At 36.4% G+C, this 131629-nt stretch overlaps 7 protein-coding genes, 3 non-coding genes and 4 pseudogenes across 14 annotated transcripts; 4 read left to right on the top strand and 10 right to left on the bottom strand.

Annotated features, from left to right (window-relative positions):
* Positions 1–12497: 12497 nt before the first annotated feature.
* LOC143550834 (guanine nucleotide-binding protein subunit beta-2-like) lies at positions 12498–16513 on the top strand. Its single transcript, XM_077041416.1, has 6 exons — positions 12498–12946; positions 13043–13137; positions 13963–14387; positions 15117–15492; positions 16042–16155; positions 16254–16513. The coding sequence occupies exons 1-6, from the start codon at positions 12826–12828 to the stop codon at positions 16287–16289; spliced, it is 1167 nt and encodes a 388-aa protein (XP_076897531.1). The 5' UTR covers positions 12498–12825; the 3' UTR covers positions 16290–16513.
* Positions 16514–21878: 5365 nt separating this feature from the next.
* LOC143550833 (coatomer subunit gamma-2-like) lies at positions 21879–29687 on the bottom strand. Its single transcript, XM_077041415.1, has 18 exons — positions 29466–29687; positions 28651–28748; positions 28498–28548; positions 27927–28040; positions 27222–27422; positions 27034–27135; positions 26831–26938; positions 26507–26740; positions 25467–25717; positions 25204–25375; positions 24165–24320; positions 24020–24070; positions 23760–23900; positions 23479–23673; positions 23242–23373; positions 22976–23149; positions 22651–22890; positions 21879–22253 (listed from the first exon to the last, which is right to left on the bottom strand). The coding sequence occupies exons 1-18, from the start codon at positions 29506–29508 to the stop codon at positions 22062–22064; spliced, it is 2655 nt and encodes an 884-aa protein (XP_076897530.1). The 5' UTR covers positions 29509–29687; the 3' UTR covers positions 21879–22061.
* A 2385-nt stretch (positions 29688–32072) lies between these two features.
* Positions 32073–35427, top strand: LOC143550809 (ras-related protein Rab7-like). The gene is made up of 7 exons (XM_077041399.1): positions 32073–32272; positions 32556–32582; positions 32766–32865; positions 34419–34565; positions 34663–34743; positions 34837–34982; positions 35107–35427. The coding sequence occupies exons 1-7, from the start codon at positions 32220–32222 to the stop codon at positions 35171–35173; spliced, it is 621 nt and encodes a 206-aa protein (XP_076897514.1). The 5' UTR covers positions 32073–32219; the 3' UTR covers positions 35174–35427.
* A 707-nt stretch (positions 35428–36134) lies between these two features.
* LOC143550832 (ATP-dependent Clp protease proteolytic subunit 6, chloroplastic-like) lies at positions 36135–38883 on the top strand. Its single transcript, XM_077041414.1, has 9 exons — positions 36135–36285; positions 36398–36465; positions 36882–36954; positions 37134–37338; positions 37440–37505; positions 37584–37724; positions 37826–37879; positions 38110–38202; positions 38656–38883. The coding sequence occupies exons 1-9, from the start codon at positions 36224–36226 to the stop codon at positions 38701–38703; spliced, it is 810 nt and encodes a 269-aa protein (XP_076897529.1). The 5' UTR covers positions 36135–36223; the 3' UTR covers positions 38704–38883.
* A 2074-nt stretch (positions 38884–40957) lies between these two features.
* On the bottom strand, positions 40958–41152 carry LOC143550848 (U2 spliceosomal RNA). Its single transcript, XR_013138398.1, has one exon. It is a non-coding gene; the product is annotated as a U2 spliceosomal RNA (small nuclear RNA).
* A 1848-nt stretch (positions 41153–43000) lies between these two features.
* LOC143550849 (U2 spliceosomal RNA) lies at positions 43001–43195 on the bottom strand. Its single transcript, XR_013138399.1, has one exon. It is a non-coding gene; the product is annotated as a U2 spliceosomal RNA (small nuclear RNA).
* A 424-nt stretch (positions 43196–43619) lies between these two features.
* On the bottom strand, positions 43620–43815 carry LOC143550844 (U2 spliceosomal RNA). Its single transcript, XR_013138395.1, has one exon. It is a non-coding gene; the product is annotated as a U2 spliceosomal RNA (small nuclear RNA).
* A 5119-nt stretch (positions 43816–48934) lies between these two features.
* LOC143550851 (U2 spliceosomal RNA) lies at positions 48935–49046 on the bottom strand (annotated as a pseudogene).
* Positions 49047–50896: 1850 nt separating this feature from the next.
* LOC143550852 (U2 spliceosomal RNA) lies at positions 50897–50994 on the bottom strand (annotated as a pseudogene).
* A 2522-nt stretch (positions 50995–53516) lies between these two features.
* LOC143550850 (U2 spliceosomal RNA) lies at positions 53517–53699 on the bottom strand (annotated as a pseudogene).
* An 85-nt stretch (positions 53700–53784) lies between these two features.
* LOC143550808 (uncharacterized) lies at positions 53785–55942 on the bottom strand. Of its 4 annotated transcripts, none has more exons than XM_077041395.1 (7): positions 55785–55942; positions 55432–55702; positions 55245–55306; positions 54986–55172; positions 54800–54896; positions 54374–54456; positions 53785–53996 (listed from the first exon to the last, which is right to left on the bottom strand). In XM_077041395.1, the coding sequence occupies exons 1-7, from the start codon at positions 55806–55808 to the stop codon at positions 53989–53991; spliced, it is 732 nt and encodes a 243-aa protein (XP_076897510.1). In that variant the 5' UTR covers positions 55809–55942; the 3' UTR covers positions 53785–53988. The 4 variants fall into 4 exon arrangements, with proteins under 4 accessions (XP_076897510.1, XP_076897512.1, XP_076897511.1 ...); XM_077041397.1 differs by having other exon boundaries at positions 54800–54852; XM_077041396.1 differs by lacking the exon at positions 54374–54456.
* Positions 55943–61534: 5592 nt separating this feature from the next.
* Positions 61535–72219, top strand: LOC143550831 (phosphatidylinositol 4-kinase alpha 1-like). Its single transcript, XM_077041413.1, has 26 exons — positions 61535–62540; positions 62825–63166; positions 63241–63402; positions 63479–63646; positions 63727–63873; positions 63992–64119; positions 64188–64485; positions 64795–64963; positions 65045–65262; positions 65349–65507; positions 65577–65759; positions 65840–66391; positions 66482–66841; positions 66914–67128; positions 67216–67378; positions 67443–67579; positions 67659–67812; positions 67906–68172; positions 68248–68325; positions 68404–68451; positions 68523–68695; positions 68784–68979; positions 69056–69196; positions 69283–69491; positions 70994–71155; positions 71890–72219. The coding sequence occupies exons 1-26, from the start codon at positions 61761–61763 to the stop codon at positions 72146–72148; spliced, it is 5868 nt and encodes a 1955-aa protein (XP_076897528.1). The 5' UTR covers positions 61535–61760; the 3' UTR covers positions 72149–72219.
* A 3053-nt stretch (positions 72220–75272) lies between these two features.
* Positions 75273–108582, bottom strand: LOC143550807 (polyol transporter 5-like; annotated as a pseudogene). The gene is made up of 6 exons (XR_013138387.1): positions 108412–108582; positions 101397–101759; positions 100789–100920; positions 98512–98698; positions 88721–88724; positions 75273–75997 (listed from the first exon to the last, which is right to left on the bottom strand). The product of XR_013138387.1 is annotated as a polyol transporter 5-like (transcript).
* Positions 108583–114174: 5592 nt separating this feature from the next.
* On the bottom strand, positions 114175–118563 carry LOC143550806 (polyol transporter 5-like). Its single transcript, XM_077041394.1, has 3 exons — positions 118378–118563; positions 117580–117942; positions 114175–115361 (listed from the first exon to the last, which is right to left on the bottom strand). Exons 1-3 carry the CDS (start codon positions 118526–118528, stop codon positions 114304–114306), a joined length of 1572 nt encoding a protein of 523 aa, XP_076897509.1. The 5' UTR covers positions 118529–118563; the 3' UTR covers positions 114175–114303.
* Positions 118564–131629: the final 13066 nt, after the last annotated feature.

Raw genomic sequence — 131629 nt, 5'->3', positions numbered from 1 at the left:
GACCCGAAGACCGATTTGACTAGATTTTAAAAACCGATTTTAATACCCTAAAATTAGTGTCAGTTCGGGATCGGGTTTTTTCGGGCCGGTTCTTCGGGTTTTTTCGGTCCGGACCTAATTCTGCACACCCCTATGTTTATATATTTAAAAATTTATCAAACTAATTTTTCATATATTTCCAAATTTTCAATTATTTAGATGTTTAACTTATATTGACTAGAAAGGCTTATTTGTAAAAATAAGAATTCAAATATTGAATTCAACTTAACCGTAGAGTGAACCCCGTTTACCCCATCTACTGCATGAACGTGACTAACTCAGAAAAACTAATCCAACCCTAAACCTACATGGTTTAGAGAACTGACGTGGTTGTTTATTCGGGAGGAGGAACATCAACAGGACCATCATCAGTCTTTGTCACAGGCCTGTGAGGTCCATTTTCTATTAATCTTATCATTGCAAAGTTGTTTGCTATTATGAAGTTCTTGAACCTCCATTTCTAGTGCTCAAAGTTTCTTTCAAAGTTTAAAAGTCTAGGTGGTTTGTTGACGGTTCCAGCTTCATTCTCAAGTATTAAGAAGCTCTTCAACAGTTCTGGATCGTAAGACATCTATACAAACAGTTTAGATAACACCAAATCAAGCAGTCCCAAAATCAGCAAAATCTGTGAAAAATTCAAAGTACAAAGAATCACAATCGCACGTGAACAGTAATGCGATTGGGTTTTGGAATGTGATGCGATTGGGTTTCTGGATGCGATTGCGATTCGGTGAGGGAATGTGATGCGATTGGTAGTACAAATACGATTTGGTCCAGATATGTGAATGCGATTTGGATTTCAAATGCGATGCCATTAAGTATCTGGAGAAATGTTCGTGTAACACGCTATTACATATGGATCTTCACACAAACACTCTTTTTGCCAGTTTTGAAGACTTAAATAACCCGAATAACCCTTAGTACACTTAAACACACTTGTCAAACACTAAAACAAGACCAAAATCTAATGTTGTGACCCAAGAACCTCAACTAGTAGAGCCGAAAGCTCTGATACCAATTGTAGGTCCCTAAACCAGATTGTGTTCTTGAATCAATCTCGGTTGTTGGTTAGCGGAAATAACCAACAACGAACCTAGATCTCGGATCTTGAGTTGTGTTTGAGTTATTTTCTTTTAAGAAAGATAAGAAGATAAGATAGAGAAAGAGAGTTGGTGGAGTAGGTATTTTTGCAAAAGGTTGGTCTTGCATGAGTATGATCCTATTATTTATAGTAGAAAGTATGTCATGCTTTCTTTATTTACTTGGCCCAATAGGCTTCAAGATCTTAGGCCAAAACATACATAACTAACGAAACGAAAGCATAATATACAACCGACAACAAAACGAAATAATACAAAAGACTAAATAACATAATCGGACCCTACACTAGTCATTCAATATTTATGACTTTAGAGACATCTTTAATTGGTGATTGCTTATAAACATTTTAAATTTTCCAATTTTGTGTTAGTTTATAAATTTTTAAAAATTGTCTGCTCTTATAATTCATTTAACCAATAACTATTTCAACCAAATCAAACTACGAAACATCTTTATTTATTTATTAATTTATTATTTTTTATTTTTTTTACTCGAGAGACATTTTAATCGGTGATTACTTTTGAGACATTTTTAAGGGAGTAAACTGCGGTTTTCGTCTCTGTGGTTTGTTTAAATATGCGATTTTAGTCCAATAGTTTTAAATTTGTACTTTTCGTCCATTTGGTTTTATTTCACTTGCAATTAAACCCGACCTCACTAACCCCGTTAAGCCTGGTCGTTAAACCCATCAGTATGCCCCTCACGCTAGGGGCAGTTTTGTCCTTTTTTTTCAAATATACCCCAACCCCTCACGTGAGGGGACATGCGAATTAGGATTGGGGATTATTTGGGGAAAAAAATGACAAAATTGTCCCTCAAGTGAGAGGTATGCTGATGGGCTTAACGACAAGGCTTAGCGGGGTCGATGTAGTCGGGTTTAGTTGCAAGCGAAATAAAACCACATGGACGAAAATCACAAATTATTGAACTAAAACTGCATATTTAGACAAACCACATTGACGAAACCCGTAGTTTACTCTTTTTAAATTTTCGGATTTTAAATTTAGAGTTTGGATCAAATACAAATGACTTTTATCGTAAAAAGTATACAAATAACTAGAGTATTCATGTTAACAATTATTGTTACAAAATAACTTTTGAGCTAGAGAAATTATTATTAGGTATATTGGTTTTATTAATCTCAATTATCGCATTTTGTTCACTGCTGGTCTCAACTTACGAATTGGCTGCTGATTGTCCCAAATTTTAACGTATTTGTTTCTAACGGTCCGCGACGAGCATCATAACACCGTTAGTTGTAGGTCGTCGAGAAAACGTTTTTGGCTGGAAAACTCACATTTTTGCCGAAAACTCAACATTTTTGTCAATACATCTTGGTAACTTTGTATTGGACCTTAAGGAATTTTTTCTAGTAAAAGCCCCAATTATTGAGGTCGTCGAAACCCTAGAACCATCACCGTAATCGGTTGATGGTGCTCAAATGGTGGTGGTTCGTTGGCGTGAATCAATTGGTGGTGGTGGCGATGTTCAGGTGGTGTTTTCCGGAAAAAAAAATTATGACCTTTTTCGGCCAAAAACGTTTTTTTTTTCCGAAGACCTACAACTAACGGCGTTAAGATTCTGTTTGTCGCGGACCGTTAGGAACAAATACATTAAAAGTTGAGACCTTTAGCAGCCAATTCGTTAGTTGAGACCGGCAGTGACCAAAAGACAGTAACTTTGATAAATAAAAACCAATATACCTTATTATTACACTATATTATTTTTATAACACAATTTTGTAGTTCCAAACGGTAATCACTTTATTTATTTATATATTTAATATGTTAATTTTATTTATACCGGATATTATCCCCACCAAACTAATTATTCATATGTTGGTAAATTTTCAATCATTTAAATTCTTAACTTATATGACTAGAAGGCCTTATGTGTAAAGATAAGAATTCAAACATTGGATTCCTAATTATCAACCGCCTAAGTTTATTTGTAAATACCGTTATATATACCGAGAACCTTTATATAAATATATCAACTATCAAGAACCCCATAGAACTCTTTTTATAAATATATCAACCATCAAGAACCCCATAGAACTCATATTGCTATTGATCAAATTACCTACATCCACAATCGATCAAAATCATTGTGTTTAACGCGATCGTTACTCGAAAATCCACCGAGCAAAAACGTATTATTACTCAACTCTCCGTTCTTGATTATTATTTTCATTCGAACAACTTTTGTAATTTGATAATTAATATTTTGCAGATTCTTAATCGATTAATATGAAGAACGGTAAATCTACTCGACTCGTTTTGCCGTGTACCGACGACCACGACAACTTCATGTGTTTCTTGTGCCACAAGTATGTTGAATCGGGAACTTCATGTGTTTCTTGTGCCACAAGTATGTTGAATCCGGACACACCCTTTACCGTCACATGTGTTGTCACACCTATTCGGATTGGCGTGAGGTGTTACCCGAAACCCTTGAAAACTGCAGTGCGGTTATTGTTCGAAAAACATTGTTTTCTTCAGATAATGAGTATGGATGATGATGTGAGTATTAATGAGGAAGAGTTTAATGGTTCGGTGGCTGATTTGACATTGGCGCTACCGCGATGGAATGCAACGGGTAAAGTTAAAAATAAAAGAGGTAAACAAGATTTTAAGAATGATAAATCGACAAAGAAGGTGAAGGCTGTGGACATTAATAAGTGCGATGAAGTTGTGCCCGAAGAGGTTGGTTTGTCGGGCAACAAGGGTAATGTGGTGTTTGATTTTGATCTCAATGATGATGCGGTGATTGAAACCGAAGGTGAAATTTGTTCGCAGTCGATCGTATGTCATGTTGATGCATAATTAGGGTGATCATGTTGTTTATGGTATGTTTTTTTTTTTTAATTTTTATTTTGAGAAGAACTGAGTTTGGTCCATTATTGAAGTATGGTTAAAATTTTCTGTAATTGATCTTCTAAATATGTTGCCAAACAAACGATAATTACAAATGCATGAAGGATATATAAATCATGCGTGCATATGATTTTGGAATTATGGAGGTGGTGGTTTTTGTGATTTGTGTTATTTATTTATTTGGAATTAGGAAAAGGGTTTTTCTGGTTATTATTTATATTTATATGTGATTAATAAAAAAAGTGTAAGATATTAAAATACACTTTAGATATCTTTTATTGTTTTAAGATAAGGCATATAAATGGTCTTTATATGTAACTAGCATTTTATAAAACCCGGGCAATGGTAAAACCCAAGAGTTACTGTTACTGGTCGTAAAGGTTGAGGCGGTAAGTTGACGTGAAATCGGCCGGTTTCAATCACTTATGTTATTGTACCGGAACTAAAGCCAAAATAAAAACAAAAATTAATAAAATTTGAGGAGGGCATGTGTTGTCGGCCGGTAAAACTCGATCGTTGGTAAAACAGTACCATTGTCTATCTCGAGCGTTGAGACTGTAAGTCTACGCAAATTCGGTTGGTTTCTGTCACGCTCGTTATGGTATTGGAACTAAAGCAAAAACAAAAAACAAAATCGGCAATCGATTAGTTTTAGCTACGTTTGTTACGGGTACTGGAACTAATACAAAACAAAATTGATATTCGATCAGTTTTCGTTATGTTTGTTACGGACTGAAACTAAAACAAACCAAAGGACCAATAAGTACGTGTTTGGCCGGTTTTCATTACATTTGTTACGGATTGAAACTAAAACAAACTAAAAATGACCAATAAGGTACCGCAATGAGACTTTGTGACACCAAACTTTGTAGTTGTATTATATAATAATTTATATTTGTTAGGACTTAGGAGATCACATTTGATCCCTCTAAATAAAAAGATTATAAAAATCATACGTTGTTAATCAATGATGACTGATTATTTTATATTATTTGTAAAAATATCGAAATCATATTTGATGCATTTTAGTGTTAGATTGCATCATCACTACATGTTTTGGGAGAATTTGTTTATTTTAAGATTTTACTTAAAAAAAAGGAAGTAAGGCCCAAAAGATAGTCGAAGGCGAAGCAATCAAGCACGAGAATCATGGGCCGAAAAATATCGAGACGAGACTTGACATCGGCCGGGTCTGCCAGTTAGGCTTATCCAAAAGATATATTCTTAAATTGTTCTATTGTTTAAATGTTTGTCATGTATTTTAAACCTATTATATTCCATATTCCATGATATATATATCTTGTTAATCGACACAGGATTTTCTACTTTTATATTAATAAAACATCTTCTACATAACCTAGTTGGCTATGTAAATGTATGCATCAAAACTCTAACTTGTGTTTCTGGCTAAGAACATTTCTGCATGATCTTTATCTGGAGAAGTGTTGGGGGCCTGTAGTCGTTTATGTCGCGTTCCCTTAACTGTTGTATAGCAGTATGCCCTGTGTATAAAAAAAGATGTTATGGTATCATGATAGAAGTTTACTATTTGCATTAAATATAAAATTCACAGCAACCACATGAAACATTCTATAAAGAAAAAATTTCAAATTTTGTCCTTTTAAATTACATAAATTATGGAATGGGTCCTTTATCAAAAATAGTTTCACTCTTTGTCCTTTATTTAGATGTTTGCCATGCTTTTTGTCTTTTAAGCTAACATCCGTTAACTTATCTCGTTAAACAGCCCCATATATGGGTATAATCGTCTTTTTGCTGCCCCCTTCTCTTTCCTCCTCACCAAGGCTGAAAGCCTCATCTCCACCTACCCAAATTATTCATTTGAAAAAATCCACAGCAACCTTCACAAATGAGGAATCTCTACAACACAATAAAGACAATATACACCCCATCACCACCATCGCCACCGCCATCGACCGCCTATCTCTGCTACCGTTAGCCATCTTCACCCTTATCGCCTCCTTATTATCGGAGGACAAAGAAGTCTTAGCTTACCTTCTCTCATGCTCCTTAACCAGCATCAACAACTCCGGCGTTAAAAGCTTCTCCGACGACACCAAACCCACCACCGGCACTGGCGGAGGCCACCCTCCGAGGTTCAACTCCCTCTCCACCACTCACCTCCACCGCCTCCCAAAACGACGCCGTTTCCACATAATTTGGCTGTAACCTCGCTCGCAACGACCCGTTATGGATCGGCGAAAACAACACCGGCGAAGGCTTCTCTCGTGTTTGATGCTTTGACGATGATGCTGTTGGTGGAGTTGAGGTGTTACTGGTGTTGAAGTTTGGGGATTTGCGTTTTACGCCGCGACGGCGTGACGGTTCTGGTGGTTCTGATGTCGACAGCGGTGGTAGGTCGGCGACGGTGCCCGGAAAATTGTGGTTTTGGTCCATTTTTTTAGGGTTTTAGAACGAGCTCGGAGATCTCTCTATACAGAGACTATACAGTATACACACAACAATATTGTTAGTGTTATTTTGTATGATGCGGTTCACTGTTGTTACAGTGTTTCTTAATCAATTGCATTAGGGTTTGTTAATCAATCACCAGGATATTTGTATGTGTGTGAAGTTCAACAGGTATAGGTTAAAAGGATGATGAAAGAGAAGGGACATGGGGAAAAGACAATTATACCCATCACATTTTATTCAAATGAGTCTGCTTAACGGGATAACTTAACGGATGTTAGCTTAAAGGACAAAAGCCATGGCAAACATCCAAATAAAGGACAAAGAGTGAAACTATTTTTGAAAAAGAACACATTCTATAATTTATGTAATTTAAAAGGACAAAATTTGTAATTTTTTCTTCTATAAATCATTTTATAGGAAAAAGTTGACAGAATTACAAATTTTGTCCTTTAAAATAAGACGAATTACGGTTCGTGTCCTTTTCTTAGTTTCCTTGCAGGCGGTGTACTTTAAACTTTTTTTTCCTACAAGTTTTGTCCTTTACGCTAACTGGGTTAGAAAAAGTCAGTTAAATCCCATCACGTGAGGCGCATGTGAGGGTAGTTTTGTCTTTTCATATATCTCTGCAACTAAACCCTTTATCAGTCTTCTTCTTACTCCATCTTACTCCGCCGGCAATGCTACCGGAATCCACAAACAAACCACCACCACAATAAACCACCACAATGTCACCACCAACCAAACACCCACTTGACCTGAAACACCGAACCCTCGTCTGTCTGAACAAACTCTGTGAACGCGACACCCACTCCGCCGCCGCCACCGAGCTCGAGTCCATCGCCAAAACCCTAACCCACGACCCAGAGACCGTCGTCCGGGATTCGATTGAATCTAATAACAGTAACAATAGCAAGAGAGTTTGGCCAAAAGAAAACTAAAATAATACAAATAATAGTATAAAATGCAAACGAAATTCCGGTGAGTTGGAAACCCGTTTCCGGTGAACAGTGGTCAGTAACGAAACCCGAGGTGCGACCCACTAAACAAGATCTAAACCATGTGAACCATAAATGGGCTGGTGAATCTCGTATCCGAACCCGTCGGCTGGCTAGTTAACCCGCAAGACCGAACCATTAAGAACCCAGATCCAAACCCCACATGAACCTATCGAGCCATATTTGGAAACTCATTTCGCGCGAATCCCGGCACGCGAATCATCGGGAAGCGAAACTCCCAAGCGAAACCCCATGCAAAACTGGGTATTTCGCATCCCATGCGAAACTGGGGATTTCGCATCCCATGTGCGAAGCTTGTATGCGAAATCCTCGGATGTGTGGCCGGAATTGGAAGGGGCGACGGTGGTGGAGCCGTGAAGTGAGAAAAAGGGGGCCGGCGATGGGGTGTGGCATGTGGTATCAATGCAGCAAGATCTACACAGAACAATATATGCAAGAACAAAATGGTTGGTGAGATTGATGATGGCGAGGTTGTGATTCCGGTGGTGGTGGTGGTGAGTCCGGCGGGGGTGTTTAGGGTGGATTCTGTGATGGGTAATTGGTTGGTGAGATTGATGATGGTGATTGAAGAAGACGTGGTTAGTTGCAGAGATATTTGAAATGACAAAACTACCCTCACATGCGCCTCACGTGATGGGATTTAACTGACTTTTTCTAACCCAGTTAGCGTAAAGGACAAAACTTGTAGGAAAAAAAAGTTTAAAGTACACCGCCTGCAAGGAAACTAAGAAAAGGACACGAACCGTAATTCGTCTTATTTTAAAGGACAAAATCTGTAATTCTGTCGAAAAAGTTTTGATTATTATTAATATAACACTATACAACTTTTGTCATCATAAGCACACTAAGGGTTATGCTTGGGAGTGAGTTTAAAAAATGATTATTGCCTTATTAATGTTTTCAAAAAGTCAATAAATTTGTGTTTGCCAATAAAAAAAAAACTTTCTTATTTTAGCTTTTTAAATTGTTAAAAAGTAGTTTCCAAAAGCCCCAAATTCTGGCTTTTTAAACCATTTACACACCTTCACGAATCCCCGACCCACCCATTTTCCGTCATTAATTGTTACAATTAGGTGCGTTGTTTTGCATAACATGGCAATATAATATACACTGAATTATTATTGTAGCACCCAACAACAAAGGTTATCTACAAATGGCAACAAACTTACCAGTTTAGCAAGTTAACCTTGTCTTTCAGTCGAACTTTTTATATTTTATTTATATAAAAAATAGTTATTATTACTTAAAAACAAAAAACTAAAAAAGAAACACATGAACAAAGACAAATATACCATTCTAAACTGCTAATTTGGTAAAAGTTGTTCATGTCCTAGAGTATTGTCACTCTTAGCTGCAAGATTTATAAGTTTAAGGCGAAGTATGTTAAATCTTACAACTTTATGTAAAGAGAAAGTTCATTAATTAGGGATTTCAATTAAACAAAGGCTAAAAAAGTCAAAATAAACAAAACTGCCAAAAGAAAAAAGACCACAAACCTTGAGCATGTTACCCTGTGGTTTCATGAGCTCTTAAGTGATCAACTTCAAATACAACCATTTGTTATATCTATGCAATATAACAAATTGTCAAGTATGTGAACAATAATGTATAATGAGATTTTAATTTAGCACAATGGACACAAAAAAGCACCTCGTATGGTTTTCTTACTTAAAAAGACATCATTGAAAATATTGGGTTGAGTTTTTAAAAAATCGACCAACGTCATGAACCCAAAGGGGGCAACTGATAGTCCATGTTTATTGACCACATTAGAAAATCGACCAATGTGATGATCCCAAAGTGGCCAACTGATATTTCATGTTTATAAACCACATTAGATAAATCAAGTGCACATAGGTTGTCAGATTATACTCAAATGAATGCAAATGACAGTAGCATTACTCGTTTTTACAGTTGTAAGTGATTGTTCATCAGTTTGTCGCCTCATACTTGAATCACCATCACACTTGAACCCCTTAACAAAACACATTTGAGCGGCCAAACCCCCTTCCTTTCATTCCTAGCACACACCAACGCAGCCATCCACAGCGATTTCTCGATGCGAAAATGAACCCTAACTAAGCCTATTAACAAACACCTAAACTTTCATATTAAGATAAATACATACTGAAGATGTATTTGGCCAAATAAATTAAGATCCTGCAAAGGAAAAAAAACCAAATCAATACAAATCCTGGGAAAAAAATCCAATGAAACACAATTAAGACCCGAAAAAGAAAAAGGCATAATCAATAAGATGATAAACACAATCGGCCGACGTGAACAATGGCAGCTCAAAATATAATATTATTATGAAAACCCCCTAATCAATAATGTTACAAACCCTGGCTATCAGACAAAATAACACAACTAATGAAACGATATGAACAATCAGAGGTCAAAATGAGACAAATCCGGTCACAACCCTATGATTATACCTGCGACAGCCGGGCAAGGGAGGGTAGCTACTAGGGCTGACAATTTATACACGAGACACGAATACACGACACGTACCTACACGACTTTAACAGGTAACAGGTAAGACCTTAACAGGTTTCGTGTACTAAACAAGTAGACACGAAATTAACTGTTAATTTTCGTGTCTAAACAGGTATAATACCTGTTTACCTGTTAGGTACCTGTTAATACCTGGTTATTATAAAATTAAATAAATATATATATATAATATATATAGTTATAACTTATATTATATCCCATTATCCATTTATCCTTAATCCTAATTCATTCTTAGTTTCTTACATTCGTCTGTCTTTCAAGTCTCAACATCCATCCTCCCTCTCACGCCGGCCATCACCCGAAATCCTTCGCCGGCCTTCTCTCTCATGCTGGCCATCACCCGTCGTGGCCATACTCTCTCCGGCCTCCACTTGTCGACTTTGATATTTTATATTAAGACTTTTATGAACTTTCTTCGACTTTTGTTTCGCTAAAAGATTGTCAAATATGTGTTTCTAAACAGCTATTACCGTGTATTATCGTGTATACCAGGTATTAACAGGTTCGTGTTCGTGTTTGGGTTACAGGTACACGATAAGTTTTCGTGTCGTGTACAGGTATACTCATTTCGTGTTCGTGTCTTATCGTATTCGTGTCTTATCGTGTACGGGTATACACGATATGCCAACCCTAGTAGCTACAGTCACACACAGTTCCTGTACACAGTAAGACAGTAGCGGCAGTAGCTACTGTAGCGTAAGACAGTCACTCTCACAAGTATGGTTTAAACAATGTTCTATTGGTTTGACCACCAGGTTTAACAAGTTTGAAACATAGGGTAGATGGTCTAGCTACCCAACTGTAGCTGCAGTAGCTACACTGTACCTCCTTAGCCGGTAGCCGGTAGCTAGTGGGTATGAAACCTTGCCCTCCAACTAAAAAGAAGAGCGATTGAGAGTGGATTTCAGGTTCGATAGTGTCGAGAAGGTATTAGCCACCGATGACCGTACTTTCGTAAAAGCACCATTGGGCGGTGGTTCCTCTTCTCTTCTTCCTCTTGAACCTTGAACAAAAAAAGATCTCGGCATCAGCTCAACTAAGAGTTCTGAATAAAAAAAGTAAACTTCACTTTACTTAAGACGAAGGAACCGAGTGCAAAAAACAAAAAAGGGAATATGCAAGAAACCGAGACATATTAAGGTGAAATGAAAGACTAATGGGGTGTTTGGAATTCCTTATTTTGCCTCCTTATAACTTTTCATTAAGTTAATAAGTTACAAAATTGTAACTTATGAAACTTTTCCTCTCACAATATAAGCAATCCAAATTCTCAAACACCTTATTACTTTTCAAAAAGTTTATAAGTTATAAGTTGGTGAAAATAAGCAATCCCAAACACCCATTCTAATTGCGGTGAAGAAGAGGATGAAGACTGAGGACCGTGGTATGCATGCCATCAAATGAGTAGCCGCGATGATGATTTCATGATAAGTTCATAAAATTAATTTGATGAATAGTAAGTCAATATAGTTGGTGATGACTGATGAGTCACCACAAGCAGCCTCACATCAATAGTAAGGTGCTGTTTGTTTTTCCTCAAAAGCACTTCTGCACCTCTTCTGTCTGCGCCGCGCAGACGTTGGGCTCTGCAGTGTGTTTGTTTTTGCGAAGACGTTTCATTAAAAAACGTCTGCGCGTCCTCTTCTCCTAGAAGTGTTGCCCCTGTCACTTCTCACCTCTTCTCATCTTCTTCTTCTTTTTTTCATTATCAACAACACCACATAACTCCACCCTCCTCCTTCTCCACCCCAACCCTAGCTACACCTCCTCCACGCCAGTGGCCTTCCTCCTCCACCGCCGCCTATCTCCGTCGCCGCCGTCAAGCCTCTCTCTCTCTTCACCGCCAAGCCTCCCTCTCTCTCTACACCGCCGCCTATCTCTGTCGCCGCCGCCAAGCCTCGCTAAAAGTGAAGCCGATGCGTTGGCTATTGCGTCTGGGTATCCAGTTGTTGTTGATAGCAATTTGGAAGTGGAATCATGTTGACTCTTTTGCCGTATTCTGTCCACGTTTCAATTTTTATGGCTGCTCCACTTTATTATTATTATTATTATTAGATTGTTAGTTTTACTATTATTATTATTAGATTGTTAGTTTTGTTAGATTGTTGTTATTAGTTTATAGAAATAGAAAGTTTAGGATTGATGAATATAGTTATTAGTTTGTAGAAAATTTAGAAAGTTTGAATTTCAGTTTATTTTAACAGTTTGCAGATGTTGAAAAACAAACAGTCTTTTTGTTACAGATTGCAGAGGTTTGGTCCACCTCTTCTGCTACAGATGTCTGCAGATGTGGTCCGCAGACTGCAGACGTTTTACCTCTGAAAAAACAAACAACACCTAAGTTTGGAGAGACGGACAACATTTTAGTTTTTAATATATATATACATATATATATATAATAACCGGAAACCCGATTAGAATAATAATATAATACGCATACCGCATGATGTGATCATGCTTACAAAACCTCCAATTATTTAATTAATATACCCTATAGTTAATTAGTTACCCAAAGAAGATAAAAAATGTGACAACCCATACGAAATGTCACACCTTACCCACTCCTACCACTACTTGTATCTATCAATCCATCTCGTAATGCATGCCACGTCACATGGGACCGGCGGCTTTTGGTCAATTGCAATTTAATTTATTCGCAGCTGCACCACTTTCTGCATCTTTTCCTTTCCCATTCCAACTATTCACAATTAAGCCCTAATAACTGAATTCAATCATAATAATAATATAATTAATTAATTAATTTCATAATAAATAAACTTACATATGAACATGAAGATCTATTAATTAAATTAAAGCTGCTGCTGTTATTAATAAGTTGGATGCAGAGATCAGAGATGTCCGTTGCAGAGCTAAAAGAGAGGCATATGGCTGCTACGGTGACTCTCAGTTCTCTTAGAGAACGCTTACGAGAAAGACGCCTTCAGCTGCTAGATACAGACGGTATATGTTAATTAATATGTGATTGATTTTGTTTTGAATTTGTGTTTCTAATGTACTTATATCGTTCGGTTTATTGTTTGTGATTGAGTTTGGCAGTGGCGAGTTATGCGAGAGCGCAGGGTAAGTCTCCGGTTTCTTTCGGTCCCACGGATCTCGTTTGCTGCAGGATTTTGCAGGGGCACACCGGGAAGGTATGATTCGGTTTATGTTAATAGGTTATTTGAGCAAATTACAAACCCTAGGTTGATTTCTATTTGGATTGGTTAGAGATTTTATATAATTTGATATGATAATGTTGACCTGATTTTGGATATGGTTAACTGAGCATATGAGGCTTATGAAGATTACATTATTACATTTACAAAACATTGTTAAATCAATATGTTAACATGTTTATGCTTTAACTACCTTTAATAGTTTGGTTTTAAAATGCGTGTGTTAGGAGTGTATGATTCCGTGATGAAATTGCATCGAGGAATGCGATTATGATGCACGCGTCATATGATATGGTTCGATGCAATCTTATGCGTGAAGTGGTGCCTTATGCAGTTGACCGATACTTGAATATATTGGATCGTTGATTGCAATGGGTTTGATTTTTTCAAATCTGATTGAACAAATCTGACCATTGATTGACAATGGGTTTAAAGTATTTGAACAAATTTGACCATTCGTTAACAAATTTGACCAGAGATGATAAGAATATTATATATTTTTAGTGTTAAAAAGTTAACAAGTTCAAACATTATCTATAATTAATTACTTTTTTTAATAATGAAAGCCTTGCATATGTGATGTTCACTCTTTGCGCATCATGCATCGGCTATTGGGATCAAAACGCATCGATCGCTACAGCGATTGTTAAAACCAAGATTGACACTTTATACCATTTTCCTTCTACTTGTACGAATGAGATCTACCATCCTCTTATATACTTATATTTATGTTTTCCAATTTCCAATATGGTTATTACTCATCTATATATATAATAATCTCAACATCAAATATAAATTCAGGTGTACTCACTTGATTGGACTCCTGAAAAGAATCGCATAGTTAGTGCATCTCAAGATGGAAGATTAATAGTTTGGAATGCTCTCACAAGTCAGAAAACACATGCCATTAGACTCCCGTGTGCTTGGGTTATGACATGTGCCTTTTCTCCAACCGGGCAATCGGTTGCATATGGTGGTCTTGATAGCATGTGCTCCATCTTTAATCTCAGCACACCACTTGAAAAGGATGGTAATTTACCAGTATCAAGAACGCTGAGTGGACACAAGGGTTATGTATCAACTTGTCAATATGTTCCAGATGATGATACTCACTTAATTACTGGTTCTGGTGATCAAACTTGTGTGTTATGGGATATAACTACAGGATTAAGAACTTCTGTTTTTGGAGGAGAGTTTCAATCAGGGCATACCTCAGACGTTTTAAGGTTTTTTTTTTCTTGAAACCTATTCTTTTAGTGTATTTCTAATGTATGAAGCATCCTAAACCAGTTTATTAAACAAGTTATATTATTATGGAAATAATAAAAAAAACGCCTGTAGTCATATTTTACACACGTATAGTTTGTAAGAAAAAACTTAAGCTTTATGGTCAAAAAGTATTGTGGGACAACTCAACTTGTGCCATAATGATCTGATTTGATTCGTTACTTTACACTCCTGGGTAGGGGTGTACACCGGTCGGTTTTGGGCTCAAACCGATCCAAAAACGAAAATTCAGTTTTCGAGTTTAGGAAAACCGTTTTGTTTTAGCTTTTTGGATTTTTTATTTTTGGTTTTTACAATGGGTTCGGTTTCGGTTTTGCCATTTGGGCTTGAAATTTTGGGCAAAACAAAATTGGCCAAAATATTGAATTTTTGGGCTCAAATTCTTTTATCAGTTAATAGTTATTTGATATTACACATTTGGATCTAAAATTTTGAACGAGACCATATATTAATTTTTGATAAATTACCAAAATATTTTTAAAAAAGTTATATTCCATAAATTTAATAACAAAAGTTGGTTTTTTATGGTTTGGTCTGGTTATTTTAGTTTTCGGTACATGCAAAGCCGAAACCAAACTGGAAATTTGGTTTTGTTAACTATCGGATTTGGGGTAGGTTTGGTTATTTCGGTTTTGATCATTTGATATATATATTATTGGTTGTTTCAGTGTGTCTATCAACGGGTCGAATTCAAGAATGTTTGTCTCGGGGTCATGTGATGCAACTGCACGTCTTTGGGACACTCGTGTTGCAAGTCGAGCAGTAAGAACGTTTTACGGCCATGAAGGGGATGTTAATTCAGTAAAGTTTTTCCCAGATGGAAATAGGTTTGGAACTGGATCAGATGATGGTACTTGCAGACTTTTTGACATTAGAACCGGACACCAGCTCCAGGTGTACTCGCCACAACAACATCATCAAAACGGTGGTAACAATAACCCTAATCCTGATGTTACTTCTATTGCTTTCTCCATATCAGGACGTCTGCTGTTTGCTAGTTACTCCAATGGTGATTGCTTTGTATGGGATACTCTATTAGCAGAGGTAACTAAGTTTTTTGTTTTCTCCCACACCCAAATGTGTGTGTGTGTAGAGAGAGAGAGAGAGAGAGAGATTTATTGCGAGGATGAAAAGAACAAAATAAATCATTCACTTTTTCATTTCAACAATTCTTTAATTACAAGGAAATGGTTGAAATGCTATGCAATTTTGTTTCATCTCTTAAAACATTCTAATATATATAATCAAATTTCGTTTATTTATATAATCTATACATGTGTAAATCCATGTGTATGTTTTTTTTCTTACACATGCTCTGGTAAACGTGTAAAAATGAAAAAAAAACATATGAAAAGTTTAGTTTAATGTTTTTTTTGTACATAACATAGACATATTTATGTAAGAGAAAGTTAAAAAAATATGAACCATTGATAGAAAAAGTCAAGCGATTTAGGCTTGCTGTTTTGTTCTCGCAATAATTTAGTCATTTGTAATGAACCTCATATAAATGTACATGTGTGTGTGAGCATATGTTTATGTATGGATTATGAATCAGTTTTGAGTAACATTATTAATAATGTTTTCTTTAAATAGGTTGTTTTAAATCTTGGAACTCTCCAGAACTCACATGAGTCTCGTGTGAGCTGTCTGGGTTTGGCTGCTGATGGCAGTGCTTTGTGCACAGGAAGTTGGGATACGAGTCTTAAGGTTAGCCTAGATTCTAACAATTCTTGTATTATGCGATGCAAATTATGCAACTTTACATTAGGAAACATAATGTGATTTTATCTTTTGTTGGCTTATAGATTTGGGCTTTTGGAGGGCACAGGACAGTGATATGATTATTTAAGGACACGTGGTGGTAAGTTGGTAACGGGTGACTCTGATTTGCATCTTTCTTGACGTGTATTGGTGTACGTTTTATTGATCTTGTGGAATGAGCATAAACTAGACGGGGTAGAACGCATAGTAAATATTTTTGTCTTATTTTCTTCACAAAGTTGAAGATTGTTAATATTACAATGGCACTGGTTTTTATTTATTAATCTTTGAATTTGAAATTAAAGTACCATACCCATAATGTGCATGAACTTGTATATTTTTTGTCAAATGGAGTTTAATATAGCTATAATATCCATGAAATTATATGCTCTGATGACAATGTAGACACGAGCCCTATTGGCTTGGAGCTAACATGCTCAGGCGAGGTCATCTCGGGTTTAATAATTAATACTTGTCATGACCCTTGTCTTCATTTTAGATCTGAATACCTGTTCAAAATATTACATACTTATATTTCTATTATGATGTCCACTGTTTGGTTTTGCGGATTTTAGTTCTTAGCCTAACTGCTAGCTACGGTTTTGAAAACAAAAAACTAATATGCCTGGTTGGTCAGGTCGACTCGCCAGGCCAGACCAGTCAAAAGACTCAAAAACTGTTTGTTTTGGTTTGGTTGCTTGGGTAACAACACTGTTCTTTTCAGCTAAAATAAATTTCAAATTTTAGAAGTGAATGATTCTCGAGTATCATGTATTCTATGTTTACATCACATGTTTTGACCATGAAAAAAAAAAGAATAGTAAAGATAAACAGCCTGTTCATTTTTTTTGCCGGTTCCAAGCTCCAAACAATAGATCAACCCATTAAACTGCTTTGGTCCCTTGTTCTACTATCATTTTTTTAAATGGCTCTTGGTTTAGACTTATTTGGTTTTCAGCGGTAATCAAATAAAAAATAGAATCACTGGCAGTTCAAGAACGTTCTTGGTTTACGATTTTGTTTGTCACCTAACCGATTTTATTTTTTGATATTTTTGTACCTAATAATGTACGCGAGAGATACATTAGAGATTAAATTTTACATGAAACACATTTTTTAATGGTAGTCTTGTTTTTGTGTTTTCTTGTGATGCAACAATAGAATCATACAAGCAAAATGTGTGTTGCACTGCTTTGAAGCCGGACTAGACTGCTTGGACCGGAAGCCGACCCTATAAACGGTCCGGTTGATTTTCTTTGAGCTGCTCCTCCATTTTACAAATACCATGCAGCCTTCACATGCTGCATTCTGTTTGGAAGTGGGGTGTCTTGTAGGTTATTAATTGTTATCTACCTTTATTCTAGTAGTGATTAGTGAAGTAGTGTCTACTTCATGCGTAGCAGTTCCCTTTCAAGAAAATACAACACTGATTTTCCCATATTTCTCTTTAAACTCTTAGCTGGCTGTAGCGGGTGCCAAAGTCACATGGGCTGGTTAACGCCCGCCGAACAAATTATTAAAACACACTTATTATTTAATGTTTTCTTATAATATAGAAATATAAATTGGTGAATGTGATTGGTTGGATTTGTAGCTGACCCCACACACTTGAGCCCCTTGTCTCGTTAACCGCTTGGCTCATAAGAGGGCTCACTACATTTTGGCCCCCATATGTGTGGGAATGATTGAGCCCCATGCTTACATGGCAACACTGCGACGAGACATTTTTCACTTTTTAGTTAAACCACTACACGTCTACACATGAGCTAATGTTTTTATTTATTCTCTTCCGATTCCATTTTTGATTTTATTTATTTCATGTTTTAGTTAAAGTCATAACTTCATATAAATATGCAAAATAATTCATATTTGTTTTAAATTAATTTTGGTCATTTGTTTACTTTTTAATATAAGGGTTTTAAAATTTCCCACCAGTGAAGACTTAAGAATGAAAATAGGCAAAGAAAACATTGTTTTGTTGTATAATGTATAGAAAAACAATGAAACCCGAGCTTTGCGGCGTGGTCATAGGAGGGATCTGACGAGAATGTTTGTTACATGGTACATCGATGGATCTATACAACCCATGTAAGGTTCACCTAATTGACTGTAAAATAAGCAAATAGCATGGTTAACTAAACATGTCTAAAGCTAGAAGTTAGCTTTAATTAAACTAAATAAAAAAAATATATAAATAATTAAATGTATAAAAAAGGAATTGGTAAATATATTTGTTAGACAAAAGAAAAAAAACTCCTTAATACCTAAATTAGAATTAAGTACTAAGAAATGTAAATCATGTCAAGAATAATAACTATTAAATTTCAAGGACTGTATGATAACTTGTCTAAAGTTAAGACGTGACAACTCTATTAATTTATTAAAGGTCATAATTATATAATAACTATTAAAGTTCAAGACAGAAACAAAAACTGAAAAATTAATAAAAATTAAAGTTCATTGTCATTGTCGATATGATAACTCAATTAATTTATTAAACCTTAACACATAATCATAAATCGATAAAAAAGGAAAAATTACACAACTTAAGTGATGAAATAAGAAGTAATATGTAAAAAATGAAAAGTGAACGACTTCACCGAGTTAAAGCCAAACAACCAAAAGGAGCAATGAAGTTAAGGATTAGCTTTTTGGTATCAGTATCGTATTCGGAACCAACGGTACTGAATCAGTACCAAGTTTTGAGTTTCGGTATTAATACGATACCAGTATTTCTTGAATTTTGCATGAAATACCGAGACCGAACCGAACATTTTGATATCGGTAGCAGTATCAAATATCTCAAATTACACATGACTGTGACAGCCTGGCCACTTCAAAACAATAAAACTTAAAATAAAAAAGAAAAGAAAAGGCAAGTGGACAAGTCTCCCTATATATTATATATAGGGGTGCAAATGAGTTGAGCTGCTCGCGAGCTACTCGAGATCGGCTCATTAAAAAGCTCGTTCGAGCCGAGCTTTATCGAGCCCGAGCCCAAGCTCAAACCTAAAAATAAGCTCGTTTAATAAACGAGCCCGAGCCCGAGCTTTACTTATCGAGCTCGAGCCGGCTCGCGACCCTAAACGAGCCTGCCATTTATATAACTTTTTAAAAAAATATATTTAATAATTAATAAATATAATGTTATGAAAAAATAAATAAATAATATATTTTTTTATAAATAAAATTATAAAAGAAAATAATATATAAAATAATTTTAATTATATAAAAAAATAAATGATAAATAGTAAACGAGCCGAGCCCGAGCCGAGCTCGAGCTTCAAAATCCATTCACGAGCCGATCTCAAGCTTTGAAAATAGAGCTCGAAACGAGCCGAGCTTGAGCTCGAGCTCTATTTAAGATAAACGAGCCGAGCTCGGGCGGCTCGGCTCGTTTGCACCCCTACTATATATACATAACATAACAAACAGCCACCACCGTCGGCCGTACAAACAGTAAATAATAATAATAACAATAATAATAATATCATGTCCTAAATCCTAATGCCTCCTACTTCGGCCATCTCATCTTCCTCCTCTCTCCTCCTCATCGCCGCCGGAACCCTAGCCTTTGGCTCTCTCCTCTTCCTCTCCCGCCGCCTCCTCCCACCGCCAACCTCCAACAGCCGCCTCCACCGCCAGTACCACACCAACCTCCCCCAACGCCGATTCAACGTCCGCCGCCTGGATCTCAGCTTCCGAGTCGGCCGAAACCGCCGGATCGTCTTCCTCGTTCAGGCCGCCACGTTCTTCGTTAACGAGAACGGAACCAGGTCGCAGCTGTGGTTTTCGATTCGAGTTGGAGGAAGCTCGGTTGAGAAAGAAGTCAACGCGTTGATGGTGTTGATGGTGTTACGGTGGCTAATGATGCCGGTGGTTGTGGAGATGATGGAGGATGTGGAGTGTGCTTCGATTGTGTATCTGTGTGGTCTCCGGTTGCCGGTGATTGCTTGGGCCACGGCTCAGGGTTAGGGTTTGTAATTGGAGCTCAATTTGGCCCCAATTATTTGTGAATTGAAAAGTGGTCGTTTAATGGTAATTATTGTTTACTTTTGGAGTTAATTGTTCATAAGATCATGATTCATTGCAATTAGCATTTGTATGTGAAGTCTCGGATCACTAGTACGTATATTTAAGTTGAATAGATCAAAGCTCAAGTATAATTAATTAATTATTAACTAGGTTTGTACTCATCGCATTGTGGCATTGCGTTAACGTGCGTTCAGTTGGTATGGGTTAAATTCATTACGATTCGCATAACTTATAATAAAAGAAATTAACTTATTAAGAAAAAGCAAATGACGTTTATGATCAACACAAATACATCAACACCCCATCCCGCTGCACCACGAGCTCCTTCGTCGACAACAGCACTCTCGTAAGGTGGAGGAGGAGGTATAACTCTAGTTGTTACTCGAGTCAATGAGTCATTATAGCATGTACATGTGTTGTTTGTCAATGTATGATATGGCTATTGTTATGTGGCTTTAATAGTTAAATACTGAACTTTGTTACTATTTCACTGGATGACAATTATATGGTTGTTTAGGGATGGTTTAATGTACCGGCTAATTATTGGTTTTCTTCTAATTTATTGTATTTATTTTGTTGAGAGAAACTCATACGTTATTTAATCTATTTTTAATTTACACTTTTATTATTTACAATCACGGTATTAAACCACAACCCTTTGAAAAAGCAAAGTTTTATCCAACTCTTTGATACCGTTAAACCAAAAGCCTTTTGATGGTAATCCTTGGTTAATTAGGAAGGCCCTGATCTTCACAGGGTGTTTGAATATCACAGGTCGTCCGGTTATTGAGGTAACAATGTACAAATATACCTTAGTAACTAATCCAACCCATCATTTCTTAGATTCTATCTAGTCCAATAACTATTTTTATTTTTAACTCCCATTCCCTTCACCTAGCTGCTCGATCAGACTCTTTCACCTAGTTGCAATAACATTATCTTAAACACATTTCACCTAGATGCTCACCAACAGTTTACACTCTAGTGCCGCTCACCTTACTTTCCAACATTTTTTATCAGGGTTGATTTAACTCAACCCTGCCTGAATTAACAATATGCAGTTGGAACAAATTGGTTTGTTGAGTAATTTAATGTTTGAGTAGGAGCACTATCAATAATGAACACAGAAAACACTATAAACTTATGCTCTATTGTATATGAGCGAGCAGAGTTGACTCAAATTTATACAACCTGAATTTTGAGATAATTGGTCTGATTAAAATTTCGAGACAGCTCAAGCTAACTATGACTCGGCTCATTAACATTAGATAAGAGAGAATATACCAAAAACAAGAAAAGATCAGATACGAGAGATGAGAACACATTAAAACAGAAACTAATTATTTGTATACTAATAATTGCTATGGTTTGCGGTTTTAGTTAAGATCGCACATTGCAGGTTGACTAAAGAAAAACATTGTTTTGGCAGATATTAACATACAGACTTAGGCCTTAGTAATCAACAACGAGAATGAATTGCTAGTTTCAAACTTTAACGGGCTTTATTTATATAAATACAATCATCTTATGAAGATGTGGTTTTCTTGTATACTTCTTAGATGAACAGAGCAAGTTTCTTTCATAAAATTCCGCCAAACAAATATAAAACATGTTCATCAAAAATCCAGTTACATAAAAAAGAAATTAAACTTCCTTAAAAGATGTCTACCTATCAAAACGCCATTAATAACAAAATGAAGTTAAAAGCAAATACATATATCTCTTCTTGATCTCCAAAAAAATTGTCTTATTGACTCTCTTTTATCAAAAACAACAATGTTTATACATTTGGTAATTTGATGTTGGATAAAAATTGACTAGTTGGCAACTAGTTCATGAATTGCATCACTTACTGCATCATCCTCTGATCTAACAGCAAGTTTCATTGCCACCTCTTTTGCACTATCCACTCCAAACGATAATCGAACAAGTACCTTCACATTGCCTATGTACACACCCGATAACAAGCATGTATGTGATCTTGAGTTGGCCGCAACCACCTCCGTGCCCTGAAACATTCAATTTTTATTTTAACTTTCTTTTAAGTGCAATGATTTACGAATAACATAATTCATTTTACATTTTTAATTCCAATGATTCAGAAAATATATAACGAATAGCAGCAAGAACTGCATAACTACGTGTGACTGCATATTGCTTTAAATGTGATACATTAGAGATGGTTATGTAACCGCCTTCGGCTTTCCTTCTCTCATATTTTTCAAGCACTGTGTACAAGTGCATTGTGCAGTTCTCTATCTAAAACTGGTTCTGTACTAAACACAAATATAAATTAATTTTACGTAGTATACCACAAGAACCACATAACACTTGCTCCTCATTGCTTTAACTGTGCAGTTCTCTACCTTAAGTTTGTTACCTTACAAGTAGAGAAAAATTAGTTACCTCGCAAGGTTGCATGCCAAGAAGATTGATGACGGTACTAACTGCTTCTTTCAGACTTTCCCTTGGGCCAAGCCCATACTCATCAACACGTTCAAAATCCGGGCCCAAACTTTCCCATGCATTTCTGAAATTTGAAACCCCAACTTTAAGCATGTAATCTGCTGCGACAACCTCAAACTCCTCCAGCTGGTATTCATCTTCCACACCATCTTCCTCTGCCTCACCAGTTGACGGATCAACCTGAACCAAATTTCAATCAAATTATACCATTATTTATTACCCTTGTTTTTTTTAATAAGAAAACTACCGATTTAGAAAATATTACCTCTTTAACAATAAACCTCAACATGTTGCTGAATTTGCCAACAGCCGGAACCCCTTCTGGTTTCTCAAATGCAACAAATGTTTGTCCTGGCGTGTCATATGGTAGGGATTTTAATGGTTTTGTTGCTACTTCTTCGAACTCTTCTGCTTCTGAAGCATCCACAACAATGGTAACCTAAAACCAATCCATCCCGTTAAACATGACAAATAAATTTAAATTTAAATTCAAATATAATCTGAATCTTGAAAGTTGCAACGATAGCTTACATCTTCCAATAACTGCTCAGGAATGGTATTGGTACAGTTGTACTGGAACACAACATGCCTATCGAATATGTGTTTAACTACATTAACTGCATACTCCGTTTCGGCTTCAGTGAGCTCCACAGGTGCAGATGACTGTTTACAAAATAACAATAGATATGAAATAAACGAGAGCGTAAAAATAAACCTAGATGTATATATATTAAAGAATTATATGCCACATGGCCCACATATACGAACCTTGAAAAGCTGTCCAAAAGTTGAGAACTCTGGAATTGATAACAGTAACTTGTCATAAGTATCAACGGCTGAAGTGGGAGCTGGTGGAGCACCAAGACCCGTTGGCTTTTTAGCAGCAGCTTTTTTCTCTGCAAATGGTTGAGATTTAACCTCCCTTGAAACAGAACGGATATCAAAGGGTTCTTCTGATGGTTCCTGAAATCCAATAAACAATTGACAAAATGATTATGAAGTAGACAAAAGTCATAACTCATAACAAAGCCAAACATGTGGGACCTTACATAGTTTTTCAAACTAGTCTCAAGGTTGGCAAGTGGAATATCCAGTGACCCAAACAGAAATTCCTTTACATCTTTATTGGTTTCAAAAACAGAACCGTCACCTCCAATAGTATTCAAATACAATGTAGCTCTGTCACGAACCTACACGTATTTCAAAAAACAGAACCGTCACCTCCAATAGTATTCAAATACAGAGTGATTCTCACGCTGTATTTACTTTTGGGACAACAAAAGCATTGTAACTTAAGTATACAACTGACCTCATCATCATTATCATATAAACAGCGCCTCAGCAGAACAAAGATACGGGGCTGCAGTACAATATTATTCAAACACAGTTATTGAGAGAAAATTCACCTGACTTTAGTTATTAGTATTACAGGAAATGAGAATTGATGTGCTTACCTTCAACGAGTCAACCATAGCACCAAACTTTGCCAAAGTGCTCACTGCACTAGCTCGAACAGTTGCATTTTCGAGTATGACACGGTTATATATATACCGTATGTATTTGCTGGGATCTGATGTCTTTGGCCCCTCAATACCAAGAAAATGGAGAATCTAACCATGTAATTCAAAGTAACAAGTTTAACAAAGATGTGAATTAGAGCACAATACATCGACAGAAAATTTAAAGATTGTAAAATGGGTGGTCGGTGACGGGTCAAGATGCCATTTTTAGTACATGTTAGGCTGACATGAAACATTTTTTGTCCAAAATTCTTTAACTTTTATTAATAGTTAGTATGTCAAATATGAATATAATAATAATACTATTTAAACAATGCTCAGCTTGTTTAATGAAGTGAATTAGGACATTTTAAGCCTTAAAATATATGTTTTGGGCAACTTTCAGCCGGTTTCATTTGACCTGCTCTAATTTTATTTTACCAATTTGACCAGTTAGAGATAACCAATGTTATTAAAAGCCCTCGCCTCTTGCGCCTAGGCCCATTTTTCAGGCGAAGCTCAATAAATGCGCTTTTAGTTCCTAGGCGAGCGCTTCAGCATTGTCTATGGCAAGAATATGAGAAGATAAAAGCTGAGCAAAAGAAACGCAAGGAGTGCTATTAGAACTTAGATCTAGGAGAGGTCAAAGGCATTATATTGATACATTCTGTTATTCAAGTTCTGGAATTACATTTGAATCTTGATTATTTTAGAACTTTTGGTACTAATTAGATGATATTAAATGTTATATAATAGCTTTTGTTTATTTATTTGAAGAATAGTACTATTTTTCATATACATAATATATTTTAAATTTTTTATTCAAGTGCGCTTTTTTTCTTCAGGCCCTCGCTTTTTTTGCGCCTTGAGTGCGCCTAGCGCATTTGATAACTATGGAGATAACATGTGCCCCAAAACAACTTATGCATAAGAATATTGGTCAAATTTGCCACCTTAAGGAAACTAACAAGAATAAAGCAAAGACGATGCTAACCTGTGTTGAAAGATATGTGAATTCACAGTCCTCGATGAATTCACACAGGTGAAGAAGGCCACTCTCTTTTGCATCTGGGATTTCTCTTATGATGGTTACAATTGAATCGACAATTGCTTTCTTGTACTCAAATCCACCTTCCTCCCTTAGGATGTTGCTCAAGAAACCCATCCTAAAAAGGTAAATAGACAATTAAGGATAACTATATGAGGCACAGTCACATCTATCGTCTAAATTGAAGGAAGGAAGTTGAATAGACTCACAATGTTCTGAACTTAAGAGGGAACTTCAAGCACAATGATCTAATGGCATCAACCACGACAATTTTGAACTCGTCAGCAATGTCAGACATGAAGTTGGTAATTTGTTTCATCAAACGATCAACGCCTGATTCATTTCCTGTTTTAAGAAGTGTGGTAATGGCAAGGGTTGCAATACTTCTGTTTTGGTCAGAAATCAAGCTCTCCATATCTATGTTGCAGGTAGTTACAGCCATTGGGTGAGTCATTGCCACCTGAACAATATACAGATCGTTATACATCAGGAATAGACCAAAAAAACACCATGTGCACTTTAAGAAAATAGAAGGTGAATAAACAGCATATTGTGCATCGGGTATTACAAAAATGCAATTGGTGAATACTGAAGTATGTATACTATAGAAGAACCACAATTGCTTACTATACCCCATAAAAACTGTGAATGGCTAATAATCATGACAAAACCTTCAAGATATAATCCTCAAGAAAGAAAGAAAATCAGTCAGCATACCGAAAACCATCACAAAAACTAATTCGTTGATAATGCTAAGTTCACTTTAGAGAAGTAAAATGTAAATGTATCAGTATTTACCCTATTTAACAGTGTTACACAACACATCAATGCCAAAACAGATCAAGATAAATAAGCTGGCAAGCAGATGTCGCAAAACATATAGGTCACGCGGGTTGGGTTGCACGTCAAAGCAGATAATTATTTGTACGATTCAAGTTGACTCAAAATATTTTGTCCAAAATTTAAAAAGTATACACATAATGACTTGTCATATATATAGAGGTTATACCATTTCAACAATAATAAAATATTTTACCATCTTCACCTGTTAAGAGATTAACAATAACCCAAATCTTGACACATTTATATGTAACCAAGTCAAATTGTCAAATAGACGCCTCATGGTGAAGATGAATAAGAGACAATAATACATAGTTTTGATGCTCATGACACTTTGAGCCGGTATACCACGTGAAACTAAGTACGTGTAAGATTTTTTTTTTAACACTTAACAGGTTTAGAAAGTGACCTTGTTCAATGTTCGCACAGCAGCAAATCGAAGCACCGGCTTAGATGAACTTAAGAAGAGCTGTAGGACAGTAATTGCAGGGGTCAATTCTCGGCTAGTAACACCGCTTAATTCTGTTATGGCCCTTGCTGCTTCAAAAATGACCATCTCTGATTTGTGGCGTAGACAACCTTCCAAATAGTCATAAAAAGGACGGTCCCCAGTTTGATTGTTCATGCTTGACTCCCTAATAACCTGAATAAAAATTGTCGGTGATTCAATATTTCAAATCACACCTAACAACCCTAAATTCACAAGAGAAAGAAATAACACTAACAGAAGTACCTGGCTAGTGTAACGAATCAGCAAGCATTGAGCCAAAGGTGAACGAACACTACCCTTTGTCAAGCTGGTCACTAGTTTACTCACAGCTAACCGATCATTTTGTCTTATCTGCAAATTGATCAAGTTGTAAATAGACCACATGATAATCATCTCATATGAAACCCAAATCATTAAAAAACTTATTAAACATTCAGAGTGCATACCTGTTGGAGTAAAGCAAGTGCATGAAACTGCACAAGTGCTGCTCTTGATTGAACAGCTTCTTGTACCTCATTGCTCCATCTTTTCACAATCTCTGGGTTCGTCTAAGATGCATAGATGTAATGAAATTATAGATTTTTAACACAGTAATAAGACAAAATAATGGAATTATTCATATAGTAAGTTGTACCTGAAGCAAATGGATACCACTGACTAGTGCTGCACTGGCTACTACATGGTTTTTATCAACAATAGCTTGTTTTAAGTATCTCTCAATTTGAGTTAGAAGTGTTCCATCTGTAATGCGACAGAGAACACGAATAGCATTTGCTCGATACACATCAGTCTTGCTGTTCATGTCTTTCATAAGGGAACTTGTGACAATAATAACCTTCCATGCACAAAGAAATGTATCATGTCATTTAAATGTAAAAGCACAGAACTATAAAGAAATAAATCATCATCATCATCATCATCGTACTCAATATATCCCACCAATAGCAAAGCTATGGTAGGGTCTGAGGAGGGTAAGATGTAGACAGCCTTACCTCTACCCCATAAAGATAGAGAGGCTGCTTCCGGTGAGACCCCCGGCTCGATAGTAGTTTTGCATCAAGCCTTGGACATAAGGCACATAGCACTCAATCATCGGGACACCGGCTGATCGGTGCATGTACCCTTGTCTTTCGGCTATCAACGCCACTACATGATGCCTGATTAACCGTCCGTCACTTTTAACGTTATTTTCACGAGATTAGTAAAATAACGTCAAAATTAGTGCAATTTCACTTTTGCCCACCCGAGGGTTCACACATATATACATCATATGTGCGCACCGCAAGCAGGGCTAATTAGGGCTATAAAGAAATAAATATGTAAAATAATTCTTTGAGACCTCATCTGCAGAGGGGGAGAGCTCCTTTATAATCAAATAAACCATTCTCCTTAATCCAATATCTTTAGCCTGGAAAAGTTTTGTTACTGAAAAGAAAACTTCTGTGGCTTCAGTCTGCAAATAAGAATCAGCGATAAAGTATTAGAATATCAAGATGTTGCTAAAAAGATTGCAAAATTTCAATATGCACAACAATGACGAGATAACATGCATTTCAACAACACATGTTGTGGATCATTATAGCCCATAGGCATGCTATAGACAACACCGCCAGGTTGCACCAATCCTAATTTAGTTCCAATTAAACGAAAACAATACTGGAAATGGTGCAGTTGAAGCATCTTGATTCTTGGTAGTTGGTAGCAATAAATACATGACCCTGACAAAATAATTCCTTGAAGAGTTCGAAGACATTTTTATATACCACATGCAACGATTTAAAATATATAAACATGATACAAACCCAGAACTTAATTTCCTCTTTTACAGGAAATGTTTAAAGTAAAACCATATGTATTTGTGTGAAAGTCGTGTGTTGCCTTTCTGAACAGAATACAGAACATGATCTGACCTTTGTGAAGGTATCACCTTGATTCAAGAGATAAAGCAGCTTTGTGATAACCTGTCAACATAAACAAGAATTTAACCTGTTGGATCATGTTCATGTAAAGAAATAAATCAAAAAAATATTTAGCGACAATAAGTTGAAATAAAAAAAAAACACCTGAGAACACCTCCTTGAATCCAACTGAGGGTCATTAAAGACCCTGGCTTCCTGAAGAACTGCTCCTTTCTCGATTCCGGAAAAGGGAGAGTACTCAGCTGCACATGACAACAAGACTCAATTATAAACAGCAAACATACACGAAAGTGCAGCAACTATAATATTGCAAAAAAATATATCAAATCAACCTAAATTTACAAAATTGTCAACGTCGGAATACATACAAGACCTGCTAGTACACTAATAACCGAATGTGCAGTATTTAAAATCTGAGATCAGTTATCAGCTGAATCATTCCTCTATAATATTTATCAAATTGTTGAAGATCAGATTAAACTACATTTTCTATATTCCTATTATACTTCCATCAAACCTCTGTATACACACAATCAAGCCTACACAAGTTCGCAATTCACAACACATATCGACTCACATCATAATTCAAGAGCTTACAAATCATCTAAAGTAATTAATTTCACACCCAATTAACGAACACAATGCAGATCATCTAAATGAACACAAAAATAATGTAAATCACACAATAACACCAGAAAGCAGCCCTAACATACCAAACCTAAGTAAAATTCTCAACATCATTACCATTACTAACAACTAAATCCACCGGCATAATAATAATAATAATATCCAGAGCTTACAAATCAGCTTAACTAAAGCTACATTCAGGACCTAATTAACGGCAATGTAGATCTAACAGAAATTGCATATCCTCTAAATCGCATAATAACAGATCGATCAAATCTCAACAAAGTTTCAATCGGATGAATCGAAACTGAGGTGGAAATTGAAAGTGTTACCTTCCTCGTCACGATCGTCATCTTTCTTCACGTACTGCGACATTATTGAGAGAGAATGAGAAATTTAGACCTAAATGTTGAATCGATTGCAACTGTGAATCAGATCTCGATGCTCTGTGTGTTGGTGTACGAGTGAAATTGTGAGCGTAACTGGAAGTTTACGAGCAGATCTCTCTCTATCCTTGCAAGAGGGTTACAACTTACGAATGCTATTATAAAATACTGTTGGTGTAACCTCTTTTTATCTAATTATGAACTTATGGTTAGAGTTGTAAAAAAGAAATCATTAACCGAAGAAACACGGATCCACTTACTAGGGTATGAGTCCTTGATCCAATGAGTCCACAGGGTATAATACGATAACTACTATCACGATATGAGTAAAGCTCCCTAAAGTCCAGTGACCGGAACCTGCAAAACAAACACCGTGAGTCTCGTTACAAGAAGGACAAGAGGGGACGTCTTCCTGTAACCACTCTCCGGCGTGAGAATCAGTAACGTTCGTAATGAAGAAAGTACTGAAGTACAAAGACTAAGTGTAGTCCGAATATAGGTGAGTGAATGAATACCTCATACCGTTTGACAAGGTATTTATAGCCGAATGGTGATGGAAGATGATAGGGGCAGCTGTCCTCTTCTAGAAGATCTTTGATAACCGCCTAGACACGTGTCCTCGTGTGATATGTTGAGCTATACGTCTCATGTGCAAGAGCATAACAACCTGGACACGTGTCGCCAATTGATAGGGCAGATCACACATTGGCCATGTGCACGGTTATAACAACCTGGCCATGTGTCATTTGTTCATTGGTTAGTATGTCACGTATTCCCCAAGTAAGAATCATGAGCCTTCTTCTAGAAAGTATTTGAATGGTGACAGCTGTCCTGTAGACACTGTCCTCCAGCTATTATGGGGACAGATATCTTGTCTTGCGGACGACTTCTGAGGATGCCCGGATGCTTCCGCGCGTATTGTGAGGACGTTCCTCCTCTATCATGATATGCGGGTGATCCATGCGTCCCGCGGGTGGCTTGTAAAAGGATTCTCTGTGCCCCGCGGGTGATATTTAAGGGTATTTGGGTCTTTTTAGTACCCTACCTCTAAATTAACAAATTAAGATATCACTAATGTGTCATACAGGGTGTGTATTCTATAAAAATTAGGCTTCTATCTAATAGTATCAGTAGCAAAGTTTTATGGTTAGTATGACTATTTTCCGATTTATCATATGACTCGTATGATATGACAGACTCTGGCGTGATTAGAAGTAATTTTTATATCATTTGATATTTTTTTTATTAAAATATAAGTTTGTACTGTATAGAAATAAAATATTGTAAATTCATGCTTCGTGTACAAGTTATAAATGAATACTTAATTGACTATAATCATGAAATGGATTTTAGTTTAGTGGTATCAAGATATGTATACAGTGGTATTTCTTTCAAGTGTTTAAGGATTATAATCTTAGAGGGGACGGGGTGGAGCGTGGTGGACGGCCATCTTGCGTGATGGCCTCACAAACACCGCCGTCGGTGCCCCCATCTAGCGTGATGAGGGTTTTTACGTGATGGCCATCACGCAGTGATATCTCACAAAACCCAACACACACATAAACCTATATGTGTGTGTGTGTGCGTGTGTGTATGTATGTATACCAAAATCCATCATACTACCACCCCCACTAAATTCCGTCACTAGTGAGGGAATGTGGTGGGGTGAGGTGTCACCATATCATAGGGTGTGGTGGATGATGGATTTAGAACCACTCCCTCCCCCATCATAATCACCACACGAAATCAAGGGAATTTTATATAAGCCTTTAAGCTCCATAACACCTAAAGTTATAGTGACTTGTATGGACTAGAATAATGGTTTACTACCTGCATAATTATGATCATATAGTATAAGGTATAGTACAAGGTTTTTCGTGACTCAAACAAAACAACAATGGTTGCTAACTACCAACGGGTCTTTGAACACCCATCTATTCAGTAGTTTAACTTTAAACGTTTTCTTGAATAGATAAGTTACTCCTAAATTTAGTTTTAGAGTACTATGAGACAAAATCTCCCAATCATTTAGTAAGCCTCATCTTTTCACACTTTTCACTTTTCATATCGCTAAAAATATAGCACTAAAAATAAGTGGTATAACCCAACACCTAAAAGAAATTGTTTGGAAAAATAATTTTGCTTTTTTTAAGGTTTCATTCATACAAACACTCATGCTCACTATCCAAGCACCCGGTCCCACTTACGCATCGTATACGATCACACGGCTCGTATGAGTCTCAACTTTTGTCATAATTCATAAACCGAGGATAATCTTGTACAATATCAAATTGCTTTTATACGAATCGCATATCCTTACGACATGTATAGGGTCACACGACTTATATAAAAGCCCGCTCATTGACATGTTTAATATCTCATCGTATGACTCTATACGACACGTATATCAGAGAAGAATAGCGATACCTTTTTAAAGCCGGATATGTTGAGTCAGATCTGATTATCTGAGCCAACACTAGAAAGGTCCGTCAGTATCGATTTTTTTTTTTAAGTCCAAAACTTCCAATTCCATTAAAAACATCCAACATAATTAATAATTAAAGGTTTGATTGAACACACCTGGTTCTAGACGACCTATGATTCAGCTCAAGATTCTTTAACCATATGCTACTGTTATTACTCCAATCATCATCACCTTCACTTGAATTCAATTAGTTGATCCAATCACTCACGATCACGATGCCTTCAAGAAGACGAACGCTTCTCAAAGTCATCATCCTCGGTGACAGCGGGTCAGTTGTTTCATTTCGCCTCTTAAACTCCAACTATATTATTATTATTAGGGTTTTGTACTTAATTCGAGTTCGATTTGACTCCTGTGCTGGTCAATTTGATTGATTACTGTTAGATGAACGAATCTGTATAGTGTAGGTTTAAAGATCAGAAGTTTGCGTATCAAGTTAGTTGTAATGATTTACGTTTACATGTTATTTTGATCGGTTTTCGTATCGTGTTGCATGCATCTGTATTTGTTGTGTGATCTGCTTACTAATTTGGTGTTTCTGTGTGATGCAGGGTTGGAAAAACATCCTTGATGAATCAGTATCCTTTAATGCCTAAATCTATTAGGGTATATTTAATTTCACAGGGTTGGAACTTATTATTATATGATTGATTTTATAAATGTTTAGGGTCAAAATAATAAGATTTTGACATTTTTGTAAGAGACCGCGTTAAGAGAGATGCTTATTATGGATTTTGTTTGGCCTTAATGTTGAATTTTAGATATGTAAACAAGAAGTTTAGCAATCAGTACAAGGCAACAATTGGTGCGGATTTCTTGACAAAAGAAGTGGAATTTGAGGATAGGCTTTTCACTCTACAGGTTAGTTGTTAGTTATGCTGCTTTGATTGTGCTTTTTGGTTCCTTTGATAGCATATTGAACTAGTTTTTTTTTAGTATTATTGGATTGTTGTGTGTTTGTGTTCAAAGACTTGATATTAAATTTGAATGCTTTAAGATTGATTCGTTTTTTGTGTGGTACACGGTTAAACTTTATCAACCGAATTTTGGCTCTTCTTGCATTTCTTTGCTAGAGGTATCGTTTTATTAAGTAACTCAATGATTTCATTAAATAAGGGCAAGTGTATAAGCAAATTAGACGAGTGTGTTGACCTACAAAGGAGTGAGGTTTTTTTGGAGATTTCTACACTCGCTACTGAGAAAGATGCTTAATTGACTAAAGTTGAGTTCTTTTCAAGTGACCTTTATATAGTTTATATAAGAAAGCATGGCATAATACTTTAATTATATGAATAATCCAGTTATAGTGTGATTTTGTAGCTAGAGCTTTTTTTTCATACACTTAACTTCAAATTGGCTCTTCAATTTCTAGTGAATGTACATTTTAATTATAAATCTTTAATAAGTTTGAGAAACTGGTCCTTTGGTTGCCAGCTGTAATAAGAACGGCATTAAATCAATCATGTGCAGATCGCAATTAAAATGACAAAGTTAACCTTTAAGATAGGCTGATCTGGACCGTTAGGACTGGATTTTGGAATAAACTTTATTGATTCAACTTTTGTTGGAAAAAGATTTAACAAACAATATAATGGCATTTTCCGTGTTATGAGTTTTTTATTATATTCTTTTGTAATAAGAGTCAATCTTCTTTATTTATCATTACAACGGAAATTCACTAGAGAAAAATAGATCTTTAGCAACATAGCAGCACCTGCAAATAGATGAACTATGTAAACGTGCCATACGTTTAAATCTTCATTGTAACAATGTACTTTTATCTATTGATGTCTCGGCTTTGACTTACAATGGCAATGCTTATATTTAGTTAGGCTAAATTTCTAGTATTATTGATATCATTGTTATCTATTCTTTCACATTCTAACACCAACATTGCTTGCATTTGCAATGTGTATTGTACCTTTTGATGTTATTGTGGAGTTTTTTTCTCTCAAGAAACTAGAGCACGTTGTTGGACCTCCACAAACTGTCACATCAGATTCCAAACTTTTCTCAAAAACCCCCATTTTCATCCACAACACCAAACCCCCACAAACCCATTAAAAATTTATTAAAATTATATATATAATATGCATGTATATATGTGACATCAGAGAGTGAGAGAGGGGACCCACATTTGCTGTCCGCCCAGCTGTTTTCAGCCACAAACCTTGGCTTCCCGAACGAAACTCCACAATGCAGCAAAGTTTTTCGGCTTGGGTCCGTGTAGTGCCATATAGATCCGGACCTCGAGTTCTGGATGCGTTGTGGGTGCTGTAAAATACTTGTATCATTATCAAAATACAAGTATTAGAAAATTTTGCATGCTCAATATCCTTTGAAATCTCCATATCAACATCTGTTGATTTTTAAAATTTTGACCTAAACATGTAGTCAAATTTGTGTTGTTGCAGATATGGGTTACAGCTGGACAGGAAAGATTCCAGAGCCTTGGAGTTGCATTCTACCGTGGTGCAGATTGCTGTGTTCTCGTGTATGACGTGAATGTGCAAAAGTCGTTTGATGATCTCAACAATTGGAGGGAAGAATTCCTTATTCAGGTAAGCCAACATAATAACTTGCAGGTCAAATTCATATGTATGGGTGTAGACCTAACAATTGGTTTCATGAGCTGATTGCTTAAAACAAATGTCGCAGGCTAGCCCTTCGGATCCCGAGAATTTCCCATTTGTTGTTTTGGGTAACAAAGTTGATGTTGATGGCGGCAACAGTAGAGTGGTAGGTGTTTTTCACTGGGAATTTGAAGTAAAAAACAGGTTTTTATCAGTCGATTGTGCATGCTTTGAACATGTGGTTATTATTGTGATGCAGGTTTCTGAGAAAAAGGCTAGGGCTTGGTGTGCCTCAAAAGGGAATATTCCATATTTCGAAACATCTGCAAAGGAGGGGATTAATGTTGAAGAATCTTTTCAAGTCATAGCCAAGAATGCCTTGAAGAGCGGAGAAGAGGAGGAATTGTAAGTTCCAAATATATAGCAATATTATTTATATTGAATTTTGAATTGCAAATATGCATCATTATAAGTTTTAACGTAGTGTTGAACGCTAACATAATGGTTGGTTTTGTTGTGGAACTTGAAGATACTTGCCGGATACCATTGATGTAGGAGGCACAAGTCAACAGAGGGCATCTGGATGCGACTGTTAGAATTGATTTCCATTCTTTACAAACTTTGTATCCGCACCGCTTCAAATACATTTGCTGCATTTTCTTGACTTTATTTCTGTGGATGGTTGGATTGTACATTTGTTTTGAAGTTGTTTTGTGGAGCCTGTGTGATTAACCTTGATGTTATTGCAATTTATTCCTTCAAGTTGTGATAATGGGTTGTATTGATGCACCGTCTCTTGTATTGAGCCAAGTGATTTAGTAATGCATCTACTTTTACGTAGAGAATTGTAAGACCCACATAATTCGGTTTACACAATGCTTGACATATATGTAATGGAAGTTACAAAGAAAATGAGGTAAACGATTACAAGTAAAATAGCTAGATTTGTGACATGCACCTTAATGGGATGATTATCTTTTAACTACTTAAACAAGTACTCGTTTGATCCATACCGCTAGAAAGGGATGTTTCTCTTTTTAATTAGATTGTAATCTTGTCTCGCGTTGAAAGGTTGGTCTTTGAATCGTTGATCATAACCGGTATGTTTATTTGTGTTGAAGATATCAACCCTAAACTATGCGTACTTAAAATTGTGTAATCATTAATCAAATATGACCCATATATTTATTTGTGTCAAAGATAACTCTAACTGATCGAATATAACTCATATTTATTTATGCGAAAGACAACTTTAACTGAACACAGTTAAAAATTGTGTAAGCTATTCGTCTGAACACGAAATGCTCCTGCTTAATTAAACACAACTCGTATATTTATTTGTGTCAAAGACAATTTTAACTGAAAAGAGTTAAAAACTGTATAAACAACTGAACACGAAATGTTCCAGTTTAATTAGTTTGTAGTTGACACAACAGTCATGAATAAGTTTAATTTATACTTATTATATACAGATATAAAATTATCCATAAATAAATATGGTATAAATAATTACTAGTGAACCAGATATTACCGGGTTGGATCGTGAGCGCAAATGAAGAATAAGATATATAGCTTGAAATAAAACATCTACGGGTCCGGGTTCTCTATCTTCTTCTTGTTTCGTTTTGGTGTACAAGCAGGAAGCCATGGCAGCCTCCGCCATATCAACGTCATTTACTCTCTCTTCCACCTCACTCTTTTCTCAACGGTATCCATCTTCAATTCCAATTCCAATTCCAATTCCATACTTCTAATAACATCCTTCTAGAAACTGCTTAATCGGATTTATATCTCGAATTTGTTTATTATTTATTTTTCAGAAGCTCCAAGTTCAAATCATCAATAGTTTGTGCCTTGCCGACTCCATATAGCGATTCGCCTAAAATCGGTACGTTTTCAATTGCACGATTATTATGTTATCTGCTAATATTAATTATTTATTAATTAACAGGATCTAGTTTATTGCTTTTTCTTAGTTTCTAATACTATTTATCACTAATAATTAGATAGGCAAAATTGAAATATTTACCTAATTTTGATGATTATGTAAACAATATTAACTTGCTAAATATTTGTAATAAGCTCACAACTTGTAAGTAGTCTAGCTAACAACTTGCAGCCCTAATTTATTTTGTTAGGTAGGGAGGGATTGGTTTTTTTCTTGTTTCGTTCTTCTTGTCTTTTCGGTTATGTGTTCTGAACTTTTAATAGATGATATATTGCTATTTATAAGTTATTAGCATGGTTGTTAAGTCAAATCCCACAATACCTGTTTACAACTTCAACTATATCTTTGTTTAACAGGGTTATCAAGTAAAGCACAAAAGTTGCACTTAGCACCAGAGGAAATGAACTTACATACTTCTTATGATTCAAGGTTTACTGTCTATACTCCCTCGATGCCTATGTTTAGTTTCACTTGTTATTGACGCTTAGATGTTATGAATTTACATTTTTTTATCTTTGTTTAGACATCTAGACAACTTTAGAATTCATGTGAATATAGTCACTGATCCTTATCTTTTCTGTTTTACTATGATTTTTATAATTGAGCAGTTACATTCCAATTTTAGCAAAAAAAGAGGCCCCTCCACCTATGATGCCAGCTGTCCTCACTCCAGGTGGACCTTTGGATCTTTCTACTGTATTATTCAGGAATCGTATTATCTTTGTTGGCCAGCCAGTCAACTCGCAGGTTGCTCAGCGAGTTATATCACAGCTTGTTACATTGGCCACAATTGACGAGAACGCGGATATTCTGGTGTGATTTCATTTTTTTATCAATCGTACACTTATTTCTTGTTCGATTTAATCCATAAAATGAATATTAAAATATGTGAAACGCTTTGTTTTCTTATCCAGATGTATGTGAACTGTCCTGGTGGGAGCACTTACTCTGTGTTGGCAATCTATGATTGCATGTCTTGGGTAAGATTGAATACTTGTTTTTCATTTTCTGTTTTATTTTTCTTTTCTTCTAAATTTTAGTTTTTAAATTGTTATCAGATAAAACCTAAAGTGGGTACCGTGTGTTTTGGAGTTGCTGCAAGTGAAGGTGCACTTCTTCTTGCTGGTGGAGAGAAGGGGATGAGATACGCGATGCCAAATGCGCGCATTATGATACATCAACCACAAAGTGGATGTGGGGTATGGTTAAATTCTCATATTTCACAGATATTACAATTCAAAGTCAAAACTGGATGGTTTTGATGCTACAATGAATTCTTATTTTGGATAACTATTTATAGGGTCATGTTGAGGATGTAAGGCGCCAGGTCAACGAAGCCGTTCAGAATCGTCATGTAAGATATTCTTTATGCCCTTTCTTATTTAGTGGTTTATCATAGATGGTGGCATGTGTATTTGTTTTTGTGAAATAATGGCTGGGAATTTGTATGCCCCAATTTATCAATTAGCAGTTGAGGTCAAAAACTGAATTCTAATCAGCATGCATTTTATTCAATGATTTCTTTTAACATATGGACTTATTGGGTTTTATTTATTTATTTGTTTTGTTTTAATTATTATGCAGAAAATCGACATGATGTATGCGGCATTTACTGGCCAACCATTGGAGAAAGTGCAACAATACACCGAAAGGGATCGTTTCCTATCTGTTTCAGAGGTACCATTCAGTTGCATTTATAGATCTTGTTCTGGAAACAGATTCAACTTTATTTTCTTTGGTTCCATAAATTCATGTTTCAAATTTTATAACGTCCAACTGAAAACTAATAGGTCCAAACTCCAAACGGGCAATTTCAGTAGGGGTTGGGTCAGATTGACCCACAAAGGATTCTGTCCATGACTCTTTTAAGTTATGTGGATATTTGTGTTAAATATGATTTTGGTGTTACTACAGAAGTAATCTAACTTTAATTATTAGAGCGCTTTAGAAGGATTTATCAGTTTTATGCATTTGAATACACTTTGGTTGACTGTTTTGACTTATGCGATCCGCTTCTATTTTAGCAAAGTGTTTTAGTTTTACGCATTTGGCCCTTTAAAGATAACATATAGGTGTAACTAACAGCAACCAAAGCTCTGAGACCTTATATTTGTTCTCTTATTTTTGCAGTCATTAGAGTTTGGGCTCATTGATGGAATACTTGAAACTGAATACTAGACTTGATTGGTTCCACAGTCATCGCATGCAGCAATTATAGATGATCTGGCAATCACCACTTTGATGACGTGACATGCAACCTGCCTGCGGTACCAATGTTGCAAGCTAGTTTCAGTCGAGTAGTTATCACTTAAATGATCATTCTATCTAGCGGATTGTTGTTCTCATTTTAAATTTTAATGTTAAGATGTTTGACATGCAACCTGCCTGCGGTACCAATGTTGCAAGCTAGTTTCAGTCGAATAGTTATCACTTAAATGATCATTCTATCTAGCGGATTGTTCTCATTTTAAATTTTAATGTTAAGATGTTTGACTGTTATTGATACCTATGATCATATAAATGACAGCCATGGAGTAATGTGGTTATATATTAGGCTCTTATTCGTTCAGATTGTTTTCTCTATTAAAGGTTTGGGATGCAGGACTGGTTAGGAATGTTCCAGGACCATCCAGGACTTCCTGCTGCTAACTACTAAGAAGCTTTTCCCATCACGACTGTCATTGTCAACGCCCGTTAACAGGGTAACTGTTATGATTTAGAGTGTTTAGAAACATCACACTTTGTACGCTGCAGTAGCATACAAGATGGTATAACAAAGTTATTATTTAGAACGTTCAATTATATCCTAAAAGCCACAATTAGAGGTGGACAACAAAACCGGTTCCTGGAACCGGTTCGGTGGAACCGAACCGGAACCGAACCGGAACCGAACCGGTTCCTACCCGTTTTTCGTAGGAACCGGTTCGGTTCCGTTTCAACCCGACGATCCGGGACCGGTTTGACATTTTTGGAGGTGGACCGGGTAGGAACCGGAACCGAACCGGAACCGGTTCTGGAACCGGTTCGACCGGAACCGGTTCTAGCCGTTGGAGTAGTTCTAGCCGTTGGGAAACGGTTTTATGGCCGTTTTTTGACCGTTGGGGTCAAAAATGGCCGTTTTTTTGGCTCCCCAAACACCCCACTACTAGTATAAATAGGTATTTGGTGTAATGGGTTCATCACAACACTCAAAACGCAAACCCGAACGCAAAAAAATACAAAAAAAACGCTATTACAACGTTCTGAGTTCTCTAATCTCTTGTTTTCTCTTCTTCTATATTCATATTTGTTGTTATGGCTGCCTCACAATCATCGGTTGGTCAAGGTTCCACCGCCGGACCAAGTTTCGTTCGTATTGTACCTCAAAATCGTAATCAAGAGATTTGGTGCAATTGGGATTTGGTTGAATTGAGTGACCATTCATTGAATCGTATAACACCGCTCTTGATTATAATTCAGCATTTGACTTGCGTAAGCCAAAAGACTATAATACATAGCAAACTCAACAAATGTAACACGATACAGATTTAAGTTCACCATTACACGATACACGATACAGACTAATCAATTCAAACACGCTGACACTCATAGCATTAAGTTCAATATGTTGTTTACCATTGCTCTGTGGGTGAACAACAAAAGTAGCATGAGCCTCTTCAGAAATCAGAAGAACACAAATCATCACCTACACAAGCAGCGGAAACGAAAAACGAAAAAAAAAAAATATTTTACACTGTAACCGGTTGGAACCGGTTACAGTGTAAGAACCGGTTTAGGAACCGGTCAGAACCGGTTCCACCGGTTCCGGGTCCGAGGGTTGGGGAACCGGTTCGGTTCCCTAACCGGTTCGACCATGGAACCGGTTTAAACAGTGATGTTGACTAATGGAACCGGTTCTGAACCGGTTCCGGTTCCTTTGACCAACCTGATTTGATCACCTATAGCCACAATTACCAATATACAACAAATTGAAGAGTTCAGTTATCTCCCCAGAGCCATATTAGATCATGTTCATGGCTACACCGGAAATGGTTTAGCGGATTAGATGGATATAGATTGGATGTGAATACAACGGGTTCTTCACCCCGTTCAGGCCTGTGCTGCCAAAAACATAACACCACTAGTCTTGTAGGAGGCCTCCTGCAGTAAGCCTGCAACGTGAGATTATGTATCGAGTTTCGTTAAGATTGTAACTAGCATTAAGAGGTAGACATGACAGATGATAAAATTATAAGTTACTTAAGCACCTACTATCCAAGAGAATCTTCAGAAACCATTTAATTAGGATCTCCAATAACAATACTTGAATAAACAGTGCTCTTCTAATTAGGACTTTCATCTGAACATGAGACCAAATCACATAAACCCCAAGGGTCTCTTCTAGACTTTATGATACATCCAAACTACATCAGTAACTTTTGACTATATATTGGAGGGGTGCGCTAGGCCTTGGTGGTTGTGTAAGACCAAGTTGACACATGAAGACCCAAGCAGCAAGCTACTTTGATGGGACTTCCCCCATAAAAAATAGGATTAATATCGAGTGAGCCTTGGCTCACATATCAGATATTAAACTGATAAGAACAGATACTACACTTGATCTTAGCCAAAAGGCCGAGAAAGGTATGCTTCTTTCAGTCCAGGGCTTTTGTTTTTGTACAAAACTGCCACTTGTATGTTTGTTCAATAAGCCGATGTGGGATGCAAAAAAACTTTCTTTCCATAAAACAAAGAACTTCTAACCAACAAAAATTCACAATTTGATCTCCATCTCTTAATTTCTTTTTATTAATCTACCTTGTCCACAATCAATGTAAAAAATTTTTTGGAGATTTACGTCTGCCCATCTTAATAATGGCCCAACAGAGAATGATGGTTGTAGTTATACTTCTGAATTTAATAATGAAGTCATCTAAAGTATACATAGATGACACTCAGAAGTTATTTTAAGGTTAGATTACAAGCGTCAACACCTTTCACTAGCACTAAATTTTTAGTTTTAACTTGTTATTGCCCTAAATCGTTCAATAAACTGTTGAGGTCTAAAACTCAAATCTAATTAATATGCACTTGTTCATTGATTTCTTTTAACAAATGGACTTGTTGGAGTAAGAGCAACCATACACTGAAAGGGTTCGTTTCCTATCTGTTTCAGAGGTACAAACTCGCATCAAAAGGGATTGTTTTTGTTATTTTTAAGACTATGCAGAAAATCAGCATAGTGTATTTGGCATTTGACCATTTATTCATAAGCAGGTAAAAATGTCGCATCGCTATTCCAAAGTTGGATGGAACAGTTTCATGTTTGGTTTTCTCAAGTTGATATAACTATTACTAAGCTCTTCATGAAGATATAAAGTAAGTCACAATAACCAAATCTCTGAGACCTTATATATCCCCCCTAACTTTTGCAGGCGTTAGAATTTTGGCTCGTTGTTGCCTGTTGGAATACTCGAAACTGAATACTAGACTTGATTAGGTCCACCATTATGCATGCAACAATTATAGATGATTTGGCAATCACCACTTAGATGACGTGGCATGCGACCTGCCTGTGTACCAATGTTGCAAGCTAGTTCTAATTAAACAGTTATTCACTTAAATGATCATTCTATCTAGTGGATCTTTGCTCTCATTTTATATCTTAATGTTAGGGATGTTGTTTGACATATAATTTACCAACTTTTATTGATACCTACGATTATTCAAAGGAGTAAGGACAACTATAGAGTAATGTGGTTTTGTGATTTTACGTTAGACTTGTATTCATTCTCATTATTTCCTTCATTGAAGGTTTGGGATGTAGAACTGGTTAGGAATGGTCCAGGACCTCACCTGGACCATCTAGGAATGAGATCAGTTGGAACCATGCTTAGGACTATCAGGCACAAATCAAGCCTGGTCTTTTTTGTTGTGTCGTTGACCACACTTACTTGGATCTTTTGCTATGACAGTTCCAAGATGGGATAGACAACTTAAAATATATACCTTTTAACTCGAGGACCTTTCTTATGATTGCAATGCGAAGCGAAAACCAGTCCGTCAAAATATTACTCCCTCCATCCCAGACAAAGTGTCTTAGTTTCAATAACACAAAGTTTAAGGTAGATTAAATTATTGTTTCATTTGCTTCATGCACAATAGGTAACATGTGAATAGGAAAATTCTTAACAAGAACTTAAAATCAGAGCTTCTGTACTTCTTGCTAACCGTCAATGCTCTAGACTGTCAAGAAATTGTAATTCTGCATGTGCAGCAACAGATGACACTTTGTATGTTGCAGAAGCAAGCCCACAAAATGGCTTAACAAGGTTACAATTTAGAACGTTTTTTAAATAAAACTATAACCAAAAGTGATTTAAATAATCAACTTACTGGTTCTAGCAAAAGTATCTGGTACTATCAAAATGATCCTCGATAAGCATCCCGGAAGTATCAAATTTTGATAGGATTTAGCAAGTTTAACTATATGTTGGTGGGGTGCACCAGGCCTTAGTGATAGTGTAAGACCAAGGCGACGCATGAAGACCCAAGTAGCAAGCTACTTTGACAAGTCTTCCCCCATAAAAAATAAGATTAATATCGAGTGAGCCTTGGCTCACATATCAGATATTAAACTGATAAGAACAGATACTACACTTGATCTTAGCCAAAAGGTCAAGAAAGGTATGCTTATTCCTTTATTGGGCCTTTGTTTTTGTAGTGAACTACTCCTTTTCTGTTACTTCACTTAGCCGGTGTGGGTTGCATAAATCCCAACGTTCCTCCATAAAACAAGAACTCCAACCAGCAAAACTCTCAACCAACGTAAATTTTCATCTGCTCATCTTGATAATATGGCCCAAGAGAGAATGATGGTGCTTGGATCTTATAGATATAGCTAAGAACTCGATAATGAAGTTAACAAGCATGATTTTTAGGCTAGATTACTAGTGCTAATGACGTGAATTAAACGGTGATTGTCACTCTTGTTAAGGCGGAAATGTGTTCGTTTGCAGAAATGTGTTCGTTTTAGTAATTGAAACGAGTAATGTATGTCGAATTAATAGTAAGCCATATAAAAAAGCTTAGCCAAAAATATTAACTTGAAATTGGAGGGGTGCGCCAGGCCTTGGTGGTAGTGTAAGACCAAGGCGACGCGTGAAGACCCAAGCAGCAAGCTACTTTGACAGGTCTTCCCCCATAAAAAATAAGATTAATATCGAGTGAGCCGATGGCTCACATATCAGATATTAAACTGATAAGAACAGATACTACACTTGATCTTAGCCAAAAGGCCGAGAAAGGTATGCCTCTTCCATTCCAGGGTTTTCGACTTTATACTAAAATCCCACTTATCTGTTAGTTCCCTTACCCGATGTGGGATGCACAAAAAGCCTTCCTTTTTTCTTTGAAACTAACAACGCTTGTTTCTGCTTTCTACTAACCATCAATCACTCTCCATAATCTAAATAAATAATTACTGGAATGAATTTAACAGCAGGAACTACATCATCTAAATCAATAATCCTGGAACGAATGAATGTGCTTGGATCTTAAAGTTTTGCTTGCGAATTCGAAACGAAATCAGGTACAGCTCCACAAAAGTAATCTATATCTATCAATGATTCTACTTAATTATATAACTGCAACAAAATTAGGAAGCATTCTTAGTCATTAACAAGCTAGGGTATGAATGTCACTTGGCCTTGTATTACCAAAATGTCTCCTTTACAGATCCAACTAGCTGTTGCTCAACGTCTCAAATGGGAAATTATCTTATGCAAGCAGGTTAGTTAACTTGCTAGGCGAGTAAGTATTTTGAAAAAAATATTATTAATTATGTAGTTTCCTCTTTCGGTTGTTGATGTTTATACTTTAATGTTTCAATTAAATAGTTGGGACGCATACTGCACGTGAAAACATTTCAGCATACAAGGATTAAAAGAAATTCACCACTCAAAAGACAAAGCATAATAGTGTCTATTGCACTTATAAATCCACTTTATACTAGTTTTTTAATCCATTTTTTTTACCATTTTTTTAGTTTTGTTTTTTCAATTTTATTATTATCATTAAATATTTTTTTATTGTTGTTACTTGTTACTGTTATTGGTATATTGTTATTTCCATTGTGACTATCATTATTATTTTGGAATGTTTTACCGGTTATTATTATTTGTATATGTAAATTCTAAATATGTTATTTTTCACATTAATATGTACCTACTTTTCACTTGACAATACAATCCACGTATAAATTTGAAGATATATACATCGGCATGTTATTCATGTATCTTTCGGTTATAAACACTAAGGGGCACCTTTTGTTTAGTTAGATCTTTTGGTTACATTTACAAAATTTCCGTTGCATCGCGCTGTATTAATTAGTTAAAGAACAAATGGGAATTAAGAAACACTAACCCTAGAAATTTGAGACGTTTTGAAATTAAATCGATATATACAAATGAAAAATTGACTAAAATTGTTCTTGTGCTTGCTCTCAAGAAGTTGATGTGGATGGATGTACTTGTATGAATATCCCATCCAAACTGAAAGCAAATAAGGTTAGTTGTTGCTCTTAAACTAACATGAAAAATAAATGGACTGATATATGGGCATAGGAACAAATAGATAACTTTTCATTACATAATCATGTGACACATAAAACAAGCTATTAATGAAAGTATATAGGAAAGAGTGTTGATATTTGCAAACCATACAAGCTATGACCACTTTATTTAATTGATAGGCGGGAGCATGAATATTATCGTTCTAAAAAAATATAAGGTGGGAGCAGGGATGATAAGCCGGAGCGGCATTGTGTCTTCAAAGCATGAACTGCAAACTGACACTCAAGACACTTAAGTATCATGTTGTATTGCAATCCCTCGCCACATGTATTGCATTTTCCATCATTCAAAATTCCTTGAGCAAATGAGAGAGGATGTGGGTGATGATCAGTCTTATGAATGCTCCCAAACTTCACATAGATAAACGTATAAATGTTGTCTCGATAAAAAGAATATGTTTCTGTCTCACAACAAAGTATTAAAGGAGCACATGTAGAATGCACGGATTGAACACAATCCTTACAGTGATAGAAGCAAGAATGAGGGTTTAATTCACACTCACATATCTCAAAAAAATATTCACTCTTATGGTTTTCAATTGGGAGGTAACTCAAGTGCATAGGATGTTTGTCGTAGGAATGTCTAATTGTCTCAGGCAACAACAAAGCACAGTCAGGATGTATATAGATATCACACATGCTGCAATTGAAAACCATTCGTTTTCTTAAATTAGAAACATGAAAAGGTAGCTGGGGATTTGGGAAGAGACACATAAGGCACTGATAATCTGGGGGCATCTCCTTAACTATTGAAAGAAGATGATTTGGGTGAGATTTATGTGTGATTTTCTCAGGTATAAAGCCGCAACTAACATCAACATAGCATTCACACGACGCAACCATAACCATACCCGTTGCACGGTAAGCAACAAACAGCACATAAAAACAAATTGTAAAACTCGCATGCGATGTTTGACATTAAAATGAGAGGATGTTGTGGGTGACCTGGGTGGTTTCCTACCTTTGTTGGCAGTCGAGTGCACCACTCATGAAGAACAAAGTTGCAATCTTCATCTTCACTGGCCCCACACTTGTAAAATGGCATTTTCATGATTGGTCTCAAACACCCATTGCATAATAATTCTATCTTTTTCATTGGGTTATAGCACACGATCTTTGAGGAGGTTGGCGTAATGGAATTTGCATCAACTAAAATGAACTCATGATGATGATTGATATGCTTTAAGCTTAACTCATAAGTTGTAGGCCCAATTTCTTTAAAAAAATAAATGTTTGGGTATGTTGTAAGTTTGATCAGGAAATGGTAGCCGGAGAAGATTATGATAGTCGGCATCTTTAAAACTTTTAAAGGTTGGACCTTTTCCTGAAAGATTGAAATTTTGGTTAATATTTTTTATATCTCAAATAGTAATAATTAGTTAAATGGAGTAAATAGTATACAAATCAAATAACTTATCAATAGATAAGACAGACGTGAATGGCTCTCTTCTTGATGTAGCACAATCAAGGTGGGTATAGTAAATGCATTTTTCACATTTGTAAATCCAAAGATTATCTTGCCAATTGAAACTAGCATTGCATACTTTACATCTAGGAAAACGCACTACTAGAAAAATAGCTTTTAATGACTAACAATTTATGACTCGCGGCTATTTATGACTCGCAAAGACGTGTGTCATAGAAAAAGAGTCATGTTTTTTAAAAATTAGAAGATTTATGACTCACTGTTTTACGAGTCATTAAGCATGAGTCATAAAATGAAAAAAATAAAGATTTATGACTCTCTTTTTTCGCGAGTAATTAAATATTAGTCATAAAATAAAAATTAAATAAAAGAAAACTTGTCAATCAACCAAACAAAACCCTTCACCCATCTAACCCGACCCGTTTTAAAACCCTTCACCCGTTTCAAGTTTCAATCACCCATTTCTCCCTCCCATTTTTCCCTCACAAGATAAATCACCAAATGAAAAGCTAAAACACCAGACCCGTTTCAATCACCCACCACCATGACTCTCTAAAACACCACACCACCACCGAGAACCTCCCGGCGTCACCCACCAGACCACCACCGTTCCTCGGCGTCACCACCAGACCATCTCCGCCGCTGCACTTCCTCGGCTACGCACTTCCTCACCTACAGTGGGAATCTCCGGCGCCGCACCAGACCACCACCTCTCCGCCAAACTTTTGAGAATTGCCTAAACAGGTATATCATTATCATAAACTTCTAATACTTTTTGTTTACACACCTGTATAATTGCCTATGCTTCATATGAACTGTATAATTATACAAGTGTATAATTATACGAGTGTAATACTGATTTCGTTTACACACCTATGCTAAATTTCTAATACTTTTTGTTTATTGTTTCATCATATGTGCTGATTTCGGCTTAATATGAACTGGTAATTAAAAGTTATTTGTATGTGTGTATGTAGATTTGCACTTAATATGAACAGATTTGTATGTATGTGTGTTAATTGTTGTGATTTTAGGTGGATTTTACATGTTAGTTTTTTAAACGCAATGTATATTTAATTGTTTATAGGTTTGTATGTGTGTAAACGAGCCGGACCCGAACTATACGTTAAATGTTGTGATTGTAGGTATTTTGTTAACATTAACTCTATTGACACAATAGTGACCGTGTTAAAAAATTTCATTCAAGTATAAATTTTGATTTTATTTTCTGTCATGGTGTCAAAGTATAAACAAATGGAGATCGATAAATCATGCACAATAGTGATGTGCATGCGCGCGCTGACCAATTTACACGCGCGCTGATCCGGAATGGGTTTACTTGATACCATAATTAAACTAAAAATATTTAAGTTGGTCGAATTAATATATAAAAACAAATAGAATATTTAAAACGACATTTAGAGCATGTTTGTGATTGGGTATGAAAAACATTTATTGGCTTAGTGTTTACAAAAGGCCAATAAAAACTCGGTTCTTAATATAATAGTGTTTTAATATGTTAACTATTCATGAACTTTTAATACTCTGTGCGCGCGCGCTGACCCGGACTGTGCACGCGCTGACCTGGACTCTGCGAGTTTTTGTATTGAAGTGAATGCTTTTTGCTTCAAATAATGTATAAATATGCATGGATTGCGAATTTTGGGATCTGAATTTAATGAACTGAACTGAGGTTTGTACCCTACAAATTCATTTGATTTAACTACACAGGCAATATTTCCTTCTGCTTTTTGGTTTACATGAAAAACTGTGCTTTTAAATAGTGGCCAAAAACCTTTTTACAGTGTTTCTTCTTTTTTTTTTCATACACATGTATAAGAATTACAACAAACCTTCATAAATCAAGAAAGATAATATATAATGACCCAGTCTCAAAATATGTATATACTTGTCAAGTACTGCTTGATGTGTTTAGTATAAAAAGAATATATCTTAAAAAATTTCATTTACTCTAGTGTACACATAATTAAGGTTGAAGAATGTATTTACTCTGCGAGCGCGCAGACCCAGACTCTGCGCGTTCGCTGAATCGAACTGCGCGCGCGCGTTGAACCGGTCAGCGCGCGCTGACCTGAACATGTACATTTTTCGCAAAAAAAAACTGCACGTGCGTGCTGACTCGATTCACTGTTGTGTAGATGCAAGAAACCGGAAAGGATGAAGAGGAGATTGATAGGTCATTCTTGTGGAAGAAAGCAAGAGAACTAAAAACAGAAGGTTTATGCAAATAATTATCGATGCGTAAGTTATATATTATTATTATGCATTCTAATATTTAAATTAATGACACAATTATACACAATAAACCTTTCATTTCATTTCTTAATTAAGCATCCTACATCAAAATATCAAAATGCTACAAAAAATATATTTTTAGTCAATACAAGAAATCATTCTCGAAAATATTAAACTGTTAAGAACAGATACTACACTTGATCTTGGCCAAAAGGCCGAGAAAGGTATGCTTTTTCTGATGCTGGACCTTTGTTTTGTATTGTACTCGCCCCTTGTCAGTTAGGTATCTTAGCCGATGTGGGATGCAAAATCTCACCCTTCCTTCTGTCAATAGAATTAGCTCCCTTGTTTCTTCGAACAATCAATCACCCTCTTCATAATCAAGGCATATTTCTTGTTGATATAACCGCAAGAACGACACCATAATCTAACTAAATAATCCTAGATGAATGAATGTGCTTGGATCTTAAATCTATGCTTGCGGAAATGAAATCAGGTACAGCTCCACAAAGGTAATCTATACCTATCAATGATTCTGCCAACAATGTAGGACACTTCTTAATTATATAAAACAGTAAGTACAACAAACTTAGGAAGCGGTCTTAATCATTAACCAGCAAGCAGCAGCTGTTGCTCAAAGGGGAAGTAGTCTTATGACAAGTATTCTGAAAATAATATTTTCTCAATTTTCAGTTGTTGGCGTTTATTCTTTAATGTTTCAGTTTCCGGGTTGTATCCTACTTGTGTAAAACATTTCAGCTTGCAAAATGTATATAGTAGTCAATGTGTTACACCATTTTCATTTAACGTTCTGTTGGTATATTTGCGTTATTAGTACAATGGCAAAATGGAACTTTAATAATAAAATATCATCTTCCCTAAACACTAAACAGACTAGTAATAAGCTGTTTGATTGGCTATAAAACACAAGTAGCCCAAAATAAGCCATTTTTTTTGTAAAGATGAAAAAGACCGACAAGGGTTATGAGCTAATAAAAGACATGATACAAAAACGCATACTAAAATCTTATGAAAGAAAGATGAAGTAGAAGAAGGTGCGAAATTTGTTACGGAGATGAAGAAGGGTTTTAGAGACTTGATCTGAATTAGGTGGAAAGATGTCTTTTTTCTATCCTCGGATATTATATTGTTGGCCTGTTGGGGGAATAATTATACCATTAAGGTTTTGTACTGCATAGTGGTGAAAAACCAAAAAAGAGGATATGTTTGTTACAAGGAAACACAATCATTCACAAAAACATAAAGCAGTCGTCTGATAAACCGAGCAGACAAGAAGAAGTTGATGTGCATGTACGTGATAAATATCCCAAGCAAAGCAAGCAAGGTTAGGTGTTGCTCACTAACATGAAACATAGGTAGATGTAGTAAAAAGCTAAGATCTTTTTCATTAATCATTCAACACATACAAAAAGCTATGGGTGGAAGTATACAAAAAGAATAGACATTGTCTTTACAAGCTATGAACACCTTTCTTGAGTGATATAACGGAGTCGATAATGACCCTAAAATACATCACACTCTTTCTTTAAAGCATGAATTGCATACTGACACTCCATACACTTAAATATATCATGTAGTACTGCAATTCCTGACTACAAATACTGCAATCACCATGACTCACGATCCCTTTTGAGCAAATGAGAGAGGATGTGGGTGATCATCAATCTTATGAATGTTCTCAAATTTCACATTTGTAAACCTATAACTAAGCGACACATAAGACACTCATAATGTGGGGTCATCTCCAAAACTCTTGAAAGAAGATGATTTGGGTGAGATTTATGTGTGATTTTTTTTAGGTATAAAGGCACAACTAACATCAGCATAGTATTCGCACTTGACAAACATCACAAAAAAAATAAGTTTAAAAACACATGGGACTTTTGACATTAGAATGAGGGGATGTTGTGGGTTACCTGGGTGGCACCACTCATGAAGAAGAAAGTTGCAACCCTCATCTTCATTCCCCCCACACTTATAGAATGGTTATAGAATGGCATTTCATTCACCCCTCATCTTCATTCACCCCACACTTGTTAGAATGACATCCAATGCACAATAGTTCAATCTATTTTAAAGCAAGCTACTTTTGCAGGTCTTCCCTTATAAGAACAGATACTACACTTGATCTTAGCCAAAAGGCCGAGAAAGGTATGCTTCTTCTAGTCCAGGGCGTTTGCTTTTATGCTAAACTTGCTTCTTATCTGTTATCTCACTCAGCCGATGTGGGATATATGCAAAAACCCTTGCATAATACTAACAAACTCATCATTCTCTCAATTTGTTCCTTTCGTAGCTTTTATTAAGTTTGCTAATCTAATGAGCAAAGAGATTTAGACCAGCAGCTCTCTCTCTCTCTTTCTCTCTATGCAGATAACACATTCCATGAACTAATGAATTTTCTTTAGTGGATTGATCTCTTTGTTTCTTGTGTCTCATTCATATTAGACCTGAATCCATCTCCCACCTATAGTATATTAAATATTTGAATACTACTGGTGGGAAATGGTTTCTCAGTTGCTTGCACCTTACATTTTTATCTCTGTTTAGATATCTAAAACACAATAGAATTCATGTATAAATATGTGAATAGAGTCCCTGATCCCTATCATATCTATTTTACCTTAATTTGATATAATATGTGTAGGTGTATGTAAACTGTCCTTCCAGGACAGTTACTCCATGTTGGCAATTTGTGGTTGCATGTCTTGGGTAAGATTGAACACTTTGTTTTCATTTTCTGTTAGGGAAACTAGTTAAAAGAAAATGAAGCATTTAATTTATGTACTGTTATGTTCTAAATTTTGGTTTTAATGATAAAACCTAAAGTTGGTACGGTGTGATTTGGAGCTCTGCAAGTGAAGGGACACTTTTTCTTGCTGGTGTAGAGAAAGGGATATGACGTAAGGTTAAATTTTTATATTTCAAAGATTTTTCAGTTCAGTCGTAACTGGATGGTTTTTGATGCTAGAATTTAAATCTTATTTTGGTGAACATTTTATAGGGTCATGTTAAAGAATGAAGACTGTGGTACATGTACAACCAATATTTCTCACAGGTTTTTCACTTTTCAGGCTTGGGCTGTCAGAGACAAAACACCACAGTAGGAAAGCCTCCTAAGTATTTCATACATGATTTGCTTCCCTATTTACACTATCTTGTTGCTGTGTTCATATCTTAGCAGATGTCTAAAAACAATTTATTCTTTAGGGTAGAAAGATTCATGACAAAATGGCAAAACTAGTCCTTTATGTTTGCACGGTTTTTCAATAGTCGTTTTTTAGCAAACTTAATAACAGAAAACATCCTTTATGTTCAAAAACTATATCATGTTACGCCCTTTGGCCCTAACTCAGTTAACTTTTCTCGTTAAATCCAGTCATGTGCAAGACACATGAGGGTAATTTTGTAAATCTACATATTAATTTAATTCTTAGAAATTTATAATTAAACAATCTCTTTCTCTCTCCCCCTCTCTCTCTCTCTCTCTCTCTCTCTCACACTCCTCACCCTATCCCTAACATTAACGAACACCCGTTCCGGCCAACAGCTCGGAACCGACGACCACCAAATACAACAACTCCACCACCATATGACGGCAGCCATAGCAGTGAGTGTCGTCTTCAGCCGCCATTGTTAGAAATATGAGTGAACACGAGGAAGACAATCTGGCTGATGACTTTAGTAGGTCATACCATTAGCGGCGGCTAGGGTTTCGAATCAGTTCGTTATTCCGGCGACCACAAATAGCGATATTCAGTTCAGCGCTATTCCCGTCGTCTTTCTCCCTCTTTATAGAAAAGCCCTAAATGTGCAAGTCTTCTGTTTGTCTCCAACCCGCACTTCTAGGATTTCGAAATCTAGGGTATATATGGAAGAAATACGTGTGTGTCTTTGGCCAATCATTATCGGTTTTTACTTACCTAACGACAGGTGGTGAGCGGTGGCGGCGGTGGGTAACTGGCGGAGTTGGTGACCTAATTTAACAATTGACACATCCCTAATCTTTTATTTCATAATTTGTTTCACCTTTAATTTGTTAATCAAGGATTTTATGTGGTGAAATTGGGAGTTAATAGGTTTGGGAGTATGAGGATTAAGAGATGGTGGTTGGTGGTGTAAGACAAGGAGGGGGATGGATACAATAGAGACTAGAGAGAGGGGACGGAGAAAGAGAGGGGACGGAGAGAGAGAGACGGGAGATAAAGTGAAAGAGAGGTGGGTTTTGTCGGTGGTGGTGGGAGGTTGGATGGGATTATGATGATGATGATGATGATGATGATGGGTGGTGGCCGGTGTGTTGGTTGTGGTGGGTTATGGTTATTTGGGAAAATGAGGGGGTAAAAAGAAAAAAACTTGTATTTATTTAAAGCCAAAAATTTTAAGTCAAATACACATAAAACCCCTGAGAGGATAAAAAGACAAAACTGCCCTCACATGAGGTGCACATGACTGGATTTAACGAGAAAAACTAACCCTCATTATTGAAAGGACAAACCGTGTAACGTTTTTTAAACATAAATGATGTTTTCTGTTATTAAGTTTGGACGACTGTTGAAAAACCGTGCAAACATAAAAGACGACTTTTGCCATTTTGTCAAGATTTATTAAATACGTATATTTAGTTGTGCAATAACAGATTGCATTACAAAAAAAAGTAATTTAAACTAGATATTGGAGGGGTGCGCCAGGCTGGCGGTGTGTAAGACCAAGGCGACACATGAAGACCCAAGCAGCAAGCTACTTTTGTGGAACTTCCCCATAAAAAATAAGATTAGTATCAATGGCTCACATATCAGATATTAAACTGATAAAAATAGGTACTGCACTTGATCTTAGCCAAAAGGCCGAGAAAAGTATGCTTATTCCTTTACTAGACCTTTGTTTTTATATTAAACTTCCCTTGTCTGTTACTTCACTCAGCCGATATGGGATGCAAAGTGTGTTTCAGAAAATTAACCTGCTTTCTACCTCCATATACGAACCAACTCAGAATTCTTTGGCAAACAGGATTTTAAATTATATAAAAGGTTTTCAAAACATAGATAAAACATACAACCATAAATGCATGTAACATGTCCACTACAGTCTCTACATTTGGTATTTCGCTCCCCTTAAGTCATCGACTCATGTCCTCGCTACTAGAATCTTACGAACCTGGTGCATTCAAACATACAGAAAATATAAGTAAATATTATAATTTTTTTATAAAATGAAATAAATCCAAATTGCAAGATTTCAGATACAGGAAAAATCAATAATGATATCCACACAAGTATACATTGAGCAATTTCAACACATTTATCAGTAATAGTTTTGGCATTGTATTTGAGATGAAAGATGACCCGAGTCGACCCATTCAAAAGTGAACGAGTCAAAAGTTGCATTCTCTACCCCTAACTCCCTAAGCAACTAAAATATTAAACAAAATTATGATTTTAAAGGAGATCTCCTTGGTGTTGAGCTCAAAAGACTTACTACTTGTGTGGACATATAAAATCATAATCAACGAATAGATAATCTAGTCAACGTACCATAGTTTTGCTTCACCTTAGTGAATCTATGAATAGCTTTCAGTATCATCCCAAGCTTCTTGTACTTTAATGGTCCCATATGCCTGCATCATATAGATGAGCCAAAATTCATCCCCAAACGGTGAATGACTTACGTTGCATGATAACTCTGATTTAGATGCTCATTAAATAACAATAGGGATATTAATTAAGTAAAATTACACCAAGTCATTTTTCTAATTCCTTCACACAAAAAAAGTCTCACTTTTCACAATTTTTGCCAACATAAATGAGGTAATTTGGCTCGATAATTCCCTCTAGTTTAGCATCATAATTTAAAATTTCAAGGGTATTTTAGACATTTCACTCGTAAGAAAAGACTTTGTCAAACATTGCATTTCTCAGACATTGTTATAACAGAAGAAAAAAAGGAAACAGTAGGCTTACACCATCTCCGTGTAACGAATTCGCCAAGCCGGAAATCCAAGGTGGCACCTCACCTGCCCATAAATTAATAAAAGATCGGGATCTGGCTCTACGGCACCTAAAAGGGAAAAAAAACTCATCATAGATTTATTTACCATTCGCACAAAAATGATTTTAAGGAAAGAAAACCCTAAAGAAAAAACAAACCAAGGGTCTTTAGTGCCTCGGTCAAGTGTGTTTCAGTAAAGAACGGTTTTTCAGAATCTGAGTCCGCATAATACTTTTTAAAAAGTAGGTTAGCTGCTTTAGCAACTGCTTCTTTTCCATCAGAGAGAGAAACAAATTCAATTTCCATCCGTTTTGAATCGAGAAGTGGATCGGATGCTAAATTCTCCTGCACGAATAACCATGTTAATAAAAGTAAAAAATAGATAATATAACAAAAAGATATCATAAAACACAATACATTAGTAATCTCCATAGAGCCAAATTTCTCCATGAAGATTTCCTTTGACTTCTTCAACACTCCTACATTTGTAAAAGAAAATACGGTTAACCAATAAAATATACATCAATGATCAATACATGTAAAAAAGGTAACAACCAAAATTAACCAATAAAAAAGTATGCCAAAATATCAGCATCTCCCTTACCTTCTCGGTCATAAAGGCAGATCCTTTTCACGCCTATAGATGAAAGCCACTCTAAAAGTTCAACCACTTTTGATATGTCACGGGCTTCGTCACTGTCCACAACAATTCCAAGATATTTGACCCGGTCCAAATTTAGATCCGTGTACGCATTCACATATCCGTTTGTTATAAGGTAGCTTTCAATTGTGTTAAAGATTTCCCGGATAATGTATACAACACTGATTATTAAGTGAACTATATGCCATAATAAGAAGAGCACAAGGTTGCCACTCTGCATACACATGCATAGAATTGTGAATATCAGAAGGAACAAATGATGATGATTAATAAAAATGTATTTGAAAAGATAATACCTGTGATTCAGCTACTGGATCCATAGTCTGCAGAAAACAAATCAATTAAAGAATAAGGAAATAGCAATACACTTGATATATGAATATAGCTACAAGCCTACAACTGCCCATCTAGTTTTACTTCTGTTAATCTAGGAAATAGTTTAAAACCAAAAATAATTTGTACACCACATTAAAAATCTCAAAAAAGGCACATGTGGAACTAAAGAAATATATTATATATGCAAAAAGAACAGAATAATAAATATAAAAACAATATAATAGTTCATGTGGTATAGTGGTTATAGGGATGAGCATTTGGTACTGGGTACCGGTACCGTAAGTACCGAACCGACCAAATTCGGTAACTTTACCATATATTTTCAAATTTCGGGATCGGATTTTTCGGGATTGGGATTTTCAGGATCGGGATTGGTACCGGTACCGGTTTTATTCGGGAGTATCGAATGGGTACCGAACTTTTTAACAAGATATTATTAAGCAATTAGAATAGCCACATTTGTATCTAATTGAGGCTATGTGCATTGTTATGTTGACTTTTTTTCAGACCAGCCACTTGGCAATTTTGATATTGAAAATGGACGTTATTGCCAAGTTTTTCAGTTGACTTTTTTTGGGTCAACTGCTATGTGCACTGTGGTATAAACAACATTTGCAAAAGAATGTTATCGCCATGATAGCTTTATATTTGGTGTAAATGTTTAAAGTTCAAACTTTGTTTATTTTAATAGTATTTTAGGAACCACCTGTATCGTTTCTACCCGGAAGTGTTGACCAGTCAACTCAGGCTCCACACTCATCATTGTCAAACGGGCCGAGGTTTGAATATGGTATTTTTAATAGGAGAACAAGTTTAGTTGGGTCCCAATCGGTACCCTTAAAAACGAATTAGATACCAAAATTTTAAAAATCAGCAGATTTGTTTTATCAAACTTGGTACCGTACCGAAAAAAGGGTACTGAACCAGTACTCTCGGTACCGGTACCAAATAATTTCAAATTCCGGGACCGTCCCTGAACTTTGTTAATTACAACATGCATACCTGCTATTAAGGTATGAAACCCTAATCCCCTTTTGCAAATTCATACAATTGTTCTCAATTTCATCATTTAATTATGAAAATTAACAATAAAAAAGTCAAAATAAGTCAACTATACACAGTTAAACGCTATCATCATGTATAACTAACAAAATTAAAACAAAAAGCATGATTGCAAAGTCATACATGCTTATTGAATCAAATGATATGGGAAGGATTAGAAAGAATCTGCAGGTGTAATGATCAGTACATACATACCACCGAGTAGTATCTTGATCTGTAAGCGTCAAAATCCAAATCGAACAGCTTAAGAAGTTGCGTCGATTCTTGAAGGCCCGTGAATTACGGTATTATATACAAATCTGTTTTGTTGGCCATATACGAGAAAAACACAATATATGTGCAAAATGCAATACATGTGTTAGTTATGGTTAGATGTACTTAACATGAATACTATGTTTTCCACAATGTTTTAATGGAATTTATTATAGGTTTTTAATTTATAAAGAAACGTATGTCACGGGCCAAATATTAAGGGTTGAATTGTAAATTGTTCAATTTTGGTTTGTTGGTTAGTTTAGACTTTATTGGGCACGACTTCAACGGGATAAATAGGTGTATATGTTGAGATGTGCTTGCACATCGAATGGCGGACTAGTTGCGAGTTATCAGGGTATGACGAAACGAGTGGATCCGGATTAGAAGCAAGGTAGATTGACTAGCTCCTGGGCAGATAGCCAAGAGCGTTACACAATGCTGAGAGGATAACATGATAGTATCGTACATGTACTCGTATCCGTACATGTACCCGAAAGTACATGTACCTGAAATCAGTAAATCTGGGTACCCGTACACGTACCCAATTCTAAGGTGCGGATACGGGTACTCGCTTTGGTACCATTTTGTTCTTTTATAAAAAAAATATCCATTAAACTTGGTATCGGTACCGACAAACAATTATTTATAATACCACAAGCAAAATCGTAATAACACAACCAAAACATAATACTAAAACTGAAAATGAAACAAACCATAATATAAAATTTATTCATAATCAAGTAATGAATTCCAAAATATACAAAGTCTCTCAAAGAAATTTTTATCAAAATGTTTAAAACAAAATTAAGTTATGCAAATAAAGTTAGTATCCGTTTAATCTTCGCTAGTTATCTTTCCATTTTCCATTTCTCATTTCTTTGTTTATTGCTTTCAATTTTTATAGAAAAATAAGAGATAAAGTTAATACATGTTATTTAATGATATACATAATTACACATACATGAAATAAAAATATATTAATACAAGGTATATGAATATACCCATATGATTCAACTAATATATATTAGGATTTAAAAATCTATCTTGAAAGTTAAGTCATGAGTGTTAGAGACCTAATAAAAACCCTACAAACTCTAAACGGGTACCGATACCCATAATACCTGTATCTATACCCAAAAGTACCCGTATCATAATCAGTAAACTTGGGTACCCGTACCCAATAGAAACGTAAGGGTACCCTAAGAAGGAAATGACATGCCCTAGCATTCTCTTCAGCTCCTTATTTGTTGTTTGTTGTTGGGGCTCGAGCTTCTTGTATAGCTTTAGCTTGATTTTGACGGATTTCAATACCCTTCCGATGAACTAGAAAGCCGAGTCTATTTCCAAGGGTCAACCTTCAGTCACACTTCCTGAAATCGATGTAGGAACAGCCATCGGGACCGGATTTGTCATAAAATTGATATTCTTTCGTACGGGTACTGGTACGTGTACTGAACATGTTCGGATACGGGTATTCGTGAAAAAAATCTGATCCTTATAACATAATGACACGTGGCTTGATAAGTTTTGTTACATAGGATTTAGTATGATAAATTTCATTTTTAAACAAGTAATAATAATAAATACATTACAATCAAATACTTCATCTTTGGGTGCACCATGTCCATCTTTGGTGTCGATTTGTAGGGCTGACAATTGGGTACCTGTTAAAAACATGATAAGACCTGTTAATTAAAAAAGTGCGTAAGGTGATTTTTTTATTTTTTTAAATAATTGAAATTAGTAGGCTAGACTCTCTCATTATCCCTTATTGGTACACAAAACTTATAACTGTCTGATAGTCATGCCATATAAAGTAGTAAAACGAGTCGTATTCAAGTTTTATATTTGTGTCACGCACGTCGCCTCTTACCTGTTAAACTTGTTAAGAAACGATTTGTCAGCCCTACCGATTTGAGTGGGCGGTGCTTCCCGCTCTCTCACTTCTTTCCCTTTCTTGCTTCTCTAAGTCGGGATGAACATCCCACGAATTATCCCTTTCATCATGCATCACTTTTCACCTCATGTTCCACCCTATATAAGTAAACCTTAGCTGTGAAGTTATCCTTATATCCGGTATCATAAGCATAAAACACGATTATATTTGAGATGTTTTGTTTTTTATGAACCAATAAATTTTTCTGTCCACGACTAATATGGATTTGCCTAATTTTGAAAAGATGACGACGAATCAAACCAAATCCACACACTTTCCAAGCGAATACAACCATCTAGAAATTAAACGAGCCTTTAAACCATGACAATTGAATAAGATATTCTCGAATAAATTTTTAAACCATGTGAATTGAATAAGATATTCTCAAATAAAATCTTTGTAAATTATTGGAATCACGCACGTTTATGAAATGAAATTCGGATTTCAATTAAATTGAATTATGAATTTATGAGTATCAAATTTGGACCGATACGCACATTCATTCAAATACTATTGATGGCTATATATATATATATACTTGAATGATTATTTTGATTACTGGCGGGTCATTGATCTATCCGATCATCTTTATTCCACTCTCGGCAAGAAATCCACTATAGATGTGAAACCCATTGATTCAGCCTAAACCCACTATTTTTTGTCACAAGCGAGACTTTAATCCAAAACTCATCCCCATGTTAAATTGAAGTCCTTTGGTGTCTCACATCAACCACTTGAGTTAGGGATCATTGGCACAATATATTTCTATATGATTTATAGATTTTATCTAAGTAAAAAAAATGTTACGGCTTTTTCTTTTTTATAGACAATTTTTACCAAGCTTAAATTAAATTCAACACAAAATATGATTAGATTGATCAATATACCTAGAAGCAAAAGTCACGAGTTAGACACATGGACACCTACCTATCGTGAGCTAAGAATGTTAGATAAGTTACAAATGGCACCTGATTTTTGTAACAAGGACATTGTATTTGTCCCTTTTAAGATCTTTTAAAGGAACTAGTTCTCAAATGTGTTGGTTATTCAAATTTTACTTGATTGCCTTTGATTGATGGCTAATATATAAAGTGATAATGTCATGATAAGTGGCTAAATCAGGCAATGCATGACGAAGCATCAATCATTTTTCGTCATTTTGCTCTAACATGTAAATTTCATTGTTTTTTGACATCGGGTTAAGCATAGATTAGTTTGATTCAATTATCGTCCAAAACCAAATCTCTAACTCATACTTTGGTTGTTAAAACCTCATAACCGATCAATTCATGTTACAAACAATTTGGTTGTTATGAAAGGTAATTTAATTAATTCTATAAAAAATGGTTAACCAGCCAGTCATTTCGGCTAATAATAATAATACAAGACTTATACTCATTTCGTTTAATAACATAAAACAATTTGAGCATAATACAAAAGTTAAACAAACATGCTAATCAATTTTGGGCAAAATAAAAAGGTTAAACAAACATGCTAATCAATTTTGGGCAAAGTTAACAAAATAACATAATTATATTGAGAAACAAAAACATAACGTAAAATCTACACGTTTGATGTCTTTAGCAATAATTTATATCCATACCATGTCTATATTACCTAACAAAAAGGTCATAGATATCGCATTGGACTATTGGAGTTAAATCCGGTATAAATAGGAATTAACATACAAAGCTTATGAGTAATTATGTTTTAACTAAGGTAATATTAGTATGATACAATTTTAAAGTTGCCTAATAATAATTTCTCTAGTTTAAACATAATCACCCTAGTTAAAATATAGTTATCATGGTTATTTATACGGTGCATAAAAAAATGTTTATAGTTGATCCTATCCTATATTATTTAGTAATATTTACACACTTTTCAATTTGATATAAGTTTTTTTTATTTGGCAAATATAATATTATATAACTTTTTTCAGAATAATACGAAGCTATTTCAATTAAAAGAGAAAATTCCTTAAAACGTCTCTTTTAGAGTGAGATGATTCAAAATGTCGAAATTCTCGCAAGGTCCTCATCCAAACACGTCTTCATGTTGTGTTTAGTAGTATTCCCGACACGCTTGAACACAAAATCACAACACGCCACCCGGAACCAAACACCCAGTCCAAACACGTCAACGTTATGGATGAGCAAACGGAACCGAGTACCGGTACAAAGTTTTTAGGAAAATCATGATTGAGAAATTCAGAATCGGTACCGGTATTTACCTTTATATATATATATATGATACCAGTATCAAACCGAACATTTTGTTGTACCGGTACCAAGTTTTCAAGAAATTCAGGATCATTACCGGTTTTATACCGAACTATCTATAGTCTAAGACGTATGTGGTGCGCAAATCTTTCGTACATTTAGTTGTACCGGTACCAAGTTTTCAAGAAAGTCAGCATCTTGGCAGGTGGTGGCAGTTTTTAATTTTTTTTAGCATTCATTCACCAGCTACAAATACGGAGAAAACAATATGCAGCATACCATACACCACGGATGAAATTGGGGAAACGTACGTCATGGGGTTTCAAAAATCCAAACACACAAAGAAGAAAAGAAAAACAAACTTTGCATGCAAATCCAACATATCCAAACCTTCAATCAATCCACAATGCCCACACCTTAAACTATAATCATTCAATCTATCATCAATAACAATAACAACAATGGAGGCATTAACCGAGCTCTGCGATTTAATCTCCAAAAATCCAAATCAATATTCATCCAAAATCGCTTGGATCTATAAACGCTGTCCTCCACCCGAATCACTCCTCTCCGATTCACCTCGCATTTCACGTGTCCAACTCCACGCCCTTCTCGCAACCGCCAGGTTCATCTCCCAATGCCTGAACTACGACGATCCGTCGCCACGAAAAACCGTCCTCGAGTTCATTCGCGCGGTCCCGTCCTCGTTCTCCCAATCGTTTTGGCCGAAATCATTCGTCACTGCGTCAACCGCGTCGTTTTATAACGAGTTTTTAAGTTATGTTGTGAAAGCAACTGAACTGTATCCGGATTTTAGCACGGATGTGGCTGGGTTCATGGGAGGGATTGTGTCGGCTGCTCTTGATGACGCGAGCGCGGATATAGCGATTTCTAGAGCGTTTTTGTCCGCGTTGGCGGAGAGTTTTCCGACTATGATTCCTGCCGATGGTAATAAGCTGGTTTCGAGGTTGCTTGATTCATTTTTGAGTTCTTGTCCCGTTCCTTCGAGTTCGTCTGGTGGTGGTTCGAGTGCTAGTGACGCGTTGAGTGCTCCTAGTAATGGTGATAATAGGAGTGTTCCTAATTTTAAAGAGGAGACTATGGAGACTCTAGAGAAGCAAGATATCGGTTTTAAGTTGATTGAACGCGTGCTTGATAAAGTTCAGATTGATCCGAATCTTTTGGAGTATATACGTCTTATTGCGAAGGAGCAGCTGCGAATAATGACTGCTTTTCTCAAGGTATAACCAGTGTTGTATAAATCACTAGGCGCTAGTCAAGTGGTGGGTTAGGGACTAATGATTAATCGGATTGGAATTTATATGATAATTTTATATATAAATTTTTTCAATTTTGACTGATTTTGACCAAATAGTGATTAATTGAAGACTAGTCTGTGGGGGTAACTACTAGCGATTAATAAGGGATTAATTGGCGCCTAGGAGCGATTTTTACAACCATGAGTATAACAATATTTAATATATGAACAAATTGTGAAAAGAATATGAACTGGTGTTTGTTGCAGATAAGGAAGCATGACTGGACAGAGCAAGGGGCAGCACTAAAAGCTAAAATCAACATGAAACTTTCGGTTTACAAGGCTGCTGCTAAGTTAGAGGTTAAGAGTCATGTGACCCCTGATGCAGATGGTAAATCATCAAAGAAAATGTTGCATGGGGCTCTTGCTTTGTTAGTAGAGGCAGCTGAAGCTTGTTTATACTCCGTGTGGCGTAGATTGAGAACATGTGAAGATCTTTTCAACTCGTTGCTTGATGGCATTGCCAAAATTGCATTTTCTCGTGGTGGTCATTTGTTAAGGGTTCTGCTTATTAGATTTAAACAGCTTGTGCTACTTACATGTGCTCAGGTAACTGGTTTTTGGTTTATTGTTGTGTGCATATGTCATTGTTGTTTACTTTGTGTTATGATTCTTTTGTGTAGGCTGAGGCTAGTGGAAGCGGTCAAGGAGCTATGTTTGACAGTGTTTTAAAGACGAGCTGTGAGATAATTGAGTATGGATGGACCAAAGACCGGACCCCCGTGGATACGTTTATTATGGGATTGGCTACAAGTATCCGTGAACATAATGATTATGAGGAAAAGGTTGGTTGTTGTTTGAACATATGATGATCTTGTGCTTATATAAATATCTAATAACCATTTTTATCTGTTGTATCAGGATTCTAAAGAGAAGGCGGTTCCTGTTGTACAGCTCAATGTCATTAAGTTGCTTGCAGAGTTAAATGTACAAGTAAATAAAGCTGAAGTGGTTGACACAATATTGCCTTTGTTTATTGAAAATTTAGAGGAAGGCGATGCTTCGACACCTGGCTTGCTACGCCTCCGGGTATGGCATTATTTCAAGCATTAATAATAACTTTATTTTTTTGGTTATTATTATTAGTAACTTTATTAAACAATGTACAGATTCTTGATGCGGTTTCTCGCATGGCAAGTTTAGGATTTGAAAAGTCGTATCGGGAAGTTGTTGTGCTAATGATGAGGAGTTACTTGAGCAAACTTTCTACTGAATCCAACACTTTGCCAGAAGAAGCCAATTCAGAACGTATCGAGGTGTGTATATTGGATTTTTTTAATTAAATTTTCCATTCAAATTAAAACACTTGTCATCGTTAAAATTAAAATGTTCATGTTTGACTCTTTCTAGTTAAATGTTGACTTCTTTTTCTAGACTCTTCCTGCAGGGTTTGAATCGATAGCCAGAGGCCTTACAAATGCCAAATTGCGGGCTGACTACCGTCAACGCCTATTATCATTATGCTCAGATGTAGGCTTGGCTGCCGAGTCTAAAAGTGGAAGGTATATGCTGTTTAATTATATATTTATGAAATAGAGCATTCTATTAATATTGTTTTGGTAATTTGCAGCTGTGGAGCTGATTTCTTGGGGCCTTTACTTCCAGCCGTGGCTGAAATATGTTTTGATTTTGACCCAACGGGCGATGTTGAACCTTCACTTCAAAAGTTATTTAGAAACCTATGGTTCTACATTGCTCTTTTCGGTTTAGCACCTCCTGTTCTAGAATCTATGAAGTCACATTCTTCAACATCCAGCATTGCAGGAAGTACAGCTGCAGTTTCTATTCAAGCTGTGAATGGACCATACATGTGGAGCCCGCACTGGTGTTCTGCTGTAAAACGTATATCTCAAGGGACCCCACCTTTGGTAAGTTGTCATTAACTGGGATCAGTACTAAGAGCATGTTTGGGATTGAGCTTAAAAAATGCTTATCGGCTTATTAGCTTTTTCAAAAAGCCATTTTGAAAAGCCAGAATTTGGAGCTTTTGAAAATCTGCTTTTTAACCATTTCAAAAAAGCTAAAATAAGTAAAGTTTTTTGTGATTGCCAAACACATTTTAACTTATTGGCTTTTTGAAAACACCAATAAGCCAATAAGCATTTTTTAAACTCAATCCCAAACATGCCTTAAGTTGTCTTTAAAATTCATTTTTTTATTGGTTTGGTTTTGATTAGGTTGTTAGCTCTGTAAAATGGCTTGAAGATGAGTTAGAACTTAATGCACTTCATAATCCTGGTAGTCGTAGAGGAAGTGGTAATGAAAAAGCTGCTGCAAGCCAAAGAGCAGCACTTTCGGCTGCTTTAGGAGGGCGTGTTGAGGTTTGGAATATGAGCACAATTTCAGGTATGGACTTTGGAGTATTTTAGTCACTAGAAATAACTATGTTTGTCAAAGATAGTGTAATCAGCTGGTTATATTTTTCAGGAGTGAAGGCAACTTATCTTCTTGCGGTTGCTTTTTTGGAAATCATAAGGTTTAGCAGCAACGGCGGGCTTCTTAATTGCAGTCCTGGTTCTACGGCTTCCAGAAGTGCATTCAGTTGTGCTTTTGAGTATCTAAAAAGTCCAAATCTTGTGCCTGCTGTTTTTCAATGCTTGATGGCCATGGTTCACCGTGCTTTTGAGACAGCATTGTCGTGGCTGGTAATTCTTTATATTCTGGTTGTTGAGCATTTTTGAAATAATATGATACCAAATCTTGTGCCTGATGTTCATAATTATGGGTGCAGGAGGATCAAGTATTTGAAACAGGGTATCCCATGGATGTTAGAGAGTCAACTCTTGCTGTCCACGCATGTTTTCTCATAAAGAGTCTGTCTCAAAGAGATGAACACGTTCGAGAAGTCGCTGTTAAACTCTTATCTCAACTTAGAGATAGTTTTCCACAGGTATAATACTTAGCTTCGAATTTTAATAAAAGAAAACATTAAGTTCATAATTTTGTTTAAAATTTTCAGATCTTGTGGAATTCATCTTGTCTGGATTGTCTCTTATTCTCTGTGCATAATGATCCGCCTTCTGCTATAGTTAGTGATCCCGCTTGGATATCCTCTGTTCGATCGTTATACCAAAAGATTGTGCGTGAATGGATTATTATCTCACTTTCACATGCACCATGCACTAGCCAGGGCCTTCTTCAGGTACGTGCGCTCAAATAAAGAAATTACTTATTCCCAATAGGAAAAGAAGAAGTATTCAAACTTTATGCTGTTCACTTCAGGAAAAAATTTGTAAAGCAAACATGTGGCAAAAGGCTCAGCCTACAACAGATGTTGTTTCACTTTTATCTGAAATACGAATCGGGCCGGGCAAAAGTGATTGCTGGAGTGGTACAAAAACAGCAAATATTCCTGCAGTTATGGCTGCAGCTGCTGCATCATCAGGGGGGAATCTTAAATTAACCGAGGCGTTTAATCTTGAAGTTCTTAGCACTGCTATTGTTAGTGCAACAGTTAAGTGTAATCATTCTGGAGAAATTGCTGGCATGACAAGATTGTATGAGAATATGGAGAAAGCAGATGATGACTTTGAAGGTGCATCACCTCCTAGAGCAGGCCCCGGCCCGGCCCAAAGTAGTTTTTCAAGATTGATATCTGGAGCTTTCCCTCAACCACCACAGCCCAAAAAAGAGTCTTTTGGATCTATTTTACTAAATAAGTTTGTTCGTCTTCTTCAAAAGTTTGTTTTCAGTGCTGAGAAGGGTGGTGATGTAGATAAGTCTTCGTTCAGAGAAACTTGCTCTCAGGCAGCTGCACTGGTTCTATCAACTCTGGTAAACATCAACCTTATGCTATTTAGTATTTATGATTACAAAAACAATATTATATTATTACAATAATATTTGACCCATGTAAATTTTTAGGATTCAGATTCAAAAACGAATGTAGAGAGCTTTTCACAACTGTTGCGTCTTCTTTGCTGGTGTCCCGCTTACATTTCCACAATTGATGCAATGGAAACCGGTATATTCATCTGGACATGGTTAGTTTCAGCTGCACCTCAACTGGGGCCTGTAGTCCTTGCAGAGCTTGTTGATGCATGGTTATGGACCATTGACACAAAACGAGGCCTCTTTGCATCTGACACGCGGTATTCTGGACCAGCTGCTACATTAAGGCCTCACCTTTCACCCGGTGAACCAGAGTCACCCCCTGAAAAGGACCCTGTTCAACAAATTCAAGCTCATAAGCTTTGGATCGGATTTTTCATTGATCGTTTTGAGGTTAAAAATCTTCTTCTTTGGCAGTTATTCAACACACACTCACTCTGGTTCTGATATGTGCTGCTTTGGCAGGTTGTACAACATGATAGTATAGTACAACTGTTGCTTCTTGGAAGGATGTTACAGGCGACTACAAAACTTCCATGGAAATTTTCACGCCACCCAGCTGCTGCTGGTACTTTTGCAACTGTCATGCTGTTTGGACTTAAATTCTGCTCGTGTCAATATCATGGGAGCTTAAGGAAAGTTAGACTGGGACTTCAGCTGCTGCAAGACGGGATTTACCGGTATTTAAAAAATTAATATTCAACATTTTACTAATGAACTTTTTCATATTAACTGGTGATTTGGACTTTCGTGGAATGATACTGCAGGGCCTCGTTAGGCTGGTTTGCACATGAGCCCGAATGGTTTGAATCTGATCAAGGGAATTTTGCACACAGTGAAGCTCAATCTGTGGCTTCATTTGTACAGTTTCTTCAAAATCAGCAATATGATACAAGAAGTGGGGAACATGGAAACACGGTGCTTGATATGGTAAGATGTGATAGTTTGCATTCAAGAATAGTTTTTGCTTTTAATAATAATCTAACTATCTTAGAAGGACCAGTGTCACCCTGTTTGGGGACCAATGGAGAATTATGCCGCTGATCGAGAGAAGAGGAAACAGTTACTGTTAATGTTGTACCAGCATGAAGCTGATCGGCTTGAAGTTTGGGCACAACCTGTTAACTCCAAGTAATATCATAAACATCAGTTTTATATAATGCTATTTTTCTAAAACTTTAAGTAATCAGTTGGTTATCATTAATTGTAGAGAAAGCACGAATTCTAGGGCGAGAATTAGCTCAGAGAAATGGGTTGAGTATACAAGAACTGCATTTGCCGTTGACCCTCGGATTGCTTTCTCTTTAGGTGCTCGATTTCCAACAAATTCTCATATAAAGTCGGAAATTACACAGTTGGTTCAGGTCATCCTTGTCTCATGTTAATGTTTATGATATAGTTATATAAAAGAAACCTTTTCATTTTGTCTTATAATTACATTTTTATTTCTGTTACAGACGCATATCTTGAATATCCGTGACATACCTGAAGCTTTACCATATTTTGTTACCCCTAGAGCAGTTGATGAAAATTCTCCCCTCTTGCAACAATTACCATATTGGGCTGCTTGTTCAATTACACAAGCTTTAGAGTTTTTTACTCCAGCATATAAGGGTCACCCGCGTGTTATGGCTTATATTTTAAGGGTATTAGAGTCTTACCCTCCATCTAAAGTAACCTTTTTTATGCCTCAACTCATTCAAGCTTTGAGATACGATGACGAGGTGGGTATAGTTGACCATTTTGACATTTGACTGCATAACTGTATCTACATAAATGAATAATGCTTGAATGTGCAGATGTTGATTGAAGGATACTTGCTTAGAGCTGCTCAAAGGAGTGACGTGTTTGCACATATTCTTATCTGGCAGTTACAGGTGATCCATCATATTGTCTATCTGATTTTGAATCTATTATAGTAAAAAGAAAGTAATCGGAGTTTTTGTTGATATTAGGGCGAGACATGTGCCCCAGAGGGAAATAAAGAACAAATTTCAGAAAAGGTATTGCCTTTTATCCATTTTTCGTATCGTGACTGTCAATACTTACATAATTACTGTTTTGCCACCTTCAGACTCAAGCGTTTCTGGCCCTGCTGCCAGTTGTTAGAGAACACATTATTGATGGTTTTGGTCCCGAGGCCCGTGACGTGTTTCGCAGAGAATTTGATTTCTTTGAAAAAGTTACATCTATTTCAGGTGTTCTTTATCCACTTCCAAAAGAAGAAAGAAGAGATGGTATTAGGAGGTATTTTTTCTGTTATTTGAATATAGGTTAGACCATATGGTTGTTATACGTTAACATTTTTATTAATTTTGTTATTGATATGGTATAGAGAGTTGGAAAAAATTCAGTTGGATGGAGATGACCTTTATCTACCAACAGCTCCTAATAAACTTGTCAAGGGTATTCAGGTAAATAGTGGAATTCCCTTGCAGTCAGCTGCAAAAGTCCCAATTATGATCACTTTTGATGTGGCGGATAAAGATGGGGATCCGAACGATATAAAACCCCAAGCTTGTATATTTAAGGCAAGTAGTATTATTTCTGTTATGGTTACCGGATCCAAAATGTGACATGTTAAGTTAAACGAGCGTGTTTATGCAGGTTGGAGACGACTGTAGGCAAGATGTGCTTGCTTTACAAGTAATTTCAATTCTAAAAGATATATTTGCTGCAGTTGGACTGAGTCTTTATTTATATCCTTATGGAGTGCTCCCGACCGACCCAGAAAGAGGAATAATTGAGGTCACCTGTTGTCATACATTACATATAATGTTTTATAACTTTTTGTTTAATAATCTTAAATAAATGTTGTGCTTGCATGGTGGCAGGTTGTACCAAATTCACGCAGCAGGAGCCAGATGGGTGAAACAACTGATGGTGGTTTATATGAAATATTTCAGCAGGATTTTGGGCCGGTTGGTTCAGCGGGTTTTGAAACTGCCCGTGAGAATTTCATAGTCAGCAGTGCAGGTTATGCTGTTGCCAGCCTGTTGCTTCAGCCAAAAGACAGACATAATGGGAATCTTTTAATTGACAAGTAAGCTCAAATAGTTTAGAAGTTTAATCTTTATTATGTTGGTTAATTCTGATCCTATAACTTAGGAGATCGGATGGAAAAAGAGAAATTATTAACACAAATAGAATCTGGTTGGTTATTTTGGTATTTGAATTATAATTGCATTAGTCTAATAGAGTCTTTGCTCTCCAAGTCATGTCTAGTATAAAAGTATGCTGAGGTCTCTGTAATTTCTCCGAGTTTTCGTTTGATAAAATTCAAGAGAGTTATGGAAGTTACAACAAAAATAATCGTGTTCTCCCTGCTTTGATCCAATCTACTTTTAACAATTAGTATCAGCGCCTTGCTAAAACCGATTCATTAGTAGTACCCTGGCTTAATCACTGCCAGATAAGGTGGATCAAACTGGTAATTGGTAAATGAGAACGAAGGTGTTACAATTGTGACAGACTCGGTCACTTTGCATCCGAGTTTCGGGCTCCTAGAAGAACCAAAGGGGAAGCCAATCTAGCAAAGGAGGATGATGACCAACTCTTCTAAGAGTGAGGAAGGCACGTGGTACTTGGACAATGGTGCAAGCTATCACATGACTGAAAACCAAGAATATTTTATCGAGTTTAATGAAAGAGCAGTGGGACGTGTTAGATTTGGAGACGGATCAGCGATCAAAGGCAAAGGATCGATTCTTTTGCAATGCAATAAAGGAGATCAAGGACTTGTCACCAGTGTCTTGATTCTTGAAAGTGTTTGGTTGCACGGCTCATGTTGAGGTTCCATCGGTCAAACTTACAAAGTTGGATAAGCGAAGTGAACCCATCGTATACCTTGGAAGTGAACCGAGAAGCAAAGCCTACCGGCTTTACCACCCACAAAGTAAACATACTGTAGTTAGTCGTGATATACGATTGGAAGAAGGTAAACCGTGGAGCTGGTCATATGACTTCGAGACAGAAGGCGACAAGGTCTGGGTCAAATTTGTGATTGAAACGAGACTCAACCACAAGTGGTGGTCTAAACAGCGACGGCCAACTTGAAACTGGGCCTACTAACATTTGTCCCAGTCAAAACGAAAGTCCAACAGCCCAAACCGCTTCTGGCCTTCTGTCACACAAGATGGGCCAGGCCCAGGAGCTGCAACTAGCAGCCCATCTCTCAAAGCAGCAGGACCAAAAATGTCACAGGGCATCCAAACATTCGGGTCAGACAGCACAGATGCTTCTGGCTCATTTTATGTGCCAGCCCAATAAATAGCCAAAACAGTCCAGAAATGTTTCTCTTATTTGGTATTTGAATTTGAATTTGAAAAGGATTAGTTTAACAGACATAAGAGTCCTTGTTCTCCATGTTATGTGTAGTATAAAAGTATATTAGGGTCTTTATAATTATGCAAGTTTTCGTACAATAAAATCCTATAGAGTCGTGGTGTTTCCCACAAATATTATCGTATTCTTCATGTTTTGATCCGATCTGTTTATAACATATTAAACCACTGTATGATAGAATGAAATATTTTTTTGGTGCAGTGAGGGGAGGCTTGTCCACATTGACTTTGGGTTCATTTTGGAGACATCACCCGGTGGGAACATGCGATTTGAAAGTGCTCACTTCAAGCTGAGTCACGAGATGACTCAGTTACTTGATCCATCCGGTGCCATGAAGAGCGACACATGGCATTTATTTGAAAGGTAATACACTAATACATTACAAGGTTTTGGTTTTACTAGTCAACAGCATGCCCTTTAAGAACCCAATGTTGAAAATCTGGTTCAGCTATCCCAAAGTAACATTAGACAAAATTGGCAGTTTGAACAGTCTGGGTAATAGATTTGGGTCAAAACTGGTAACTTGATGTTATAAATAACTTAATGATTGCAGACTTATTTGACCCATTTTTATTTTAACATTTAAAAATAATAATAATAAACCATTATAGGCAAATATTAGCCGAATCATCACATTTGCCAGTAATTTAGTCAAGATTTGTCACCTCTAGTATACCTCTAGTCAAACATCTTAAATGTTCATTATGATAAGGATGGTAGAAAATTCATGTGGACTACTGTTGGTATTATTAATATTTGATAATGATTATTATTTATTAGCTGGGAAGAAAAAAAAGTTTGGTAAAGCTTAACCCCTACCAAAACTAAAACGAATAGACATAAATGAACGTAAGTGAACAAACATAAACGAACAGGGATAAATGAACCAACATACACAAATGTTCATGAACAAACGTGACAGTTTTTCATGTCCATTCATTTAGTTAAATGAACAAGAAAGGTGTTCATGTTTCTTTGGTATTAAATAAACGAACAGTTACAAATGGCTCACTAAATGTTTCGTTCATTTACATGCCTACTTTTATTTACACCGGCACCTTCTCTTGCCTCTAATTAGCATGCTTGTTTTTTATCAGTTTGTGCGTTAAGGGATACCTCCTAGCTCGCCGACATATGAACGGGATCATAAACACGGTATTAATGATGGTAGAAAGTGGATTACCATGTTTTAGCAGAGGAGATCCAATTGGTAACTTAAGAAAAAGATTTCGTCCGGAAATGAGTGAGAGAGAAGCAGCAAATCACATGATCCACATATGCGCTGATGCTTATAACAAATGGACTACTGCTGGTTATGATTTAATTCAGTATTTACAACAGGGTATTGAAAAATAAGCCCTCCTATTATTACTGTTATTATTACTACATTTTTTTTCTTGAAGGGTATCTTAGGCATGTAACCTACCCTGGTTAGATCAATTCTTTTGGTGACTAAAGTGTATGAAACTCGTATTTATTGATGCCACTATATTACACATGATATAATATGTGACACTGGTAAACACATGTGTTTGGAATTTTGGATATAATATGTGAAGCTGTGATTGCTCACCTTTAAGTCTTTAACCAAAGTCAAAGTCGTCATCAACTAGTGTGACTATGAAGTCCACATACATATGTGGTTGCGTTTTCCACACTAGAGTTAAAGCTGCTTGGATGCCGGTCTTGATTGTTCATGTATTTTATAAAGATGCAGATTAAAACAACAGCATTTATGAAGTTAGAAACAATGTAGAACTCTTTAGGCGCTAGTTAGATGGTAAGGTATGGACTAGCGATTAATCGGGATTAATAAGGAATAACTGAAATGGAATTTATATGTAGCTTTCCAAATACACATATATATATGCAAAATTTTATATATAAACTTTTCAGTTTTGACTGATTGTCACTAAACAACGCTTGGGAGTTGGGATAGAGATGGTGTTGTAGGAGTAAAAACAAAGTTTTTGATGATTGTCAATGAATTTTGAGGATAGGTGTACATTTAATAAACCAAAGACGAGTGCTCTAGTGGGCAAGATCTATGGTTGTGCGGGAAGGAGATCATATATCTTAGATGACATGTACAAAAACACATGATTCTTGGCTACAGCAAATGACAGGGGCATGCGATTAAGAACATATAGAAAGAACCAAAAAACACACTTCACCGAGAAAGAGAAAGGGAAATGAAAGAGTTCATATAGTTTGTAAAACAAGGTAATTTAATTTTTTACACAAACTTACTAAGAACTTTAGTGGAAGTTAGTGTTAGAGGCGAACTTGTTACAAAATAATAACCACACAACACAACACAATGTATAAAAGAAAACAATAACATCAATCTATACTATATAATAAATAAAGTTTCTTAATGCCACATGGCATCACATAAGATAACTTCTTACAAAATTTTCCCACCTCTTTCTCTTATTCAATACATTTCTTTTTTTATTAATAGTTTTATATTTAACTTTTTTTTCCTTCTTAATCAATTAATATCTCTTTTTAATACATTTTTTAGTTTTATATAAGTATGTTGTATTAGTTATTAATATTTAACTTTTATAAGTAATAAGTTTTCACGTTGATTTAGATAAAATAATTAATTTCAAATAAAAAAATTTTAACTTTATGTTTGTTTTGCAATGAAGATTAATAAAAGCTAAAGTCAATCACTATAGATGGTTTGATTTGTTTTTGAGACAACCTGTTTTAACGCATGGTAGGTTATGTGTTTCATTATCTAAAGTTGAAATAAAAAACAAAACGAAACTACTGATTTTGATATGTAGGTTAAAATTATAAATATTGCATACAAAAAATATTTAGAGATTTGTGAATTTTCAACAACTTTTATTTTCATATTGTGTAACATGTAACTTATTCTACCATATATTATATCTTTATATCATTTGAACATATTTACATTGTGTTATTATCTAAACAAATTTATTTATTCTAACTCGTGTAGAACACGGGTCTTAATGCCATATGCCATTACACGTGAGTGTTCCTTACAAAATTTTCCCATTTCTCTCATGTTAAATATATATTCTCTTTCTTTTTAATAGTTTTATATTTTATTTCTTTTCAATCTATTATTATTGAGTGAACTGCGTTTTCGTCCATATGGTTTGTCAAAATCTGAAGTTTTAGTCCAATAGTTTTTCCTCATCTCCAGTGGCGAAGCTTGAATTAAGATACCGAGGGGGCCGGACTCAAAATGTATAAAAAATTTCACAAACGAAGGCGGACGGGCTCAAATTTTCGGCCAAAAACGGCTAAATTTACACTACGTATAAAAAATTTCACCCAAAAACGGCTAAAATTTACATTACGTATAAAAATTTCGACCGAAAACGGCTAAATTTACACTACGTATTAAAAATTTCGGCCGAAAACGGCTAAATTTTACACTACGTATAAAAAATTTCGCCGAAAACGACTAAATTTACACTACGTATAAAAATTTTCGGACGAAAACGAATAAATTTATGTTGCTACGTAAAAAAACAGGGGGGCCGGGGCCATCCCGGGCCATTGAGAACCTTCGCCACTGCTCATCTCTCTCATATTAACTGCATTTCTCTTTTTAATATTTCATTTTCAATTTTTAATAATTTCATCCTAATTTAAAAGAATTAATACCATCATAAATATGTTAATTTTTTTAATAATATTAATAACTAATGCAATACATTTTATAACAGGTGAGTTTCTTTAACCGATTAAAGTATCAAGCATTGTTCATGTCAAAACAGTTTAAGATTAAAATGAGTTTTGGTCCACGAGTTGTTTTAAATAAGTTGTCATTTACAACTAAATTTTGATATAGAAAATAACAATTATGATTTATGAATTTTCTAACAAGTTTTTATTTTAAATTGCGCAATGTGTAATTTTTTTACCGTATAATATATCTTTATATATGTGATACAATTTTTTTTTGTATTTCACATTATGTTATGATTTAAAAAAAATTACTTATTCTAACTCGTGTGCTGCATGGGTAACTAACCTAGTATAAGATATTTAAATAGATTACGTAATTACAACAAAAATTATAATTTGTAAAGTCTAAATACACCTCCAAAACCACATTAAAATAATTATTTAGTTACATTATTATGTTGGTCATCTTTGTCCGCCCTGTTCTTGAGTTTTTCTAAAAGAGAGAAAGGAAAGGAAAACTAAGGATAGTTAAAAAATGGATGTTCTTGAGTTTTTTTAGATGGAAAGGAAAGGAGTAGGAGGAGTTAGGAAAGATTAAATTAATGTATTTTCCCAATAAGTTATCCTCCAAAAATGGGATGATTACTAAGGATAACTATTTTTTAACATAGTTATCCTTTTCTTTTCTATAATTTCCTTCCAACTTAAGAACACACCTAATTAAAAAAAATTTCATTCTCTTCTCTTCCCTCTCATTTCCTTTTCTTTTCTTGGTTAAAAAACTCAAGAACAAGACGTAAACTTAACTAAGTGCCTTATTGGCTACCATCTCAGCCTCTTTCTTCCTATCCAATTCAGCCTGTCTTGACCTCCACCGAAAAAAGGTCCCAAACAATTTTTCAACTTCTTCAAGGTTCCTACCCTGTGTCTCCGGGTACAGGGTGTAAAAACACACACTCGCCACCATCACGACATCGGCAAACAAAAAGAAGACACCGCCGATTGATATCGCCTTGAATAGTGAAATAAATTTCATTCTGATCACACCACTTACCACCCTATTCATTACCATTCCCATGCTACACCCTTGTGATCGCAACCGTAGAGGAAAGATCTTGGAGCTGTACACCCAAGGAACCGGTCCCATACCGATTGAAAAACACCCCACGAACGAAAAGATTGTAACAATGCTGAGAACTACAGCCCATGGGACCTTGTGATCAGAGTGGTCAATGATGGTCAATGCGGTAGCGAGTGTCATTAATGAGACAACAATGTTCTTCGTCCGATTCCATCGAGTAGAAAAGTGGCCACTAAAATAAAGGTTGTTTTAACCAACCCGACGACTATGGTTATAAGTAGCTGCGGGGTGTCTTTTATAATCCCCATCTTTTCTAAGATTCTCAGGCTGTATAACACGACCGCGTCTATACCGCTTGCTTTTTGAAAGAAATGGGCGCCTAAGGCACACATTAGGATGTGGCGGACGGTTGGAGTTGGGTGGATTAACAACTCCTTCCATACGCCCTCCCCGTTGATGACCGTCGTTCGAGTCAATCAAAAACCTAATTATTCTAAATAGTTAGAGCAAGTAGGGTATCGTATCACAAGGAGTATGTGGTCAATGTATTCGTGTAACAGATTTCTAATTATGAAGTGAATGATTTTTAGTGCTGATCACACAAGCAACAGTTTGAATTTAAAGAACTAAGCAACGAACAAGTAAACGAATATTAAGCAGTTAAGAAACAAATCACACCCCGGAATTCAAGTAAGCAACCAACAGTTATCTTATGAAACCTAACAGATGAATTATTAACGATTAACTTAAAACTGATCAATCAGACAAAACCTTAGACATCAACAATCACTTTACACACGACACTGGTTATCAAACAGTCCTTGCCAGTGTGACTCAGTTAAGGACAATCGTATGTTTTATCGTATTTAATCTAACCAAACAGTTATATGACTAATTATCTACCAACTGGTAACAGATCGTTCAGACCAACGTAAACCTAAACCGACCGAACACTCAGAAATATCAAACATCAATAATCATATATCAATCATCAATAATAATACACAAGTGTTCTTAATCACATGAGAAAAACTGTAAAGATTACAAACTATACATCCCGGGTATGATTCGGAGAAGACTAGCCGAGCATCGTCATCGATAGATCTTCAATTATGATGAGGAAGGCCATTAAGATTGATCAAGAGATGATTGGTAGCCCTGGAATTCACCCAAAATCTCCTAATAGCTGCTGCTGGTCGTCAATCTTGATTAGGGTTCGGAAAATAGAAGATATAGGTCAAAATCCGTTTTTTCACGTTTTTTAAGACCATCGCGTATCGCGATGGCCATAGACCCTACCCGTCGCGTATATCGACCTGAAAAAACCTCATGTTTGGATTCCTCTCGTCGAGAAACCTAAAATTCATATATTATAGGTCCCGTAACTCATTTTCTAGCTCAAGATATGCTCGTTTTACTTCATGGTCGCATTTTGACAACCCATCTTCTTCAGTTTTAGCATCGGCTTATGATTTCTCATCCATACTCTTCCCGAATCCTTGTTACACTTCCCAAGACATCAAATCATGCTTCGGTCTTCCCGAGATATCATTCCATGCTCGTACAGGTCTCCCATTTAGTATCTTTAACGATCAATGACCTGAAATACAAAAGAACGTATGAAGTACCAAAGTTCTAACAGTATACTCAAAAAAACTACATAATTAATACACTAATATATATACAAAATACCCGACCATCACATACCCACACTTATCTTTTGCTTTTCCTCAAGCAAACTCTAAAGTAAACATTAACCTCCATCATAGATATGTGAATTATCGCCATTAATACTAGTAAGGTTTAAGGTCATACCCAGTTTCCCAGACTGACACTGTTTTTAGATTAACATCTCACAAATACGGTTAAGTGCTATAATAAAAACAATAGAGCCACCCAGACAAGTGTACTTTGTTTTCGGTTAAGGCACACATGCTCATACCCCGCATAATATAATAACTCTCCTCTCGGTTTAATATCTGGACTAGCAAAAGATGTGCTAGTATCACTCTGCTCTCAGTATCACTCATAAACAGGTATCCGTCCATAAAACTGCTTTGACACAAATGCAAATCAAGAGGTCTTAAAAGGGTTGTAACGGGGCCAGGTGTAAGGGTGTGGAAGGGAAATATTTAAGTAGCTCAAACGATCCGACCTGGCTTATTACAAAACATCTAAATAAACGAAACTGCTATACAAACTGACTGACTTATTATAAAACCTCTAAATAAGAAAACTAACATACATACTGATTTCATATTTTTTTTTTCTTTTTTTTTCTTTTTTACATAAACGAACTACTACTGAATACATAACTGAATATAAACAGACATCTTTTTGGCCTTTTCCTCAAGTTTTTTTTAAAAGCATAATAACATGATGCTTAATAATGGAACAAATACAAATACAAATACAAAAACAAATACAATTACAAATAAACATAGTAAGCTGGATCGTCTCGTAACATAATGTCGGGGTTAAACAATTGAAAAATAAGTCCAAGAAAGGTTTTCTAAGGGTCCCAACCCCCCGCCCCTCACATTAACCATCCTCATATGTATAATGTATAAGGCCCCAACCCCCCAGTACCCACACTCACGCTCATCCAGACGAGGTTTAACCTAGTTGCCTCTATCACTTTTGCATTTTGCCAACTGTGACCCCGTAATCCATGAACATTAGTGAAAGCACTCAAATGACATGTGTTTACTATATATTATATGTGTATTATATATATTTGGGTCAACTCACACACGTACTGGAGGAATAGGGTTGACGATATAAACATGTGTACTTGTCCCCATGACTCGTTATCCCTGCCTAAACGACCCCATTTTCAACTTCTTGTAATAAAAACTTTTGTGAGTAAGACTATTGAGAAGCTGAAAAACCAATCATGACCAGAAACCTATGACTTGGCATTAATGGCAATAATTAACAGTTAACAACTTTGGTTTCTGAACACTCTTCGAGGTACTATCGGGCTAAAAATTTTCAAATTTCCCCCATCCCCACACTTGAGGTTTACATTGTCCTCAATGTAAGAATACTTAACATTGTCCTCAAAGTTAAAATAGATAAAACGATTAATGAACATTTGAGGGACGGGGTTGAAATTGACTTTTTGACTATTAAGTAATTTTAAAATTCGGGGCTCATATGTGGCGGTTCAACTAACAATTATACAATTACACTTTTAACGTTTTAAAGCAATAAAAACAAAATAAATTATGAAACTGAAATCACCTGATATTAACGGGACTGGAGAAGGACCAGTCGGCTCGCGAACTCTCATAAACACTCGTATACTCTCGTCTCGACCAAGTACCAAACTGACAATAGAACCTGCAAAATCTCGAGACGTGTAGAAGCAAGCTTCTCACAAATGTAAGACATAGGTCTTTTAAGAGTTATGAAAATGAATTTTTGTTAATTTTATTAAAACAATTACCGAGCCAAATTAAGTCGTGTCATAATAAATTCTGTTAAATTAATTAAAAACGTTAAAAGACCTAACTCACTTTCGTAGGAATCACGATTGCATTTAGCATATGCAACAAGCCCTGTAAACCCCCCCGGTAGCCCGGGAGGACGAGTGGGGTCTCGTGAGGGTTTATAGTGAACTACTCCCACAAAGTTTGGTTACAACATAATATACACGTACCTGGATTAACCACAACAAAATGAACATGAAAGCACTCTGGGTCTTGTGGTACGGTATCCCCACACTTAGCTTTTGTTATGATGGTACGCTTGAAATACAATTAGTAATATAAAAAATGCAAACTAAAAAAAATATATATATATATATATATATATATATATATATATATATATATATAATGTACAAATACCACCCTTTTTACAATTTTATGACATTCAAGGTGGGCGTCTGGCCTGCCCCCGTGCAGCCTTCTCGTTACATGCACGCTCCTCAAGAGATTCCTCCCAACCTTTTGGCACGCCATGATCCTGCCATTTTTCATTTACTTATGGCGGTTTCTTTACCTCTTTCTTTTTCGTCTTCTTTCCTTTTATTGTAGTTGCTTCCTCATCATCTCTAACTCCATGCAACATCTCATTCCATCCCTTCACATTTTTTTTTTTTTTTTTTTGGTAAAATCCATCCCTTCACATTCATGCTACTCCTTAGCTCATTCCTGTCAGTCACAAAACATTTCTCTTTTGTGTGATCCTTGCTCAAGGATTCACACTTGTCAACAACATGGTTAGTAGCATTTTCAAACAATGATAACCGTTTATCACGATCTCCACACTTAATTTCCTATATCCCATTAGCACAATTAATCACCACATGTGCTGTGGCAAGGAATGGCCTACCCAATATGACTTGTGGTTGTGTATTATTCACACGTTTAGCATAGTCAAGTACAAGAAAGTCAACTGGGTAGAAAAATTCCTCCACTTGAACCATTACATTAGTCACCATGCCCCGGGTGTAAGGCCCCGTACCCGGTAGCCCTACTTTAGCGTCGGATTTACTCATATACGCAGTTCTTACAATCAGAGTTAATTAATACTTTCGCGGAAACGTCAACTTAAATAATTCATTACAAAACATTAAATCTTTTCTTTGATACCATAACACAAAACATTGTATTTAAAACATCTTTTCTTCCATCTTCAGATGCCATCCTTTCAATCCATGCCATGTGCCATCCTCATGCTAGTTCTTTGGTCTGATCACCTGTGTGCATACTAAAAGTTAGCTACGCTGAGTGAGTTCTAGTTAATCAAGCAACTTATCATACAACCACTACATGCATCATATATGTATCCGAAGACACGTAGTCCACTATCTAACCTGCTCACCTTACCACTTAGCCTCTTATTTACACCTACCACTTTGCCACTTTAATAACGTATAACGTTATGCCACTTTGCCACTTTAATGACGTAGTCACGTATAGGCTTACCCTACCACGTACTATCGTCATGCCACTAACACTCTTACTAGACTCTTGCCACTTCTAACACACTCTACCTCTACTTGTCTACAACACGCTTCATATCATTTACATAATAAGCAAGTCACATCATAGCATTCATACACACTAATAACCACTTGGCAATCACTATCCTTGGCGATACGTGCAATATCCGAAGATCGTTCACGTACCGACAAACATTGTATAATAGCTACCTCGTATACATCTATAGCATACACTTACCACTTAAGGTAAGTGTATTAACTAATCACATCAAGTATGCAAACAGCCCCGAAAACATAACAAGGAAATGGGGCTAGAAACTCACCTGAACTCGGTTACTTCTTCTGCTAACGGTTACTCCTTCTTGAGCTATGCGCGTCTAACTGTTTAATAATTACAGTATTAAGTACCGCTCTAGTCATCTCATTGCCACTTAATTAGTCTTACACGTCTAAGTTGTTTTACTTCATTAAATCATTACCTGGTTAGTTAATCGTTACTCATTAACCTTTAAAGGTATCTTTCATAAATTTCCAAACTCCAAGGGCTGTTATGTAATTATATAATTCTTTTCTAAGTCCAGGGACCATTCTGTCTTTATATTAAACTCCTAGTTTGTTACTTTGCCCTTAACGAATTGGGTAAAGAATTGTTGGTACATGATGTCAGTAGTTCAGTATCTAGTGTCTGTAATTGTGTTAGTTGGATTTGTATTAATGTTTTGTTAACCTGTTTCACAAGTTCGCCTCTTATAAGCGAACTTGTGGAACAGGCGAAGTTATCAACAACTTCGCCTAACATATTAGGCGAAGTTGTCGATAACCATAAAAGCTTGGCTGCGGCTTGTTTTGTTATGAGTTGTTTTAGTTCATGTAATCGGTTATTGATATATCACGTGTTATCAGTTGCAATACAACGTGTTCTTTGTTTATTGTAACATGTGTTTGCTTGTGTTTAACGTATATCGATTCTACGCTCGTGTCGTCTTACGTAGGGATTCCGCACCTACGTCGTCTTAATTCAAGCTCAAGTTCAAAGTAAGAATCATCTGCTTACTACTCAAAGGGAGACTCGAGCGCTAACTCAACTCATGAAGGTCATGTAACTCTTAACATGGATGGTGATGTGTGTTTCGTAGCTGGTGGAACAAATGCTTCTAAACCTCAAGCAACAAAGGGTAGTTTTTCCTCAAGTGTTCCGAACAACAAATACTCTCAGATGCCCATGAGTGTTAAATCTGCTGAACAGCAGTTTGCTCTCTATGCATCTTTCATTGCTTCTTATGAAAACTACATCAAAGGTAAAATAGTCGATCCCGCAACTTTGGATGAAGACCATGATCAGATTGATGCTGATGATCTAGAAGAGATGGATCTGCAGTGGCAGATGGCAATGATAGTAAGAAGAGTTAAACGGTTTATGTAGAAGACTGGTAGAAAATTTGTGGGTGAAAGACCAGGTTTTGATAAGTCAAAGGTCCGGTGTTATAACTGTCAACAGAATGGCCACTTTGCTAAAGAATGCACAAATAACAGAGTAGAACGCAGTCAAAACAGGTCTACACAACAGAGTGGTGGTGGTAGTGAAAATAAGGCTATGGTATCTAGACACAATAGTGGGTATAACTGGAATCTACAAGTTGAGGAAGACTTCGAACAGGCAAATTTGGTGAACATCGAAACTGCAGGAAGTGAGAAAGTGACTGGAGAAAATCAAGCTTACATGGCAGAAGTGAACGATCAGCTTTCTGAGGTAAGTTCTAAACTCCCTTGTACGAAATGTGAAAATCTGTCTGAACAATTGAAAACAATAACTGATCAGTTTGTTAGTTTGGATGCTCAATTTAAAACATTAAAAGATGATCATCATTACACTAAAACTAGAGAAAACAGTTACTCGGTAAAAATAAAAGCTAGTGAAAAAGATATCAGAAGTCTTAAAGCCAGTCTAGCTGAAAAAATACAAGTAATTGATCTTAGCTATGAAGTGTTAGAAGAGAAAGCCAAACTAATTGCTGAAAGGGATAAACAGATAGCTGATTACCAGGTGAAAGTGGTGGAACTAAACAGAAAGCTTGAGCAATTTAGAAATTCCTCTGCTATACTTGATCACCTCGTAAGTGATCAACGTTCCCCAGTTAAAAGGGGAGGAATTGGATATTCTGAAGTTCCACCACCTTATAATCATAACTATACGTATGATCCTAGTAATCAGAAATCTGTTGATGTTGAAATTGGTCAGACAGTTCCTGTTAAGGTTACGATTAAAGATCCAGAAGTTAGTAAAAGCGAAACGAGTAAGCCTGCTTCGAATGTTAAGATTTCTGTTCCTAGTTCTGTCTCATCAAATTCGGACAAGACATCCGAGTCTAGTGAGACAAAAGAAGAGGTAGTGTTACTAAAACGTGGAGAGGACCATAAACCAACTGAAAAGAATTCTCCACTAAACCCGTATGTCCCACCATATGTTAGACAAACGGGCAGTAATGCAACCTCAACATCTAAAACAACTGTTGAGACGAAAGTTGAACACAGGAGTTGTTTCAGATGTAATCAAATAGGACACCTGATTGCTGATTGCCCTCTAGATCAGAGATTCAGAGGTATGATAGACAGAATGCAAATTTACCAATGTTCAGACATTGGACTAAACCAAGATTTCAAAGATGTCAATCTCAGTTTTTCCCTGTTAACAACCAAACCATTGGTTACAATTCATTTAAGTCACGAAGGTTTAGATGGCCTCATAGTCAATCTCCAAGAAGGTATCCTTCCAGAACTTACAGAGGTCATTATCAAACTGACTTTGGATGACCAAAATACGGGATGCAGTTTAACATATTTAATCGACCCAAGACCAGTAGGTCTTGGGTCCCCAGATTTTAATCCTTTGCTTTAATCGTGCAGGAACAGTTAAACAGGGCTGCAAACAATCTATGGGTTGTGGATAGCGGCTGTTCTCGGCACATGACTGGTAACAAGAATTTGTTACACGAATGGAAACCTGTTCAGGGAGGTAGAGTAAGTTTTGCTGGAGAGAGTGGTGGTAGAATTACTGGAATTGGGACGGTGACTAATGGTAAAATGAAGTTAGAAAAGGTGAATTTCGTTGAAGAGCTGAAGCATAATCTGCTGAGTGTGTCTCAGATCTGTGACAAAGATTACACTGTGTACTTTACCAAAAATGAAGCGATCGTACTGTATCCTGGTTTCAAGATACCAGAGGCATGGATAGTAATGAAGGCTCCAAGGGAAAAGAATACATATGTTATGGACATGAGGTCGACTGAGATGGCAACAGAAGAATCATGTCTTCTGTCAAAAGCAACTGAATCGGAGTCCGAGTTATGGCATCGAAGAATGGGGCATATACATCTTCGAAAAATGAACTACATTGTCAAGAATGGGCTGGTGCTTGGTGTTCCCTTAAAAAATTTCAACTTTGAAGACCAATGCTTATCGTGCAAAAAGGGAAAACAACACAAGAAACCTCATCACACCAAGAAGATCAATTCAATAGTCAGTACCCTAGACCTACTTCACATGGATCTCTTCGGTCCCGTGAATTTGAAAAGCCTAGGTGGAACATCGTACTGCTTGGTGATAACTGATGATTTCTCTCGATATTCTTGGGTATATTTCCTGAAGACAAAGGATGAAACGGTTCAGTTGGTAATTAAACCAAGGTTGAGAATATTATGGGGAGAAAGGTTAAATACATCAGGAGTGACAATGTGACAGAGTTCAAAAACTATCAGATGGAGATATTCTGCTTACAGAAAGGGATAGACCACCAGTACAGCGCTCCGTATACTCCGCAACAAAATGGGGTGGCTGAGAGAAAGAACAGAACGCTAATTGAAGGAGCCAGAACCAAGCTGGCTGATGCTAAACTTCCTGTGGTGTTCTGGGCTGAAGCTGTTGCAACAGCCTGTTATATCCTTAATCGAGTTTTAACTGTTAAAAGATTGAATAAAACATGTTATGAACTTATGCATGGTAGAAAGCCTAAATTGAATGGTCTCGAACCATTCGTGTCCTCGTGTTCGATATTAAAGACGAACTCAAAATTTGGTGAGATAGCCGACGAAGGTATTCTAGTCGGATATGTTGTTGGGACACCCAACAGACGAGTCTTTAATTTATCGACCAGCAAGGTTGAGGTGATGTGTAACACTGACATCACAAGTTACAAATCACCAAAACCAAGCACGGGACCCGCTGGGGCTTTCGACTATGATAAGCTTTTTAAGTCTTTTAATTTGCCTTACTTGGATTGTGCAGAAGTTGATGAGAGAATAGCTACGAAGATTCTTTATGATGAGGAAGAAAATTTTGTGCAACGACCGCAGTACGATGAATGTCTACCTTCCTCGTCAACTGCTGTTGACACCCATGCTGCCTCTACTGAAGACGAATTCTTCAATCCTTTTCACTCTCAACAACAATCATCCATTGATGAACTCTCTTCGAACCTGGAAGACAATCTGCAAGTCAGTTCAGTTCCGACTACTGGAGTTCATAAATATCACCCTTTGGAGAACGTGATAGGTGATCTGTCTGATGGTGTACAAACAAGACGAAGCTTGAATGAGGACACCTGTGTTTACGCAAGTATCAAAGAAACAGGTATCATTAACGAGTGCCTATACACCTGCTTCATTAGCCAGATTGAACCAAAGAACTATCAAATGGCTCTAAAGGACAGCTCGTGGGTCGAAGCCATGCAAGAAGAGCTAGCCCAGTTCGAGAAGATGGAGGTAGGAAATTGGTTGCAAAACCAAAGAATGTGCATGCGATTGGCACCAAATGGGTTTTCAAATGTAAGAGAGATGAAAAAGGGATAATTATCAGGAACAAGGCAAGGCTGGTTGTAAAAGGTTTTAATCAGCAAGAAGGTATCGACTACAATGAAGTGTTTGCTCCTGTGGCGAGATTGGAAGCGATTCGTTTGTTTTTGGCATTTGCTGCACACAAGGAGATGAAGGTGTTCCAGTTAGACGTGAAAATTGCGTTTCTTAACGATAATGTTGATGAGGTTGTGTACGTTGAGCAGCCTCCAGGTTTTCCTGACCCAGACTTTCCTGATCACGTGTACAAGCTAAGTAAAGCGCTATATGGGCTACATCAGGCCCCTCGTGCCTGGTATGCAACTCTATCCGATTACTTGCTTGAGAATGGGTTTGAAAGGGGAAAGATCGATAACACACTGTTCGTTAAGAGAAAAGGAAGAGACTTTCTTCTGGTTCAAGTCTACGTGGACGACATCATCTTTGCTGCATCAAAAGTCGCCATGTGTCAGGAGTTTGAAGCCGTCATGAAAAAGAGGTTTGAAATGAGTGCTATGGGTGAACTAACTTTCTTTTTAGGATTGCAGGTTGATCAGAAGAAAGATGGGATGTTCATTCATCAGACTAAATATGTCCAAGACGTTCTCAAACGCTTCAAGATGGAGGACAGCACTCCATTTGATACTCCAGTTTGTGTCAACCACAAACCGAGTGCTGACTCAGACAGTGATGCAGACGTGGACCCCACACAATATCGGGCAATCATAGGTTCTTTAATGTATTTAACTGCATCTAGACCTGATATTATGTTTGCAGTTTGTCTTTGTGCTCGCTTTCAGGCAAACCCAGAGGAATCTCACATGAAGGGTGTGAAGAGGATATTGCGGTATCTCAAGGGCAAGCCTAAGCTGGGGTTGTGGTACACGAAAGGGGGAGACTTGGAGCTGGTCGCTTACACGGATTCTGACTATGGTGGATGCAATCAGAATCGGAAGTCAACAACCGGGGGGTGCCAGTTTCTTGGAGACAGATTAGTGTCATGGCAGTGCAAGAAGCAGACCTCAGTCGCCATTTCTACATGTGAAGCAGAGTACATGGCAGCATCGAACTGCTGCTCCCAGGTTCTTTGGATACAATAGCAATTGCGCGATTACGGTCTGAATTTCACTCATACTCCTATCTGTATAGATAACACTGCTGCTATCTCAGTAACTAACAATCCCGTAAAGCATAGCAAAACTAAACACATTGACATTCGTCATCATTTTATACGGGATTGTGCTGAGAAGAAATTAATTGTGCTATAAAAGGTTGATTCGTTAGATAATTTCGCTGATTTGTTTACTAAAGCGTTTGACAAAAATCGTTTTCAAAACCTTGTTGAGCTAAATGGGATGATCAATCCCGAGTAACCGTGTTTTCGTTTTTATTTAAAAAAAAAACGTCACTATCGCTTAGAATTATGTCGGTTGCTTCAGTTTGAAGGACATATCTTCGGATATGTTTGGTCCTCATTTCTACCTGTAGAGTATGAGGATAGCCATTAACCAGATGACTGAAAGTGACCAGGGCAGTTTATGATGTGTTTTTATTCTTTCGCTGAAAATTAGTCGTTCATACTTAGTTAGAAGGACACATACTCGTATGTGGTCGGTCCAGCTGATCCATTGGATCCTCAGGATAGCCGTTTACCTGATGACTTTGACTTTAACGGGGTGATAGAACTTAAAATTTTTTTTTATGGGAGATGAAATAATTTTTCAAGTCTACTACTTCGTAAGAAGTGTCTATACAACATTTAAAAGAAAATTGATCCAACCTTGGAAAGTGATGGACAAACTAATTCTGTGTGCTTAACTAGTGAAGTTATTAGGCCTAAAAGACTTTAGAACAGTCATTGTATGTCATGGTAGCTTTTTATGGTGCGTAAAAGTAGAAGTGATACTAACTAAATCTCCTCGATCTTACGTGGAAACTCCTTAAGAGTTGTGCATGTCTCCATATATATCTTTCCGAATGATAGGCAGAAAAGCGATTACCCAGTCATACACGAGCCCGTGAGTGTTCTGATTCCCGAGAAGATGGTGTGTCAAGAAACTGCAGTGATCCAGATTCGGGACTTGCAGTAGTTTACTTGAAGCTGTGTAAATCTTATTTTAAAAAAAAAAATTTATTTAAGCCTTCTAAAGCTTATAATGTAATACTTATCAATCATGAGGCAAGAAAGAGAACGGGAAGAAGAGTCTAAAGATCGAAGAGTACTTACTATTTAATCAGACACTACGGGTCGAGGTCAACTCGGGGTGACTTGGGGAAAGCCAAATACGCTTTGAGAATAGATAGGAGACATCATAATCTCTGAGGTGTTGCCTATTTAAGTTTTGAGCTTAATTGAACCTAACCCGTATCACAGAAGCGATGAAAACCATACTAAGTTAATTACCTGCTTACAACCTGTTTCTTTATGTCATAATACAGCTGAACATGGATCTGTGTGACAGTCACTTAATTAGTATGATTCCTGTTCGGATCTTTTCTAAAACATGTTAGTCCCTGTCAAGACTGAAATTTGATCCCGTGTATTTTATTTCTAAGATTTTATTTTACTTATGTCGTTTTATGGTTTTATACCTGGTTACTTGGTAGTTGATTGTAACTCTTTACTCTTTAAAGGAAGTCATAAAAGTTAATGGCATAATGTTCAATTTATAAGGGTCTGTTTTGTAAAGTTTCATATTGAGCGAAGTTACTGAAAGAGGCGAAGTTGTTTAAACAGGCGAAGTTATGGGGTAAGCGAAGTTAACCCTAACTTCGCCTGTATAATGTCAGACATATATAAAGAGCATTTTGGTCAAACACCTGTTCATATTCACAAATCAAGCGAACTTATACACCCATCATCTTCGGCGAACTTATCTACTCAAATCTAACCTCAATTCTAATCCGTTTCAACCCGTATTAAAGGTGTGTAGTGTCGGGCTAATGAATAATCTATGTTAATAACATTAATCAGAGGTCGTTTTGATCCAATTTGTGACCCGTTCTTACAAACATCCGACACCCGTTTTTCAAACTTGTTTTAACGTAGTCGTATTCAACTTGATCGTGTTGATCTCCGTCAAAACATGTTTGGTAGAGTCCACAATCTCCAAATTGACCAAATTCACTTCGTTTGAACGTATAAACTGTTGCCGCTTCATATTCAGGCGAAGTTACAGTTTAGGCGAAGTTATCCTTAACTTCGCCTAATGTTTAACTTCGCCTGTTGATTTAATTGTTTCTCTTCACAAGAGGCGAAGTTATCATTAACTTCGCCTGACCCTTTATATTTTTATCACTAACTGTTATCAGGCGAAGTTATAGATAAGGCGAAGTTATTCACAACTTCGCCCTTTCTCTAACTTCGCCTATTCAGAATAAATCATAACTTCGCTCATGGTAACAGGCGAACTTGTAATTTGCTTCGACGTTTCTCTAACTTAGAAAGTTTGTGTTACAGATATGGCAGCTGTAGCTGGAGCCGGTGGTGCAGGTGGTGATGAAGGTGGAGACAACAACCGACAGTTTTTCCCGGGGCATAATATGTACATTACTCTGGACCCGGATGCGAGCGGTGTTGATGATTTCAGCGAGATCATCACGTTTCTTATCCGCTCGCGTATCTTTCACGCTATTACTACAACACTGCCCATCTCCCTACCAAACATAGAAGATTTCTGGGAGACAGTGGAATATGATTGTCGAGTCGAGCCCCCAGTTATGCGTGCAACGGTTAACAATCAGGTAGTGCAGTTCTCGTCTGAGCAGATCAAAGTGGCTTTGCAGTTTGGGGATGAAACGAGAGACGATGATCCCAATGCATCGAAAGATGCAGGTGGGGAGTTGCCAAGAACTGAACAAGCTCTTGGGACTTCCACATCTCAGGGGGAGTCAACGAGTGCAGCTGGCGGTTCAGGGGGTGATGATGTGGTGGTTGTGGAGGCTGAGGAGGTGTTGGATGATGATGTTATAGGTGATGAGGATGTGTTACCATTGGAAGAGATCGAGAAGATAGGAGCTGAGATCGTGATTGACAATGAAATTGAAGAAGGAGAGATTGTGGAGGAGAACATTGAGCATGAAATTTCGGCAGTTGAAAAGTCAGATCTGGGTCAAAATACGGAATGTGATGAGACAGAATGGGAGGAGCAGCCAAGATGGAAAGAAGGCTACGCTTAGTGGTTCGTAAAGACTAAGAAACCGGCGGTCCCTACTATGTTCAAGAAAATTTACAACATCAAAGGCTATGCTGAATCGAAAAAGGGGATTATTTGCTGGTTATATGATGAGCAGTTGAGGCTCTTTGTGATCAAACGGTATGATGGGGTTCAGTATTTCAAGAGATTGTTGAGATCGTTGAATATGTTGCCTGAGTGTGAAGTGAAGGACTTAGCCAGGTTGGGGTTGATAAACAGGAGTGATGATAACATGGCTAGGATCATTGGAAAGATAGTCTGGAAGGAAAGCATAAAGGAGAAAAAGTTCGAGCTGTTGAAACCACAGAAAGGAAAGCTCGTTGAAGACAAAGACAGAGGAATGAGAGCAGATGGCAAGCCTTGGATGATAATGAAGTATAAACCGATCCGGTGTCTAAAAGAAGTGCCGATGAAACAAATGCCCAAGGATGTGCTCAAAGATCTGAAATGGTGGTACGTTGATACTGAAACAGCAGAGGCGGTAATGGAGGATGAAGATGAACAGGAGCTGATGAGAGTGTATGATCCAATGCACTTAGTGAATTTGTCTCAAGCTGATCTGTAGGTGCTAAATGAGAAAAAGATATTTTATATTCCTGCCTGGAAAGAAGAAGCAAAGAAATATCAAAGAGTAGTTTTAGTTTGTGTACGAGAAGGCGTTCATGCTTGAAGATGGAAGATACAAGATTTTTGGGATTACGAGACACGTGAGTGAAGATAGAGATATGAAGCTACTGCCAAGGGGGGGTCTGTTGGTACATGATGTCAGTAGTTCAGTATCTAGTGTCTGTAATTGTGTTAGTTGGATTTGTATTAATGTTTTGTTAACCTGTTTCACAAGTTCGCCTCTTATAAGCGAACTTGTGGAACAGGCGAAGTTATCAACAACTTCGCCTAACATATTAGGCGAAGTTGTCGATAACCATAAAAGCTTGGCTGCGGCTTGTTTTGTTATGAGTTGTTTTAGTTCGTGTAATCGGTGATTGATATATCACGTGTTATCAGTTGCAATACAACGTGTTCTTTGTTTATTGTAACGTGTGTTTGATTGTGTTTAACGTATATCGATTCTACGCTCGTATCTTCTTACGTAGGGATTCCGCACCTACGTAGAACGAGATATTTCCGTGTAGATCCGGCTGGGAACCTACAAGAATCATCCTCTGATTCGCTAAGCTCTCATAACGAACTAGCTAACGAATCACCCTCTGATTCGCTAAGCTCCCATAACGAACTAGCTAACGAATCACCCTCTGATTCGCTAAGCTCCCATAACGAACTAGCTAACGAATCACCCTCTGATTCGCTAAGCTCCCATAACGAACTAGCTAAAGAATCACCCATAACGAATCACCCATAGTTCTTATCCAGACTTTGACTCAAGGCTCAAAGTCAAAATCGTCAAGAACACAGATTAGTCAACAGATCTTAGATCTGCAATTAAACCTTCGTTCCTTAACCAAATCTCACGATTTTGGTATCAATGGAATCGTCTGACCAGCGCCTACAAACCCTAACCATCAAATCAGCCAAACTTTCGTGTTTTAAGGGTGCGATTTAGGCATAAGGGTTACGGGTTCGTTTATCAATCGATTAACCCATCAAATCTTAACCATTTTCAGTAAGTTTAGCTTTGTTGGATTCGTTTTTACCATACAAACACAGATCTATCATTTCTAGACTAATCCAAACATAAACGAACAAGTTCTCGATATAAACGTACCGTAAACGAGTCGAACTACGAACACGAGTTGGTCTTTGATGTTTCTTTGGTTCGTCACGACGATCTAGCACCAACAAGCTCGGGTTCTCGCCTTTGGATCTTGGTTCGGATTGTAAGACGGTGTTGTGTGTGTTTTCTAAGGTGTAGACTATGGTGTAGAGATTGATAATAATGGAAAGGATTAGGGTTTAAGGGGTATTTATACTCCCTTAAGCCCATGGACCTAAGGCCCGTCTTTCCCTTTTGGTCCATAATTAAGTCCATCTAAAAGCCTACTTATCCTATCATATTTATTATTATTATTATTATTATTATCCGAACGAAAAATTGGGATGTTACACCGGGGAAGTGTATGAGTTTGGTCTGCTAACACCACGGTGGTGTTTACCCTTTCTAATGGGCCAAATTCATATTGATCATATAAACTACCGGACATGATACTAACATATGCTCCAAGATCTAAAAGTGCCCGATCAGTTTTAAATTTCCCAATTTGAATTGATAAAAGCGGCACTCCTGGGTCTTGGAGTTTACTTGAGGTGGTATTATACTCCACCTCCTCATCTCTCATGTTGGTCAATTTACCATTTAAACATTTTTCACATGTACAATTTTCACAAAAAAGACATTTCATATGTTTTTGGTTGTGATTCATTTTGGAAAATTGATTCATTTTGACCGACACAATCACTCTCACCACTAAAATATTCCACCACCCCCTCAACAAATTGTGGTGGTGAATTCACTTCAACACTAGAAATTTCAAAATGAGGTAAAAGACTTACAACATTGATGTGCACATTGTTTCCCTTCTTGGAGCTTGAGCAGTAATGGTTCGGGTTGACTGTAGTATCACTCGGGAGTTGACCTGCACTCTTTTGCAACTTTGCCATATCTGCTGCGAGCTGACCAATTTGATTTGACATTTCCCCTGCTGACATGGCCGGCTCTTGGGGTGTGCAAAGCGGGCGACCGGCCGGGGCACGTTTTCTTTGGGGGCACAAAACTTTTAAAATTTTCTGATGTTATATATGTAGAATACCCGAATGTTTATAATCATTATTTTTATATTACTCAAACATCTTTTAGACCTCATTTTTTTGGATTAACCAAAGACTTATAGGCCCACTAAAATTTGAAAAATACCAAGTACTTTTAATTAATCAATATAAGTTAAATACATAGAAGAAACGAATAGGCGCGATAATAGCAAAATTGACTTCGAAGACCAGCAGCCACGTCGGCTTCGAATACTAGCAGTCACGGTAGCATATGGAAATATGAGTTTTTCAAAATTATAGTTATTGAAATCCTATTTTCGACCCAAAATGCCTCAAGAAAGACTTAGCGGGTTGGCGATGAAAGTTATCAAGAACGGAACATTAGAGAGCATAAACTGCGAAGAGTTAATTCACCAATTTGCTATAAAAATGTTATGAGAGCTTCACAAACCCTCAATTAGCTATTAATCTATTAAGTGTGTCATAAACTCATTATAATTTCATGATTTTCTAATTTTTATGTTAATCGCTATAATTTTAATCGACGTATAAAAATGTGTTTACATTATTTAGTATGTTAAGGTTTAAGGGGCATATTTTTTTCGGCTCGGCCGAGGCACGTGAATTTTCAGAGCCGGCCCTGCCTGCTGACTTATCATGTAACTCAAACTGTTTCTTCGTTTTAGCCTTATGATCTGTCATAAACTTCATCAATGCATCCAACTTTGAGTGCACCGACTCATCTGTATTTCCCGAGGACCCCCTCTGCTGGTCCTGATTACCCGATGAATTTCCACCCAGGTTACCGTCTCTGTTATACCCCCGATTCCTATTACTCGAACCCTGCTGATAACCGCTCTGGTGGTAGTTACCCTGGTGGCTCGATCCCTGAAAGTTCGAGTTTAACTGAGAAGACGCGTTCCCGTAACGAAAATTTGGGTGGTTCCTCAGGCCCGGGTGATATGTGTTCGAATTGAACCCTTGGCCTTTGGAATCCCCGTAAGCATAATTGACTTCCTTGGTATCATCTTCCTCGTCATCATAAAACTCGCGGCAATTTTCTGCCTTATGCCCGAGTTCACCACAATCTTCACAAACCGGGAATTTCACTCCGTCTTTCCCAACTTCTATCTTCTTACCCTTTCTGTACCCAGCCAGCTCACGTGCTAACTTATTAATTCTTTCAGACTCACTCGTGACTGACTTTACTGACCTGGAAGAAGTACCATGTCTTCGTCTTTCAGCTGCTGCTTCTGCCTTTGAATCTTCACACATAAACTCCAAAAAATCCCAATCATCCTCTTCAGGTTGATTCAGCAGCTGACCGTTACACGAGGCTTTCAGATGTTTTCGGTCCTCGTAAGTCAACCCATCCACAAAACACTTCACCAATTCCCACAATTCAATCTGGTGGTGTGGACATTTTCTGATCATCTCCTTAAACCTGGTGAATGCTTCGTGAAATAATTCGCTTGATAACTGTGAAAAATGGCGAATTTCCATTCGGGCCTCACTCGTCTTTGACTGCGAATAGTACTCGTTTAGAAACACTTGCTGCATCTCGGCCCAGTTCTCAATACTGTGCATCAGTAGCGAGTTAAACTAGTGCTTAGCTTTATCTTTTAACGAAAACTGGAATAACTGCAACCGAACCTCATCTTGATCATAAGTACCATCACCAATCAACCCGCAAATAGCCGAAAAATCAGACAAATGAGAATATGGGTCCTCGGAAGCCATCCCGTGAAAATGTGGTATGATGTTAATGTAAAATGGCCAGGACTTAAAAGTCTGTTGTCCCGGCACTCGTACCTGTGGGACCAACGGGGATGCTCCATCTGAGATAGCCGGTCTGAACCGACTATTAACACCTTGAACCGGGGCCACAAAGTTCCTTCTTAGCCCCCCGAGGGTTCACCAAGCCGCCCCGGTTAACCTGAATACGACGAACTCTTTCGGGCCTTTCCACCCGATTCACTCTGTTTTGACCCAAACCATTTCTGTTAACCGCTTCAACCCGTCTTTGATTCACTGGCTCTTCCACCTCTTCATCCCAATTCTGATTTCTCTCATTTTCCATCTCAAAACCCTCATTCTCGGGCTCAACTTCCTGATTCCTTCTAACCCACCGGTTTACCTCGTTTTCAACCTCAAAACCCTCGTTTCCATTATTATCTTCCCCCTCTTCTTCATCATCTGTCGGAATACTAAGAATAACATCATCTAGGTTAAGCCGAACTCCGCGGTTAGGGGTTTTGTGTGGAGCGGATGGTCCGGCTTGGTCAAAGTTGAGGTTTAAGTTTCGGTTAAGGTTTCAGTTTCGGTTTTAATTTCGGGTTCTGGATGCACGAGCTGAGTTATTTTGGGCGTTTTGGTCATTTTGCTCGTTTTGGTTATTGAAATTGAGTGGTGGAAGTATGTTATCTGTTGGTGCATTTTGTGACCGTCGCTATGCAATTCTGATCAGCGGAAACGAAGTACGAAGTTAGTACAACTTCGCCATAGGCGAAGTTGTAACAACTTCTGCCATAGGCGAAGTTAGAACAACTTCGCCATAGGCGAAGTTGTAACAATTTCGCCTACAGGCCCAAGCCCGTGAAGTTGTTTATATATATATGTGTGTCTTGGTTAAGTTTGAGAATCCAGAAAGTTAGAGAGTTTTGTGTTACAGTTCATTTGTCTAGAGAGAAACCGAGAGGGAGAGTCGTGTGGGACGGCCCGAGGTAGAGCTCACCTCGGGTCGGCCGTGTTTCTGTTTATGTTCGGTATGTAACGTGTTTGGTTATTATATAAAAGATCTGCAGATGTGTTTATCCCGTTCGTGCGTTTGTTCGTGTGTTTGTATGTGTGTAATCGTGTTCTTCATCTTCTACACCAATAAATGAGTCTAGGAGGATTCCGCACTCCTAGACCTCGTGCGGATCTCATATCGATCGGCGACGCCCCGGGGGACTTACAAGTGGTATCAGAGCCTTAGGCTCTTATGCTATGGTTCGAGATATGCGTTTTGGTGTTTCTGGCACGTTTCTGATGCGTTTCTGGCTGAACAGCCGCCGCAGGCGAAGTTATGGGGATCAGGCGAAGTTGTTGCTTAAATTTTAGGGTTTAGGCGAAGATATAAGGTTAAGAGAAGTTATTCACAACTTCGCCTACCTCACAAGTTCGCTTATCTCAGGCGAAGTTATCTGTCAGGCGAAGTTTTGGGCAGGCGAAGTTATGGACAGGCGAAGTTAAGGAGGAGGAAGTTGACTTTAGGCGAAGATAAAAAAAAAAAGTGTTTGGAGTTTTCGTCTGTATGGCCCGGTGTACACGATTATTGTGAGACCGAAGATGTTGTTCCGTCAACGAGTGAAACTTGTTATCTCTTGGTCTTACGTGTGAACAAATACGTGTCAACTCTGGATATGGAGTTGAGGTTGTGAATGGGATATTGATTGAAACATGATATTGACACATATTTGGGTGTTTGTGGGCAATGAAATAGTTGTTGTTCGAGGTTGACCAACTGAAGAAAGTCAAATTGAACTGAAGATTTTCGTCATTACTGGATTGCGGTCAGAGCATATTATTTATGTCATTTTCAAGGCGTTCGAGAATTGGATCCTGAAACGTGATGCTTATTTATTAAAGTGAAAATTCTGGAACAAGTTGGATTTAATCGGGAATTAAAGTGTTTATGTTCTTGATCGTTATCCATGGTGATTGAGAATGCTTCGGATTAATTAATGGTCATGTGTGTTAGATTCTGTCAAGGTGGTTTTGTGATGAAATTGATCACTTGATGTTGAGTAGTTGAAGATTAAACCTTATCGTATGCCGACGTGTTGGTGAAGTTGTGGAGGGAGCCCAACTTCACGTGTTGGTGAAGTCAGAAGGACTCACGTGATTGGTTGAGATGATCAATTAGGCACGGGGATGCATGCATTTCAAAGACCTCAATCTATATAGTCGGAGAAGCTTACACTGAAGGGGATATCTGATATGGAAGACGCTGGGTGATTGGTAGATTTGTGAAGCTACAAGACAGTTTCAGACACGGCTGGTTGAAGAGCAAACAGAAGATCATCAGTTAAGAGGGAGTCTGTTGGTGCATGTTTTGTAACAGATGATCTTTTGTGTTTGTTAGAATTGAGAGCAACGGTCAAAGGGGAGTCTGTTGGTGCATTTTATGACCGTCGCTATGCAATTCTGATCAGCGGAAACGAAGTACGAAGTTAGTACAACTTCGCCATAGGCGAAGTTATAACAACTTCGCCATAGGCGAAGTTAGAACAACTTCGCCTACAGGCCCAAGCCCGTGAAGTTGTTTATATATATATTTATGTGTCTTGGTTAGGTTTGAGAATCCAGAAAGTTAGAGAGTTTTGTGTTACAGTTCATTTGTCTAGAGAGAAACCGAGAAGGAGAGTCGTGTGGGACGGCCCGAGGTAGAGCTCACCTCGGGTCGGCCGTGTTTCTGTTTATGTTCGGTATGTAACGTGTTTGGTTATTATATAAAAGATCTGCATATGTGTTTATCCTGTTCGTGTGTTTGTTCGTGTGTTTGTATGTGTGTAATCGTGTTCTTCGTCTTCTACACCAATAAACGAGTCTAGGAGGATTCCGCACTCCTAGACCTCGTGCGGATCTCGTATCGATCGGCGACGCCCCGGGGGACTTACATTATCTGGGTGAAACTGGTTATTTTGTGGGAGTGGGTTTTGGTTTTGGTTTTCGTTTTGGTTCTGGTTTTGGTTTTGGTTTTCCATCTCAGAATTTCTGTTTTGTACTCGATTCTGCTGAGCTAACCTCTCGATTTCGGGCTCGTAAACTAACGGAGACTGTCGGTCCGAATGGCGGGTGCGCATAAACCTGTAATCTGCACAACTAACACAACCCGCGTAAAATAAAAAATACAAATAAAATAAAGTAAAATAAAATTTAAACTAAAAACTGAAAAATTAAATTAAACACGGAAATCAAATAACACGAAAAACAAAAAGCGCACTAACTCCCCGGCAACGGCGCCATTTTGATTACCGTCGTTCGAGTCAATCAAAAACCTAATTATTCTAAATAGTTAGAGCAAGTAGGGTATCATATCACAATGAGTATGTGGTCAATGTATTCGTGTAACAGATTTCTAATTATGAAGTGAATGATTTTTAGTGTTGATCACACAAGCAATAGTTTGAATTTAAAGAACTAAGCAACGAACAAGTAAACAAATATTAAGCAGTTAACAAACAAATCACACTCGGGAATTCAAGTAAGCAACCAACAGTTATCTCATGAAACCTAACAGATTAATTATTAACGATTAACTGAAAACTGATCAATCAGACAAAACCTTAAACATCAACAATCACTTTACACACGGCACTGGTTATCAAACAGTCCTTGCCAGTGTGACTCAGTTAAGGGCAATCGTATGTTTTATCGTATTTAATCTAACCAAACAGTTATATGACTAATTATCTAGCAACTGGTAACAGATCGTTCAGACCAACGTAAACCTAAACCGACCGAACACTCAGAAATACCAAACATCAATAATCATATATCAATCATCAATAATAATACACAAGTGTTCTTAATCACATGAGAAAAACTGTAAAGATTACAAACTATACATCCCCGGTATGATTCAGAGAAGACTAGCCGAGCATCGTCATCGATAGATCTTCAATTATGATGAGGAAAGCCATTAGGATTGATCAAGAGATGATTGGTAGCCCTGGAATTCACCCAAAATCGCCTAATAGCTGTTCCTGGTCGTTAATCTTGATTAGGGTTAGGAAAATAGAAGATATAGGTCAAAATCAGTTTTTTCACGTTTTTAAGACCATCGCGTATCGTGATGGCCATAGACCCTACCCGTCGCGTACTGCGACCTAAGAAAACCTCATATTTGGATTCCTCTCGTCGAGAAACCCAAAATTTATATATTATAGGTCCCGTAACTCATTTTCTAGCTTAAGATATGCTCGTTTTACTTCATGGTCGTATTTTGGCAACCCATCTTCTTCAGTTTTAGCATCGGCTTATGATTTCTCATCCATACTCTTCCCGAATCCTTATTACACTTCCCAAGACGTCAAATCATGCTTCGGTCTTCCCGAGATATCATTCCATGCTCGTACAGGTCTCCCATTTAGTATCTTTAACGATCAATGACCTGAAATACAAAAGCACATATGAAGTACCAAAGTTCTAACAATATACTCTATAAAACTACATAATTAATACACTAATATATATACAAAATACCCGACCATCACCCGTGGCTACCTTTAGATGCTTGAACGATGTCGTCATTATAGTCCTTGGGGATGCCTGCAGCTTCCTTGATGTCAGTCAGTCGAAGCTTGGATTCTTCCAAGCTGTCAGAGGTTTTATCAAGGATGATTTTGGCATCACCAAGTCGACCTTGCATGACGAGCCAACGAGGTGACTCAGTGTAACATCCTAAAATTTTCGTATTTAATAAAAGAAAGTCTCGTTTTGTTATTGGGCCTATATAATTAATTAGTATTAATAAAGATCATGGACTTGGACTAATTAAGATGGATCAAAGGGAATGGGCCTTAGGTCCATGGGCTTAAGACGATATAAATATCCTCTTAAACCACCCAAAAACCCTAAATCCTCATTTCTTTCCATCTTATTCTCTACACACTCAAAAACACACACATACACACCACCTCATACGGCCGCGAGAGAGTAAGCGGAATTCGAGTCCAAAATCAAACCAACCGTTATTAGATCTTCAATATACGAGCTAGATACGAGATAACCAAGCAAACCGCGACCTCACCGAACGCATAAAGGTATGCCTTTTACCTTAAAGTTCATATTTTTAGGATCGGTTAGCTTTGGAACTTAAACATAAAGTAAATCGGGTCTAAACGAAATGTAAAGTAGCAAATTCGGCGTTGGAAACGAACTTAATGAACCTAGGGCTATGTACGGAGACGTGTATTGAACGTTTTAAGATTAAAGGTACAAGCTCTATGGTGTATACGGGTTAGATATGAACGAAAACGGTTATATCGAGCCATAACAACGGTATTGAAATTGCAAGATGCTTGTGAAGGTTGATAAAAATCAACTCATCGCTGTTACTTAATAACTTCGCCCTATAAGTTCGCGAAGTATAAGTTCGCTAAAAACTAAGTTCGTCTATGGTTAACTTCGCTGGACACAAGTTCGCCGTGGTCAACTTCGCTAGATGTAAGTTCGCCGTGGTCAACTTCGCTAGACGCAAGTTCGCTTAATGTTAATTTCGCCTAAGGCTAAGTTCGCCGGATGGTTAACTTCGCTTCTTGATAAGTTCGCTGAACCTTAAGTTTGCCGAACCTTAAGTTCGCTTAAGTTAAGTTCGGTAACGAATCGGATTACGAATCAGACTTAAATCGTCATGAGGAATGAGTTAACGAATTAGAAATTGAATTAAAATCCTAGTGAAAATTTTTTCTACCCCAGCCAGGGTGCTCTGCCCCTTGGACCCTGCTAGGGGATGCCGCCCCTAGACCCTGCTGCCAGGGGCGCTGCCCCCGGACCCCCGTTCGTTGTGGAGTATAGTTGAACTAGAAACACAATATAGATAGCGCTAGTTGATTGATACGTGTAATTGTTATACAGTTAGCCGTGCACAGCTCAAGAAGGGAATAACAATTAACGGTGAACGTAACCATGTTCAGGTGAGTTTCTAGCCTCATTTCCTTGTTATGTTTTCGGGGCTGTGTGCATACTCGATGTGATTAGTTAATACACTTACCTTAAGTGGTAAGTGTATGCCCTATATGATTTATGTATGAATGAATGCTCGACGATGCATGAACGATATTCGGATATTTCATGTGCCGTTAAGGGATAGTATAAAGATATGATGTATAGATAATGTATGGACGTATGAAAGTTATAATTATGAATGTATAGAAAGGTACGAAAGGTATAGATAGAACGAGGGAAACGACCCTAATAATGTCGGCGAATGTAGGGAACCGACCCTAATAATGTCGGCGAATGTAGGGAACCGACCCTAATAATATCGACAAATGTAGGGGACCGACCCTAATAATATCGGTGAAGGTTCTAGGACGTAAGGCTCTTTGAAACGTATGTGTATGAAATGAAAGTATGTATGTTATTATGAAAGAATGATGAAAGTACGCAAGTATGTAAGTATGTAAGATGGTAGGAAGGCATGTAACTTCGGGTGCATAGGTAAATATGTGAATGTATTGTATGTTGCCTGATTAACTAGAACTCACTCAGCGTAGCTGACTTTTAGTATGCACGCAGGCTAATCGACTGAGACAGCTGGCTTGAGGGAGACACATGGAAATATTGAAGAGGCTGACATCTGAAGACTTGTCGTGTTGTTTTTATACTATGTTTTATGTTATGCTTTTAAAAGACAAGTTATGGATGTTTGTAATGGATGGTTGACAGTTTATATTATTCCGCGAAAGTTTTTAATTAACTCTGATTTTAGAATTGCATTTATGAGTAAATCCAACATCAAAGTAGGGCTACTGGTGACGGGGCCTTACACTCAGGCAGGGCTAGGACACCAACGGCTAATATTATTGAAGGGAGAGTTCCGATTCCTAGCATCAATCGCCATCCGAAGTAAAGCGGGAGCTTTGAGAAAGCGTAATTTGACACATATCCCAACATTACTCCTATAGGGAAAAAACAAATTACTATGTACAAACAAAAATATATAAACTCAAAATATGTTTTCGCTTGACAAAAAGTTCATTTATATAATAAACAAATAAACATGAAAAAGTAATGTGTTTATTAAGTTAAGCTAATATGTTCGTTAAGTTAAGCATAGGAATATACGCATAGTCTTCATTTACATTCATTTATCTTCGTTTACTTATGTTCATTATGCTCAGCTACTTTCATTCATTATCTATCTTTGTTCACTTAAATTTGTTTATTTACCTTCGCTTAAGTCATTCATTGACTGCATTATTGTTTGCTCAGCCGCGCGTTCCCTCAAAAAAACAGACGAACGACACAAACGAAAATGACCAAAAAGTTTCCATTCATTTAGATGCCTGTATCCATTTGTTTGTTTGGTCAAAATAAACAAACGAACATAAACAAGACTTAAAGGCTAATAATGAAGAAATAGAAGCCTATGTACCGGCGCTAATGAAGGCTTTTGGGAAAGAGGTGAGGAACCCTCGTGCAGATGCCGGTGAAACCTAGGTTGTGTACACGTGCGCTATCATAAGGATATATCCTACGCCAATCCCAGTGACAAACCGGCCAACCATGAGAAACGCATAGTTAGTAGCGAATCCCGTTAAGATTGCTCCGATGAAGAAAATAGCTCCTGCCAACACAATTGTGTACCGACGACCAATCCAGTCCGACGTTCTCCTAGCAAATGCTGCGCCGACCAACGAGTGCAGGTTCATAATACCGACCGGGATCTCGATTTGTTTGTCACTACAACCAAAATCCCTTTGGATGTACTTTTGGGCCCCACTCATCACACCAGTATCTGCCATTAACATTCAAAATTTAGTTTCTATAAGTTAAACAGCTTATTATTATTATTATTATTATTATTATTATTATTATTATTATTATATAACAAAAGAAGAGTTTGTCGTTGCTAGACTATGATTGGTCTATTTGGCGGCGCCTACCTGAACCAAGTATCTATAATATATATAAACGAAAACCAAAAAATCCTAGGTGTCGCGATGTGGTCGCTCCCCTTTTTTTGGAGTCACCAGATTTGCTTGATTTTTAAATGGAGGCTTCTCATGCATTTGACCCGAATTTATAGGTATGGGTCTTACCAAACCCATATATTTCTTAAACGGGTTATAACATCTCATTAAATTAAAAATTATTCTCACCAAATTATTGATGTAAAAATCCTTTAAAATAGGATATACTAAAAATTAATATCTTATTTATTTTAAAAAAGATATATATATTATTTAAATTAAAAAACCAATTTGATAGTAAAAAAAATAAATGGGTCTTGGGTCTCATCAAACCATAAGTATATTATTAACTTTTATAAATATTATTTATAATTAAAAAACCACTGGGTCTCATCAAGCCATAAGTATATTATTAAATTTCATATAATAAAAAAATATAAATGCAAAAAATAAATAATTATTAGAACAAATAATAAAACAACCCCCGTAATACGGGGGATAAAAACTAGTAATAACATATCTATAATAATATATATAAACGAAAACATAAAAATCCTAAGTGTCGCGATGTGGTCGCTTCCCCTTTTTTGGAGTCACCACATTTGCTTGATTTTAAATGGAGGCTTCTCATGTATTTGACCCGAATTCACGGGTATGGGTCTTATCAAACCCAGATATTTCTTAAACGGGTTATAATATCTCATTAATTAAAAACTAATCTCACCAAGTATCTGATATAAAAACCCTATAAAGTAGGGATATACTAAAAATTAATATCTGATTTATTTAAAAAAATAGATATATTATTTATAATTAAAAAAACCAATTTTATAATAAAAAAAAATAAACGGGTTTCTGGTCTCATCAAACTCATATATTATTTAAACCGAGTTATAACATCTCATTTATTTGTGAAACAATTTATCATCAAACTATAGGAATATTATTAATTTTCATGCAATTAAAAAATTAAAAATTCAAAAAATAAATAAATATTAGAAACAAATAATATAAAACAACCCCCGTAATACGGGGGATAAAACCTAGTTATATATATACATATATATATACATATTCTAATAAAGTAAAATAATTGTGACACATGTCAGTTTATAGTTAAACCTCACAACTTTTTTCCTTCCAAAACTAAGATCTTAATTAACCCTAATATATATCCATATTCACTTCCTTTTATATTTTATTTATACAATTTTATAAAAATAAAAATATTAACATATTATTTTACTATATGTTTCAAAATACTTGGTGAAATCCAAAATTAACAACAAACAATGTTCGTTGAAGATTGAAATGAATATAGAATTTCAAATGTTATAATTAACATAATATTTATGTATATTGTTAAAGATTATAAAGAAAAACAAAACTCGAACATGCTTTCATTTTACAAAGTAATTTTTTTAATTATTAAATCATAAATCTGTGCCTATTAGTTGATCCATTTTTTTTAAATCAATCCATTTATATGTTATTATTATTATGAATTATCATATGTATAATAAATATATGCTTTAAATATATTAATTTATTTTTCGGTTAATTTAGTAAACTATACATTTTTTTCTGTTAGTTTAGTAAACATATACAAATCACTTTCATACATAACAAAGTTTATCAAATTTAATTTCTGTTTTTTTTATCAAGAATTGTTTCAGATTTTATGGAACTTAAATTTGGTTTTTACAGTAGATAATTGGTAAATAAATTGTATGGTACAAGTTAACTACATTTGGGTCAAAATTGGTTATCGGTCAAAATTGAGAAATCTGAGTATTTTAAAAGTTTAAGAATGCAAATAGATTTATCGTCAAATTTGTTATGGGTTCAAAGTGTTGACTTGAAAATGTCAAACGAATATAAGGTAGAAATTTAAACATGATTTAGGTTTCAAATTTATTTTAAATGACATTTTTGAAAAAAAAATCAAAAGGTTCGGGATTTGGTAAATTTATTATTTTTCACTCGACTATCAAAATTTAAGAATAAACGGTGAACACTTACGAGTTACGACATGCCACCCCCAGGCCTATCAATGCTTCTAACTTGTATCAGATTTGAAACATTTGCGTCAGCATTAACTTTTCTTTCAATGGTGACCACAACGCGTTGTATGAGAAACATGTCATGCAAAACTATGCTTAAATAAAGCAAAATATTCACAAAATTAAATGGGTTAACATGTTATTTTTTATGTTGTCAAATTTATCAAAATCTTTTTCATGGTTTAGATAAAAAAACATAGTTATTGAAGAGCATCCGTCGTTATAATTTAATGTTCTCCTTTCATTCTGTGGGTTGTAAATTGATAGATATATCAATAAAGGTAACGTTCCTTAAGTATTTAGGCTGAGTGGTCAGAACTACAATTGTATGAATATTGTATGAAAAGTCTTCTTCCTGAATTCTTTCAATTATACATATATGATACTGGCAATGAAGATTTCAATAAAAGGGCGTTCTCGAGTATGTTTTTGCACGTGCATTTTTTTATTTAGTTCATTTAAAAAAATTGTGATATAACTAAATCAATTTATATACACATAGTATAGATACAAGCATAGATATAATACATTTTTTTATATGCGTTATGTAATTATTTTCTTTACTTGTAATTTTGTAATTTGGATAATACCGTGTGTTACACGGGATCTAAAACTAGTACATATATGTGTGTGTGTGTGTGTGTGTGTGTGTGTGATCAGGATCAACTTTTTTGAAATTGAAAACTATGGAAACCATTTTGAACCACAAAAGACTTAAAAATAAAAAAAAATTATAATATAAAATAAAAACACAAAAATCAAAAAAGTAAAAAAAACCAAAATTCTTATTTTATCATCCCGGTTTCATAAAAAAAACCTCGGTTTAGCTAAATTATATACACATATGTATAATATAAACATATATGTACATTTACATGCTTTTTTTGTACACATGTGTATAATTTAAGATAAATGATATTGTACATATGCGTATAATACGTAACTAAAGATTATATAAAATTATACATATGTGTATAATACGACGGTTTTTTTTTTATTTTTTTAATGAAACCGGAATGAAATATAAGAATTTTGGTTTTTTTTACTTTTTTAAAATTTTTATTATTTTTTGTTTTATGAGTTTTTTAAATATTATTTTAAAGGTGTTTTTAGTGGTTTAAAATGGTCCTCAAGTTCTCAATTTGCAAAGTGTTCTCTTAGGATCTTTACCATATATATATATATATGTTTTTTGTTTTAAATTTGACGATTAAACAATTATTCGCATCGACTCACCACTACAACGCCCGGAACAGAAAACGCGCAGATTTTACTAAAGACTGGAATTTATGGACATTTTTGTTTTAGTTCTGAAACCAAAAAGAACGTAACATAAACCGACCGAATTGATGTCGACTCACCGCCGTAACGCCATGACCGACTGGTGCTTAACTTTTACTAACACCCGATTTTTACCGACCGAATAAACGCTATTTTAGATATTTTATTTTTTTATATGTTAATTTGACGAGTTTATTTTTTGGGTTTTAACGGTTACCATCATTGTTTATACTGTATCGTAACAAACGAAACTGAAACCAACAAAATTAATGACTCACCGCCACAACGTCGGATATCGATAATGCTCGGTTTACCAACGTTTGGATTTTAACGGTCAAATAAACGTCGGATACCGATATTTTATTGGTTTTAATGCTTGTGTTTTAGGATTTAGGGTAACGTACATGTATATAAGCACCAGTCCCGGCGCGTAGTTTACTAGTTATAAATTTATTATAACCAACATATTTGCGAAAGACAAGATGGATATAATAATACTCAGTGGCAAAGCTTGGGCTTAGTCACAGGGGTGACCGAAGTCACGAACTCAAAAATTTTCGGGTCAACGATTCGGTTCGCGTCGGTGATTCGGGTCAGGTCGGATCAAACAATATGACATCTATATATCTAATTTTTCTTCATTTATTCAAATTATTGTTCTTACAATAAAAAAAACAAAATATTTATTAACCAACAAAAACCTAAAATATTCATGATAATGCGAGAGGAAGGTGAGTAGGGATAAGCAAATTCGGTATTGGTACCGGTACCTGATGTACATAGAAATATACATCTTTTCAGCATCAAATAATCTCTAAAAACTGCAATTTCTATCTAATAACATAGCATAAAAGGCTACTTATTATAATAAAACGTAATTTCAGGTGAAACCAAACCTCAAACGAAGAAACAAGCAAAAAGAAGAAGAAAAACAGAAGAAAACACAAGAAAACAAAGAAACACGCCCCCATGTCTCAAGAAACACGCCCCCATGCTTATGGAACAAGAAAAGACAAAATCTGAGAACAAAAGCACGGGGCCGTGGACGGGAATGCAGAAAAGACAAAGAAGAATTGAGCATATGTCACTAAAAAGCACGGGACCGTGTCTGCTAACCACGGGGCCGTTGCCAGCTCACACAAAAGACAAAACAAATCTGGCACATGTCATAAAAATACACGGGACCGTGCTCATCAAGCACGGGGCCGTGCCTCACCATCCAGATTGCCTATAAATAGTGGCTCATGTTGCATTCATCAAGTGTGCCTTGAAAAGATTTCTATCCGATTCTCTCTTATAAAAACACACACTAACACTCACCTTGAAGATCTAGTGAAGAGTTTGAAGGTTTGGAGGTCATCATCACTAATCATTATCATCAACTATCATCCCCATCATTAAGAAGAAGGATTCATCTACATTTGGTTAGATTGTTCCATGTTTAATCAAGTATTTGTTATTATCAATCATCTTAATGTTCATCATAATGCTCATTATGTGCTAAACTCCTTTTACCATCTAAAATCTATGAAGAAGCTTTGTTTTACTTGATAATTAATCAAGACATGTGATGTAGTCTAGTTAAGTACATGGTTATATTACAATTATCTTTTGATGAGAAATGTTTCACCATCTTAAATCAAAGTTGGTGGTTGTTAATCTCTTTGGCAATCGTTCATGATCGATTCATGTTCTTGAAAGATAGAAATACTTTGATACATTATCGAAGCATGGATCCTTATATTGTACTTAGAAATGATGAGATATAAGTTATGGTGTATTTTTCTAAACCTTGGTAATCCGAAAATGGCTTTGCTTAGGATATCAAATTAGCTAAAGAAACCATATGTTAATGGAATGTGTAATCATAACCTACTTAAATCAACCAATGGGAGGTTGTGTGATGAACTACAATCACCCGAAGTTGTTAGAATTGGTATTCGAGAAATTGAAGTCAATCCTAATCTTTCTACTTAACGAAACTACTTTCCAACTTAAATTGACATCATTGAGATGGTATGACATTAGAAAAGGGTGGACTTTAAAATGCGCATATCATCTCCTTAGTGCCAAAGATGCTCACTTTGGGTTAAGGATTTATCTATCATATATTTCTACGGTAGGTTTATCACATGTCTACATATTAATTATCAATGCTAAAATGGAGTGGATTCTTGATCTTAGATGGTGACCTTCGTATAATTGAACTCGTTTAGAATTTCTTATCTTGGTCACATATATATTATATATATAATTATTTATATTTTATAAAAAGTTCAAAAATTAACCTCAAAATGATTAAAACCTCCGATTGAAGTAAAACAACGATTTATTATTAGAAACCTTTGTGTCCACGAATCGATACTTGGTTCTTACCAATACTATTCTACATATACGATAGGTACACTTGCCTATTTTGTGTGTGTTTAGTCTTTGTAGAAATCACTTTTATAAATTTAAAACACGATCTTGTGCAAAAGCTAAATATCCAATCTATCATATTTTATACAAGCTACACAGCACGCATCAGTACCGAAATCGGTACTGATTTTGTACCGTCGGTACCGAATATGTACCAAAGTTTTAAGTTTCGGTACCGGTATTTCCCAAATTTTTCCTTCAATACCGGTACCGAACCGAATATTTTTGTGTCGGTACCGGTATCAAAAATTTGTGATTTTCGGATTCAGGATTTCGGTACCGGTACCGATCTCATCCCTAAGTGAATACTTAGAAGAAGTATTGCAAAGACCTAAACATTTATAAAAACAAATCTTTTACTATTCGACTACTATTTTGTAACTTTTGTTTATAAATATTGCGAGGTTGAATAAAAAAATCAAACGATGGGGTATTATATTTAAAAAAATCAGTGGTGACCGGTAGCATGTTGGAAAATACATCGGGGGTGACCGCACGTAATACCTATAAAAAAATTCGGGGAAAATCACAAAATATACCCTACTAACGGAGAAAACGGCAGTGATCGGGGCCACCCGGGTCCCCATTGAACTACGCCTTTGATAATACTTAAAAGCCCATATTGTCGTTCATCAGTCGTGGGATTTTATAGATTTGTTATAAATTAAAAAATAAACATACATATAAAATAGGGGAGTAGCGAGAATATTACCATGACCAAGCAAGATGGAAGTCATGGAAGCCAACATGCCACAGGCCAAAGCATACTTGTTCCTCTTTGACGGTTTTGGTGGGTCGAAGTCGAAGTCGAAGTCGAAGTCGGTGATGATCAGTTCACTGGACTACCTGAAACATCACTTTTGTTGGAGTTTCGGTCAGCCATGCATGAAACTTATAATTGTTTATTGATTAGTGTTTTAACTTGAAGTGATAAGATAGATGTTAAATGGTATATATGGACTATGGAGTGTGGAGTACGTACCCAAATTATATGTCACTGGCCTTCCCAACCCGGTCAAAAAGAAAATTATATATGGTCTTAATTCTAGATAAGATAGCATAACAATTAGGGTGCGCGGTGTTGGGCTCAGGATCAAATCGAAATTGGTACCTCTCGAGAGGTTTCGGAACTCTTTGATATCTAATGAAAACATGCCGAATTGGAGTGTGTATGCAGCTTGCCATCATGTTTATCCATCCTCAACGTTAGAATGTAATGGTCATATCACCATTTGAAAAGGGGGGGCGGGGAAATCAAATTTAATAGTTTATAAATGCATATATACAAACGTAAATGAACAAACATAAATGAACCAACATAAGCATATGTTTAAGAACGAACGACATTTGTTCATATCCATTCATTTAGTTAAATGAACAAAAAATTTGTGTTCATGTTTGTTTGTCTATCGATTATATGTACAGTCCATGATGTTAGATATTTTAGTGTAATCGGGATTGATTTGGTGACCAAATCGATTTATAATACACATCAAACAAGTTAGGAGGTGCGGGTGGCACGCTTGTTTGAGTTATTATAATTCCGAGTGTCCGGTTGGAATCTCGAACGGGGGATCCGAGGGGGCAGCTGTTTATTTTGAAATTAATTTTCCCTCACAAAAACGGTTAGGAAACCGTTTTCAACTGCCACTGGTAGTTTTGGTCATATATAATTATTATGATAATAATTTTGGGTTCAATCAATCCACTCAAAAACATACTAGTTGTTCAAATTCTCTGAGTTGTATCCGATTAAATTATTCGGGTGAACCACCGAAATAATTTGATCTGAAAGTGCTATCACGCCTCTCAGATTTCCGAGTTTTATTCGAAATTTCCCCAATAAAGATCAAATTATTCTGTGAAGATGGCAAGCGGGCAATATGTGAAGGAAATGACAAGCAGGTTTAACAAACTCGAGAAGTTCGAAGGGAAGGATTTTCGTCGTTGGCAGAAGAAGATGCACTTTCTTCTTACTACTCTGAAAGTTGTGTATGTGTTGACTACTCCAATTCCGGGGATACTGGAGGAAAACAATTTGGAACAAATCAGGAAGCGTTCAAAGTGGGAGAATGATAACTACATATGTCTCGGCCACGTCTTAAACGGTATGTGTGATTCTCTGTTTGATACATATCAAAACGTAGAGACTGCAAAATTACTGTGGGACACGTTGGAAGCCAAATACATGGCGGAAGATTCTTCTAGTAAGAAGTTTCTGGTTAGTAATTTCATGAACTACAAAATGGTTGATTCGAGGCCTGTCATGGAACAATATAACGAATTGTTAAGGATGTTAGGAAAGTTTGGTCAATATGATATGAAAATGGATGAATCCATTTCTGTTTCAAGTATTATTGACAAACTGCCTCCTTCATGGAAGGATTTCAAAAACAATTTGAAACATAAGAAGGAGGATCTAACCCTTGTTGAACTTGGAAGTTGTTTCCAAATTGAACAGTCCATACGAGATATGGAAAATGTTTGGCTTAATGATGATAAGAAACGGGGTGGAGCGTCTGTTAATATGGTTGAGACGGGTGAATCATCCAAGGGAAACACTAAATTCAAAGGGAAACGAAAGTTTGAAGGAAATAAGAATTCGGGTCCAAACAAGAAACCGAGTTACCCTTGCTGGAAATGTGGAAAGGTTGGTCACTTTAAGAAGGATTGTAAAGTGGTGAAGAACAAGAACAAGTTTGGTTCTAAGAACAAGAATGAGGCTGGTCCTAGCGGGTCTAATGACCCGGGAAAGCAACAAGGTCAGAATTTATTTCATTTAAATAATTCTGTTGATAATTATGTATCATTAATTTCTGAAGCATTTTATGTGCAGGATGATGTTTCTTGGTGGGTTGATTCGGGTGCAACAAGCCATGTGTGCAAAGATCTTCGTTGGTTTAAAGACTTTCAACCAATTGAAGATGGATCTATAATCAAGATGGGCAATGTTGCAACTGAACCAATCAAAGGAATAGGAACCGTGCAACTTACTTTTACTTCTGGAAAACTTTTACTTTTGAATAATGTGTTGTATGCGCCCGGGATTCGAAAGAATCTGTTAAGTGGCATTGTGTTGAATAATCTTGGTTATAAACAAGTCCAAGAAAGTGACAAGTATATCTTGTCAAAACATGGTACTTTTGTAGGGTTTGGTTATCTATGTAATGGTATGTTTATGTTAAATATTGATATGTCTTGTGTGAATGAATCTGTTTGTGTTGTCTCTACTAGTAATGTAAATTGCATAGCTTCGACTAGTAACAATAATAAATTAACCGATTCAGAATTATGGCATGCTAGACTAGGACATGTACATTATAAACGTGTTAAGGAAATGTCTAAAATGAGCTTAATTCCGGCTGTTAATATAAGCAATGGGAAATGTAATATTTGCAAGTTGAATAAAATAACTAAAAAACCATTCATGAAAAATGTTACTAGAGAAACTAAAGTGTTAGAATTAACATATAGCGATCTATGTGATTATCATGCTACACTGTCATTAGGTAATAAAAAATATGTTGTAACGTTTATAGATAATGCTACTAGATTCTGCTATGTTTACTTGTTACATGCAAAAGATGAAGCTCTTGAAAAGTTTAAAATCTATAAACAAGAAGTAGAGCTTCAACGGGATGAGTTGATCAAAACTTTGCATACGGATAGAGGTGGTGAGTATTTTGATCCGGGATATTTCCAATCAACTGGAATAATACATCATACCACAGCTCCTTATACACCGGAACAAAATGGTGTGGCAGAAAGGAAGAATAGGACTTTAAAAGAGATGATTAATACCATGTTGTCCCATTCGGGTCTAATTGATGGGTTTTGGGGTGAGGCTATGTTAACAGCCTGCTATTTGTTAAATAGGGTTCCTAACAAAAGGAATAAGATCACCCCTTTTGAGCTTTGGCATAAAAAACCACCTGAGTTGCAAAAGTTGAGAGTTTGGGGTTGTAGAGCTGTGGTTAGGCTCACTGATCCTAAGATAAGGAACTTAGGGGAAAGAGGTATAGACTGCATTTTCATTGGGTATGCTGAGCATTCGTTTGCTCACAGGTTCTATGTCATAGAACCGAATGACTACGTGTCTGTGCATACGGTTATTGAGGCAAGAAGTGGAAATGCTGAATATGATGAAAATAGATTCTCATCTATACCTAGACCAAAGGATATTCCAAGTTCTAGTAGTTCTCAAATGACTGATCAAGTGATTGATGCTCTTACAGAACCTAGGAGAAGTGGTAGAGCAAGAAAATCTAAATCATTTGGTGATGATTTTCAACTATATTTGGTTGAAGGATCTAGAGATGGCATTCAAATTCAATATCAATATTGTTTCAATATTGAGGAAGATCCTAAAACCTATAGTGAGGCCATGGCATCTCGGGATGTAGCATTTTGGAAAGAAGCTATAAATGATGAGATGGATTCTATTATGCAAAACAATACTTGGAAAGTAACTGATCTACCCCTTGGATGTAAACCACTTGGTTGTAAATGGATTTTTAAAAAGAAGATGAAAGTAGACGGTTCTATTGACAAGTTTAAAGCCCGATTGGTTATTCAAGGCTTTAGGCAGAAAGAAGGAATCGACTATTTTGACACATATGCTCCTGTTGCTAGAATATCCACCATTAGATTGTTGGTTGCTTTAACAGCAATACACAATCTTGTGATTCACCAAATGGATGTAAAAACAGCTTTCTTAAATGGTGATTTGGATGAGGAGATATATATGAAACAACCAGAGGGTTTCGTCATGCCTGGTAATGAACATAAGGTGTGCAAGCTTGTGAAGTCATTGTATGGCTTAAAGCAAGCACCTAAACAGTGGCATCAAAAGTTTGATGAGATGGTTTTATCAAATGGTTTTGTGTTAAACCAAGCAGACAAGTGTGTGTATAGCAAATTTGATGCTTCTAGAAAAGGAGTTATAATTTGTCTATATGTCGATGACATGTTGATATTTGGAACTGACCAAGATCAAGTGGATAAAACAAAGAAATTTTTGTCATCTTGCTTTGACATGAAGGACATGGGGGAGGCGGAAGTGATCCTTGGTATAAGGATCAAACGGGAGAACAATGGTATAACAATTTCTCAATCTCATTATATTGAGAAGATGTTGAAAAAGTTTAATTTTCATGATAGTTCTCCAGTTTGTACTCCAAAGGATCCTGCGTTTAAGCTCTCACCTAATAAAGGTGTTGCGGTAAGTCAACTTGAATATTCAAGAGCTATTGGATCTCTCATGTATGTTATGATTAGCACAAGGCCAGATATAGCTTATGCTGTTGGAAAGCTTAGTAGGTATACTAGCAATCCAGGTGCAATGCATTGGCAAACTATGAATCGAGTATTTAGGTACTTGAAGGGAACCATAAAATATGGTTTGACTTATACTGGATTTCCTTCGGTTTTGGAAGGTTATTCAGATGCAAGTTGGATTAACAACATGGAAGATCATTCTTCCACAAGTGGATGGACCTTTCTACTTGGAGGAGGTGCCATATCTTGGGCATCAAAGAAACAAACTTGTATAACTCATTCAACAATGGAATCTGAGTTTGTAGCATTAGCAGCAGCTGGAAAAGAAGCTGAATGGCTAAGAAACTTGATTTATGAGATTCCATTGTGGCCTAATCCAATATCACCAATATCTATAAGATGTGATAGTGCTGCTACCTTGGCTAAGGCTTATAGCCAAGTGTATAATGGAAAGTCTAGACACTTAGGTGTTAGACACAGCATGATTCGTGAGCTAATTATGCATGGGGTAATATCAGTTGAGTTTGTGAAAAGTCAACAGAATTTAGCCGATCATTTAACCAAAGAGTTATGTAGAGATCTTGTGCACAAGGCGGCTGTAGGGATGGGTTTAAAGTCCACATGATATTTCTCATGTTAAGATACCCAATTCCCACCTAATATGACGTTAGGTGCTGAATTCAATGTGGAAAGCTTAACATCTAGAAATTGGAACACTTCGGTAGTATCATCCCAAGGTAAGTGTTCAGACCTGCAAGTTAAAGGAGGTTGAAGGTTTCTTCTTAATAGTTCTTTGAAAAATTGCATATGCAGGTGCAAGAATAAAGAGCTACCTATATGAGCATGAAGTTTAGCCGCTTCAAGAAGCTAGGACTTGGCTTTAAAAAATCGTTAAGTCTTTTTGTTTATCATTGTGTTTTGTGTTTATTTTCGTCTTTGATTGTGTGTTTTTTCTTTGACATTGTGTTTTTTTTCTTTATATTGTGTTATATTACTCAACATTGTATTATATTTTGTTCGATATTGTGTTTTTCTTTTTTGTTATTTTAACCTTTTATTTTATATTTTTTTAAGAAACAACAAATTTAGTGGAAGTTAGTGTTAGGTAGACTTGTTGCAAACTAATAACCACACGACACAATAACACAATATATGAGAAAAATAATAACGTACACCACGATAAGATACTTATAACAAATTACAATAAAATTCATAATTTGTAAAGTCGAGTTCTAGTAGTACCAGACTGAAATACCTCTCCTGATTCCCATATTAAACTAATTATTTAATTACATTATTATTATGTTGGCCATCTCTATACCTAAACTTAATCTTGTGCCTTATTGGCCATCATCTTAGCCTCTTTCTTCTTGTCCAATTCCGCTTGTCTTGACCTCCACCAGAAAAAGGTCCCAAACAGTTCCTCAATTTCTTCAAGGTTCCTACCCTGTGTCTCCGGGTACAGGGTGTAGAAGAACAAACACGCCACCATCGCGATACCAGCGAACAAAAAGAAAGCGCCAGCGATTGATATCGCATTGTATAGTGAAATAAATGTCATCCCGATCACCCCACTCACCACCCTATTCACCGCCACTCCCATGCTACACCCTTGCGCCCGCAACCGTAGCGGAAAGATCTCCGAGCTGTACACCCATGGAATCGGTCCCAACCCCATCGAGAAACACCCCACGAAAGATAATATTGTAACAATGCTGAGAGCTATAGCCCATGGGACCTTATGGTCAGAGTGGTTAACGATGGTCAACGCGATACTAAGTGTCATTAACGAGACGATCATGCCAGTGACGCTTGATAACAATAGTGTTCGCCGACCGATTCTGTCAAGTAGAAACGTGGCCACTAAAACAAAGACTGTTTTAACGAACCCGACTGCTATGGTTGCAAGTAGTTGCGGGGTGTCATTTACAATCCCCGCCTTCTCAAAGATTCTCGGGCTGTATAACACAACGGTGTCTATTCCACTCGCTTGTTGGAAGAAATGGACGCCTAAGGCACACAATAGGATGTGGCGGACGGCTAGAGTTGGGTGGATCAACAACTCCTTCCATACGCCCTCCCCGTGGCTACCTTTAGGTACTTGGACAATGTCGTCATTGCAATCCTCGGGGATGCCAGCAGCTTCCTTGATGTCAGCCAGCCGAAGCTTGGATTCTTCCAAGCTGTCGGAGGTTTTATCAAGGACGATTTTGGCATCACCAAGTCGTCCTTGCATGACGAGCCAACGAGGTGACTCAGGCATGGCTAGGACACCTACGGCTAATACTACTGAAGGGATGGCTCCAATTCCTAACATGAATCGCCATCCCAAGTTAGTGGGAAGCTTTGAGAAGGCGTAATTTGACACGTATCCAAGCATTACTCCTGTAGAAAAAATAAAAACAAATTATTGAGAATCTTTTTTACATTTAAAAATAAAAAATAAAAACAAATTATTGCGTACAAACAAAAAATATATAAATACAAAATACGTTTATGTTCGACGAGAAGTTTATTTTTTTAATAAATGAATAAACATGAAAAAAGTAATTTGTTCGTTAAGTTAAGCAAAGGATATAAACACAATGTCCCATTCATTGATGTTTATTTCGCCCATTTGTTTATATTCGTCTACATTATTATTTTTGTTTTTAACTATTAGCAATATTAAGTGGCCCATCATGTATCAACCCATCGCTCGAATCAAATTTTGAAGTTGATTCTCTATTTAGGTTCACTCACTTATATTCATCTACATCCATTTATTTTTCTTTTTATTGTATTTGTTTACTTGATTTAGAACCCGTGTAATACCCGGGATTATACAAATTATAAAATTACAAGTAAAACAAAAAATTACATGACAAAAAATGTGTTACATCTATGCTTATATCTATACTATGTGTACATAAATGATTTATTTTATATCACAAAATGATTTTTTTAAAAGAACTTAATAAATGCACATGATAAAATGTACCCGAGAATGCTTCTTTTATTGAAACTTTCATTGTCAGTACATATATGTATAATTGAAAGAATTCAGGAAGAAAACATCTCATACAATAGTAGTTCTTACCACCCGGCTTAAATACCGAATGAGCATTACCTTTATTGATATATTTATCAATTTACAATTCATAGAAGGAAATGAGAATATGAATTTATAATGACGGATGTTCTTCAATAATTATATTTTTGTGAGCTACACTATGAAAAAGATCTTGATAAGTTTCGGGAGTTTCTCAAATTTGCCATAATGACAACATAAAAAATAACATGTTAACTTATTTAATTTTGTGAATATTTTTCTTCATTAGAGCATAGTTTTACATGACATGCCTCCTATACAACGTTCAGATCACAATTGAAAGAAAAAATTAATGTTGACACAAATGTTTCAAATTTAATAAAAGTTAGAAGCATTGATATGCACGGAGGTGACATGTCAGGAGTGCTCACTATCTTTTATTTAATTTTAATAGTTGAGAGAAAAAATAGTCAATTTGCCAAATTCCGAACATTTCGATTATTTCCAAAAATGTCAATGAAAATAAATTTGAAACACGAATTATGTTTAAAATTTTAACTTTCATCCGTTTGACATTTCCAAGTTAACACTTTTAACCCGTACGTAACAAATCTGACGATAAATCTATTTGTATTATCAAACTTTTAAAAATACTCAGATTTCTCATTTTGACCCGTAACAAATCTGACGATAAATCTATTTACCAACTTTTGATTGTATAAATCAAATTTAAGTTTCATAAAACCCGAAACAATCCTTCATAAAAAATCAAGAAATTAAATATGATAAACTTTGTTATATATGAAAGTGATTGATATATTTTTACTAAATAACCGAAAAAATATATAGTTTATTAAATTAACTGAAAAATAAATTGATAGATTTAAAACATATATTTATAATTTATAAATTTATATGACAAATGTATAAATAGAATATAAAAGGAAAGTAAATATGACATATATTAGGGTCAATTAAGATCTTGGTTTTGGAGGGAAAAATGTTATGAGGTTTAACCACAAACCGACATGTGTCACAGTTATTTTCTTTTATTAGAATAGATAGATTTATGTTCATTTATTATTTTTTATTGGCTTTATTTTTGTTTGTTTTTTTAACCAACAAACTAAAAATGAACATAATATGGACAAAAAAAAAATATTGTTCGTTTGTTTATGTTCGTTTACATAATTATAATTATTTGAATTTATCGCTTATTAGCTAACTATACTAGTAAAATGCATTAACCTATCCCCCAAAACAAAATTTTGAACAAGTTTTCATTTACTTTCATTTGTTTTCTTTTAGTTATGTTCATTATTTTGCTCATCTACTTTCATTTATTATCTTTGCTCACTTATATTTGTTTATTTGCACTCGCTAAAGTCACTCAATGATTGGCATCATTGTTTGCTTAGTTGGTCTCCCTTAAAAGATAAATGGACGGACACAAATATATTGATCATTATCTTTAAAAAGAACGAACACAAACAAAAGATTTCCATTCGTTTAAATGTGTATGTCCATTTGTTTGCTCGTTAAAATAAATAAACGAACATAAACAAGGCATACCAGCGTTAATGAAGACTTCAGGGAAAGAGGTGAGGAACCCGCGTGCAGATGCCGGGGAAACCTCGGTTGTGTAGACGGGCGCTATCATAAGGGCGTATCCTACGCCGATTCCAGCAACAAACCGACCAACCATGAGAAACGCGTAGTTAGTAGCGAACCCCATTAAGATTGCTCCGATGAAGAAAATAGCTCCTGCCAACACAATTGTGTACCGACGACCAATCCAGTCCGACGTTCTCCCAGCGACTGCTGCGCCAACCAACGAGTACAGGTTTATAATACCGACCAGGATCTCAATTTGAGTGTCATTACAATCAAGATCCTTTTGGATGTATTTTTGGGCGCCACTCATCACACCACAATCTGCCAGTATTATACAAAATTAGTTTCTATATTTTAACAATTGTATTGTTATTGCTATATAATACAAACAGATTTAACGTGGCAAACGTAGAAATAGCTAGCGTAATTATACTAACATTTGAGTAATTGTTATTGCGCTAGTTCAAAACTTAATAGTATATATATTTAGTGGGATTGTAAAGATTTATTATTATTATATACATGGGAAAGTTAACGTACAAATGAAATTAAAGTGCTAAACGTGAGAATCAAGTAGAGTACTTATATATACATGTAGAGTAATTATGTAATTACTCTATGATAATTATTCTACATGATTCTCATGTTTAGCATGTTAATTTCATTTGTATTTGATCCAAACCCATATATATATATATATATATATATATATATAAGAAACATGGATAAAAACAGGAAATGAAGTAACAAGATTACCATAACCAAGCAAAATGGAAGTCATGGAAGCCAACATGCCACAGGCTAAAGCATACTTGTTCCTCTTTGGAGGTTTCGGTGGGTCGAAGTCGGTGATGAGTTCATTGGACTTACCTGAAATACCAATTTTGTTGGATTTCCGGTCAGCCATGAAAGTGAAATGTTTCTTGATTAGTGGTTCTAACTTGAAAGAATAAGAGAGACGTTAATGGGTATATATGGAGTGTGGACTGTGGAGTACCAAAACTATGAGTATATATCACTGGCCTACCCAACCCAAAAAGTCAATTATTGGTCTTCCAAATTCAACGTAGCATTTAGATAGAAACAAAAGAGTCAAAAGACAATACATGCAAAAACTGAGCACGTAATAGTCTAAATATATATATATATATATATATATATATATATATATATATATATATAAATCTTCAAAGATAGAATGAACTTGCTAATAAAATATTCCGATTTAAATGATTGAATACATTCAACAATTTGTTTAATTGTTATTTGCGTTATATAACTTAAGGTTACTTAAAACTAATATAAGATTTAATGAATAAAATATTTTCATAATTGTAAAAGAAGGTTTTGAGGGAAAAAAAACTTATGTGGTTATAAGTCTGTGTTGAATTGCTTTAATTGGTTTAACATCTATTTAATTATTGTCACGTATAATTGGAAGTAATAGTAATAAGCTCTTAATATTTGCTTTCAAAATTTATAACGGTTTCTCTAAAAGAATAAAAGAATATACGAAGTTGAAGTAAAAAAATAAATAAATAAATAATCAAATTAAAATGTTGTGTTAATAGAATATTATTTTCCTTATATAGCCATTAATTGTGGAGATATACGTTTCAGTAAAATTTGATTTATTAAGAATTAATTGGTCATAAGAAAAGTAATTTGATTGATATGATAAATCCGTGACTTTATCAAAACCGTTGCTTATTCCATCTTGATTGTCAATCATGCCCACCGTACCACATGATACTATAAATGTTGATGGTTTAACATTGGTTCCGGTACTTAATCCACGTAACCACCACCTGTCTCGTTTATCTGATGTATCAAAAAAATATAGTTGACCGCCACCATAACTGCGTCGACAGAAAGGAGGATTCCACAACGTTAATTTCACACATAAGTTGTTCAGTTAAGGTTTGAACTTTATGAACAACTTATGTGTACGGATTTGGTTTCCATTACCTCGCAATTGGGAATTCAATTCCGTTATTTTAATTAAGCTTACATGAACAAAGTGTATTTCTGTTATACATACATTTGTATATTTAATTATTAACGCATTGGATAATTTTATTGTGGCGTACCCTAAGTTGGCGCGCTGAAAAAGTGTATGTAACCAAGTGACTAAATAAATGTAATTATTTGACCAAGTGAATGTGTATGTATATATTAAATAACAGTTATTAAATAGGACATTGCATTACTCTTATAGTTGTCCCACCGAGTTTTACTCAAGTGTGTATATCTACTATTATAATAAACAAAAATGTTGGTTGAACCACAAACATCTTAGTTGACCTAATAATTTGTCAAATGACACTCTCATGTTTAACCTATAATTTCTAATTAAACTTATTAATTTAGAACTAAAATTTAATTAAGATTTAAAACATTCCTTATCTAGCCTTATCATTATCCCATTCATTCCTTATCTAGCCTTATTATGGATTACATCTAAGGGAGTTTGATTCATATTATAAAGTCATGTTCATTGCACCACCTCTTTTATTGATTATGATTGCCCAAATGACTTATTTACTCTTCTCACAAACCTAAAGTATATTGACTCTTGGTTTATATTTTGTTTCAAATTTCATGCAATATATCCCATTTGTCAATGATATATTTGGATGTTACCATGATAAAAACATGATAAAAAAAACATTAGCGAGTTGGGTAGAAATCAATTGATCAGATTATTCTATGTTACTTTGACCAAAAAACCTTAATTACAAGATCAAAAACATAAGCGGGTTGGGTAGAAGGTCAAAGTGACTAATTTCGTATGGGCCGGTTGGAACCGGAACACTCATTGTCCAGTATTTTGATTAGCAATATGAGTGTCATATATGAATACAGAAGCCTTACTATTTTGAAATCGAGCTAAAATAAATTTAGCTAATCTTTCTTTCCTTTCTCTCTTTTTCTCTCACAAGTGTTGGGTATTAATCATGGTTAGTTTGGTTATTTTTTTGTTGTTAAGGAAACTAGCAATTAGTTCAAATAAAAATAAAATTGTATATGATTTGTATATGCTTTGTTGCTATATAACGTATGATTTGTTAATGTTTCGGTAAAACTGTAGCAATTTATTTGTATATATACAACTTGCAACTTTTTTGTAATTTAGAAATTTATGAACTTTTCATTTCTCAATATTATATGTAATACGTAATATTAATCAAATAACGTATTTAAAAATTTATCAATTATATTCATTGTCCAACCTGTGTAATACACGGGTTCTTAACCTAGTTGTCTCTATATGTATGTTAGGTATTAGCCAATAGGTCCATTTGAGAAACTGATCGAGGACGCAAAGGAAACTTAAAGATTATAGGATTTTTCAAATGTAATAAATAATGTATTTTATTAAATTGTAACGTTTCAAATGTTCAGTAATGGATTGTAAAGAAAGCAGTGAATTCTGTAAACTGTAAAATTGACACGCTAGCCTAGCGTGGGCGGGATGTTCCAACGTTAGTCGGGCAAAATGAATGCCATGTGTATGGTCAGCCACATGGTTGAACATGTTCGGATCATAACTAGACAACCAGTGACGAAACTTGTGGAGATGACTAGAGACAAGTAAATGTTTTTGTGACAATCGGTGTGACATTCGTCAATTTCGGGTCACTTTTGTTATGCAAACCCGACCCGTTTGTAACCCGAACATTTCAAATATATAAAATATTGGATCTTGTAATTTAAAATATATAAAATATTGTTTTTTTTATATTATGCATTGTTTGACCATTTAAACATACCCATTTTTATGCAAACCATAAAAGAATCTTTATACCCAACCCTTCACTCCTTCCCTATATATACACACCCATCTTCTTCATTTTACTCTTGCTACATCTCCAAAAACTCTCTCAAAATTCCATAGATTCAAGGTTGTTATTTCTTATGTATTCTTGAAGTTTTGACTTCTCAAGTCAAACTAACTATAGCCTTTCATTCTAACTTGTTCATCTAACATTAATAACTCTTGAATATGGTGGTACAACATATATATAATACACACCCCTTGTTTCCTTTATTTGTTACTTCACCGACTCTGGTTGGTTAAGTTTCGAATGTCATAAGGCAAGGCTTCATGGAGGACTAGTGTTCTTGATATATATTTACACACACATAACTTATTATACATATCACTTATGACTAACTTCTAACCCTTTAGTTTGTTCATCTTATTTACAAGTTCCATGGTGTGGGTTTGTATAAGACTAACCTCGGTTTAACCGAAACTAGTCCAAACCGGAAACCGAACTTTTGTTTACTAGTTTTGTTAAAATAGTTGTTTAAACATGTTTATTCCTAGATTTGAGTTTCAAAAATCATTTTTACAAGTTCTTTGATATTAAGCATATGTAATCCATCTATGAACTCGTTGGGAGATGGAAACCGAACTAAACCGAAACTTTTGCTTAAAAGACTTGTAGTTAACTTTTTATGTTGTAAAATTTAAGTTTTCTTCATTTATAAACCAATATACAAGTTCTATGATATTTGGGCATGTAGAAACCATCTATGAACTATTTGTGAGATGGAGACCGAACCAAACCGAACTATACCGACTTTTACTCGCTTAAGACACACAAGTGTGTTTTTAGCTATCAAGACTTGTATATTTATTTAAAAAAAATAGTTTACAAACTGATTTTAATTATTTTCTTAAGTACTTGGAATAGTTGGATCCAACTTGATCTCATAACATAGTTTGGATCGACAAAACCGAACACTCGTTTAACGTGCGTTGTTAGTTCTAAACAATAGATCTACATACTTGGTTAAGTGTTAGTATGTTTTAATGAGTTATCTCATAACAATTAATATTTTGGAAAGTTGACTTTGGGTTTGACCATTTGTCAAGACCCGAACCGACAACCCGAACACTCGTTAAAAACCCGTTTTAGTATCTTTAGCCTAATGGAACTTGCATTTTAGCATTTTCCCCACCTTATTACTTAACATTGGTTAAGTAAATATTAAGGTTAGATACTTTAACCCGGTTTTGAGCAAACTTACATTTTTTAAAAGGGTTATTATTATAAATTCTTAAATAGTTACATTTTAAACATTGAACTTTAATTGATTAGTTTTTGCAACAATTATTTTATTTAAAGATCTTCAAGACAACCTTTCTAAATCCAAGACTTTCTTTTATTTAGGCTTCATACGTTAAACTCGTCGTTCCGGCAAATCTCCAAATAATCAATCTTTCAAGTTTATTACTTGAACGTGAGTAACTTCATACCCCGTTTTCTATCTTTTATTTTGGGGGTGGCATTTCAACTTATCTAAACTAAATGTTTTATACTTGGGTCTTAAACCACAAACGTTGTTGTATACCTTACTTGAATAATTGCTCGATTTGGTGTTCTATGCTTATTTGACTATGTGTTTATCGCTTTTGGATGGTGGAACTATAAATCCTAGACCATTTGGCAACCCCTCATGGCAAGGTGTCGTTAATGTAATGCAATTAACGATAACTATAAAATCCTAAACTATTTGGCAACCCCTTATAGTTGGGTGTCGCTAACTTGTTAGCGATAACTATTTATCCAAGTTTATAGCTATTATTTATGGTTTTGTATACTAGTTTTTGTGGCTTTTCATACTATATATCTATTGTTCAAACTTATGAATTGCTCACAAACCTTTGTGTTGATATTTATTTTATGAAATGTTACAGGTTTGCATCTAGGTTGATTATGGAGTTCGGTGAAGAAAACGTCACAAATACCGTTAGGATATTAGCAAAAATGAACAATATCTGATTTGCTGTATTTTGTTATATTTTGTTGTATTTGAGTTATGAATATTTGGTTATGTGACATTTTCGATGTTGTGAAATGAAATGAGTTTGTTAAATATTGTCGCTTTAAATAGTGTCATGCGCTTATGAGCAATCGTTGCACCCCGGCATGTTCCGCCGCCTTTGGTCGGGGTGTGACAGATTGGTATCAGAGCCATGACAATTAAGATAGGTGGTTATACGTAACGACCTAGAATTGTTATGCTTAGGATCCTATACGTGTGTTCATACGTGTTTACTCTATCTAATTGTTCATATCGCATGTTTATTTATTAACTTGTTTAAAATTCACCAATATCCTAAATGATCACATACACACACTTTCATAGTATTTCCAATGTATCCTTACCTTAAAACGCAAAAAGTAGATTTTCATTGTGTTTTATAGAATACAAGATTAACTTGGATCCCGTTGTTTCAAATCTCTTAAAGGTTGCGTTTATTTCGGGTTTGTAGCCACCATAGGAAACGAGAAATTATAAAATGACCATTTGACAAAAAGATTCCAAGAATCGAAGGTGATTTACTTACCTGGGATGGTTGAGTTATAATGCTCGTTTTCTAGGCCATAAATCGTGTTATAAATGTCAATACTTTAAGTAGTCGAATGCGAGCGTTCCGGTCGCCATCCTAATTTCGGTGTTAAAACAATAGAACTACGGTGATTTCGTGGACCAGTGTTTTGACATGACGTTGTATCTCGATTTATTTTGTTATTATCGTTATTTGAGTCGAAAACATGAAAAAGTTTCGGTGGTTCGTACACATGTTTAGACTCCAATATATTGTTTTATAAAACTTTTTAGTGTTGGAATATCAAGTCATGGTGGTTTATGCACGATTTTTCCAACTCTATAAATCTCAAAATCTCAACTTTTAAAGCTTTAAATTCTCAAAAAAAAAAAAAAAACATTTACTATTGTTTTCGGTTTTGTTATTTATAAACAAAGTTTTATATTTTATCTAACACTAACATCTTCTCCATACTAACTCTAGGATTCACAAATCAAAAATCGAAATCTTATTTTATTTTATACACCTTTATATTCATTTCCTTTTTACCCAAAAACTTATCCCATTTTCTTTATAATTTTTTAGCATGCCTCCGCTAAGACGCCAACCGCGCAAGAACTCCACTTGACGTATGGCCGCCATCATCGCCAAGCAAATGGCCGCTGTGATTCCCAAACTAATAACCCAAATACAAGCAAACCAACCCGCACCCGTTGTTGCACCTATTGAGCCCAAACCCGCATCCTACCTGCTTAAACAATTTACTAGTGCCAACCCGTCCGAATTCTATGGAACCAACTGTGCGACTACGTTGTTGTAGTGGTTCGAATATGTGGAGAATGTGTTTTTACACAGCGAATGCCCCGAAGCGAAAAATACAAACTTCGCTTCAAGCATGTTTAGGGGAACCGCCCTAACATGGTGGGGTAGTGTCATGCACCTCCAAGGTACGGATGTGGCCATGGCTCTTCCATGGGCCGAGCTTAAGGCGCTGATGAAGAAGAAATTATGTCCTAAACACGAGCTCCAAAAGCTTGAGGTAGAATTTTGGGACCTAAAACAAGAAGATGGTGATAACGCCGCTTACTCGCTCCGTTTCTACGAGCTAAGCGTTCTTGTACCTCACTTGGTCACCCCAACCGAATGTGAAATTGACAAATATATTGGGGGTTTACCGATGAAAATCCAGGACTCAGTCATGAGTAGCAAACCCGCGAACCTTGTGGAAGCCATCACGTTAGCCGGTTGGCTATTGGAAAATCACGTGAAGGAGGGTACCCTAACCCTCAAGAAAACAATCGAGAAAGCCAAAACCGAGCCCGCTCCCCAAGCTAAGATTGAACCCGCACCACAAGCTATAAACTACTCCAACTCCTCTCGACACAACAACAACAAGAAGAAGAAACCCAAGACTAATTACCGAAACTTTGCCGTCACCCAACCTCAACCACCACAACAAGCCCAAACTCTTCCCCAAAACCGAAAACCTTATATTGGTAACTCCCCACTATGTAACACTTGCCAACTTCACCACCCAACTAACTCGCCGTGTCGCCATTGTACAATTTGTAACCGATTTGGTCACTTCCCCAACACATGCCGATCCACCCAACGAAACCAACCCAACCAACCTAACCCACCAACCCAACCGAGAAACTTTCCCCAAAATGCCCAAAACCGCTATGCACCATACCCATCAAACCAACTCCAACAACCCCGAGCTTACTTTAATTGTGGTGATCCCAACCATTTCCGCCAAATTGCCCACGTTTAGCTTTTGCCAACCAAGCTCAAACCGTAACCATACCATACTACCAAACACAAGCTTACCAAGTTCAACTTACCAACCCCAAATTCCCCAACTCAATGCACCACTCATCCAACCCATCCAAACAATCCAAGCACCACCTCCACCTCCACAACAAGCACATCAAGTCAACCATGGTAATCAAGGGCGGGAGTTTATGATGAATGCAAATCAAGCCAAGTGGCAAACGATGTTGTGAACGGTATGTTTTTGGTGAACTATCATTTGGCTTCTATTTTATTTGATACTGGTGCTGATAGAAGTTTTATTTCTTTGAAATTTGAGTCGAAACTTGCGATGCCTCGAACTAAGCTTTCCCGACCGTTCTCTGTTGAAGTCGCCAATAACAATTCTATTAACATCAATTCCGTCGTCCGTGATTGCTCTCTTATTCTTTCTAAGCATAAATTCTCCATTGATCTCATCCCGATGCAAATGGGTAGCTTCGATGTCATAGTAGGCATGGATTGGTTGTCTTTGCACCGTGCCGAAGTCGTTTGTTTTGATAAATTCATTCGCATTCCGCTTGTCAACGGCAAGGTTCTTAAGGTCTTTGGAAACACAACGTCTCGAAGGCTAAATCTCATGTCGTGTGCTCAATCGCAAAAGTACTTACGCCAAAAGTACGTTCCGTTTTTAGCTCTCTCGGTGACAAAGGACAAAAGGAAAGGAAGATCCAAGATATTCCTATAGTTCGTGATTTCCTTGATGTCTTTCCCGATGATGTTACCGGTCTTCCTCCCGTTCGTCCGATTGAATTCCAAATCGATCTTGTGCCCGGCGCGATGCCCGTGGCCAAGGCTCCTTATCGTCTAGCCCGTCGGAAATGCAAGAACTATCAAACCAACTCGAAGAACTTTCCGATAAAGGCTTCATTCGTCCAAGTTCTTCTCCTTGGGGCGCTCCTATTCTCTTCGTGAAAAAGAAGGATGGTTCGTTTCGAATGTGCATCGATTATCGAGAACTCAACAAACTTACTATTAAAAATCGTTATCCATTGCCACGTGTAACGATTCCGGCAAATTCATGTATACCCTAGCCGGTATATACTATTTATGTGTTATTTAATAATGAATGTATGAATTATAATGCGTTTATACGAGTATGTAAGATTCACTTTACGGATTATACTCGATTATACAGTTAATCGTATTGGAAATACGATTAGCTGATTAACGGTTATTGAAGCCCGAACGATCGGGGATTGCATTATAGACGAAATATATAATATTTAGCGATGTTTACGAAGTATTAAAGCTTCGGAATAAGTGAATTAAAGCACAGAAAAAGGATTTCGATTTAATGATACGTCGGTACGTTAAACGAAACCTTTAATACCAAACCGAGCAAGAGACGATCGATCAAGCCGAAAAAGATGCACAATTATTAATAATATGATGTTTTAAGTTAATAAATGTCATGGTTTAAGTTTTTAAATCGGTTTTATATAAATTTCATTTTTAAGCCGAAAAACGACCGTTTTAGCCTCGTTTTAAGCCGAATTAAACGTTTAACCGAAAAACGAACTGAACCAGATTATCCAAAACATTATCCAGATTACGGGAATCTGAATATGTGGCTAAAAATGGAGATGTGGGTCCCACCCCACCACCTCCCTTACACCGATCGGACCTAATGGTCCAACCCCATTCCATTTTTCTTTTTTACACCAACACATTCAACAATCCATCAATTCTCTCAACAATTTCATCCAAAGACCGAGAGTTCTAGCAAGAAAAACAAGGTAATGATCGAGTTATGTACGAGTTTATCTTCGTTTCTCGAGTGTTCTTGCAAGAAAATGAGGTTTTTCAAGTGAAAAAGGGGTGAAAACCCGAGATGGAACCGATTCTTGCATGATCAAGTGATGTATACGGGTTATACAAGGGATCTTGGTCCAAGAAAGGAGTTAAATGAACCAAAAACGAATTTTTACGGTTAAATCTTTGTTTTTAAAGCATAACCGAAACCATGAAAGAAATGGCTTGATTGTTGGTGTAACTTGCTAGGTGTGGTGTTATTGTGCTTGTAGGTGTTGTATCTAGTTGATAGCAAAGGCTAGAAAGCGAGATCCTTGCGGTTTGAAGCTAGAAACACAAGGTAGTTCGGTTTTTGTGTGATGTTTGAGATTTGGACAGATTGTGATACGTTTAGAGTTAGGTCATAAAATTTTACAGAGGTGTTAGATATATTAAAATATGAGTTCTGTGAATTTTTGGTAATTTTTGGACAAAGGATGAATATTTGGTGAATTTAATGCTCGGTTTTGGCTAAAAATGGTGAAAAATAGTTAAATATGATGAAAAATTCTGTAAAATTACAGATAGGCTTTTTATAACATGCATAAGTTACACACAAAATTTTAGGTCCGTTGGAGAAGTCTAAGTAGGCTTTTCGGTTAAACGAGTTCTAGGGTTTACTAGCTTGGTTTTAGTGAAAATGGCTTGTAAAATGAGATTTTGGTTCTGGAAAAATTACATGGGACTATGTGGATGGCAGGGGACATCCAGGAAAAATTTGGGAGTTTTCTAAGATCGTTTGGTATTTACGACATATTTAGTGTTTAAATGGTATTTAAAAATAGATAAATAAATTTAAAGTATAAAAATTAATTCTGGAAATATTTTTATAAAATTCCCCACTTTCAAAAGGTGATTTGTGCAAAATTTCAAGATCCGAGAGTAAACGGATAATTATTTGTGCAAAAACAAACTTTTAAAGCTTAAAACGCGTAATCCGGTAAAGTTCGCCTAAGCGAGCTGACTGGTGTATAAAAACCCTAAAAATGAACTATTTTCATATAATTGAGTTAAACAAGTAAAAATGAATCATCCGAAAATAATTCGGATGATTTGAGTAATTTTAACAGTTTCCGGTACACTAATGACGGAAACGGGTCCCGCGGCCAATCGGGGCGTCTAAACCGAGTTCTAATTTCACCAGTTTAATTAATTTATCAATTAAAAACTATCTTTGGGTCGTGTATGACCAAACTCATTTTTGAAACGTAAAAATAGAAACCGTGCTAGGCAAGCAAAACGGGGAAAACGACTAATAGTAATTTTGACTAGAGAACTCTAAACGATATCACAATCTGAGTCCTGAGAAGTGTTTCTGGGTTAACATTGCCCTCGGAACGGTTACAGTACTGGGTTAACAGTGTCCCCAGATGTACCGGTTAACACGGTAAAAGTTATGTTAATAGTGATTGTATAGTAACGAACTTAGGGATCGTATTTCAGATCCGGACTAGTAGCGGGCATAATGTGTTACTTAATTGCTTACGATAAGGTGAGTTTCACGAGCCCCTTTTTCTGAACTGTTTTAAATATTTTCCCGGGGCGGAAAGCATGTTATTATCGAAATGTTTAAATACATACTGAACGCATGGCTTTGCGTGTACTTATATATGTTTTATTGTACGGGAATCGTACGGAAATGTACTAAGATGGTAATTGTCTGAGTTGCTAACATACTAAGGCCCCGGAACACGAGTGATTAACTGAAAGCCGGTAGAGTGTGAATAGTACTATTGGTCTGACAAACCCAACTGGTACGGCATGGATTTGCTGATGTTTCCCAGCCAGTTGCACATGTCTATTTTGTTGTTATATATTTTGCTATGTAATGTTAGACATAGCGGTTTGGGGCAGGTCCGTGGGCGGGGGATATGCCACGGGGGTTGTGTATGATAGTCAGAGGTTTCACTTGTGGGCTCAGCATAATTACATCGCTAATATATGATTATTATAATGATTTGTCACTGTTGTTTAAATTAGTGAAACTCACCAACTATTCGTAGTTGACCCGTTTTCTTTCCATGCTTTCTAGGTACCCCCAAACTGGAATAAGTGCTATATGCTTGATGATGCGTGCTTTTGTGGAAGCATAGGGATTATTATGTATTATATATGTTATGTAATGTTGGTAAAACTTATGTGTTATCGCCTAGACGGGAACTAAACTCGGAACAATGTAATATGATGTAATTTAATGTAGTGGTGTTTTCTTTATAAGCAATGCTGTTGATATCAAACGTGTCTGTTGCATCCCGTTTACGTTTCCGCTGCGGTTACGGGGTGTTACACCACGTATCGACGATTTATTCGACCAACTTCAAGGCGCAACTTGTTTCTCCAAAATTGATCTTCGATCGGGTTATCATCAATTGCGTGTTCGCGAAGAAGACATTCCAAAAACCGCTTTCCGTACTCGATATGGACATTTTGAATTTTTGGTTATGCCCTTCGGGTTAACAAATGCACCCGCGGTGTTAATGGACCTCATGAACCGCGTTTGTAAACCATTCCTTGATAAATTCGTTATTGTCTTTATTGATGACATCCTTATCTTCTCTAAATCCAAAGCCGAACATGAACATCATTTGCGTTCCATTCTCGAGCTCCTTAGAAACGAACAACTCTATGCCAAAATCTCCAAATGTGAATTTTGGCTCGAGTAAGTTCAATTTTTGGGACATATCGTAAACGACAAAGGTATTCATGTTGATCCCGCTAAAATTGAGGCTGTTAAGGATTGGAAAACTCCAACGACTCCCACGGAAATTCGATCCTTCCTCGGTTTGGCCGGATATTATTGACGTTTCATTCGGAATTTTTCCAATATCTCTTTGCCTCTTACCTCTCTCACCCATAAGGGACAACCCTTCGATTGGGGTTCGAAGCAAGAGGAAGCCTTTTGTACTCTCAAGGACATGCTTTGCAATGCTCCTATTCTAACTCTTCCCGATGGAAACGACGATTTTGTTGTATTTTGTGATGCATCCTATCAAGGACTTGGTTGTGTTCTCATGCAACGAGGTCAAGTCATCGCATACGCATCAAGGCAACTTAAGGTCAACGAGAATAACTATACGACTCACGATCTCGAACTTGGTGCCGTCGTTTTCGCTCTCAAAATATGGAGACATTACCTTTATGGAACAAAATGTGTGGTTTTTACCGATCATAAAAGCCTTCAACACATTTTTGACCAAAAAGATCTCAACATGAGACAATGACGATGGGCCGAATTACTTAGTGGTTACGACTGCAAGATTCGCTACCACCCCGGTAAAGCGAATGTTGTCGCCGACGTCCTAAGTCGAAAGGTTAATGTTAAATCCGTTCTGCTTCTAAGCGTCATTGTTCAAACCGATCTTCAAATTCGTATCTTTCCAGCTCAACGCACCTCCGTTGAAGAAGGTAACATGTATGACGAAATGTCATGTGGAGCCGAACTTAAACTCGAAACCAAACCCGATAGTCTTTTGTATTTTCTCAATCGTTTGTGGGTTCCCGATCGAGATGACCTTCGTACTTGTATTCTCGACGAAGCTCATAATTCGCACTATTCCGTTCATCCCGGTGCGGATAAGATGTACTTCTATCTTCGTGCTACCTTTTGGTGGCCGGGTATGAAAAAGGACATAGCGTTGTTTGTATCTAAATGTCTTACTTGCTCGAAAGTCAAAGCCGAACATCAAAGACCTTTTGGTCTACTCGAGCAACCACCGATTCTCGTTTGGAAATGGGAAGACATTGTTATGGACTTTAACATCAAATTACCCAAAACCCAAAAAGGCAACGATAGCATTTGGGTGATCATCGATCAATTAACTAAATCTGCTCATTTCATTCCGATCCGCGAGAAGTATTCTGTCGAGCAGCTTTCTCAAATCTATGTTCGGGAAATCGTGTGCCGACACGGTTTGCCATTGTCTATCATCTCCGACCGCGATGCCCGTTTTACCTCTCATTTTTGGCGTTCACTTCAAGAAGCTTTGGGAACACGTCTCGATCTTAGCACCGCTTATCATCCTCAAAAGGACGGTCAATCCGAACGTACAATCCAAA

This window comes from Bidens hawaiensis, unplaced genomic scaffold (genome assembly GCF_021521415.1).
Source record: "Bidens hawaiensis isolate Kalapana, Puna unplaced genomic scaffold, B.hawaiensis_p1.1 tig00016189_1, whole genome shotgun sequence".
In the NCBI taxonomy this organism is placed as follows: domain Eukaryota; kingdom Viridiplantae; phylum Streptophyta; class Magnoliopsida; order Asterales; family Asteraceae; genus Bidens; species Bidens hawaiensis.
Note: the sequence above shows the minus strand (reverse complement) of the source record. Positions and strands in the feature narration are given on the sequence as shown.

Coding starts and splice junctions, on each gene's coding strand:
- LOC143550831 (XM_077041413.1), top strand. CDS start 61,761: ATGGAGGCATTAACCGAGCTCTGCGATTTAATCTCCAAAAATCCAAAT. Junction 67,813..67,905: donor AAATTACACAGTTGGTTCAG/GTCATCCTTGTC, acceptor TTTCTGTTACAG/ACGCATATCTTGAATATCCG. Junction 69,492..70,993: donor GGGAATCTTTTAATTGACAA/GTAAGCTCAAAT, acceptor TTTTTGGTGCAG/TGAGGGGAGGCTTGTCCACA.
- LOC143550834 (XM_077041416.1), top strand. CDS start 12,826: ATGCAGAGATCAGAGATGTCCGTTGCAGAGCTAAAAGAGAGGCATATG. Junction 15,493..16,041: donor GGGATACTCTATTAGCAGAG/GTAACTAAGTTT, acceptor TTCTTTAAATAG/GTTGTTTTAAATCTTGGAAC. Junction 16,156..16,253: donor GTTGGGATACGAGTCTTAAG/GTTAGCCTAGAT, acceptor GTTGGCTTATAG/ATTTGGGCTTTTGGAGGGCA.
- LOC143550832 (XM_077041414.1), top strand. CDS start 36,224: ATGGCAGCCTCCGCCATATCAACGTCATTTACTCTCTCTTCCACCTCA. Junction 36,466..36,881: donor TAGCGATTCGCCTAAAATCG/GTACGTTTTCAA, acceptor TTTGTTTAACAG/GGTTATCAAGTAAAGCACAA. Junction 37,880..38,109: donor AAGCCGTTCAGAATCGTCAT/GTAAGATATTCT, acceptor ATTATTATGCAG/AAAATCGACATGATGTATGC.
- LOC143550809 (XM_077041399.1), top strand. CDS start 32,220: ATGCCTTCAAGAAGACGAACGCTTCTCAAAGTCATCATCCTCGGTGAC. Junction 34,744..34,836: donor ATGGCGGCAACAGTAGAGTG/GTAGGTGTTTTT, acceptor ATTGTGATGCAG/GTTTCTGAGAAAAAGGCTAG. Junction 34,983..35,106: donor AGCGGAGAAGAGGAGGAATT/GTAAGTTCCAAA, acceptor TGGAACTTGAAG/ATACTTGCCGGATACCATTG.
- LOC143550808 (XM_077041395.1), bottom strand. CDS start 55,808: ATGGATCCAGTAGCTGAATCACAG. Junction 55,703..55,784: donor ATCCAGTAGCTGAATCACAG/GTATTATCTTTT, acceptor ATGTGTATGCAG/AGTGGCAACCTTGTGCTCTT. Junction 55,173..55,244: donor GCTCTATGGAGATTACTAAT/GTATTGTGTTTT, acceptor TTATTCGTGCAG/GAGAATTTAGCATCCGATCC.
- LOC143550833 (XM_077041415.1), bottom strand. CDS start 29,508: ATGTCGCAGTACGTGAAGAAAGATGACGATCGTGACGAGGAAG. Junction 28,549..28,650: donor ATTCAAGGAGGTGTTCTCAG/GTGTTTTTTTTT, acceptor TTATGTTGACAG/GTTATCACAAAGCTGCTTTA. Junction 25,376..25,466: donor CCTCTTAAGTTCAGAACATT/GTGAGTCTATTC, acceptor TTACCTTTTTAG/GATGGGTTTCTTGAGCAACA.
- LOC143550806 (XM_077041394.1), bottom strand. CDS start 118,528: ATGGCTGACCGGAAATCCAACAAAATTGGTATTTCAGGTAAGTCCAAT. Junction 117,943..118,377: donor TTCCATTTTGCTTGGTTATG/GTAATCTTGTTA, acceptor TAATACTGGCAG/ATTGTGGTGTGATGAGTGGC. Junction 115,362..117,579: donor TGAAGTCTTCATTAACGCTG/GTATGCCTTGTT, acceptor TTTTTTCTACAG/GAGTAATGCTTGGATACGTG.